At 41.6% G+C, this 144,179-nt stretch overlaps 4 protein-coding genes and 1 non-coding gene across 5 annotated transcripts; 1 reads left to right on the forward strand and 4 right to left on the reverse strand.

The window, feature by feature from the left end:
• The first annotated feature begins 12,563 nt into the window (after window positions 1-12,563).
• On the forward strand, window positions 12,564-29,204 carry LOC115200073 (alpha-1A adrenergic receptor-like). The gene is made up of 4 exons (XM_029762776.1): window positions 12,564-12,887; window positions 20,080-20,198; window positions 20,791-21,810; window positions 28,282-29,204. The coding sequence occupies exons 3-4, from the start codon at window positions 20,907-20,909 to the stop codon at window positions 28,791-28,793; spliced, it is 1,416 nt and encodes a 471-aa protein (XP_029618636.1). The 5' UTR covers window positions 12,564-12,887; window positions 20,080-20,198; window positions 20,791-20,906; the 3' UTR covers window positions 28,794-29,204.
• Window positions 29,205-35,130: 5,926 nt separating this feature from the next.
• On the reverse strand, window positions 35,131-35,186 carry LOC115200704 (U7 small nuclear RNA). The gene has a single exon (XR_003879598.1). It is a non-coding gene; the product is annotated as a U7 small nuclear RNA (small nuclear RNA).
• A 7,113-nt stretch (window positions 35,187-42,299) lies between these two features.
• LOC115200074 (dihydropyrimidinase-related protein 2) lies at window positions 42,300-60,544 on the reverse strand. The gene is made up of 14 exons (XM_029762777.1): window positions 60,143-60,544; window positions 53,654-53,742; window positions 51,881-52,065; window positions 50,598-50,762; window positions 50,357-50,418; window positions 49,498-49,578; window positions 49,139-49,207; window positions 48,731-48,851; window positions 48,346-48,502; window positions 48,001-48,142; window positions 47,581-47,751; window positions 46,668-46,847; window positions 46,344-46,533; window positions 42,300-44,545 (listed from the first exon to the last, which is right to left on the reverse strand). Exons 1-14 carry the CDS (start codon window positions 60,182-60,184, stop codon window positions 44,454-44,456), a joined length of 1,746 nt encoding a protein of 581 aa, XP_029618637.1. The 5' UTR covers window positions 60,185-60,544; the 3' UTR covers window positions 42,300-44,453.
• A 2,211-nt stretch (window positions 60,545-62,755) lies between these two features.
• LOC115200076 (BCL2/adenovirus E1B 19 kDa protein-interacting protein 3-like) lies at window positions 62,756-75,107 on the reverse strand. The gene is made up of 6 exons (XM_029762779.1): window positions 75,005-75,107; window positions 69,226-69,481; window positions 69,034-69,115; window positions 67,240-67,346; window positions 66,890-67,039; window positions 62,756-65,005 (listed from the first exon to the last, which is right to left on the reverse strand). The coding sequence occupies exons 1-6, from the start codon at window positions 75,087-75,089 to the stop codon at window positions 64,957-64,959; spliced, it is 729 nt and encodes a 242-aa protein (XP_029618639.1). The 5' UTR covers window positions 75,090-75,107; the 3' UTR covers window positions 62,756-64,956.
• Window positions 75,108-75,514: 407 nt separating this feature from the next.
• Window positions 75,515-105,996, reverse strand: LOC115200075 (serine/threonine-protein phosphatase 2A 55 kDa regulatory subunit B alpha isoform-like). The gene is made up of 10 exons (XM_029762778.1): window positions 105,498-105,996; window positions 104,937-105,014; window positions 83,718-83,815; window positions 83,439-83,604; window positions 82,290-82,402; window positions 81,965-82,142; window positions 81,523-81,687; window positions 81,098-81,267; window positions 80,705-80,796; window positions 75,515-78,506 (listed from the first exon to the last, which is right to left on the reverse strand). The coding sequence occupies exons 1-10, from the start codon at window positions 105,502-105,504 to the stop codon at window positions 78,230-78,232; spliced, it is 1,344 nt and encodes a 447-aa protein (XP_029618638.1). The 5' UTR covers window positions 105,505-105,996; the 3' UTR covers window positions 75,515-78,229.
• Between the last annotated feature and the right edge of the window lie 38,183 nt (window positions 105,997-144,179).

Consider the following 144,179-nt stretch of genomic DNA (forward strand, 5'->3'; position numbering starts at 1 on the left):
TTTCCCTCATTAAAATGCAAATCATTTTATAACATGTTTGACATGCGTTTTTCTGGATATTTTTGTTGTTATTCTGTCTTTCACTGTTCAAATAAACCTACCATTAAAATTATAGACTGATAATTTCTTTGTCAGTGGGCAAACGTACAAAATCAGCAGGGGATCAAATACTTTTTTCCCTTACTGTATGCCTCCTACCTACACAAATTACTCATCATACAAAATACATTTGCAAGACTAGCCACCTCCTCTAATTACCTGGCTCCATCTGCACCTTTGTTTAAGAAACTTGTCTATTTACAACATTAATGTATGCCAATTATGCACTTTCATCTACAAATACTCCTACCTCCCAGACAGTTTACCTAAATCCTTCAATGGATTATTCCAGGTTAATTCTTAAATCCATCTATATAACACAAGACACTACGATAACCTTCACCCTCCCTACTGCCGCACCTCCCATGGTCAATTCTCTATCAGATACAGAGGTACCATACTCTGGAATTCTTATCTTCACATTGCCAAAACCTCATCATCCCTCAATAACTTCAAGCGAAGACTGGGGGTCAGCTTGATGAACCAAATGACCCAATAATCCCCTCCATTTAGCCAAACTCTCTCACACACACACAAAATCAAATATGTTTTTTTCTTGTTTACTGAGTACATTATGTACAATTAGAATTAATATGCTTTGTTTAACTGATTGAAGACATTTTTTTTAAAAGTTATATTTGTGGTGTGGTTTTCATTTAAGTACCTTTGGGCTTCTAACCTCACCTTCAAACCGTTTTTTTCCCACTTTTTTATCTGTACTGTTTTGTCTTTTGCTTCTTTTCTTTGGTGCGAATAAATAAAAAATAAAAAAAATTCTAAATAAACTAGGCTATAGGCTACCTGGCATTCTTCTCGGCAGAAGATGCTAGCCTACTGGCTTGGAGACACTTACTGACTGTAACGATCGTCTGGAAGAGGGGACCAAGATGCAGCGTGGTAAGTGGTCATAATGATTTTTAATGAGACACTTCAAAAACAAGAAAGCCAACAGCTCTGCCAGGTACGTACACGCACACGCGCACGCGCACGCGCACACACACACACACACACACACACACACACACACACACACACACACACACACACACACACACACACACACACACACACACACACACACACACACACACACACACACACACACACACACACACACACACACACACACACACACACACACACACACACACAAGACAGAAAACAACTACCCACAAAACCCCAAAGGAAAACAGGCTGCCTAAGTATGATTCCTAATCAGAGACAACGATAGACAGCTGCCTCTGATTAGGAACCCTACTCGGCCCAAAACAAAGAAATACAAAAACATAGAAAAAGGAACATAGAACGCCCACCCAATGTAACACCCTGGCCTAACCAAAATAAAGAACAAAAAACCCCTCTCTATGGCCAGGGCGTTACAGTGACAATGTCAGTATCTGTCTTTTCATAAAATCAATAGATCTATCACATGTATGTTTACATAATGTGATACTGTCAGTGATGTTATTAGTTAGTTAGTGCTGAAATATTCAGTATATTGTGATTTAGTATTGGTTTTAGTTGACAGCTTTCTCTACATCGTCTTCCCATGCATTATTTATCTTATAACCTTCACCTTGAGGTAGCTGTCAGATCATACATGATTATACATGTTCGCAGTATAGTGCATAGTCATTACTCATTTATTTTGTATGCATACAGATGCCGTATCTTAATTTGATCATCCTGTTGTTGCAGGAAACTTCCTGCACATCAGAAAAGCAAACTTGCAGTGCATTCAAGGTTTAAAAAGGCTTCTAAGGGACTGTACATTATTTATAATGATGGATACCTGGAGAAAATATGACCTCTCTGAAGTGAAAATGGATGGCCCTCCCTTCAGCAAAATGTATCTTTACTTGATCTCCCTGAACGCTTGAAAAAAAATCAAGTGACCGTCCCCTATACCCAAAATAACAATTAAAACATAAAGTGGATAGCAGGGAACATGCCATTTAACCTCACTCCTAGGACAGACCAGAGCCTTAGATATGCAGTTTTTGAAACTGTTCTTTACTTTGTAAGCATTACATGGCAAAGTACCCAGACGGTTGTGGATAATGCAGACCACTGCGGACAAGGGTAGGGGTGAAACGATCTCAATTATAATAAAAGCACTACATGAAACTATGATCTTATTTACAGAACCAGTTACAACTAAGGTATCTGAACATCAATGAATTTGAGTAAAAGCCATTTGTTTTTTAACACAGCAGGTGCATATCATCAGGTAGGGTGAAACTATAATTTTCTAATTTATTCTATTTTATTCCATGATATTGTTGTAACAAAATAGATTTGTGTTGACAGTGATTAGGGCATGGGAATATAAATTAACAAACTAGGCATGCATAGCTCACTGCATGATCATCAAACCTGACTGGCCAAACTCATGTTTCTAAAAGTGAATTCAAAAGGCACTGTATAGCCTATTAAGGCATTTTTCATTTCATGATTATTTCATTCTAAGTCATATTTCTTTACATTTAATTTTATGTAGCCTAAATGCGAAATGTATAGGCATGTTGTTGAAGTGCTGTAGGTACATGCTGAGTGTTCCTGCCAGCCTGTAGAGTGTCACAAATGCTTCACAATTGATTTCTTAAATGACAAGCTATAGCCTTGAAATAAGAATAATATAGCCTAAATAATTCACTTCCGTTCCTTCTTAGGCTACCTGGCTTGATCCGGACTGATTTGGAGTTAGTATGTTGTTTAATCGCCTGTTGAAATGTTTAATATCAATTGATAGCAGTGGAGTGTATTCATGGATGCCAAGGGAAGCCAGGTTTCCCCCCAAAAATGGACCAATAAAATATTTACATTTTTTTTTAAATAATTGAACATTCCTCTCTGTGTTTCATCATTTTCCTTGAATTCGCAAGAGGCTGAATGTTTCTCACAGGAGAAAGCATCCGAGCGAGCAAAACAGCGCCCCTCTGTCTCTCTACGTGTAGGCCGTCTATCTGATGCTGTCTGGTCAAAACGAGTATCACATTGTTGCTGCCTGTAGCATTGAAGACAAGGGAAGCCAGCATGCTTTTGTTCTCCCTTGATAAAAAAAAGTATAAAACCTTAGCCAATCAGCTGTGGGCTTGACAACTGTGAATGGTCCTGGCGCACCAAAAAAAAGTGTCAAGGGAAGCCAGCTTGGCGTCACTCCTATCAAATCCCATTGAGAGTATATGTCATTGACAGAAAAACTTGATTTGTTTCATCTCCTTCTGTTGTTGTCTTCCGGTGGCTAGCTAGCTAAAATAGACCTTTTCCTAAATTAGCCATGGATAGAGATAGGGATTTGGACTTGTGGTTTTACTTAATTCTCCGTACTGGCCAATGATTATAAGGCGATTCAATATAAGTTAAGTTCAATATGTAGCTAGATGTAGAAACCTAATGTTAACTAGCTAATGATGCCCATGAACAGAAGTTAGGCTAACGAGCAAGCGTTTTAGCCAGGTAAAAAAAAATTTTGTGTGTAATGTATGACAAAGTGATAGACCGTTTCGTCAACATGAAAGAGAGGACGATGGCATTGGGTGTTTCTCTACAAGTAGGGTGAGTCAACATGTTTTTCTACTTGCATGAACGCACATGCACACACACACACACACATGCACACAGAAATCAGAACCATGGACAGCCACATATTTAGCTTAATTTGATTGGACTAAATTGTTTTTGGTATCTTTTAGTTGTCACTGTATTAGACTAAGCAGAGGTGATTTAATAATGTTGAAATGTTGAAGTTGAAATGGTGCTGGAATAGTGGAGGCAGATCCTGTTTTCTTTGTGACTTGCGGTAACTCTCTGTGGTTCAAAATCAATAATTGTTTAGTGATCCAAAAATGTCGGCTTCCCCAGTGATTTTACCCACGCACCGCAACTGATTGATAGTGACAGAATCACACATTCCTTCCCAAGCATAGTCAATGTTTTCTCTCCTCAGGTATAGAAGGTTGTAGCGCAGCCTCTGAATGTCATACAGACAAACCCATATGATATCCCATATGTATCGGAGTCACGTGTTTCCCTGGAATTTTACAATTTGTTTCTAGCACAAAGCATTGCGGACTAAAGCGTTGTTATAGATCGCTTTATATAATCATGTCCATAAAAAAAAAATATATATATATAATAACAAACAAGGGGTAGCCCTATGCTTTTAGACATTTTCTTTAACAAAGACCACAATACCCTCACATACCCCTCAATTCGAGCACTGGTTTTAACTTAACACTTAACCAAACCATTCACTGACACTGAGATATTTAAGGAGTGCATGGTGACTGAAGGAATTGGCAGACACAATATATGGATAGTAGACTATAATTTTGTCTGTCAAACCTATTTCTCTTTTTCTTGAATAGGAAGAAATAGGCTCCAACACAAAGCCCCTCTTGTTCTTAGTAGCCTAAATTACAATTAAAATGAAGACATTTTAAATGAAGCCATCTCAAATTGGCCTACTTTCAGCACCTGCGCTGTCCATCTCTGTCGCTGCTAAATTCATAGTAAATGATGTAAACATGGCTTACTGTGAGGTCAATAACTCTGATAATTAGCTTCCTTATGGGCAAAGAAAACATATTGTTTTATATTACAGCAGTAACAAGCTTACCTCCGGTCATCTTCACTCTCTCCCTCTCAAACTGAACAGGACATCAGTTGGCCTAGTCTGCACCACAGATATAGCATTTTTTGGACACAATATTTTGTTGTTGTTATAAGAAGCCCCTGAAGTTGTTATAAGAAGCCCCTGAAGTTGTTATAAGAAACCCCTGAAGTGACACCTGTACACAGCACAGCCAGGGCAGGCCAGGGCTTATGATTGGGAAAGCCTATCACTGCAGTGTATAATGCAGTGTAGCCTAGTTTTATATACACCATCCCAGCAGCGCAAAAACTCGGGAAGGAAGTATATTTTCTTCTAAATATAACTTTGCCCTGTGCTTCTCCGAGCGTGCTCTTCGTGTTGGCCTATAGCCTACAGTATACGCTATGGATCATTTGATTGAGACCACACTAGGCGCACTTTATATTGTGCGCCCAGCAGAGAATCAGGAATGAGAGGCAGCAATGGGCACACATCGAGATATAACAAGCAACTCATTCTCAAACACTGAGCAATATGACATTTAATCGATTACAAATGACATGACCCTCCCCTGGACTTAATAAAAACTACTAAACCCTCCCCTGTTTTCCTCTGAGTAACAGTTGTGTAGATTTCGACCTCTCCCTAAAGTTTGTAATTTTCACTTTGAATTTTCAAACTTGATTTGCCCTAACAAAAAATGTACCAACCCCTACACAAATGTTTCATTAATTATAATCCACATAATGATTCTCATTTCCTTTTATTGCAAGGTTATTTTCCTGCTGTAGCAATCTGGCTCAAATGAAGATCCTAGATCTGTATGAAAAAAAGTCAAATCAACAGATGGTAACTGTATTAGAACCTCCAGCTACTGCATCTGTCACTTCCTGTTGTTTGTGCGAATAAAATTAAGAAGCTCTGTTGAAATAACAATCAAAACTGTGCAGCGATCACCTCCCACCCCTACTCAAACACACACACACACACACACACACACACACACACACACACACACACACACACACACACACACACACACACACACACACACACACACACACACACACACACACACACACACACACACACACACGCCATCAGTTGCACCTCAACAGTCTTTGTCAATAAACATGAAATGGTGCACATTTTCATAGTAATCCATGTTAGACATTCATTTTCATACGATGACAACACGTCAGATTGAATTGGCAATTAGTGTTATCTGAAATTGTTATCTAATATGGTTATATCACATCCTTTGCCCTGAGGCTTGTACTCAGATATGGATTGATGTGCTTAAATATACTGTTTCTCTTATTCAGGGCAGTGTCTCCTTTCTCTAAGATATCATTTTTTAATCTCTGTATATTTCTCCCATATATTTGTCTCTGACTTATCTTGCTTTCAGTCAATTAGACAAATACACACCCCTTCTCTCATCTTTGTGTCCAGTGCATTTTGAAGTGGCATGTTTGGATATTTTTTATGTTTTATGTATTGAACATGGTTTTACGGCTTCGTTTCCATCGCAGTATCCTTACACACATACTTACTGAGGTACATTCCATGTGCACCACTCACTCCCATGCTGTATGTCTGTTCTCATCAAATTGCCTCAGAATAGACCAGTCTTTGCAGGGTCAATCTTGTCCAGAGCTCTGTGTTCTGTAAAAAATATCAATTAGCCCTCTAGTCAATTTATTAACTGTGATACGATAAGTCGACTTTTTCAATTAATGGTGATATTGAGTCAAAAAAACTATTAAAGAACATCACTTCCCAGAATATGTTGCCGTTGTTGACTAAGGCTGTGTCTCAGACAGAGTTTAACAGACTAGAAATGGTTTGATTATCTATCCGGTGTCTGTGCAATAAGAGCTGTGACTGATCGCTCTGCACAGGTCAATAAAGTAGATACACTTGGTGTTGTCTGAGAAGAGAATACAGGGCAGAGAAAGTCTACTCAGGTTACCTGATGATTCAAACGAAGAATAACAATACTGCACGACTTTTACACTGATAAATAATTGATGTCGTTGCAGATGATAGAGGGAAATTGTCTTCCTTCCCTTAAAAATACTATATTATTCCACATTGCCCCTCTGGTCCTGGGAAAATTGGACCATCAACACAGACAAACTAGAGAGCCCCGTTTAGGAAGGAGTGTCTGATAGCGTCCTCACAGTACAGCCCTCCAGCTAGCTAGCGGGGAAACAGTGATATGAGCGCTTTGCCAGGGTCACACACAGCGTTCATGGAGTAAATGCTCAGATTATGAATTATCTTCCGGCTAAATGTGAGTCAAACAGGGAAGATTTCATTTAAATATCTGAGGACCCGTTCTGCCGCTACTGTGATAGACTCATCAGAGTTGCTTTGTATGAAATAAATGAATCTCTTGTCTGGTAAGTTATTAGAATCTTGAGACAACACATATCCACCTGGACAACACATATCCACATACGACACGTACATGCTGCTGTTTGTGTTGTCATCACACTTTTCAAGTGAAAAACAATACAATCTTGTTTCTCTGGCCTTGATGTTCTAAATGTTCTCCTTTACAATGCAGTACAGCATATACAGTACAGTGCCTTCAGAAAGTATTCACACCCCTTGATTTTTCCCACATTTTGTTCTGTTACAGGCTGAGTTCCACTGATCTACACACAATACCCCACAAGGTCAAAGTGGAATTTCGTTTTTAGAAATGCTTACAACTGAATATAAAATGTAAAGCTGAAATGCCTTGAATATTCAACCATTTTGTTATGGCAAGCCTAAACACGTTCAGGAGTAAAGATGTGCTTAACAAGTCACATAATAAGTTGCATGGACTCACTTTTTTATGATTACCCCATTACCCCATTTTTTATGATTTTATGATTACCCCATCTCTGTTTCTCTCTTATCTGTAATGTCCCTCAGTCGAGTAGTGAATTTCAAGCACAGATTCAACCTCAAAGACCAGTGCGGTTTTCCAATGCCTCACAAAGGGCACCTACTGGTAGATGGGTAAAAATAAAAAAAGCAGAGACTGAATATCCCTTTGAGCATGGTGACATTATTAATTACACTTTGGATGGTGTATCAATACCCCAAGTCACTCAAGAGGAGAAGGAAACCACTCAGGGATTTCACCATGAGGCCAATGGGGATTTTAAAACAGTTACATAGTTTAATTAATGGCTTAACAACATTGTAGTTACTCCACAATACTAACCTAAATGATAAATATTCCAAAACATGCATCCTGCTTTCAATAAGGCACTAAAGTAATACTGCAAAAGAAATGGGAAAATATAAACTTTTTGTCCTGAATACAAAGCATTATGTTTGTGACAAATCCAACACAACAACACTGAGTACCACTATACATATTTTCAGGCATGTTGGTGGCTGCACCATGTTATGGATATGTTCGTTATCGGCAAAGACTAGGGAGGTTTTTGGGGGATAAAAGGAAACAGAACAGAGCTAAGCACAGGCAAAATCCTAGATGAAAACCTGGTCCAGTCTGATTTCCACCAGATACTGGGAGACAAATGCACCTTTCAGCAGGACAATAACCTAAAACTCAAGGCCAAATATACACTGGAGTTGCTTACCAAGATCACATTGAATGTTCCTGAGTGGCCTAGTTACAGTTTAGACTTAAATCGTCTTGAAAATCTATGGCAAGATGTCTGTCTAGCAATGATTAACAACCAACCTGACAGAGATTGATACGCAAAAAAAATTATAATGGGCAAATATTGTACAATCCAGGTGTGCAAAGCTCTTCGAGACCGACCCAGAAAGACTCACAGCTGTAAGCGCTGCCAAAGTGACTCTAGCATGTATTTACTCAAGGGGATCAATACTTATCTAATCAAGATATATTAGTGTTTCATTTCTTCTTGGGGTGTGAATACTTTCTGAAGGCACTTTAAATGATGCATTACATAGACTTTTTAACCATTTTCTGGTATAGATTTCTGGTAGCGCAGAGAGCGCAAAAAAAAATGTCTGTGGGAAACATTTATTTCCTTGTATAGAATTTTTGAGTAAACAAAGCTACTAAAATGCATCGGAATTGTTTAATTAATGATGGCCCAACAGTTCCTTCTGGAATTTGGTAATGGAATCTTAAATAATGGTGTATTGATGTGAAACTGATTCAGAGGATTATTAGATAATTACTCTGTGATCAGATAAAACAGATGGTTAGACTTGATGGCAACCAATACTTCATTTACATTGACTTCATGTTACTTTTAACATACAGATGTAATTGCCATTTTAATTGAAAAAATATTAGTACTGGTATTTTTTTTCTGTTTCAGGGTGTAGGCATTGATTTTCCTTTTCAAAAATCACTCATTAAGACTCAAAAGACATGACACTAAAGCCAGTAAAACACATCAATATAGTAAAATGATTAAACCATGTATGAAACCAAGCCCTAAATCACGCAAGAGTTAGTTTGTCAACATCTAAAATAGTTTGACATGAAGGGTTGTCATTTTAGATGATACCCACGAGAGCATTTCCCCCCCACAGTCAGTTATAGCATAATACCAGATGTGCATAGCCCCAGGGATGTTTGTGTATGTGCAGCAGTCAGGCAGCTGCAGCAGGGCCATAATTAGAGTCCTGTTTGGGGGCAGAGTTCCATCGGCAAAAAATAATTAGGGCCGACTTCATTACAGCAATTCACAGAGTGCCATGACTGGAAATGTCAAACGCAGAGTCCTAAAATTCCACGGCAGACACAACCGCAGAGGCAGGCCAAAGTGAAATCAAAGATAATTTTTTTGAATTCCGCGTTTACAACAATGACAATAATACGCAGTATCACTATGGCCCGATTAGAAACATATGAAAGGCATAGGATTTTGGGCTATAGGCTAACTATGGGCACCGGGCCAAACTAACACTGCAGTTGATTCACTCACGGAGCGGTGGCCAGTGTTCGTTCGTTTGGCTCTACACAAGCAGGGTTCATCTCCTCCTACCAAGCTGGGTCGTTAGTCGATGCTCCCCATAGCCGCCGTTACATAGATAGAATGTTTTAAATTACTCTAAAATAGATGGAAAAGGTGAAATGAGCTAAAGTGAGGGGTTCACAGAGAATAAGATATTCACTGTTTTGGCTCTTGTACTTCTAACCTGTTGAATATTATCTGACAAGAAAATGTTGGTTTTCAAGCGTGCAAGAATTTCTTCTTCATCTTCAATCTGTCTGCCCATGTGAAGCTTGAACACACTTCAACTAATGATGCATCAAGCCTGTCTTTTTTTCTACCTGAGATGTTTTTGTGTGTGGGTGGAGGATTGGCTGGTGTGCTAACACATTTCATCAAATTCCGTAAGGCTCTTATCCTCGGTTCAAATGGATGACTAAGACTGTCACCTTCCTGTGTAAATGTGAAGACCCGGGTATCTATAAGCGGCTGCTGGACAGATGTCCATGATCATACAATGTCGTCTTCTCATACTGTAACATTTTGAAGGCTCTTGCAGCTGAAACTGAACTACATTATTTTTTGTCAGTAAATCCAAAAGAGGGTTGTGTGCTCCAATCGACTAATAACTGTGTTTAAAATATGTATGTGAAATTTGAGGAGTTCTCGTCAAGGAACATATTTGATCTACAACAAGAACATCTCTAGCGGAAGTCATTAAGGTGAGTGTCGGTGTAAATGGCAAAATTTGTATAAATGTTTAGACAAGATAGTTAAGTGTAATGTTCTCGAACTAGATTTTAGAAACATCAACACTCAGCAGACTGAAAGGCTCAGACTGATAATTGCCATTCTGACAGGTCTTTTACAGATGAAACTTGACAAGATGAACAGACAGACAGACAGACAGACAGACAGACAGACAGACAGACAGACAGACAGACAGACAGACAGACAGACAGACAGACAGACAGACAGACAGACAGACAGACAGACAGACAGACAGACAGACAGACAGACAGACAGACAGAGAGATGGGGTGGAAAGAGAGTGAAAGAGAGATACAATCTGTTATAGTAATAGTCTGCTCTTGTTCTACATTTAGAGAAATCTCTCATCTCTAACCAAATGAATCTCATTTGGACTCGGTAGCTCATAAGATAATATACCTTGATCCATGCACAGCACAACACAGCACAGCGCAGCACAGTTACTTTTTTATTTTTTTAACGTGTTCATATTCCATCATTCAATTTAATGACGGCATCACTGATAATATCTCATCAGTGAATTAAAATGTTAGATGTTTAGTAAGGAAGGGTCAGATCAGATTTGCTCTGCAGCAACCCAAATGTGGGAAAAGGGGATACTTAGTCAGTTGCACAATTGAATGCATTCAACTGAAATGTGTTTTCTGCATTTAACCCAACCCCTCTGTGCAACCCAAATTTCATCACTGCTAAATATGTTTACTCTACATACAGATGTAGGATCTTAATTTGAGCCAGTTTGCTACAGCAGGAAAACAATCCTGCAGCGACAGGTAATGGGAATTATTATGGGAATTATAGTTATTGGACATTTTTTGTAGTGGTTGATGCATTTTTCATTAGGAACATTCCTGCAACAACAGGTTGATCAAATTAAGATACGGCATCTGTAACAACACTCTTAGGAAAAAAGGTTCTATCAAGAACCTAAAAAGCATATTCGGAGAACACTTTGAATAACCCTTTTTGGTTCCAGGTAGAACCTTTTGGGTCCTATGTAAAATCCTCCACAGAGGATTCTACATGGAACTCAAAACAGTTCTACCTGGAACCAAAAAGGGTCATTCTATGGGGACAGCCAAATAACCCTTTTGGAACCCTTTTTCTATGAGTGTACCATTGCGACTCATTTTAAATGATGACGAACAACTAGGAGTTGTCATGGTGATGTACTGTAAACGCTGTGAGGGGAAAGTGAATCGTCCCCAGGCAGGAGAAGCAGGTACTGAGAGGTGGTTTGCTGCTCATCTGCTTGTGGGGGAGAAAGGATTCTTTGCTATGATACAGTAGCATCCTAAAGGCTTGGGTTGGTGTTGAATCTTCATGAGCTTGAAAACATACAGCTATGGACAGTTTACAATGGATGGTAGAGAGGGGGGGGGGGACTAGGAGTAAAGCACAGCATATCGATGAAGGTAATGAGCCTCAGATGAATTGTTGAAGCCGAAGATGGTCAGATGGTCTTTTCAGGGACATATATCCCTGATAAAGTAATTTATATTCAGTGCCCTAACAACAGTCATCTCTCACTGTAGGGCTCAGATATCGTACATTTCCCAGCACCCCATAAATACCTTGCATCTGGAACCATTTGAGATAAGATTTCAATCACATGGCAGTTTATACTATTTGAGGATGTGTCCATGTGTGTCAATCGTCTTGTTGCTTATTGTGTGTGTGTGTGTGTGTGTGTGTGTGTGTGTACGTCTGTGTGTTTGTTTGAGGCCCATGGGGGATATGAGACTAATCTATTTAATCCACAACACATAAACATATGTTTTGTTCTACAGCTCTTCTAAACTCTGACCCGCAGACATCTATTTTAGCATTAAAAACACAGGGGGTGGGGTGCCACAGGCATTTTTCAGAACTTCACGTCTTCTTTATGGACCCTCCACTGCAATCATTTTGAGTTTAATGTAACAGAACTGTAAACAAATTAATTCAAGAATAAACAATATACAGCGTCTCCAAACCAGTTTCATTCGATTCCTTAGTTTGATCGTGTTATAATGAATCATAATTTTCTGGAAACCATGAAATATGGCTGTGCCGTCGCTGAGAAATCGCTGGGAAAATCAAAAGTTTTGTATAAATATTGATGACGCATGGGATGCTGATCTGTTGAAGGAAGCTGAGATGTATAGGCTATAGTGGAGGCGGGGAGGGGGGGGGGTGAAGCGGTGGTAGCAATGACTCATTTCGTAGTCATCGTTTCAAGGAGTAAATGCTCTTGAAGAGCAGCACTTAAATGGATCCAGGGCTTTCCATTAGGAGCGCACTTGGCTATCTGAATTAATTTCGGATACCTCACCTCGGTCGAGAAAGCGGAGCATATCACAAAAGCCCGCAGTTATTAACACCCTGTCCTTTTTACACCTTACAATGCTCCTTTTTCATCTTTCTTTTTGCTTTTCCGTATACTTGACATTTGTTGCTGTTCAAACCATCCGGACAAGTGTCAAGAGTTAGGTGAGTACCGGTCCAGTGAAAATGTTTGATTGCTTTGGTCAACGGGATCGAGTTTGTTTTTTGAAGAAGTAACTCATTTATTGCAATCTATTTTTAGTTGATTGTCAACAGATATGTTATTAATGTTTTCATGTATTGCATAGGCTACTGTGATGTACACTGGGCCAGTCTAAGTAGTCTAAGGAGAACGAAATGTAGACTAGTATTGGTTTAAAATTACATCCAAGTATATTGAAATCAGTTCCATTTATGAGAATCACAGTTATGGTCAAAATACGGAACATCTACTGGACTTTTTCATTCTCTCGTTATTCTTATTCTTTACCGAAAGAAAACGGTTCCTTCTAGTGTATATAGTTCAACAAACTTTGTCATTTTCAATACTAGTCAATAACCTAATCAACGTTAGATATGTGGCGCTTTTGCAGAGCCTAGATTGTGTAGTTTAAATTTGTACAATGAAATAATTCTGAAGCCTATAGCCTATTTGCTTGCTTCAGTAGTCTATAACGATGTATGAAATATGTTTAATTGTTTGTTGCGTTGCACCTTGCATTAGCCTTGAAGAGCAAGCAGTAAGGAGAAACAGTCAATTGTTAGGCCATAGCTTCCATGGCTTCTTTATTTATTTGTTTCTTTGCAGAGGAAATAGTATGTTCTTATAAATTGTGGATTTGTATTTGTCACGGTTGTCGAAAGGAGAAGAGGACCAAAGTGCAACATGTGTGTCATTCCACATTTATATTTATATTGTGAAACTATGCAATATATAAATACACTGAAATGAAAAAACAACAAACCGTGACGCAGAGATGAACACATACACAACTCAAAATTAATCACCCACAAAACCCAGGTGGAAAAACCCCTACTTAAGTATGATCTCCAATTAGAGACAACGAGGACCAGCTGCCTCTAATTGGAGATCATCCCAAACAAAACTCCAACATAGAAATACAAAACTAGAACCTAAACGTAGAAATACAAAACATAGAAGAAGAAAAACCTGTCACACCCTGACCTACCCTACCATAGAAAATAACATCTTTCTATGGTCAGGACGTGACAGTATTTCTTTTATGTATTTTTCCCACATAGGCCTACTATATATTCATGTTCTTCCTTCAGTTTTTCATGTAATAGAATTGAGCTGTGAGAGGTCACCACACAGTCCATTAATGTATGTGAAAACAAACAGTGTGATTACTGAGCATTATATCATGGGTGTGGCTAATCCTGAATAAGAGCGTCTGCTAAATGACTTAAATGTAAATGTAAATGATTGGCTAAAACTGCATTCCAGCTGGTGTATATTCCACAAATGACCACCTGCTAAATCTATGATGTTAAAATGCCTATTTACTCTGTTCCATCTGACTGTGCAATCCACTGTCTCATCAGCCCAGCCAGGCAATTTATATCTCCACTATAAAGAACATCTAGCCATTATCTAATCTTTGAGACTAAAATGTAGTGGTTCAACAGCGGAGATTAGTATAAATCTTGCTGTCTGTCTCTCCGACATTTGCAACATTGCTTCAATATTCATATTCGATCTACAGCTGTCGCATAGTAATGAACTTGTTGCGAGTCGGGATTACACAGACAGGCAGGCAGCTTTTGTCAGCCAGTCGAAATCATGAATAAGCATCATTTTTATGGATATATACAAATAAAATGAAACAATGTGCAGCTAGTTTGCAGTCTTTCCAGCTTCAGTTTGAAGGGATTGTGTTAGCTGTGTTGTTGTCTATCTCCTATGAACAATAGTGTCCTGACAAGGAGCACATTTTCTATACCAGGTGAAATCGCGCATCATTAGCTCATCGTTATTGATGTATCCAAATAAATTCCACTAGATAACAGCTTAAACATATCCAAATGCATCTACTTTGTTTTTATTCTGGTTGCACTGTTTGACGTGACAAAGTTAGCCGTAGTTGGCTAGCTAGCAAGCAAGGGATAAGTATGGCAATAGAACATTTAGAACGAATGACTGGGTCGTGTCAATAAATACAGAACAAAAACGACTGGATTGTGTCTTTGGCAACTGAACCGATAGAAAGAACAACCAGCCAGCTTGGGTAGCAACCCTCGATTTGTGTCAGGACTATATCTTGTGGAAGGATGAAATAGTATGAATAAATTAATCAAAATAAGGTTTTTAATGAAAATATGTAAATCATTATTTGAATATGTTGGTAGCTCGTTGTATAAAAGTGATAATGCCCTCGAAGCCAGTGTTCAGAGGATATATTGGCACGGTTTGCCGGCCTCCGACTTTGTCTCGGCCTAACAACACCCATGCCAATATATACTCCAAACACCGGCTTCTCTGGCATTATGACTTGATTAGAGCTAATAGTCAGAGACAGTGAATACCACCATACTACTGCAATAATGTGATAACTGTTCATTAAAGTGTACCAGTAATTGTGATGTAATCTTGGACAGAATGGATGTTGCTTTAGGGGCAGTCATGACTGCAGTTATGTGGACACACTGTCTCAGGCATAATGTAATGCTTTTAGGATCCTTAATTTGAACAAATCCCAACAGGCACCATTTAGAGGGGGTTGGCTGTCTGTGCAGCTTGCTAGACACAAACAATCCTTGTTTTCTTGATTTGAGTATAATGTCTTTGCTGTTTGGGTTTGCGGTAATTTAGTGAGGCATTTCAGGTGACCTGTGCACCTGAGTCTGGTATGCACCTAATGTCTAACATCCAGATGTTGCTTACAAGGCACTATGCTGAGGGCAACTCATTAAGTAATGCTTTCATGTGTGACAATGATGCAACTGTCATTGTTGTTTATTCATAACTTTGCCATGGGCAGTTTTTTATTTGTCCCACGCTTCAGTGGCTAAAGTCAGACACATTCTTAGCACCCTATATTGCCCTTAAATCAAATGAGCCCTCTCTCATCCTGCTAGTACACTACCCAAGTAAGTATCTGTGCATTAGAGACCTTTCTAACGCCCAGAAAACTCTGATTCAAACTCCCAGTCACCAGCTATGCAAACGTTATAATGTCAAAATACGTTTGTTGATCACCAAAATGAACATGGAATTTTGCTGAACAATTATCTTCATTTACACCTGTCACGGCTGGTATGTGCTTCCAAAAAAGGTCTAAATAAAAATGAAATAAAAAATGTACAAGCAAAATTACTCTTCGGCACCTCCAATGTATTGAGCTGTTGTAGACTTCTGACCTGTGAGGGGCAGTAATGAGTGATTGGAGGTGCAGAATATGATTTTTTGGGGTTGCTAGTACATTTTTATTTAGACCTTTTTTTGGAAATACATACTGGCCGTAATGGGAGTAAATGAAGATAGTTGCTCAGCAAAACTCCATATTTGGCGATCAACAAATGTATTTAGACATTAGAACGCTTTCAGAGCTGATGAATGGGAGTTTGAATTTGAGCTTTCTGGGCATTAGAGAGGTCTAGAGATGCTGGTTCAGTACCTATATTGCCCTTAAAGCAAATGAGCACTCTCGCCCTGCTAGGACACAAGCCAAGCGCTGTTGTGTGTTATAACCCACACCGTGAGTAATATTATGGCACCATCCCAGTGTTCGCTCCAGCAGCACACCACACGCAGGAACTAGTTGGAGGTGTGAATGTAAGTGGCATCTGACTGTACACAGGAGTTCATCAGGCTGCTTCAGCAGCTGCTCAGCCAGTGTGGAGCAGGACTCTGTAGGGCACAGAGGAAAGGTCACGCTGCGGTAATAATGATATGACGGAGGAGAGAGGGGAGGAGGACAGTAAGGGACTAAGTAATGTTTTAATTTAGACCCATCACTAACCGTCCACTTTCACCTATTCTGTATGGTAATGGTTGGTGTGCATACAAAGTACAAGAGAATTGGTTGGAATACATAAACCTTGACACTGATTGATTTATAGTCTAAGAGCTGCACTCAGATGAACTTCTAATGTCCTCATCTAAGTCAAAGCTGCTTATCATAACCCAATATAAACCAAACTAGGGCTGTTTCCATCCACTTTTAGTGTTCTACTGTGTTGTCAAGCATTCGATCAAATCTCCAGTATATTCCATACATGACGTCCATGTACCAAATGCCATTGAGCAGCAGAGACAAGGCTGATTAGATTAATTTTACATCAGTCAGACAGTGGGTGTTTTCTGTGGGACATTGTGAAAAATACATGTAGCTATGTCCTCTATTATGAAAGTTTACTCTTTGAAGGCGAAGGAGAGACAGTCAGAGAGATTGTTGCATCACCACCATACAACAAAGTCAAGATGAATTACTGTGCCTTCAGAAATTATTCACAACACTTGACTTTTTCCACATTTTGTTGTGTTACAATTTGGGATTAAAATTGATTTAATTGTCATTTTCTTCTCAATGAGCTACACAAAATACTCTAATGTCAAAGTGTAGGAAAATTCTAACATATTTTTTTTAATTATGGAAAATAAACACTAATGTATCTTGATTAGATAAGGATTCACCCTCCTGAGTCAATACATGTTAGAATCACCTTTGGCAGCTATTACAGCTGTGAGTCTTTTGGGGTAAGTCTCTAAGAGCTTTGCACACCTGGATTGTACAATATTTGCCCATTATTCTTAAAAATATTATTCAAGCTCTGTCAAGTTGGTTGTTAATCATTGCTAGACAGACATCTTGCCATAGATTTTCAAGCCGATTTAAATCAAAACTGTAGCTAGGCTACTCAGAAACATTCAATGTCATCTTGGTAAGCAACTCGAGTGTATATTTGGCCTTGTGTTTTAGGTAATTGTCCTGCTGAAAGGTGAATTTGTTTCCCAGTGTCTGTTGGAAAGCAGACTGAACCAATAATATGATGGAGGAGAGAGGGAAGGAGGACAGTAGGAAACTAAGTCATGTTTTAATTTAGACCCATTACAACCCGTGTGTTTTTTCCACCCATTGATTCCACTTTCACCTATTCTGTATGGTAATGGTTGGTGTGCATACAAAGTACAAGAGAATTGTTTGGAATACATAAACCTTGACACTGATGGATTTATAGTCTAAGAGCTGCACTCAGATGAACTTCTAATGTCATCATCTAAGTCAAAGCTGCTTATCATAACCCAATATAAACCAAACTAGGGCTGTTTCCATCCACTTTTGGTATTCTAATGTGTTGTCAAGCATTCGATCAAATCTAAATTCCATAGATGACGTCCATGTACCAAATGCCATTGAGCAGTAGTGACAAAGCTGATTAGATACATTTAACATCAGTCAGACAGTGTTTTTTTTATGTGGAAGATCTTGAAAAATAGAGTACACATAGCTATGTCCTCTGTTATGAAAGTTTACTCTTTGAAAGCGAAGGAGAGAAAGCCAGCTGTGAGTCTTTCTGGGTAAGTCTCTAAGAGCTTTGCACACCTGGATTGTACAATATTTGCCCATTATTCTTTTTTCAACTTATCAAGCGCTGTCAAGTTGGTTGTTGATCATTGCTAGACAACCATTTTCAGGTATTGCCGTAGATTTTCAAGACGATTTAAGTCTAAACTGTAACTAGGCCACTCAGGAACATTCAATGTCGTCTTGGTTAGCAACTCCAGTGTATATTTGGCCTTGTGTTTTAGGTTAAAGGTCTGCGGAAAGGTGAATTTGTCTTCCAGTGCATGTTGGAAATCAGACTGAACCAGGTTTTCCTCTATGATTTTGCCTGTGCTTAGATCTGTCCCGTTTATTTTTGTAAACTTTTTTTTAATTAATCCCTATTTCTTTGCCGATGACAAGCATACCAATAACATAATGCAGCCACCACCATGCTTGTAAATATGAATAGTGGTAACCAGTGATGTGTTGTGTTGGATTTGCCCCAAGCATAACGCTTTGTATTCAGGACAAAAAAGTTAATTTCTTTGCCACATTTTCTGCAGTATTACTTTAGTGCCTTATTGCAAAGAGGATGCATGTTTTTTAATATTTTTTATTCTGTACATGCTTCCTTCTTTTCACTCTATCATTAATGTTAGTATTGTGGAGTAACTACAATGTTGTTGATCCATCCTCAGTTAACTCCTATCACAGCCATTAAACTCTGTAACTTAAAACAAATCACCATTGGCCTCATGGTGAAATCTCTGAGCAGTTTCCTTCCTCTCTGGCAACTGAGTTAGGAAGGGCACCTGTATCTTTGTAGTGACTGGGTGTATTGATACATCATCCAAAATGTAATTAATAACTTCACCCTGCTCAAAGGGATATTCAATGTCTGCTTTTTATTAACAATCTACCAATGGGTGCCCTTCTTTGCGAACCATTAGAAAGCCTCCCTGGTTTTTGTGGTTCAATCTGTACTTGAAATTCAGTGTTCGACTGAGGGACCTTACAGATAATTGTATGTGTAGGGTGCAGCGATGGGGGTAGTCATTTGAAAATCATGTTAAACACTATTATTGCACACAGAGTGAGTCCATGCAACTTATTATATGACTTGTTAAGCAAATGTTTAGCTTATTTAGTTTTGCCATAACAAAAGGGTTGAATAATTATTGACTCAAGACATTTCAGCTTTCCATTTTGAATTAATTTGTAAACAATTCTAAAAACATAATTCGATTTGACATTATGAAGTATTGTGTGTAGATGGGTGACACAACCTCAATTTAATATATTTAAAATTGGGGCTCCAATTTTTTGTTTTATTCTTTTTAATGTCTGTTTTCTTTACCCACTACCTTTTTGTGAAAAATTCAAGGGGTGTGAATACTTTCTGAAGGCACTGTATATATGAAAGGATACAGCACACTGCATGTCTTAAGACAGATGAATACATTTCTACGTCATAAATGTCAGCAATCAAATCAAATTTTATATGGAGGCTTTCCTTCTATTTTATTCTTAGGCTACACAGATAAATTGAGAAAAAGGGACAGATTTGCTAAGCATTTGCAGCAGGTGCAAAGTCTGCACCTGCTTTTCTTTCAAGAAGGAAATGAATTCAGGACGAGAAAAGGGATTGTATCTCCCATACAATGGGACTGGATAGGAGCCAGATAGGTCATTTTAAGCAGCTAATGATATTGAAACATGCGGCAGAATACAAATTGTGGCTGTCTGAAAATGTTTTTAAAGATATAGCGACTTGTCTTACTGAGGTTTGATTTTCCATGAGATCTGTTGTGGTGGTTGGATGTCATGGCTGTATCTCTTTCTTTCAGGGGGAGTCATGCCACAGATGCACAGTGACTATTCAACTCATCCACATCCAAGCTGAGGCTGTTCCCACTTTCAGGAGGCTTGGCCAGACTTGCCCTGGAACTGGCCTGTCTCCTCACCTGTAATAACCCTCCTACCTCCTAACTCCTACTCTGGCAAGCGGTCTGGTCTGGAGCTCAAGCTCAGTGAGAATATCTTTCAGTATTCTCTTCCAGTTGGATTGAGCCAAACTAAAACCAAACTACTCAGTTTGTAGATTGTATATGCTTCACTGTCCTCTTCCTACTATTCTACATTTTTGATATGACACAGACTTCCCTTGTACACTTTGAAGTAGATATTGGGAAGATCAGAGAGATCGGCCTCAGAGCAATGCCTATGATCATGATCCTCAGTAACCAAATACGACTCTGACAGGTCAGACTGTCAGAGAGTCGACTCCACACTCCATCAAAGATCTTTTGTGGTCTCCAACTGTATTATAACTTGTGGCTTAACATCCAGCACAATCTCAAAATGGATTATGATTAATATGTTAAATAGCATTCCTCTGCATACACAATGTGGGTCTCGCTCAGTGTTTAAAACAAGAACATAGCTTACTATTTTTGATGAATCGTAATTGCTCATTAGATTGAGACATCATCAGTCAAATTATAATTTGACATGACAGTCTTAATGTGATCCTTATTTTAATTATTTTTACTTCTCAGGAAAGTGCTCTGATGTCCTTGTCTTCTCTCAGCAAACATAACTGTCTGCAGTCTGTTTATCAGTCTACTGTTACAGTACAGGGCAGCACAGTGTATCAATACTGTATAGAGAACAGATGGTTCCTATAGCAGGCAGCATGAACATGACCCCAGAGCCTCCGACACAGAACTGCTCCAACTGCAGCCAGGCGTTTGTCCCAGAGCTCAATGTGATCAAGGCTGTGGCGCTGGGACTGATACTTGGGACCTTCATCATATTTGGGGTTTTTGGGAACATCCTGGTTATCTTGTCGGTGGTCTGTCATCGACACCTACGCACAGTCACACACTACTTCATTGTCAACTTAGCGGTGGCAGACCTCCTGCTGAGCTCCATCGTGCTGCCCTTCTCTGCCACCTTTGAGATCTTAGGGTACTGGGTGTTCGGACGGCCATTCTGCAACGTGTGGGCAGCGGTGGACGTGCTGTGCTGCACAGCCTCCATCATGAGCCTGTGTGTGATCTCAGTGGACCGCTACATCGGGGTCAGCTACCCGCTGCGCTACCCAGCCATCGTGACAGAGCGCAGGGCACTGCTAGCTCTGGTGGGCCTGTGGGCTCTGTCTGTCACAATCTCCATCGGCCCTCTGTTTGGCTGGAAGGAGCCGGCGCCTGAGGATGAGTCTATCTGTAAGATCACAGAGGAGCCTGCCTATGCCATCTTCTCTGCTGTGGGCTCCTTCTACCTCCCGCTGGCCATCATACTGTCTATGTACTGCAGGGTGTATGTGGTGGCCCGCCAGGAGAGCCGGGGCCTGAGGGAGGGTCACAAAATAGACAAGTCAGACTCAGAGAGCATCACGCTGAGGATCCACCGCGGCAACACGGCTGTGTCTGAGGACGAGGCCCTGCGCAGCCACACACACTTCGCCCTGCGCCTCCTCAAGTTCTCCCGAGAAAAGAAGGCCGCCAAGACCCTGGGCATTGTGGTTGGCTGCTTCGTGCTCTGCTGGCTGCCTTTCTTCCTGGTTCTGCCCATAGGTGAGTGTTACCCAATGTACCCAGGCTCCTTACCTTGTAGATCGTGCTCCACAGCTGCTGTGTCATGCTGTTAATGTCACCTCCTTTTGTATCGACACTTGGCAAAATAATTTACGAGGGTTTATAATTAAATTGCATTGCAGAGATGGCTGTAGGAGGGAGTGTGGGATGACTCCCAAAATAGATGTTCACAACAGTCTCATGCAAGCCTTTCTTATGTCATACGGTATCAACCATAGAAATAGAACAAGTTTATTTACGTGTGTAATAAATCATTTATTTTAGATTATGTGAGGTTGTTGGTTGTGGATGATGTAAAATGTAGTCTATTGTCACATTAATCAATAATGGGCTGCATCTGCAAAGATTTACTTTCATTGATGACACGAATTAAAACTTGTTTACAAACAGAAACCATCTGAAGTAACTCAAATGTATCATTAAAAAGAGTACACTAATCAAAGTATTTGTTTGAATCGTGCAAAATGCCAATCTTCTCCTCACCCTTATGTTATTTTACTTGTCATACATGACTGCTTTTGTCTAACTTAACTACCAGACATATTTTTTGTAGAATATGCAGTTGAAGTCAGAAGTATACATACACTTAGGTTGGAGTCATTAAAACTCATTTTTCAACCACTCCACAAATTTCTTGTTAACGAACTATAGTTTTGGCAAGTCGGTTAGGACATCTACTTTGTGCATGACACAAGTCATTTTTCCAACAATTGTTTACAGACAGATTATTTCACTTATAATTCACTGTATCACAATTCCAGTGGGTCAGAAGTTTACATACACTAAGTTGACTGTAGTTAAGTTTAAACAGCTTGGAAAATTCCAGAAAATGATGTCATGGCTTTAGAAGCTTCTGATAGGCTAATTGACATAATTTGAGTCAATTGGAGGTGTACCTGTGGATGTATTTCAAGGCCTACCTTCAAACTCAGTGCCTCTTTGCTTGACATCATGGGAAAATCAAAAGAAATCAGCCAAGATCTCAGAAAAAAAATTGTAGACCTCCATAAGTCTGATTCATCCTTGGGAGCAATTTCCAAATGCGTGAAGGTACCATGGCCATCTGTATGAAAATAGTACGCAAGTATAAACACCATGGGATCATGCAGCCGTCATACCGCTCAAGAAAGAGACGCGTTCTGTCTCCTAGAGATGAACGTACTTTGGTGCGAAAAGTGCAAATCAATCCCAGAACAACAGCAAAGGACCTTGTGAAGATGCTGGAGGAAACAGGTACAAAAGTATCTATAGCCACAGTAAAACAAGTCCTATTGTCACGTCCTGACCATGGTAAGCTGTTATTTTCAATGGTAGAGTAGGTCAGGGCGTGACAGGGGGGTGTTCTAGTTTAGTTTTTCTATGTTATGTTCTAGTTTTGTATTTCTATGTTGGGCTGTCCTAGTTTCTGTATTTCTATGTTGGGATTTGTTTGAGATGATCTCCAATTAGAAGCAGCTGGTCATCGTTGTCTCTAATTGGAGGTCATATTTAAGTTGGTGTTTGTCTCACCTGGGTTTGTGGGAGATTGTTTTTGAGGCAGTGTATGTTTCACCGCTGCATCACGGTTTGTTGTTTTTGTCATTCAGTTTATTTATGTATTGCGTCGTTTCACAGTGTAAATAAAATGTGGAACGACACGCACGCTGCACTTTGGTCCGCTCATTCCTACGACAACCGTGACACCTATATCGACATAACCTGAAAGGCCGCTCAGCAAGGAAGAAGCCACTGCTCTTTAACCGCCATAAAAAAGTCAGACTACGGTTTTCAACTGCACATGGGGACAAAGATCGTAATTTTTGGAGAAATGTCCTCTGGTCTGATGAAACAAAAATAGAACTGTTTGGCAATAATGACCATTATGTTTGGAGGAAAAAGGGGGAAGCTTGCAAGCCGAAGAACACCATCCCAACCATGAAGCACGGGGGGTGGCAGCATCATGTTGTGGGTGTGCTTGGCTGCAGGAGAGACTGGAACACTTCACAAAATAGATGGCATCATGAGGGAGGAAAATTATGTGGATATATTGAAACAACATCTCAAGACATCAGTCAGGAAGTTAAAGCTTGGTCGCAAATGGGTCTTCCAAATGGACAATGACCCCAAGCATACTTCCAAAGTTGTGGCAAAATGGCTTAAGGACAACAAAGTCAAGGTATTGGAGTGGCCATCACAAAGCCCTGAGCTCAAAACCATAGAAAAATTGTGGGCAGAACTAAAAAAGCGTGTGCGAGCAATGAGGCCTACAAACCTGACTCAGTTACACCAGCTCTGTCAGGAGGAATGGGCCAAAAATCCCCCAATTTATTGTGGGAAGCTTGTGGAAGGCTACCTGAAACATTTTACCCAGGTTAAACAATTTAAAGGCAATGCTACCAAATACTAATTGAGTGTATGTAAACTTCTGACCCACTGGGAATGTGATGAAAGAAATAAAAGCTTAAATAAATCATTCTCTCTACTATTATTCTGACATTTCACACCCTTAAAATAAAGTGGTGATCCTAACTGACCTAAGACGGAATTGTTACTAGAATGAAATGTCAGGAATTGTGAAAAACTGAGTTTAAATGTATTTGGCTACAGTGTATGAAAACTTCTGACCCCAACTGCACATACACTTACCAATAATGTGGTATTTCATGTGGAAATAATGAAATAAATTTTTTATTTCAGTAGCTTTTATTTCAGAGCACACAATGCCCAATAACAAGTATAATTGCCATAAACGTTTACTGATGTTATCACAATCTTTGAATAGAGTCAGTATTCTTTTAAAAGAAAACTGATTGATGAACATTTCCGATTAGGCCCATTATCCTCATCATTTCATTTGATTAAATTATCGTGTTTACGTAACACTATTGTGTAGAAAATATTGAGAGGATTTTCAGGCAAGCCAAAATACCAGTCTCAAGAAATGATCCTATATTAGAGACTTCAACTACACACACACACACACACACACACACACACACACACACACACACACACACACACACACACACACACACACACACACACACACACACACACTAGAAAGTGATAGAGATAGAGAGCTACAGAGAAAGATAGAGTACGTTTGGAATGTCCATTTCCATTCATTCATTTCCAAGACACCATTGTCGATTGGTGTTAATTTAATGGTTTTTCGGAAGGCCACTGAGGAGTTACTGCAGTTTGGGCCAGGTGTCTCAGTGATGCAGTGCAGGCAACAAAGGTTAAAGCTGTGGCCGGGTCTGGTACTAGGCTAGCCAGACACTGGGTCATCATAGGATTCTTCAGATAACAGAGATACTCTCAGCATGGGTGGGTGGTCCCTTTGAGTCAGCCTCTGTCCCAGTCATCTTCTCAGTGTGATCAAAGAGCTGCTGTGGTTGAAAGAGAGCGGCTTTCCAGTTGGGGTGGTCTGTGAATAAGGCAACCTCACAGAGAGTTACACATAAGAAACTGTATTTGAAGACTTGAATGCTATATCCACACATTTTTCACATTTGTATTTTTTCATCAGAAATGATTGCTTATGGGTACCTTCATGTGTGTGTAAAATATTACTGTTGTCAGATATTTTATTCATATATTTGAGAGAGTATGAAAATGTTTTTTTTGCTAAACGCTATATATTCATTGTTTAGCTGGAATGGAATGTTCGTGTCCTGTATATTTGGCTGTGACATGTACTTGTCTTACCTTGCTATCTTAAGATGAATGCACTTACTGTAAGTCTCTCTGGATAAGAGCATCTGCTAAATGACTAAAATGTCAAATGTAAATGTTTTACATACAGATCTCATATCACTGTCTTTAATTATATATATTTTTTAAATTGGATATTGATGTCGCAAATATATAATTTGTACATTTCTTTACTAAAAATGTAGTTATTTGTTACGTTTGACTGTGTAAAACCTAGCAGTACTACTTATTTCTCTGAGAGTGAGGTGGATATATAGCATTTAGAAGAAAGAAAACACGATTATTTGTCTCTCTGAAATTAAACCATGACATGACAGATTTTAAACAAATACATATCTGTCATTGAACAACCCCCATGCCATGATTAGATAGTGAAAAAAAACACATTAATCTCATTCATAATGTCTTTAAACAATAAAAGCAAATTTACCAACATTTCTGAAAATTGGTATAGCGTTTTGGAATGAAACTATTCATTTCCAGAGGACATATGCAATGCATGTGGTTCTGTACAAAGAGAAATATGAATGAATATACTATACATAATAAACATAACATGACAATGACTGTTTAACACATAGTAGCATCAACTGCTATTAATGACTGGCATTAGTAACAACCAACAGTAAATGCACACAAGTTTCAATAGCAACATCACTCACGTCTGTCCACGTACTCCACTTGGAGAAAGACTGATGAGGCTCTGACCTGAGCAGGCAGAAGGACTGTCTGCTGTCCTGCCCCCTAGCAACCTCCCTAGCAACCTATAGGTGGCCTGGTAGCAGAGGTCACTGGGAGTTTGGGGAGCCAGTTTGTGATCCCCTAGTCTCTCTGGCAACATCTGGGGATGGGTGGAGTGCTGAGCACATGCTGCCGGAAACTTTCTGTTGATCATATTACACACACACTTTTCAGACAACCATTCTCTCTCTCTCTCTCTCTCTCTCTCTCTCTCTCTCTCTCTCTCTCTCTCTCTCTCTCTCTTTATCTCTATCTCTCTCTCTTTATCTCTCTTTATCTCTATCTCTCTCTCTTTATCTCTCTCCCACTCTCTTTCGCTCTCCATCTCTCTCTCTCTCGGCATCTATTTCTCTTGCACATAGAGGCATTCTCATCAGTGTGATCACAGCAGGAAGGAAAGATTTAGTCTGCTTGTTAGTTTAATCATTTCAGTATCGGATGAATGTGGGAAGAACATTTAAATCAAATCAAATTTAAGATCAAGTCAACTCCTTCTTAACCCCTCAGGGTTCCGATTTATTATACACTCTCATGCTCAGAAATATAGCAACTGCAATAGAGAGCTAGGGTGGTGATTCTACTCCCTTACCATGTCTGGACAACAATGTTAAGTATCATTATCCTGTTAAATCACAGAACGCTTTTCAAGTTAAGATTGATTGTGTTCGGCTGGGGATGGTTATTCTTGTTTGCTTTGGTTTATTGGGACAGGCTTTATTTCTTCTTCAAGAAGGAAACTTACCCTTGTGGGGATTTGAGTGGGTCAAAAGGGTTAAGAGGGCTATCACTGTCTTGGCAGTATGTTTATTTTCAGACTGGTTTGTTCCAGTAGCTATTTAAAAAGGCATGACCAAGAGCTAAGCAACTGTTTACTCACATGTTCACAAGGTAGTGGTATTTTGTCTGCTGGTGCTGTGGTCGTTAGTCAGTAGTTGCACTTGTGCCTACCATGCATCTTTGGTATTGTTATCTTAAATCATTACTGACATTATGAGTTATATTTGGGGGTGTTGGTAGTGAGCTACAGTATTTGAGCAGTAGTGTGCTTCTTTGTCTTCCTGGATGCATGGCAACGTCTCACTTGGGAAGTGAGCACATTTATTGGTCATCCATTATTTATTGCTCACTCTATCTTGTTTTCTGTCGCTATACATCACTGTATACCCTCTGTTTGGTGCAGTAGAGGGAGAGAATGAGACCAAATTATTTGTTTAGCTTTCTTAAAAAAACCTGTTTTGCATCACTGTCTTTATTGTGTCAACTTTTCATAGATAAATTAGGCTTCCTGAGTAACGGCAATCAAGTTTCCACGATGTATGAATTCAGTAGTTAGAAGAGTAGTAGGATAGCTGTTGCTTGTTGCACAGTAGTCATCTGAGATGTACTTGACACAGAATCATATCTACTCAAACTTCGCCTCCTTTCTTTCCCTCGTTCTCTTTCTTTCTCTCTTCTTCTCTATCTCCACATCACTAAAAATTCTCCAACAGCTTCTCCATTAAAGATTTTCACAAGACAGCTCGCCCAGCCTACCTGTGAAGATAGATGCTCAAATTCAAGGCCATCCAAGACATTAGCCATTTAATTATTTTAATGTCGAGCATTGGCTGGGAAAAGTCCTTCATGTAATGTGCATGTTAAACCATTTAATCTACTTCACTATTAAGTGTGCAGCTCACACTCTTATCACACTTTCTCCCATGAGCCCCTGTAATCAGAAGCAGTAGGATTTATGAAGGCAATTTTAATATATCTGATACCTTGACGTCAATACCTTGATGTTAATCAGTTTTATTCCCTTTGAATGTGTCGTATGTGTGTCCGTGTCTAATTCTCTCTCTCTGTGTGTGTGTGTGTGTGTGTGTGTGTGTGTGTGTGTGTGTGTGTGTGTGTGTGTGTGTGTGTGTGTGTGTGTGTGTGTGTGTGTGTGTGTGTGTGTGTGTGTGTGTGTGTGTGTGTGTGTGTGTGTGTGTGTGTGTGTGTGTGTGTGTGTGTGTGTGTGGCCTATTATAGGTTCCATATTCCCGGCATACAGACCTTCGGACACAGTTTTCAAGATCACCTTCTGGCTGGGCTACTTCAACAGCTGCATCAACCCTATCATCTACCCCTGTTCCAACCAGGAGTTTAAGAAGGCCTTCCAGAGTATTCTGGGAGTGCGCTGTCTGAGATCCCAGCCCAGAGCCACTCATTACCTGGGTCCAGGCCTCAGTCATGCCCAGGTCCAGGGTCATTCTCTCACTCTGAGAGTAGATGGCAGAGGTGAACCCTCCCGTCTTAGCACCTCCTCCTCCATAGCCCTGTCCCACACACCCTCCTCTAGGGATGACAGAGAGTGGAAGATAGAGACAGGACAGGCTAAGGTGGCCCAACTGTGCAGTAGGAGTCTGCTGAAGACCTGCTGCTGCATCAGAGACGGGAGCCTCAACCAGGAGCCCAGCCATCCCCAGCCCCCTCCACACGGGACCCTGCCCACCATTAAGATCCACCAGCTGTCTTTGTGTGAAAATGGAGAGGCTGTATAACCAGAGATAATGATGGAGTAAATCATTTTGAATGTCTCTGGTATGAATACTGTAGCTCGTCTTCTCTTAAACAAAGCATGGTCTACTCTCAAGGTCCAGTGCTATTAAAAGAAACTAAAGTGAATAGTGAATACATTTCTAAGCTAAGTGGAGTTTACAACGATGGAACATTAATAATAGCTGGTGGAGATGATTGCTGAAATTCTGAAATATTTGGAGTACTCTGACTGCAGATACACAATGGCAGTGTTTAAATTATTGTTTGTTTTTACACACTAAACCAAGGTTTTACCTTGAGATGTTGACACTCTTTAAAGGTCCAATGCAGCAGTTATTATCTACATATCAACTAATTTCTGGGTAACAATTAAGTACCTTGCTGTGATTGTTTTCAATTAAAATGATCAAAAAGTAACATTACATTTACATTTTAGTCATTTAGCAGATGTTCTTAATCAGAGCGTCTTATACTAGTGAGAAACAAAAATAGCTTCTTGGTGAAGAGCAATTTCTCAAGAAAGAATTTTTGCTAAGGCTGTCTGGTAGTGGTCTGAGTGGGAAGGGGAAAATGGAAAATTAGCTGTTATTGGAACTCTCTTTCTTATTGGTCTATTAACTAATTTACCACCTGGTGATGCCACCAGGCAGGCCACAACTCTATCCAGCTCTTACACTAAAAGGGAATCATCATAATTTTCACATTTCACAGTATTATTCCAACCTCATAGTGTGGAAATATATATAAAACACAGGAAAATCACGTCTTTGACTGTACTGGGCCTTTAAGACAAGTGCACATTCTCTCGGGTGGCCTTTGCCACTCTTCACACTTTACCATCCAGTTGATTTGAATAGTAAAGAAAAACAGTCCAAATTACTATTCCAATCTAACGCCAAAAGTGATAGTTCCCCAAGAGCAAAATATATCCCCCTCCCCTTTTAAATATACATGTTAGAAAAATGTTTTCCATGGGGAGCTCAGTAATTTTACTGGGATCTACACTTTAGCTATATCAATATATGTATTATTTATTACAGATATTCCTGATAAGATATTGGGGTTTGTGAAGGTATTTCCAAAGAAGGACCAAATTGTGTGTTCCTTGTGTAATGTTTACAAGTTGTATACTTACAAAGAATATTACCAATGCATAATAGGTCAAGTCTGTACATATGTAATTGGTGGTAACCTCACAAATTGCTCAAAATTGTAATATTTCTCCCAGTGTCTTACCCTTCACCAAGCTCTTGTCCCGTTGTGAGAATAGTGTGTGACTGTATGATACGGTGACATCCCTCCCAGTCTCCCTGGGGAGTCAGAGGGCAGGCACAATGCCCATCACAAATGAATCACACCATACTGTCCACAGCAGGCTGGAACCCAAGAGGATACTGTCCTTCCATGTCACGTATTCCAATAAAAAGATTATGAGATATTCTCAGTTTGGGAGTTGCAACATCACTTTGAGAATCCTTTTTTTGTGATTTCATGGACACACATGTTTCATAAACACGCATGGACAGTATTGCTTTGTACTCCAACATTCCCACGATACCACTTTCCAATCTCCACTGCCAGACAGAAGATTAACTTCCTTCTTTGGAATTCTGAGGAATCATTTCATGGGTTTTGACCTCATAACTGCTCCCAAGCCTCTAAATCCACCATAAACCAGTGAGAAATTTGCCTTCATACTGTAGCTCAGGCTTTCCAGTTTCAGGGAACCTTTTTCAAATTGCATCCACACAGTGGAGGCTCCTCAGAGGAGGAAGGGGAGGACCATCCTCCTCAAAAATAGTGAAATTAAAAAGGTTATCCTTTTTAGATGAAACTATACTAAATATATTCACGTCACCAAATAATTTGATAAAACACACTGTTTTGCAATGAAGGTCTACGGTAGCCTCAACAGTACTCAACAGTAGCACCATGGTGTAGCCGGAGGACAGCTAGTTTCTGTCCTCCTCATGGTACATTGACTTCAATACAAAACCTAGGAGGCTCATGGTTCGCACCCCCTTCCATATACTTACACAGTAATTATGACAACTTCTGGAGGATTTCCTCCAACCTATCAGAGTTCTTGCAGCATGAACTGACATGTTGTCCACCCAATCTGTATCAAAGAATTCTACAGGAGAACGTCAGGCCTGTCTGTGATCTGAAGCTAAAGCGCAGCTGGGTCATGCAGCAAGACTGATCCAAAACACACAATCATGAAAATGGCTAAAAAGCAGCAAATTTGAAGTTTTGGAATGGCCTAGTCAAAGTCCAGACCTAATCCCAATTGAGATGTTGTGGCAGTTCATGCTTGAAAACCCCCAAATATTGCTGAGTTACCGCAGTTCTGCATGGATGGATGGGACAAAATTCCTCCACAGCGACATGAGAGACTGATCAACAACTACAGGAAGCATTTGGTTGGAGTCATTGCAGCTAAAGGTGGCACAACCAGTTATTGAGTGTAAGGGGGCAATAACTTTTTCACATAGGGGTATTGGGTGTTGCATAACTTTGTTTATGAAATAAAGGAAATAAGTATGCAATTGTTGTGTTATTTGTTCACTCAGGTTCCCTTGAACTAATATTAGGTTTTGGTTGAAGATCTGATAACATTCAGTATCAAAAATATGCAAAAGTAGAGAAATTTAGACAGGGGGAAAACACCTTTTTACAGCACTGTATATATCATTGTAATTTTTTTCACTTTCACTTAGCTAGCAAATGCAGCTAGCTAGTTTAGACTACTCAAACACCCACCTCAAACGGAGAGGGATGGCTATCCAACACTGGAGAGGGATGGCTATCCAACGCTATGGCTGTCCAACACTGGAACGCTTTCAAGTCAAGGCAAGCTTTTGGTTTTATAAATTTATTGTCAACAGGGCCCCTTGATGTAACTGCTAAACTGCTTGCTGACTGTACACTTTACTGCATGATTGTAGCGGATCTACTAATGTGTTAGTTCTAGTAGCTATGTTTACTAGCTATGACGTTAGCTAACATGATGACAACGATGTAGGCTGTGTGTAGCGGTTATAATATGAAGGTTTGGCTTGGAAAAGTTTTTCTGCCTTGTGACAGACAGCTGATGTGTTGTGCACTGAAGTCCACAAGCGAAGGGAAAAGGTGAGAGGAGTAGAGTGCGTAGATGCGAGAAGGAATTCTACAACGAGCAAAAATATAATGCTCTTTCTGTGTGGCTGCTATGAAAGTGAACTGTGTTTGCATGTGATCAGGGGTGTATTCATTCCACTGATTCTGTTGCAAAACGTTTCTTAAACAGAAGCAAATGGAACAAAACAGGGATAAACCTACCTGAATTTGACCAATAGAAACCCTTGTTTGCAACTGTTGGACTAATGATTACGCCCTAGAATAGCTAGATGCGGACAAGAGCGTGCAAGGCGGTATTGAATGTGTCACTGTCTGTCACCTTGACTACTCAAATTTTTCTCTCTACCTGTGCACCTACGTTGGAAACTTTCGTTCATAAGCTAGATTGTAGCAACTTCATGATGGGTATAGGGAAAATTAGAGTATAATATAGTAGCCTAAACCACTCGATGTTTCATCGAGCTGGGTGAATGGAATATGAATGACAGTCATCCAATATGCTGTACTAGAAATAAGGCCATGCTCATAAGAAAAAAGAATGTCCTCCCTCATCTTAAACATCACCGACCGCCACTTACACAAGCACACAAATAAAAGTGATTGCATGGATATCCATGTGAAAAAATACTACACTTTAGTATAGAATACTACAGTAAATACTATAGAACTCTGTAGTACACTGTAATATACAGTACTGTAGAATACTATACTACACACTGTAGTATCCCGATCATGTGTAGTACTTACTATAGGACTTTGCAGTATACTGTAGAATACTACAGTAAATAATACAGTATACTACAGACCGCAGAACACTACAGTAAATATTACAGTGATGTCCACAAAAACACTACAGTAATTACTAGTATATACTACAGTTTTTAATTTGCATATACCTTGTCCATTCCCCTCCCCCATATCCCAATTTGTGCCACCCATAAGTGAAAAACCTACATGCCAGGTATAGACCATATATGGTGTTCCCTTCAGGTTATAGAAAACAGCAGAAGCACTGAACTTTCCATTCCGACCTGCCTGCCTGCCTGCCTGCCTGCCTGCCTGCCTGCCTGCCTACCTACCTAACTGATACAGAAAATTTGCTCTCTGAGTATTTTCTCAACCAGGTTTCCTCATGTGGGTATGCACTGACCACATTGTGGGCATAATAATAATCTCTACAGAGGGGTTATCTGTAATTTACATCAAGGCAGAAGCATGGTAGTGAACAGGATATGGAGCGCAGGCAGTATTGGTTGACTTTCCAATTATTATTATTTTCTCTTGGGTGTTACAATGTACTCCCTCTGTGCGGTTGGAATGTGAATGGCATTGCAACGACAATCGTCACTCCCGGCATGAAGATGAATATCTCCAGCAAGTCCTGGCAGCCAAGTGGACAGGCTGACCTGAGGGGAGTGGCCAGAAATACTTATTGAGCCAGCAGACACTCTGTCCCCATTGACATTGGCTGGCATGAATGTGCCTCTCTCTCTGTGAGTCATACTGTCTCAGTACTGACGTAATCGAGAGGCTATTGGCTCAAAACACAGATGGTATTGATGATGAACTGACTGTCTCTCGCTCTCTGGGCTGGAGAGAGGGATACAAAGAGTGATACAAAGAGAGATATAAAGAGAGATACAAAGAGACTAAGAGCCCAATTCAATCAAACCTGCATTATTAAAAGTATGCAATTGCTTTTTTCTGATCATAGAAAAGTTGTGGGTAAAAACCTACAACCAGTACCGAGTAGACACCACTCCTATGCAGATGCTCCCAGTTTCCTGAATAAGAAGTGTGTGGGTGCGTGGGCTGTAGCTTCCAAAGAAAGATAAAATAGTCATGCAGGTAGCACACTAGTATCGCCAATCAAATAATACAAAAAAAGAAGTACTGAGAAAGGCATTACACATTTTTAAGTCTCTCTTTGCTCTACCCTCTGCTTCTGGTTTTTAATGTTCTACGGTCTTTGAAATGCAACCCTTCTAATGAATTCCACTAATACTGCTTTGGCTGAAAATGGATCAGAGTGGAAAAATATAAGTTTCCATCCTCTGTTGCAATGACACGTGAACCAGACCCTGCTGATTTTACTTTTGACTCAGCCCAATGTAACGTGCTTGTGACATACGAAGGATAGACTTCCATAGAAATACTTTGATACGAAGTTCCCACGAGGGCAAAGACGCTGTTAATTCATTCCTTCTCTGAGAAAGACTCAGAGACTCAGACACACACGCCTAACTGCCATGGTCCTGAAATAACCTTTTGACTCCAAAAAACTCCCAAAGCATTTTCACCCACATGAAAAAATACTATAGTATACTATGGTATACAGGGCTTTCTGAAAGCATTCACACCCCTTGACTTTTTCCATTTTTTTTGTGTTACAGCCCAAATTGAAAATGGCTACAGAGGGTAGTGCGTACGGCCCAGTACACCACTGGGGCCGAACTCACTGCCATCCAGGATCTCTATGTCAGGCTCTGTCAAAGGAAGACCCTAAAAATTGTCAAAGACTCCAGCCACCCAAGACATAAAATTGTTCTCTATGCTACCGCACGGCAAGCGATACCGATGCAAGTCTGGAACCAACAGGACCCTGAACAGCTTCTACCCCCAAACCATGACTGCTAAAAAGTTAGCTAAATAGTTAACCAAATAGCTACCTGGACTAACCTGCATTGACTCTTTTTTTTTACTCATCACATACGGTGTTGCTACTGTTTATTATCTGTCACTTTATTCCTAGTTATATATACATATCTACATCAATTACCTCGTACCCCAGCACATTGACTCAGTATTGGTACCCCGTGTATATAGCCAAGTTATCGTTACTTGTTATGTATTCATTATTACTTTTATTATTACGTGTTTTACTTCTCTATTATTTCTCTATTTTCTTTCTCTCTGCATTGTTGAAAAGTGCCCTTAAGTAAGCATTTCACTGTTAGTCCACACATGTTGTTTAGAAAGCATGTGACAAATATTTCAATTTAATTTGAATTTGTTTTGTATTCAGTGTAGTGTTTTTACAGACTTAACTGTAGTATTCACTGTAGAATACTGTAGTAATTACAGTTAACTATAGCAAAACACTGTAATAAAATAATATGTAGTACACATAATAATTAATGTAGTTACTGTAATGTTTTTGCGGACATTACTGTAGTATTTAATACAATGTTTTTGTTTTATTATCTTTGAGATAGAAGTGGAGGCTTTCTCCTTGAAGAAACCTACTAGAGAAATACTAAAAGAGCATTACATTTACATTTACATTTAAGTCATTTAGCAGACGCTCTTATCCAGAGCGACTTACAAATTGGTGCATTCACCTTATGATATCCAGTGGAACAACCACTTTACAATAGTGCATGTAAATATTTTAAGGGGGGGGGGGGTTAGAAGGATTACTTTATGCTATCCTAGGTATTCTTTGAAGAGGTGGGGTTTCAGGTGTCTCCGGAAGGTGGTGATTGACTCCGCTGTCCTGGCATGGTGAGGGAGCTTGTTCCACCATTGGGGTGCCAGAGCAGCGACAGTTTTGACTGGGCTGAGCGGGAACTGTGCTTCCTCAGAGGTAGGGAGGCGAGCAGGCCAGAGGTGGATGAACGCAGTGCCCTTGTTTGGGTGTAGGGCCTGATCAGAGCCTGAAGGTACGGAGGTGCCGTTCCCCTCACAGCTCCGCAGGCAAGCACCATGGTCTTGTAGCGGATGCGAGCTTCAACTGGAAGCCAGTGGAGAGAGCGGAGGAGCGGGGTGATGTGAGAGAACTTGGGAAGGTTGAACACCAGACGGGCTGCGGCGTTCTGGATGAGTTGTAGGGGTTTAATGGCACAGGCAGGGAGCCCAGCCAAAGGCGAGTTGCAGTAATCCAGACGGGAGATGACAAGTGCCTGGATTAGGACCTGCGCCGCTTCCTGTGTGAGGCAGGGTCGTACTCTGCGAATGTTGTAGAGCATGAACCTACAGGATCGGGTCACCACCTTGATGTTAGTGGAAAACGACAGGGTGTTGTCCAGGGTCACGCCAAGGTTCTTAGCACTCTGGGAGGAGGACACAATGGAGTTGTCAACCGTGATGGCGAGATCATGGAACGGGCAGTCCTTCCCCGGGAGGAAGAGCAGCTCCGTCTTGCTGAGGTTCAGCTTGAGGTGGTGATCCGTCATCCACACTGATATGTCTGCCAGACATACAGAGATGCGATTCGCCACCTGGTTATCAGAAAGGGGAAAGGAGAAGATTAATTGTGTGTCGTCTGCATAGCAATGATAGGAGAGACCATGTGAGGATATGACAGAGCCAAGTGACTTGGTGTATAGCGAGAATAGGAGAGGGCCTAGAACAGAGCTCTGGGGGACACCAGGGCTCTCTCCTGCTATCTCTCTCATTCTGAGAGAGATAGCAGGAGAGCTGGCCAAGGACGGCACGTTCAAGAGTTTTGGAGAGAAAAGAAAGAAGGGATACTGGTCTGTAGTTGTTGACATCGGAGGGATCGAGTGTAGGTTTTTTCAGAAGTGGTGCAACTCTCTTGAAGACGGAAGGGACGTAGCCAGCGGTCAAGGATGAGTTGATGAGCGAGGTGAGGTAAGGGAGAAGGTCTCCGGAAATGGTCTGGAGAAGAGAGGAGGGGAGGGGATAGGGTCAAGCGGGCAGGTTGTTGGGCGGCCGTCACAAGACGCGAGAGAGGGGAGAAAGTGGTCAAAGCACAGGGTAGGGCAGTGTGAGCAGGACCAGCAGTGTCGTTTGACTTAGCAAACAAGGATCGGATGTCGTCGACCTTCTTTTCAAAATGGTTGACGAAGTCATCCGCAGAGGGGGGGGGGGGGGGATTCAGGAGGGAGGAGAAGGTGGCAAAGAGCTTCCTAGGGTTAGAGGCAGATGCTTGGAATTTAGAGTGGTAGAAAGTGGCTTTAGCAGCAGAGACAGAAGAGGAAAATGAAGAGAGGAGGGAGTGAAAGGATGCCAGGTCCACACATTTTCTATAACCTGTAGGTAGGTAGGACTGGGGTCTGAATGGCAGTGGTGTAAAGTAACTAAGTAAAAATACTTTGAAGCACTACTTAAGTAGTTTTTTGGACTATCTGTACTTTACTATTTATATTTTGGACACATTTTAAATGTACTACATTTCTGAAGAAAATATGTTCTTTTTACTTCCATACATTTTCCCTGACACCAAAAAGTACTCGATACATTTCCAATGCTCAGGCAGGACAGCAATAGGGTCCAATTTCCACACCTATCAATATAACATGTTGACATCCCTACTGCCTTTGAGCTGGTGGACTCGCTAGACACAAATACTGCACTTGTAAATTATGTCTGTGTTGGACGGTGCCCCTGGCTGTCCGTAAATTGAAACAAACAAGAAAATCATGCCATCTGGTTTGCTTAATACAAGGAATTTGATGAATAGCATTTACTTGTACTTTTGACTTGATAATTGAATAGTTTTTCCACCACTGTACTTAAGTACATTTAAAACCAGATACTTTTAGACTTTTACTCAAGTAGTATTTTACTGGGTGACTTTCACTTGAGTCATTTTCTATTAAGGTATCTTTACTTTTGCTAAAGTATCACAATGAGTACTTTTTCCACCACTGCTGAATAAATAGTTCAGCGTTTCTATAATCTGTAGGGAACACAATACACAAAAGTATGTGGACACCCATTCCAATTAGAGGATCTGGCTATTTTAGCCACACGCGTTGCTGACAGGTGTATAAAATCGAGCACACAACCATGCAATCTCCATAGACAAACATTGGTAGTAGCATGGCCTTACTGAAGAGTTCAGTTACTTTCAAATCTAAACTTTCACCTTTCCAACAAGTCAGTTCGTCAAATTTATGTTTGGTGGAGGAGGAATTATGTTCTGGGGCTGATTTTCAAGGCTCCTTAGTTCCAGTGAAGGCAAATCTAAACTCTACAGCATGCAATGACATTCTAGACGATTCTGTGCTTCCAACTTTGTGGCAACAGTTTGGGGAAGGCCCTTTCCTGTTTCAGCATGACAATGCTCCCATGCACAAACCGAGGACCATACAAAAATGGTTTGTCGAGATTGGTGTGGAATAACTTGACTGGCCTGCACAGAGCCCTGACCTCAACCCATCAAACATTTTTAGGATGAAGTGGAACACCGACTGTGAACCAGGCCTAATTGCCCAACATCAGTGCCTGACCTCACTAATGCTCTTGTGGCTGAATGGAAGGAAGTCCCTGCAGCAATGTTCCAACATCTAGTGGAAAACCTTCCCAGAAGAGTGGAGGCTGTTAGAGCAGCAAATGGGGATGAACTCCATATTGACGCCCATGATTTTGGAACAAGATGTTCAATGAGCAGATGTCCACATACTTTTGGTCATGTAGTGTATATGGTCTATACTTGGCATGTAGGTTTCTCACTTATGGGTGACACAAACTGGAACATTGGTGGGGGGTATATGCAAATTAAATACTGTAGTATTCATATATAAAAATGAAGTGTATTTTGCAGACATTACTGAAGTATTTATAACAGTTTTGGGGGGGATAATATGGAAGTATTTAGTATTTTACAGTATACTACAACATTCTATAGTAAGTACTACACATGATCTGGGGTTGCTACAGCGGGTAGCATAGTATTCTACAGTATACTAGTCTACTATACAATTCTGTAGTATTATATAGTAAACGGTGTAGTCTTTCTTCATATGGGCACTGCATGTGCAATGAATGAGAAATGTGTGTGTGAGAGAACATGCTGGTCAATAGTTTGCAGTTCTCACTGATGATGACTACATGTGCACATATAGGATTCCCCTGGAGCTTTATTCCATTGAAGTTCTTCCACAGTGTCTGTTTTCAGAAGCTCTCGTCTGTGGGGGTGGATTGATCGACCTGATGCTCGCCCTTCTCCACTACACTATCAATTAGTGTGCCCTCACATAACTAGATTCAGTCGTAATTAGACAACTGCATGGTTGTGGATAATCATGAAACTGCTGGTGGAGTAAATAGCCCATGTTGTTTTAGCCCCACATTCTGAAATTGCATTTTTCTCCCCCCCAGTTTTATAATTGGAATGTGATACAAAAAGAGGCAACGGTGTGCTTCAGGACCATGCAGACGCCTCCGAGTGGTCGGGTTGGCTGTTTGGAGTGTTTATCCGACAAAAATAATAAATATGCCCCCCCTGATTCAAAAACCAAAGTTGCCCCCTTCACCGGATAGGTGCAGTGAAATGTCTTTTTTTTACAGGGTTAGCCATAGTAGTACAGGGTACTCGAAGCAGCGATGAGCTTGTAGAGAGGCTATTCTGAGGCTGACCACACAAAGCGGACTGTCTCCACCTAGTGTGCTTTCCTGTAGCCTACACTTCCATTTTTTCTCCATAATTTCTGAAACTAGCATCTCAAAGATGTTATTAGCAAATAAATATAATTAAAGCTCATGATTAATCAAAATAATTCAAGACAAATCTAAAGAACAGCAAACTACTACAATGAACAACATTGACTATTCGCCTTTAGATTGAGAACAGTGATTTATAATTACAGGATTATTTGTAACGCTAAAAATACAATTGAAATAGTAGTCATGACAATGGGAACATGAGATTCTTGGCATTATTTATTGCAATATTTATATAATAAATGTGTTTATTTATCCTCTCATATTCATATACATACATACCGGTTTTATCAGGGGCGCAACAGAGGCGCAGCTTTCACTGGGGATGTCCTCCCCACATTCTGAAAGTGCATTTTTGTCCTCCTCAGTTTTATCATTGGAATGTGATACAAAATGCGGCAACGATTTGCTATAGGACCATGCGGACGCCTCCGAGCAGTCAGGTAGGATGTTTGGAGTGTTTATCCGATTGGATTTAGGACCGCTCGGACCCCACAGAGCGGGCTGACAAGCTGTGTGAAGGCAAAGCTTCTGGAAGGCTGGCTGGACCAGCATGGGAGAGTTGAGCATGGTTTAGTGTGTACGTGTAGTGCTCTTTCACCAAGTTGTAAAAGGTAGCAGAACAGAAACTGGCTACTCTTTAGTTGACTGACTTAACAGAAAAAGAACTAAACTAGTGTTTATTTGCAGTGCTGAGCTAGTATTGTAACTGAAATGTAACGTTAGCTAATGTTTCATCCCCTCTCGACTGAGGTGAATGAATAAGCTACGCTAGTGAGTAGCTACCACAGCCAGGTTAGCTCTAGCCTCTAGCTATCTGTCAGATAGTGATATGAGGTGGCTATTATTACTATCTAACAGCAGTTGTTGGTATGGAAATGTTTTGTAGCCTTTGTTTTGTCTGGTTTCAGAAGTAAATTAACTTGGCAAGCTTTCGCCAGTTGATGTACCGTTAGAGAGAGAACTGACCAAAAGTTGGCTTTCATTAGCTATTATTTTTGCCTCAATCAACTAGACCTGAATCAAATGATGAAACCACCCACTGGCTTTCTGTCCCACTCCCAACCGCTACCGCAAGAACTGGTCCCAGAACCAACCACAGTCCCGCAATGTTATTTTAGGCATATCTGACGCAGCTTACTTGCCAGCCATGGTCCCAGCAATTTTGCGCCCTATAGGCAATATCAAATGCGCAAAAATAACTAGGAAATAAGTTAAATTACAAGAGATTCTCACATGGCCCTTACATTGTATTACAGGGCTATATCAGCCAATATGATAGACGCAGTTTGAAGAGAGCAAAGCTGGAGTCTTGCAACTTCTCTTGAGCTATTTTTATATTCTACCTTTAAGGAGTGGGACAATTCCCAGCAGGGTCAGACAGCCAGGGAAGACCAGTCTATGGAGCTCAGGTGAATTTTGCAGTATATTCAGTTAATGATACAAAGTTCCATCTTGAATTGATGGGTAGAACTACAGTAGCTACATGACAGCAGCTTAAGCTTAAAGTTACAGTCTGAGATCTGAGAATAATCATTTCAATTATTGAACCATTTATTATATTCTTGGATAATATAATGTATAAATGTACACCAAGGTAATTCTTTGTCATGCCTATTTTTGCAGACACAACACTTTATTCTCTCTGTCCAGCAAACACTGGACAAGCCAGATGCTAAGGCAGTCTGACAAACCTCCAAAGTTGATTTCCAAACTGTATCAAGGGTTGATAGGCTTTTCCTGATGACACAAAACATGTTTTACATAAATGTGAGGAAGACCCGGGAGACGCTATTGATGATGATGAATGATACAGATATGTTAGAATGCACAGTCATGTTCATAGAATCTCAGACATAAATTACTGCAGTTTAAGAACATCCATAGAACATACTATATGCCAGGGAAACTGAATATCATACACTCAGAAATTGTATTATTCTGCTGTAGGTAAAAAGCACAAAAGGGGACATTTTTGCACATGTTGTGGTCTTGTGAAGGCTGGCTGAATTTTGTCAAAGAGTATGCTCTTTTATCTCAGCATGTCTACAGATTCTCCCTTCTCCCTGTTTGCTTGGAATTGTTGATACTGGACACTGTTATCAGAAGAAACTGTCTAACCTAGCATTTACAGTGGCTAATAAATACATTGTCAGTAATTGGAAGGATGGTTATCCTGCCACAATGTATGGAAGAAATGTCAAGTTATGTACAGCATCACTAGATTTGTTTTAAGATTAAGGGTATACTGTGCAACTTTCATAAGGTTTGGATGCCTTATATGGAATACTGTTAGACAAAAGGAGTCTGTATTGAAAACATGCCCATGTCAGGGGAGATACCTAAATCTGTACTTTGGTCTGATGAGTCCAAGTTTCATCATAGCGCTTCATGATTTTTGCGACTGCACTTGAAGAAACTTTCAAAGTTCTTGAAATTTTCCGGATTGACTGACCTTCATGTTTTAAATTAATGATGGACTGTCATTTCTCTTTGCTTATTTGAGCCTTTCTTTCCATAATATGGACTTAGGGCTATCTTCTGTATACCACCCCTACCTTGTCACAACACAATTGATTGGCTCAAACTCATTAACAAGGCACACTGTTAATTGAAATTCATTCCAGGTGACTACCTCATGAAGCTGGTTGAGAGAATGCCAAGTGTGCAAACCTGTCATCAAGGCTAAGGGTGGGTACTTTGAAGAATCTAAAATATATCTTGATTTGTTTAACACTTTTATGGTAACTACATGATTCCACGTGTTATTTCATAGTTTTGATGTCTTCACTATTATTCTACAATGTAGAAAATAGGAAAAATAAAGAAAAACCTTGGAATGAGTAGGTGTGTCCAAACTTTTGACTAATATATATGTTTATGCCCCCCCACTTCTAAAACCAAAGCTGCGCCTCTATTTTATGACCACCAAAACTAAACCAGTATCTGCTAGCACAATAACTGTTAGAGACACATCATTTTGTTGAATTTTTTTATGTTTAAAACCATTTACGTCAACACCGATGGGATTCAATGCCGTCAGGAATAAGTACCCCAAAATCCCAGTAGCCTACAAAACATACATGGTCAACAGTTTATCACTAGATGGTAGGGGAGGGAGGGCAATGACCGTGCTAAACTTCAGAAATAAAAACAAACACTATAGGAAACCTCTCCATCTGCAATTCACTTACATCACATACAAGCTTGGCATAATGACCTATACCTAAACAAGGCAAGGAGGAGGAAAGAATACAATGCTATACAGAAAACTGATCAGATAAGGAGCCTACTGTAAAAGGTCCCTACTGTACCTTTCACACAGTGAGTGCTTAGTGAGTAGTTAACTAGCATTGCCCATACCCTGATGAGTGGCACTAACAGTGGGGTCTAATGTGAATAGGTAAGAGGGTAACGAGAGTGATGATGGAGCACCTGTTAAAAGTGGCTCCCATCGTCAACACTCACAGAGCTACAAGGAGATGCTATTCTAATGTCTCCAACAATAAGGACAGGAGTCAAACCACATAATCGGCACACTGTAAATAATGGATTTCATAGCTTTTTTCACTGGATCTCAAAGCACCACTTGTACTAGCTTTGTCACTGACAGTGCTTAAGATATATTTTTCATAAATACATGGTTCATATAGTGTGCAATCAATCAATACTTTACAGAATAGGCAGGCAAGTGATATTGAACAAACATTCTGAAAAATAACTAAAACAAACATCTAATACAAATCAACATTTTCACAGATTCACCTTTTGCACTTTAGCAGATAGAAAATGAAGACCTGTGACGTATGAGACCATGATGGAGGAATGGTAAGAGCTAACCCCGCTTCCCCCATAAAGTGGTTTTCACAAAGCTTGAATTTGTGTGGTTGAGTGGAAAAAGTAGGCACCACAATCTGCACATACACAGCATTGATCAAATAGCACCAGAGAGGTTGTTCGGGGCAACCTTCTATCCAGCATGGCTGTCAGTGTCATTAGAAATAAACAGCAGTGTGATTATAGGAAGCCTGGTGTCTTGGCGAGCTTTAACTTTGGACAGCTAGAGAAGAGAAGAAAAAGGATGAAATAAGAGGCAAAATGTCTCTCGTCTGGTTTTTTTTGCCGAAGGTTCTCCCTGCTGTCATGTATTGTGCATGCTTTGTGTCAAAGGTGTTCTGAGTGAGGAGATGAATGGTTTAACCCTACAATACTTTCACCTTTGACTTCTGTGCATTCCATCAGCAAACAAGCTAAGATCTAATAGTCAATATTTCAGAGATTACAGTAGTGTTTTAGCTCTAGACACGATTGAAAATGTAGAATATTAACAACAAAAATATTACAACAATACAAAAAGTGCAGCAATGAGAAAGGAAGATTAAAGTAAATTTGTTCAGCTGAAACTTCTGTGGTAATGCTGGCCAGAAAGACTGGGAGGATAATACCTAGAACTCACAGCTGTTTAAAGTCATTCAAATACTGCAAACTGACAGAGAGGTTAAACGGTATTCTCAGTTACTTAAACAACACTACTCTAAAGCCTCAAAAATATGCCAAATGCAAGAAACCATTCCATTCACTTACAGGATGGAAGGAAAACAATAAAGACGTATTTTAATAAAAAACGCCACGCGTTTTTGACAATGATTTAATTCAGCGTCTCCGCAGTTCATAACGACATTTATCACTTCGTGGAAACAATGCGTGTCAAGGCCCATTAAATAGCAGATACATCAAATGCCACGACTGCAATCCACAGTTCCTCTTGTACAATTAAAAGCCAAAATGTAAACAAAGCCCAAACTTTAATTGGATATAAATATATGTCACAAAACAGTAAAACATCAAGCGCTGTCTAAATTCACTTGACTCTTCCTTTTAAAAATAAATAAAAATGAAGATGGCATATAGGTCATACAAAACAAAACATTGAGTGCTCTCTTTTTTTCTTTGAATGAGGTGACAGAGTTGTTAAATATGGATGAAGATGAAGTGTTTTTGACCAGGGTGCAGTTGAGTCAGGGAGAAGGATCACATTAGAGGAAGTGCCCTCCGTTGGTTGGGATGGTTTGTCTGGGAGTTGGGGTGGATTCTCCCGCTCATCTCCTCTCTGGCTCAGCTGACAGGAGAGCTTAACCCAGGCTGGTGATGTTCGACCTCCCACCAGGGGGCGCCGCGATGCGCTGGGTGTTGCGGCGAGGAATATTATCATCAACTTGTGCACCTGGGCATGAGAGATAGAGAGAGAAAAAGTCTAATCTTAAAGGGGATTTGAATGAGACATCGCTCTGATTTCCCTGACAAAAAAACAACATGATAAGTTGTTTATTTGTAACAGATTAAATATATTGTAAAATTGCAGACCAAATGATAATACTGGAGTGCCTACAGTTGTGGCCAAAAGTTTTGAGAAAGACACAAATATTAATTTTCAGTCTGCTGCCTCAGTTTGTATGATGGCAATTTGCATATACTCCAGAATGTTATGAAGAGTGATCAGATGAATTGCAATTAATTGCAAAGTCCCTCTTTGCAATGCAAATTAACTGATTCACAAAAAAAAACATTTCCACTGCATTTCAGCCCATTTCAACCCTGCCACAAAAGGACCAGCTGACATCATGTCAGTGATTCTCTCATTAACACAGGTGTGAGTGTTGAGGAGGACAAGGCTGGAGATCACTCTGTCATGCTGATTAAGTTTGAATAAGAGATTGGAAGCTTCAAAAGGAGGGTGGTGCTTGGAATTATTGTTCTTCCTCTGTCAACCATGGTTACCTGCAAGGAAACACGTGCCGTCATCATTGCTTTGCACAAAAAGGGCTTCACAGGCAAGGATATTGCTGCCAGTAAGATTGCACCTAAATCAACCATTTATCGGATAATCAAGAACTTCAAGGAGAGCGGTTCAAATGTTGTGAAGAAGGCTTCAGGGCCCCCAAGAAAGTCCAGTAAGTGCCAGGACCGTCTCCTAAAGTTGATTCAGCTGCGAGATCGGGGCACCACCAGTACAGAGCTTGCTCAGGAATGGCAGCAGGCAGGTGTGAGTGCATCTGCACGTACAGTGAGGTGAAGACTTTTGGAGGATGGCCTGGTGTCAAGAAGGGCAGCAAAGAAGCCACTTCTCTTCAGGAAAAACATCAGGGACCGACTGATATTCTGCAAAAGGTGCAGGGATTGGACTGCTGAGGACTGGGGTAAAGTCATTTTCTCTGATTTTTTGGGGCATCCGGAAAAAAGCTTGTCTGGAGAAGACAAGGTGAGCGCTACCATCAGTCCTGTGTCATGCCAACGGTAAAGCATCCTGAGACCATTCATGTGTGGGGTTGCTTCTCAGCCAAGGGAGTGGGCTCACTCACAATTTTGCCTAAGAACACAGCCATGAATAAAGAATGGTACCAACACATCCTCCGAGAGCAACTTCTCCCAACCATCCAGGAACAGTTTGGTGACGAACAATGCCTTTTCCAGCATGATGGAGGACCTTGCCATAAGGCAAAGTGATAACTAAGTGGCTCGGGGAACAAAACATCGATATTTTGGGTCCATGGCCAGGAAACTCCCCAGACCTTAATCCCATTGAGAACTTGTGGTCAAACCTCAAGAGGCGGGTGGACAAACAAAAACCCACAAATTCTGACAAACTCCAAGCATTGATTATGCAAGAATGGGCTGCCATCAGTCAGGATGTGGCCTAGAAGTTAATTGACAGCATGCCAGGGCTGATTGCAAAGGTCTTGAAAAAGAAGGGTCAACACTGCAAATATTGACTCTTTGCATCAACTTCATGTAATTGTCAATAAAAGCCTTTGACACTTATGAAAAGGTTGTAATTATACTTCAGTATTCCATAGTAACATCTGACAAAAATATCTAAGGACACTGAAGCAGCAAACTTTGTGAAAATTAATATTTGTGTCATTCTCAAAACGTTTGGCCACGACTATACATGTCTTAGTATTATGCTATTCCTACTGATGTTCCATGTAAGAGCTGTGAGAGACATTTTGAGCTGTACTCACCAGACAGGCTGAAGCCAGACTGGTGCAGGTTGCGGACTGGCTGAGGACCCTGCTGATGCTGTTGCTGCTGCTGCTGCAGCTTGGCTGGAGAGGTCTTCACCGAGGTGACCGGAGTCATGACCTTAGGGGTCACATTCTCACACACCGGCCCGTCATAGAGACCCCTGGGGACCCCCCTTAGCTCCGTCAGCTTGGAGGAGACAAACAGACAAGATGACAGCATCAGTTTGTCTGTTCTAGTTCTGCGATCATCACTGTCAGTGGGAATGGTCATAAACAATCAACAATCTATTCTGTGTCAATTTCACAGCACTATAGACTCACCCTGCTGCGAGCCTTTATTCTCTTGTAGACATGGTCAGGGAAGGGCTTGCGGCTCACATAGCGCCCACATCCCTCAGTGGTATGGAGGTCGCCCTCTTCCAACACGATTTTGCCCTGGCTGATCACCACCAGGGGAGCTCCACGCACCTCAATGCCCTCAAAGATATTATAGTCCACAGCCTGCAGAAGAACAGCTCTGATGAGCAGTGACAAATAGACTGACACTGTACAAGAGGGCAAATAACATAGAAAGACAACACCAAGACTGCTTTCACATGCACACAACAACACATTTAAACACGTTGCGGCCAAATATGAACTTCCGTCTGGGCTTTAGTCTTTCAATGACTTGTGCCAGCATGGTGATGGCCATCAATCACATCAACACAGACGTCCAGAGAGAGACTGACTCACTGTTACACAGTGAGTCACTGACATTCAGCTGACATCTTAATGGGAAACTAGTGCTAATGTAGCCAGCTAGCTCCTCTAAATGAAGAGTAGTGATGACTCAGTAAAAAAAGATACAAAAAAAATACAAATCGTTTTTCACAGCAGATAGGTGCATTGAAATGTGACGTTTTACAGGGTCAGACATAGCAGTACAGAGCCCCGGACCAAATGATAGTTAAGTGCATTGCTCAAGGGCACATCAACAGATATTTCACCTTGTCGGCTCGAGGATTCAAACGCTCTAACAGCTAGGCTACCAAACAGTCTGCATGAGGTGTTCTATGACAAGTCATTTCAGGTGAGTAGATTTTTACTTGTTAGGTTGTATCAAAGCTTTGTTGGTAAAAGAGCTTCAATGTTTCATATGAAAATGAGTCCTACATACAGTAGGTAGTAGGTGCGACTAAAACCATGTATAAATACCATGTATAAATACAGTGTGGGTTGGCCAGGCTCTTACCACGTTGTGGCTCTTGGCAGAGATGATCCTGCTGACGTCTGGGTCCCAGAGGACCAGGTCGGCGTCAGAGCCCACTGCGACGCGCCCCTTACGGGGGTACAGGTTGAAGATCTTAGCTGCGTTGGTGCTGGTCACAGCCACAAACTGGTTCTCGTCCATTTTTCCAGTCACCTAAGGGAATCGGAAGACAAGGCGCTGTCACTTCCTTTCTAACAAAACAGCTGCAAACATTCACGACCAACTGAGACAACCGCTTGATGATATGAATAACTGTGGCACAAACAGGGAAAGTAGATTGATTGTTAATACCACAATATCGGTGTCTATTTACAATAACAGGATACATTTAAAAGAAGCATGTGTGATTGGGGCATGTTTGATTGTAGGAAACCCGGCAGAAAAGTCAGTAGTGTGCCTCACCACACACTTGTCCCAGACGAGGGAGAGTCTCTCCTCAGTGCCGTTGGTGCCCTCTGGGATGAGGGTGAAGTTGTCTTTACCCACGGCACGCTGGGAGGTGTGGAATGTGCAATGAGCACTACCAGTCACCTGCAGGTCACCACTGGAAAGGAACAAAGGATGGAGGGGAAGAGGGAGAGAGACTACTGACAGGTCTTATGTTTGATGTTTTTGTCTTGAGTGATATGACTTTCCAGGAGGCTAGGATGACATACCGCCCTCTGGTGGAAGATGTGTGTAAGTAACACATGATTACTGCATAGCTCTGTGTTGAGTAGAGGTACATAGTGTAAATGATGCACCTACCAGGAGAGCAGTGAGTTGAGATAGTCGGGGGTGGTGGGGTCAGGGCTGAGGGGTGGAGAGGTGATGAAGGCAGCTGCCTTGGCCCAGTTCTTACTCCAGTAGTGGGTGCCGTCCGTGCCCAGGCTGGCAGAGATGGGCTCTCCATACACCACGGCGCCTAGAGTACCACAGAAACACAGCAAAACACAAGGTCAGCATGGCAGGGAGTCAGTGTTCTATACACCTCAGAGTGCTCGTGCCCTGTCTCCAAGACAGGACTGATTTACAAGTGGAATAATTTATGTGGGATTTGACATTTAGTGTATCTATAACCACAGAGAGCAATCAATACAAAAGCTTTTTGCAGTAGTCCATCACCACACTTCTTTCTCCTTTTTTTTAGTACCCTTTTTCCTGGCCAGGGCGATGACGTCAGCAGCACTCTTGCTCATCACCTTGGTGATGTACAGGGGGCAGTTGGTCTGATTGGCCACAGTGACTGACCGGTTGACTGCCTCTGCCTCCACCTACACACCAGACAGACACAGAGAGAGGGATTTCAGTCCCAACAGACCAGACTCAGTGACCTTCATGTTGAGTTACAGACTAGCTTTAATGCTTGTAGGCATTCTGGAAGAAGCAAGCATAGAAAGAACACTCAGACACTTCACTCTCTCATTTACCTTACATCTGTAGTGAATTCTGTTAATATCATACAGCCTCTTCCCTAACGTCCATGTAAAGCAACCAAAAGGCACACATCAAATACAAGCAGAAGGCTGATAGGAGCGCAGGACTTGGCCAGAGGTCATACCTCCTCCGGACGGCTCAGTACGTGACCCTCAGGGCCAGTGATGCCCAGCTCCAGGATCCTGCACTGCTCCTGCAAACACATCAGACAACAGCTTTAAAAATATATATATATCATTTATTGTCACATACAACAAAACTGTGAAATGTGTTGTTTTACAGGGTCAGCCATAGTAGTACGGCACCCCTAGAACAACCTAGGGATAAGTGCTTTGCTCAGTGGTATATCATCCTATTTTTCACCTCGGGTATTCGAACCTTTCAGCTACAGGTGCAACGCTCTAACCCTTAGGCTACCTGCGCTTGGCCAGCGAAGAAGGCAAGCTGGGACAAGGTAATAGGGTTTATTAGAGGTTCTGTTACCTGGGCAATGATGTCCCCGTTCTCTGCGTGCACCTGAGCGATGGCACCCAGGTCTCTGATGACACCGAACACCTCGTACATCTACAGGAGGAAAGCAGCCGGTCACACACAGGGCAGGGAACCAGAGGCTTTAGCAATGAGGACATTTACAAGACTGGAGATCTCTTTATCAGAGCAACACGTGTTGGGTGAGAATCAGAATCAGAAGGACAGCGCTAAATGCACTGATTAGTTCATTTACTCCACTTCTCCTTTTAGCTTGGACCACTTTGTTCAACTCGGAACTCACACGGCAATCAACTAGGGATTCACAGCTGCAATAGGCCACAGGAAACGGTCAGGCAATCTTTCAGCACGTGTTGCAAGAGTCATCCCCAGTGTCAGTCCTAAACACTAACCAGCCTGTGCTGAGTGGGAAAACTCAATACTGGCCCATAACAAAGCTCTCACAGAAAGACATGAGGCACATGGGGAGAGATCATTCACCCCACAGACAGACAATCCTTTACCTAGCATTCAGAAAGCAGTAGACTTTCCAGAAGAGGTGAAGAGGTCTTCAATAATCTCTGACTTTTTGGAGCAGTGACGTGCCGTAGCAAGCAAGCAGGCGTAACTTGGAACACTCGTGCAAATCTCTCATTTTACGTCAACAACTACTTTTTACGCCTGCTAATCTATAGTTAGGATTCAGCCTTCAAAAGAGTTTATCAGAAATGTAATACAGAATATAATTCTGTCATGCAATTTAGCTACACAAAGTGCAATGCAATCATTACTTTAAAAAGGCACAAGCCTCCAGAAATGTTGACTCCATCCGTCGCCAGTAAATCATACCAATCTGAAATGCTTCAAATCGTACCTGGGAGTCGGAAAGTTGGAAAACATCCTTATAAGCCAAATAGACCAGGAAAGAGTTGACACCTAAAGATAGAAAACTTATGAGCAATAGTAGCAATAAAAGGTTAGAAAAGGGAAAGGAAAGGACAGTCACAGGAAGGAAATAAACCACAAAGAGTCTTAGTAGAAGTAATAACTGCCCCAATCCCCTGACATGAGTGAATGTAGGGAGAATGGGTTGTGTAATTGTGTTAGTGGCGTACCGTGGTCCTTCACCAGGCTCTCCATCTCCTCCTGCATGCCCTGGTGCCAGTTAGTGATGTCCACATGCAGAGAGTAGTCACAGCAGGACTTGCTGTCGGCCCATTCCCTCCACTGGTTGAACGCTGCCAGCAGGCTCACACCAGGTTCTGGAACCACATGATCAACTACACACACAGACACACACACACACACACACACCATTGAAAACACACTAGCAGTAACATTATCACATTTTACAGAGGCCAGATATATTAAAAATCATGAGACAACATGGACATCTGGTATTTAGTATTTTATTTAGTAATTTATTAGGATCCCCAATTAGACCGCTGCCAAGGCAGTGGCTACTCCTCCTGGGGTCCAAACAGGAAACAAAGCACAACAAATAAAATACATAACACAATTAAAAATACAGTACAAAATATTGTCCCTGTCGTAAGGTGTTCTTTTATCTATTTTACTGTTAGCGGGGTGGCAGAGAGTTCCATGTAGTCATGACTTTTTAATACTGTGCATTTCCCAGCCTCTATTCTGGACCAGGGGACTGTGAAGAAACCTCTAGCTGCATGTCTTGTGTTGTACTGATGAGTGTCCGAAATGTGTGCAAACTGCTTGAACAGACAGTTCTGTACCTTTAACCCATCAACACCTCGCACAAAGACCAATAGTGATGCAGTCAATCTCTCCTCAAATCAACATGCGCGCAATGACGGACGGACATGCGCAGGCAGTCTGGTCAGCATGTTAGAGAGGCTTCCATTAAAGAAAACCCTCTGTTCTATTAGATAGGTAACTCCCAATCCATGATAAGGCAGAGAATGTAAATCCAGAACACCTACGTTTTGTCAGCAATAGGTTAAGATCAATGATATCAAAAGCTGCACTGAAATCTAACAAAACAGCTCCCACAATCTTATTATTATCAATTTCTTTCGGCCAATCATCAGTCATTTATGTCAGTTTCGAGCATGTTGAGTGCCCTTCCCTATAAGCATGCTGAAAGTCTGTTGTTTTCTGTAAAATAACATTGTATTTGGTCAAAAGCGATTTCCAAAAGTTTGCTAAACACTATTAACAGGCTGATTAATGGTTCAAACAGCCAACCAAGGGGTGATTTGCAATTATTTGACAGTGGAATGAACTTTGCATACCAACATCAGCAATTTAACATCTAGGATGTCAGTATCAAGTATCAGTAAGTCAGATTCTACCTAGACATCACATGTATTATGGGTTTCTGTCAAGTGTGCCAGTGGGGATGAAGCGTTTCATTAGTACATACTGATCATGGTGGATCCCCCAGCCAGAGCAGCTCGGGTGCCCTGGTAGAAGTCATCTGCTGACACCATGCCCCTGTCTGGCATCTGGAAGCGTGTGTGCACATCTATGCCCCCGGGCATCACCATGCGCCCATGGGCATCAATGATCTTCACCCCACCAGGTACAATCAGGTTCTCTCCAATTTGCCTGAGAGAAGGAGAAACGGATTGAGAGAAATGATCAAAGGGTATTACAAAAAAATATACAGATTTTCGTCATATAAACTCAGCAAGAAAAGAAACGTCTCACTGTCAACTGCGTTTATTTTCAGCAAACGTAACATGTGTAAATATTTGTATGAACATAACAAGATTCAACAACTGAGACATAAACTGAACAAGTTCCACAGACATGTGACTAACAGAAATGGAATAATGTGTCCCTGAACAAAGGGGGGGTCAAAAGTAACAAGCAGTATCTGGTGTGGCCACCAGATGCATTAAGTACTGCAGTGCATCTCCTCCTCATGAACTGCACCCGATTTGCCAGTTCTTGCTGTGAGATGTTACCCCACTCTTCCACCAAGGCACCTGCTAGTTCCTGGACATTTCCGGGGTTGGAATGGCCCTAGCCCTCACCCTCCGATCCAACAGGTCCCAGACGTGCTCAATGGGATTGAAATCCGGGATCTTCACTGGCCATGGCAGAACACTGACATTCCTGTCTTGCAGGAAATCACGCACGCTGGAGGGTCATGTCAGGATGAGCCTGCAGGAAGGGTACCACATGAGGGAGGAGGATGTCTTCCCTGTAACGCACAGCGTTGAGATTGCCTGCAATTACAACAAGCTCAGTCCGATGATGCTGTGACACACCGCCCCAGACCATGACAGACCCTCCACCTCCAAATCGATCCCGCTCCAGAGTACAGGCCTCGGTGTAACGCTCATTCCTTCAGCGATAAACGCAAACTCGAACCATCACCCCTGGTGAGACAAAACCGCGACTCGTCAGTGAAGAGCCCTTTTTGCCAGTCCTGTCTGGTCCAGAGATGGTGGGTTTGTGCCCATAGGCAACGTTGTTGCCGGTAATGTCTGGTGAGGACCTGCCTTACAACAGGCCTACAAGCCCTCAGTCCAGCCTCTCTCAGCCTATTGCGGACAGTATGAGCACTGATGGAGGGATTGTGTGTTCCTGGTGTAACTCAGGCAGTTGTTGTTGCCATCCTGTACCTGTCCCGCAGGTGTGATATTCGGATGTACCGATCCTGTGCAGGTGTTGTTACACGTGGTCTGCCACTGCGAGGACGATCAGCTGTCCGTCCTGTCTCCCTGTAGCGCTGTCTTAGGCATCTCACAGTATGGACATTGCAATTTATTGCCCTGGCAACATCTGCAGTCCTCATGCCTCCTTGCAGCAGGCCTAAGGCGCTTTCACGCAGATGAGCAGGGACCCTGTGCATCTTTCTTTTGGTATTTTTCAGAGTCAGTAGAAAGGCCTCTTTAATGTCCTAAGTTCTTATAACTTCGACCTTAATTGCCTACTGTCTGTAAGCTGTTAGTGTCTTAACGACCGTACCACAGGTACATGTTCATTAATTGTATATGGTTCATTGAACAAGCATGGGAAACAGTGTTAAAACCCTTTACAATGAAGATATGTGAAGTTATTTGGATTTTTACGAATTATGTTTGAAAGACAGGGTCCTGAAAAAGGGACATTTATTTTTTTGCTGAGTTTATATAACCAACAAAGGTGCAGGCAAGACAATGGCACTCTAACTAATAGGACTTACTTGATGACGCCATCCTCCATATAGATGTCAGCAAGGAAAGACTGGTCATCATTCACAATCTTCCCACCTTTGATTAGGAGACGATCACTCTGTGGGAAGAGACAGAATTTCATTTACATTTGACTTGATTGTGTTTATAGCTGTGAGCACCACAACCCATTGATTAAAAAGCATATTCCACATTTCATGGCAAATTTGTTCAAAGGTAAGCTAGCCAATACTCAACCCCGGCACATCCATCTGTCCAGGAGAGCTTTAACAGAATCACACTGAATAGAAGCACAGAGGCATTCCATGAGTAGCTAACGAACAAGCTGCACACAAGGATAGAATCCTCTCATTCCTGTATAGAACAGCACTAGGGCTTTGCCAAGACATGGTCATTGTCTTGTCTGCCAAGAAACCCCAAACAACAATGCATAAGCAGAGCTAAGTCAAAAACAAAGTAACACAACGGTATTCAAAAATGTAAGTTTGATTTGTTTACATGGAAAATTTCAAACAAAAGGAGACAGGTTTATGGCCACATCTTTCTTTCTTTGTCTCTTTCTGCAAAGTTTTCATAAGCAACTATTCTCAACCAGAGCTGTTTCTTTCTCTGTCAAACCAGTGATGCAGTTAACAGGGGAATTCCAACACATACTCATAACGTGTCTCCATATTACGTGAGTGCAAAGATTAGGCTAATGTCCCACAGAAAAGCCTTATTAAAGATACCACATCCATAATCTACTCAGACAGCACTCGGATTGTACATTTTTACTAGCCTAGGCAATATCTTTCATATAGAATCAGGCTTTATACATTAAGTCATTAGATACTCCACCCCGATCACAAACAGCTCAGATCATGGAGAATAGCTCAAATCAGAGGGGTAGCTTAGTTCAGTCTGAGATGCAGAGGAAAGTGCTGTGTAGACTAGAACATGGGTTAATGGAAGACCAAGAGCATGCACTTAAGCTGCAATACGCAACTTTTTGGGCGACCTGACCAAATTCATCTTTTACTTTTGGTTTTGTACACCAGCTTCAAACTGAAAATACAATATTTTTGGTTATTGAAAATATATTTCACAGCAGTTTAGATGGTACAATGATTCTCTACATTAGGCGAACTACACTGAACAAAAATATAAACGCAACATGCAACAATTTCACTGAGTTACAGTTCATAAGTAAAATCAGTGAACTGACAAATTCATTAGGCCCTAATCTATGGATATCACATGAATGGGAATACAGATATGCATCTGTTGGTCAGATACTTTTTTTTTTTAAAGGTAGGGGTGTGGATCAGAAAACCAGTCAGTATCTGGTGTGACCACCATTTGCCTCATGCAGCGTGACACATCTCCTTTGCATAGAGTTGAGCAGGCTGTTGATTGTGGCCTGTGGAATGTTGTCCCACTCTTCAATGGCTGTGCGAAGTTGCTGAATATTGGTGGGAACTAGAACACACTGTCATACATGTCGATCCAGAGCATCCCAAACATGCTCAATGGGTGACATGTCTGGTGAGTATGCAGGCCATGGAAGAACTGAGACATTTTCAGCTTACAGGAATTGTGTACAGACATGGGGCCGTGCATTATCATGCTAAAAACATGAAGTAATGGTGGCGGATGAATGGCATGACAATGGGCCTCAGGATCTCGTCATGGTTTCTCTGTGCATTCAAATTGCAATAAATATGCAATTGTGTTCATTGTCCGTAGCTTATGCCTGCCCATACCATAACCCCACCGCCACCATGGGGCATTCTGATGTCAACGTTGTGAACAGCAAACCGCTCGCCAACACAACGCCATACACTGTTTGCCATCTGCCTGGTACAGTTGAAACCGGGGTCCATCCGTGAAGAGCACACTTCTCTAGAGTGCCAGTGGCCATTGAAGGTGCGCATTTGCCCACTGAAGTTGGTTACAACGCCGAACTGCAGTCAGGTCTGGACCCTGATGAGAATGACGAGCACGCAAATGAGCTTCCCTGGGACGGTTTCTGACAGTTTTTGCAGAAATTCTGCAGTTGTGCAAACCCACAGTTTCATCAGCTGTCCGGGTTGCTGGTCTCAGATGCAGGTGAAGAAGCCGGATGTGGAGGTCCTGGGCTGGCATGGTTACACGTGTTCAGTGGTTGAGGCCAGTTGGAAGTACAGCCAAATTCTCTAAAACGACGTTGGAGGCGGCTTACGGTAGAGAAATGAACATTCAATTATCTGGCAACAGCTCTGGTGGACATTCCTGCAGTCAGCATGCCAATTGCGCGCTTCCTCAAAACTTGAGACATTTGTGGCATTGTGTTGTGTGACAAAACTGAACATTTTAGAGTGGACTTTTTGTCCCCAGCACAAGGTGCACCTATGTAATGATCATGCTGTTTAATCAGCTTCTTGATATGCCACACATGTGTAACATGGATGGATTACCTTGGCAAAGGAGAAATGCTCACTAACAGGGATGTAAACAAATGTGTGCACAAAATGTGAAAGAAATAAGCATTTTGTGCTTATGGAACATTTCTGGGATATTTTATTTCAGCTCATGAAACATGGGACCAACATTTTACATGTTGCGTTTATATTTTTGTTCAGTATATTACAATTTTAGCAACAAGGAAATGGAGGAGCAAATTCTGCACAATGCACCTTTAAGAGTAGGACAAATAATTCCATTTCCATCTAAGGAGAGCATGCTAGTGTACGCTCGGGCTGGCCTACTTCTCATCAGGCCTTCCTCGGTGAGTGTGGGCTGGGTAGCTACTGTAATGAGGCTGACAGAGGCTCTCTCCAGACTGCACAGCAGCCCACAAGATGTAGGATGTTAGAATCCCCTAGCTAGCACCCTGACCTGACCACTTCCACCTTCAGACAGTGACCTATAGCCAACCACTAATGCCGCAGAGACAAACCTTTAGACAAACCTCAGAATCTTAAAGGCAATCCAAAATGGCATTCTTCCATCATGATCTTACAGACTATTGTCAAGTGGGTCAATTGACATCAGATTATGCTACATTTCTGGACTCAAACTGGAATATTTTTAATAACAGGCCTGAATGCAGAGAATAAAGCACACTGGTTCCAACATCCTCTTTTATATGTCTTTGAAGAACCATGAGTGATCTTGTCTTACTTATCTTCCTCTGTTCATCATCCATAGTAATACCTGTATCTTTAATAGTCTTAGGAGATCTAGGCAAAACACTGATGTATTGTGTTTTAATCTATGTCTTGCCACTGCAGAGGCAGGTGATAACTGAAGCATCTTTTTATAAACCCCTCACAAACAGAATGACTTCATGAATCTCTGTCCCACCTAAAAGCACCACTGGAGGTAAACTATTTATTCAGAGAAATAAACATCCCTGAGATTGAAAGCCTCAAGGGCAAGCATATAATTGATTTATGTCATGGTAATGGTGTTAACAATTGGGCCCAGGGTATAATTGTGAAAAATCTGAGCAACTCCATGCTGTGTAAATGCTTGACACAGTGATGAAGTGAGAGGGAAATGAAATGCAACCACTCCACTGAATGGCATTTAAAACATGCATTATGACTAGTTAGGTAATGAAAATCCATATCCTCAGTTAAAAAGGCATCCTCCTGCCTCATGTACAGTGAGCCCAGCCCAGTAAAATGCTGAGCTGGATGGGCTCTGTGGATGAGTAATCTTTGTGACACGGAAATTATTCTGTACCAAACACTCTCCTGGAATTATTTAGGCTACAGCCATAGACTTCGCATCATTGTATGTGTCCCATTATGGTGTCTGTGAGAGCATGGGCAGAGCCATTAAAGCCATCTCCATTTTGAAGTAGTCAATTTTCTTATTCTGCTACTTCTATGAGTTTTGGGACGGCAGGTAGCTTAGTGGTTAGAGCGTTGGGCCAGTAACAGAAAGGTTGCTAGATCGAATCCCTAAGCTGACAAGTTAAAAATCTGTCGTTCTGCCCCTGAACAAGGCAGTTAACCTACTGTGCCTAGGCCGTCATTGTAGATAAGAATTTGTTCTTAACTGACTTTCCTAGTTAAAATAAATGAGTTGGCAAACAAACTGAAAGGGTGCACACTGCCACCTAGAGTGTGTTGTTTGAATAGGTATGAAGCCAAGGTTGGGAATTTACTGCACCCTGCCTGCAGTTATGGAATGTTTCCTCACTAGCATCATTTATTGGCTGATCCCTTCTGGTGACTTGGATGGAATTATGTGATCCTTCCTTAAAGAGATTCTCTGGTACTTTTGTATACATTTTAGCCAGTAGTTCTGAAAGTAGCGCTCACAAGCATAAAGTGGTCCCTGAAAATTGCGTACTACGTCACATATGTGCAGATATATGAACTATGTCACTGCTGTCTCTGCTGTGTGAAGGATGTGCATCTGGCTAGCTGTCACTCAAATGGCGAGGGGCTGAAGCTCATTGGTTGAACTCAAATTGCTAGGGGGCTGGCCCATGTAGGGGAAAATTTAGGGTAAATGGCACCGCACAGCTTCCAGAAAACAGTTGCTTTCAAACTAGGGATTTTGTGGCTAATTTAGGTAAAACACAGGGTTTCTATTAGCCGATAATAGCCGGCTTTTGGAAGATAAAAAAAAGAGAAAAGTCGCTAAAATTGGCGTCCGCGGATTGTCCGAGGGAAGGAAAAAAAACGGGTTTCGAAATAATGCTTTTTAACCTATTCATTGATGTAAATACATTCGACTGGTCATGCTTATTGGTCAATAGGTTAATAAGCATAATAGGAATTAAATTGGCGCATGTGTACAGTATATTCGTTAAGTATCTCATTTATCACACGTGTACAGCATGCAGATACAGAGGCTTTGAACTGAAAATCTGTCAGACAGATTCTCTTGTCCTTCTCGACAAGCTGACCAATAGAATAGGTCAACTTTTCTACTATTGGGGATAGTAGATTGACAAAGGCTAGTGATTTTGCTGTTCGTTACTCGTGTTGTTGGCTGAGAAAAAGTAAATGTGGCCCGTTTCTCTAGCATCTCCAATGTGCGCATCAGAATTTGGTAAGAAGGACCGCACATCATTGCATCCTCGACTTGCGTGTTCTGTTAATATGAATTATAGTAATCAAATGTGATTCTTTCATTCTGAGCTCTGTGGGAGGACTCCCTAATCAGGTTACGCACCCAATGCTAAAACTGGCTTTAGGGCACTACATTCCTCATCTATCTCTATGGCTACAGGTCAAATGTTTAGTAGGTCTAGGCATAGCCGTGGGAAGAAGGGATGCTGAGGGTGCTGCAGCACCCCCTGATAAAAAAATATAAAAACAATAAAAATAATAATTACTTTTCAGCAGAGTGGAGAAAACTACTCCTCAGCATACCTCCTCAGCCAAATCCATGTACATTACCTGCATCCCATAACTTATCTCTTTGCTTAGGTGGGGTGAGAGAGTAGCCTAGTTCATGCAAATAACAGGGCCCCCTTTTAAAGCCACACTGTCATCTGAAGGCTGCTGGAATTGAGCAGTTTGTATGCGATGCCTGAGATGTCATGGGTTTAGATAGGCCTCCTCCAGTTGTGAAGGAGATCAGACAGCTGCCTGAAAATAACACCCCTCCATGCTGCCCTTGCAGAAAAAAAATGGACAGCTATCAAGAACATTTTTATTTCAATAATGCATATATTTTAGAGAGGAACGCACACAAATGTGTGGTTTGTTATTTGATTCAAGCCCTTAAATGCCTAAATGTCATTACTGTATCTACTGTATATTGTGGCATATAGTCAAAAGCTAGGCCTTCACGATCACAGCAAAAAGCAAGGATGGATTTCATCCAATGACCTACTTTACAGAAATGTTTTTTGCCCTTTCAATTACTGTCCCCATCCCCAAATGTCATCATGGCAAATCAACCCTTTGCTGTCTAGGGTTGATAGGACGAATTGTTGTGACAAATACATATTATTTCAATTAATATATTTCCAAACAATTTGGAAAATAATGAGGCCTAGCTAAAAAATGCTATTGTTGTTGAGATTTTCCTCACATTTGATTTTATATGATGGTATCCCCAAGGTCTATAACTACAGTATTACCAATACTGCATTAAAAGTATAATATAATCCATCTGAATATAAGGAGGAAGAAGTACAAAATGTCCCAATCGTCTATTTCATTCCCTAAAACCGCCGCTAGGCTAAATCGTCTAACATGGTAGGATATGGAATGGCTGCAGAATAGGATGCACACAATAAAATGCGCGTCCCAATGAGTATTCCAATGACAAGAGCGAGCTACAATGCGTTCAATTTCTTATGACCAATTACCGTGCCTTTGTTTATTATAGCAGTGCAAGTGGTGACATTGCATTTGTACAAATGGACCCACTCCTCCTCAGACTATGCTGGCTGTAGCTAGCAAGCTAACTGTGTAATCCCCACTGCTAGCTTGTTCAGCCATGCATCGCCGGTCTAGATTTTACATACCATTTTGTAAAAGTATAAGCATTTAAAACACAATACTCACTGTAATGCGTGGGATATTTTTCTTTCCCTGGTACCCGGACATCTTAGCCGCGCGTTGTCAGCCTCCTCGATTATGGTAGTCACCTCACTTATGTTAACTAGACCGCTAGCAATGAAAGGAAAGGATGCTCAGATGTGTTGAGACCAGTCCACGCCCAGACAAAATTGCATCTGCAGCTATCGCCTGCAACAGAACCAATGACTAAATTCGTGAAATAACTCTATCCGTTCCAACGTCCAAAGAGGTTTTCTGAATGAACCTAAACGGTCTGACAGTCTTTCCTCACGTTCCAATGCTGAGCCAAGCCTGTCCAGACAGCCAGTCAGTCACCAAAAGGGAGAGAGAATATAACCGGTGGTGAGGGCCATGGCCACCGTGCATGCGCAACGCCCCACCCTGCTCCCATCTTCGCTCTCCAGCTCACCTGATTGATACCAGCAAGTCTGGAGCATGAGAGAAGTAGTAACACTGATGCTGATTTGACTTGCCTGAAACAATGCAAATTCCTTTATTCAGAAAGGACAAAGTCAAAAGGGTTGTGTGTTACGAATAACCCTAACCTGTATAATCAAGTTGTGCATGGTCAACATGAATGTTACTATGTTACTAATGTAGTGAGGAAAAGACCCACACACTGATGTTCCTATACCAACTCTATTGTGACAAGCTACTGTCAGGTTTAAAGTTAACACCACCTTTGATCGAAACCAATGTTGTGCTTATTTAGTAAGACATATTGGGTGTGGAAGCCTTATGGATTAAATGCTGTTATTTTTCACTAAACAATATGAAAGTGAAGTGCATGTTGATTTAATTCCTTAATAAAAAAAAAAGCTATTTCATTATTTCTTACAAATAAAATGAAACAAGAAGGCCATTCACTTGTATAGGCCCAGTTAGCGTGCCTAACACCTAACTCGAAGTCCTCCTGACTTCAGTCTGGAAAGGCTATTTTGATGTTGTCGGCCCGATGCATCGATAATGAAGAGGATGTGCTTTTTTACTGATTGGTTCTCTGTGTCTTTCTCACTCAAACACCAACATGTACAAGCACAAACAGCCCCGAGCGCCCCCTTCCAATACAACAGTTGGATTTTCAAATCCAAACAACTTGGTCTCAAACCCCAGGAAAGACACCCGATTAAACTAATTACCCCGTTAAAAGGTAGAGATCATCATAACAATCACACCATTGTAGTCTAATCGGGTGGGGATAAAATAATCACAACACATAACACCTACTTTAACCTAACTCCTACGGTTAGCCAATCAAAATGTCTGAAATCCCCAAACCCCTCCTCTGTTGCCATGGATTTACGATTTGTGGTTTTGACTAGATAGTGCCGGTTAACAATTTATGTCATAGTTGACTTTTAGTAGCAGGTTAGGATAATGCATGTAGCAGGTTAGGATACTTAGGTTATGGTTAGGAAAAGGTTAGGGTTAGCTAAAACGCTAAAAATCTACTTTTGACTTCAATTTGACATAAACTGTATCCCAGCTAGCCATGACTAGTATTTGTCCCTTTAATGGAGTATACAATAATCAATGGAAACATGAATGAGATGAACCAAGAGGGATCTCTTTTCTACAAAACATTGTTCCGGCATACACACAGACTTAAAAAAAAAACACTAAGAAATGTAAACATTAATTTAGTCACATTTCATGTTGAAGCTTAGAGGACAGATGCATCCAAATCCAGTACTTTTCTATTTACATAATAATTCCTCTAAACCTCAACATGAACTGCTCTGTAACGTGGTAAAAGGGGTAAATTGACATTGTTTATGCCTACATGACAGACAAAACGGCGGCATACCTTGCAACAATCTATAACCTTTCACAGATATTAAGATAAATGCTTAATGGTCCATTTTTTAAATGTATTTCTATTCAACCTTTATATAACTAGGCAAGTCAGTTAAGAACAAATTGTTATTTACAATGACGGCCTAGGAACAGTGGGTTAACTGCCTTATTCAGGGGCAGAATGACAGATTTTTACCTTGTCAGCTCGGGATTCAATCTAACAACCTTTCGGTTACTGGCCCATTTGACCCATATTATTGATTTTGTGCATCACTGTTTGAAAATATGGAGAGAAGGCACTGTTACATTTACCCAGTCCATGCTGTCTAGGTTCAATAACATCAGCCAATGAATAATGTGAGACCTCTGCACATGTCCTTGCTATTCTTTGTACTTTTCATGCATCCAGGTCAGCAATGTAAAGCCACCAAAAAGACACATTAACACTAATCTATCACCTACCTTCCTCTTCTGTTGACATGCATTTATAAGGAACTCACATATTAGCAAAGCATCAATCCTCTACTGCTCACTCATTCTCACTTGATATGAGAGCACAGAATTTTGCCCTCCTGATTTTTCCTATTCAAAAGGTTGTAATATGCTCTTCCCACTTATAACCCCCCTCCCCTGGAAAAGGTATTCTAAAATGGTAGCATGAAAAGTAGTTGTGGGTGTGTATTTGGTAGGAGGGGGTTTCACAACAAGCAATGTTATTTCCATCATTTTGTTTTACAACATGTGTTTTACAGTACATTTATGTTCTCCGTTTTTTCCTTTCAAAAACTCTGCTTGAGGGTATTGTGGTTAATTTCTCATTTTAATGTCAGTTTTTTCAATGTGATTACAATGAATCAATCTACATGGCTGAAACTTCTTGCTTCTGGAATAATTTTTTACAAGCATGTTCAATGAATTCCTGAGGGCCCTGCCCTCCATACAAACAAGAAAAGCATCTTTCATTTTCTATTTTGGATTATCAGAAGAAAAAAAACCATCAATGATAATGTGCATACTTCTTCTGCCTTACAAACAAGGACGGACTTCACAATTTTAATGAAAGCTATAACATCTCGTGAATTATACTATGTAAATGCCAATTACAAACTAAGGGCATGCTTGCAATGGGAGTTACTTTGAGTTGGTACAAACCAAGAAAAGGCACAAAAAAACTATCCCAATCAGAAGATTTTTTTTTACCCCACTCATGTCATCACACCTATCCCCATTGCCCACCAACCTTCCCCCTAAGGATACAATACAAAACCCTAAATCACCAAGCAACTCAATACAGTGGTGGAGTGCTGGATCTGTATAGTCACTTTCCCGGGAGTTCCTGGGATAAGTACCTAGTGTGATAAAAAGAAAACATGTTTTTTACCATTGCCAAAAAAGGGTCATTTATCATAATTCTTAAAATAGGTCAGTGTTAAACACATATACAACAAGCATTACTTACGTTACCTTAATAAGGTAGATAATGTCTGCCTATGGGTAATGGCTGAATAGAGCCCATGCTTACATAAAATAGATCACCAAAGGACATGTCAAAACAAGGTAGATGACTTATCAGAGCTAGAGATAGGAGGGCATGTCACTGTTTGAGTTTGTCTAACCCTATAGTTCAACTTCTTCAATAGTTCAGAGATCAGTGTCAGTGGTACCTTTCCAATGCAATGAAAGCGCTGAGATGAAAATATATCTATATTTGGCAATATGCAGTAGTTATTTGTGGCCAGTTATATCATAATTCCGCTAATACATCCAACTCAGTATGGTGGCCGGACCTATACACTGGATCTCACTCTGAGGGTGTGTAGCCACACAGGAAAACTTCAATTCAAAGGTTTCTAGAATCAACTTGGGAAAAAAAACAAATAAGAGATGACAAAAGGGAGGAAGAATGTGTAGCTTTGACACATTTGAGTTACTGAACAGCAGGAATGCAGGTTGTGTATATTTGTATCTACTATATTATATCTACATAAAAAAATGACATCTTCATTCAAACTTTCCCCTTCTCCTTACTACTACAGTACTTCACCATGTACTGCATAGCATTTAGACATGCTACTCTTTCTGCATCAACACCCCCATCTGCATAACTATTTGCTAGGTTGTTTTCCTGATAATCAATGGAAACCTGCAGTAGCCACTAGCATTAATATTCACATCCTTTCACCAAGAGACTACCCTCTTTAGACAAATTGGGGCTACTAAAATATGACCAAAATTTGGTATAACTAGAATAGGGTGGAATTACAACCAAACTCCTGCTGAATTAAAGTCTGGGTTAAAAAAAAATCCAAACTCCATGCAACAAAATAAAACTGAACAACAATACCACTTGATTCAGAGTCACTGTAACTCTTGAAAGGTGTACTTCAGATATGGAACTTATTTTTGGTTCAGGTGCAAGTCACTATGCAATTAACTGACTTGGAGTAAGGAGCAGAAAGATAAACACTCCAAGACACTTGACCTCTCACAGCACAATTTCTGTCTAAGCTAAGGCATCTATATGGAAATCTCAAAGGTTTCCCAAAGGTTCAGGACCCCTGCCATCCAATACCAGCCACCTCAGTGTTTGTGCAGTATAGGATTTCAATAGCTGAATTGAGAATAATTTGTTCCAAAAGTACCACACTCAGGTTCAGGCAGGGGCTGTGAACTATTATGGGTTGATAGTGGTCATTACTGTCCGATGCTACAGTTCGCACTGTGCCCAATCTGTGTCAAAAGGTAAAGGGTCCCAAACATTGACGAATTGTGAACCTTTCAAAAGCACCCAACATAAAAAAACTGGGGTGAGTCAGTGTCAGATAAAGTGGTAAAAACATAGGGAAAAAATCTGAGTAAACAGAATATAGAATGGATGAATAGAATGGAAAAGGAAGGAGGAAGCTAGCTAGGTAAACAATGGATGCAGAGGAAAAGAGGGCATTTTAGCACAAATATTTGTTTTAGACAGGACAACTTCCAGGCACTGCTTTAGTTTGGGTTTAGAAAGAGCTGGTGGAAGGCGTGGTGAGTCTCTTTCCAAGGTAGACCCTAAGGAGAGAATAAGTACAGCATGACAATGATTCAACAGCAGACATAATCTACACTGAACAAAAATATAAACGCAACATGCAACAATTTCAAAATTTTTACTGAGTTACAGTTCATATAAGGAAATCAGTCAATTTAAATAAATTCATCAGGCCCTAATCGATGGATTTCAAGACTGGGAATACAGATATGCATCTGTTGGTCACAGAAACCTTAGAAAAAGAAGGGGCGTGGATCAGAAAACCAGTCAGTATCTGGTGTAACCATTTGCCTCATGCAGCGCAACACATCTCCTTGGCATAGAGTTGATCAGGCTGTTTATTGTGGCCTGTGGAATGTTGTCCTACTCCTCTTCAATGGCTGTGTGAAATTGCTGGATATTGGCGGGAACTGGAACACGCTGTCATACACGTCAATCCAGAGCATCCCAAACCTGCTCAATGGGTGACATATCTGGTGAGTATGCAGGCCATGAAAGAACTGGGACATTTCAGATTCCAGGAATCGTGTACAGATCCTTGCGACATGGGGCCGTGCATTATCATGCTGAAACATGAGGTGATGGCGGCGGATGAATGGCACAACAATGTGCGTCAGAGTCCCATCATGGTATCTCTGTGCATTCAAATTGACATCGATAAAATTGTGTTCATAGTCCGTAGCATATGCCTGCCCATACCATAACCCCACCGCACCCATAGGGCACTAAGTTGACATCAACAAACCGCTTGATCGCACAACGCCATGCACGTTGTCTGCCATCTGCCTGGTACAGTTGAAACTGAGATTCATCCTTGAAGAACACACTTCTCCAGCGTGCCAGTAGACATCGAAGGTGAGCATAATGGCCGAACTGCAGTCAGGTCATGCACACAAATGAGCTTCCCTGAGACGATTTTTGACAGCTTGTGCAGCAATTCTTTCGGTTGTGCAAACCCACAGTTTCATCAGCTGTCCAGGTGGCCTGGTCTCAGATGATCCCGCAGGTAAAGAAGCCGGATGTGGTGTGGTTACACGTGGTCTGCGGTTGTGAGGCCGGTTGACTTTTTAAAAATTAAATGTTTTATTTAAAATGTTACCTTTATTTAACTAGGCAAGTCAGTTAAGAACAAATTCTTATTTACAATGACGGCCTACACCGGTCAAACACGGATGACGCTGGGCCAATTGTGCGCCGTCCTGTGGTACTCCCAATAACGTCCGGTTGTGATACAGCCTGGATTCTGTAGTGACGCCTCAAGCACTGAGATGCAGTGCCTTAGACCTTTGCGCCACTCGGGAGCCGCCAGTCAGAGGAGGAAGGCCCAGAGAAAGACAGAGAAGATGATATCCTGATGAACAAAGGTGCAGACTGGGTTGCAGATTGGTCATACTGCCAAATTCGCAAAAACAACGTCAGAGGCACAGCTTATGGTAGAGAAATGAACATTCAATTCTCTGGCAACTGCTCTGGTGGACATTCCTGCAGTCAGTATGCCAATTGCACGCTCCCTCAAAACTTGAGACATCTGTGGCATTGTGTTGTGTGACAAAACTGCACATTTTAGAGTGGCCTTTTATTGTCCCCAGCACAAGGTGCCACTGTGTAATGATCATGCTGTTTAATCAGCTTCTTGAAATGCCACACCTGTCAGGTGGATGGATTATCTTGGCAAAGGAGAAATGCTCACTAACATAGATGTAAACAAATTTGTGAACAACATTTTTGAGAAATAAGAAATAATAATATTTTTGGTGCGTATGGAACATTTCTGGGATCTTTTATTTCAGCTCATGAAACATGGGACCGACACTTTACATGTAGCGTTTATATTTTTCTTCAGTGTACAAATACTCACACATCCAATTGATTTGCTAGTTGTGTAAGATGGTACAGTCACTCACCCGATACCAAGGGCAAGGATGTGAGACAGGACTAAGGAGGGGATGAAGACTTTGAGGAACTCAGCAGAGAAGACACCCCCTTTCTTCATGGCTCCACTCTTTCTCATGCTGAGGGATACTGAGTGTCTGGGGTGTTGGAAGTGGAACTCCCTACAAAAAAAGAAAAAAAAATATCACTGAACATGTTGGCAATTTTTAATTACATTGGCTTCCTACAATAAATTATCATTTCTATTATATGGTTTAACGTTCTACATGGACTGATATGGAATTGAATATGTTTAGGTGATTTTCGCTATGATTTAGACTACAAGTTTATTTATGTTAGATTGTGTGCAGTGTCTCCTTACTTGGGGGGAATGTTTTCGGGCCGACTGGACCAATCTGCAACCCAGTCGGCACCTTTGTTCATCAGGATATCATCTTCTCTGTCTTTCTCTGGGCCTTCCTCCTCTGACTGTAGATGTGGAGAAAGAGAGAGCACACAGGTGAGTGAGCAGAGAGGTCCTGTAGGCCTACACTGCATGCACAATTATTAGGCAAGTGAGTATTCTGATCTTATCATTGTTTCTATTCACATTTTCCAACTCCAAACCATAGAAACTTGAATGCTTATTGGATGTAATAATTTTCAGGTGATATGTATTTGTGTAATGAGGGAGGGTGTGGCGAAAGTGAATAACACCTTATATCAAGGTGTGCATAATTATTAGGCAGCCTCATTACCTCAGGTAAAATGGGCCAAAAAATTAATTTAACTGACACTGAAAAGCCAAAAATGTAAAATGCCTTTCAGACGGATGCGACACTCTTTAAATAGCTAAACTATTGAGGTGTGACCACCGGACATTCAAACGCTTTGTTGCGAATAGTCAACTGGGGCGCAAAAAACGCATGGGGAAGAAAAGGTGCAAATTAACTGCAAAAGACTTGAGAAGAATTAAACGTCAAACTACCAGGAACCCATTATCCTCCAGTGCCACCGTATTCCAGAACTGCAACCTACCTGGAGTGTTCAGAAGTACAAGGTGTCAAGTGCTCAGAGACATGGCCAAGGTCAAGAAGACTGAAACAAGACAACCACTGAATAAGATTCACAAGTTGAAGCGTCAAGATTGGGCAAAGAAATACCTGAAGACACATATTTCAAAGGTTTTATGGACAGATGAAATGAAAGTGACTCTTGATGGACCAAATGGATGGGCCCGTAGCTGGATCAGTAATGGACACAGGGCACCACTTTGAGTCAGGTGCCAGCAAGGTGAAGGAGGGGTACTGGTATGGGCTGCTATCATTGAGGAAGAGGTAGTTGGACCTTTTCGGGTTGAAGATGGAGAAACTCAACTCCCAAACCTACTGCCAGTTTCTGGAAGATTCTTTCGTCAAACAGTGGTACAGGAAGAAGTCCTCAGCATTCTAGAAGGCCATGATCTTTATGCAGGACAATGCTCCATCACGTGCATCCAAGTACTCCACTGCTTGGCTAGCCAGCAAGGGCCTCAAAGATGCCTGAATAATGACCTGGCCCCGTTCCTCACCTGACTTAAATTCTATTGAGAACTTGTGGGCCCTTCTCAAACGTGAGATTTACAGTGATGGAAGACAATACACCCTTTTGAACAGCATTTGGGAGGCTGTGGTTACTGCTTCAGCGAAAATTGATCGTGAATCAGATCAAGAAACTGGCAGACTCCATGGATGGAAGGCTCATGGCAGTTATTGAAAATAAGGGGCTATATTGGTCACTGAATATTTTTGAGGCCAAAAATGTTATTTAATTGTCATTTTGTGTTACTTATCTGTTACACTTACTCTAAAAATTGAGAATAAACAAGTGAGTTGAGAGAAATTATTTTTGTAATTTAGTTGCCTAATAATTCTGCACACTAATAGTTGCCTAATAATTGTGCACACTTATATATTTCCCTGAGAAAGACAAAACTCACATTTCCTTTGTTAAACATTCAGGTTTGAGGTTCAATAACATTTTGGATTGACTGAGAGCATTGTGTTTGTTCAACAATAAAATTAATCCAGAGGAATACAATTTGCCTAATAATTGTGCACGCGGTGTATACAGTAACAGTGATGTCAGGGGCATGGATGGAGGAACAGACACATGAGAGCAGACTGGGTTTTTGTACCTGGCTCCCTCTCCTACTGGACATCTCCACGTCAAAGGTGACCTGGCTGTCATCCTGATCTGGACTGGAAGGTCTGTGAGGACTGAGGCACAACACAGGAAGAAAATAAACACGCAAATTATACAAACACCCAAACACGGAGAAAAGAGCTCAGGGAGGGGGCTTACCAAAAACATAACACTCCCTTCCTACCTGTCACAGGAGGAGCTGCTTTGGCTGGACTCATGCTGGGCATCCAGCAGGATCTTCTTCATGTCTGCATTGTGGATAGAGGAGGATGAGGGCACGTGCCCCAGCCCCCCTGTCAGACTCTCCTCCACCTCCTCTGGCACCACCTCCAGAGCCTGAGGGGCCTGACTCTCCCCCTCATTCCCGTTCTCTGTGTTAGGGTTTGGCAGCAGAGCCTGGTTCCTGTTGTTTCCATTCATCTCCAGCTCTACCCACGACCCTGAAAACACAAGCATAAAATGGGGATCAGAGTAAGTGTGGGTATCAGTACAAATGCTGATAATAGTGACATAAGTCCATGGTAAAGATGCAGTGACAAGTTCTCAAACTCAATGCACCAAAACATTGACATTTTGAAAAGATAACTTTGTAGCACTGTTGTTTTTTTATGTGGCTATTGTGATTCAAATGAGCAAGCTGGAGAAAGAAGGCAGTGGTACTTCAGAAAAGGCCAAATAGCTGCTGTAACTGCTTGCAATTAAAGTTACGTGGTCAACAAAGACAGAAATCATCATGACACAAAAATACTTACTCAGCCTGAATGGAGATCTAGGCTATAGATTCTTAATCAGCAGACATTTGCATTTCAGGTTGGTCTACAGCAGAGAGCCCCTGGCAGAGCAACGCATCCCTTCGGCTGTTTAGGACCCTTTATCTCAGATGCATGAGACCTGTGCTTTGTCTGGCACTCAGCCACTCACAGTATGTGTAAAGCAAAGTCACTGTATGGAACATACAGCAGTGCATGTTAACAAGGAGAGCCATGGTGGATGGCTGCCTTATGCTCTTGAGGATTAGACCTAACTCCACATGTTTATTTTATTTATTTCACCTTTATTTAAACAGGTAGGCTAGTTGAGAACAAGTTCTCATTTACAACTGCGACCTGGCCAAGATGAAGCAAAGCAGTGTGACACAAACAACACAGAGGAATGGAATAAACAAACACACAGTCAATAATACAATATAAAAAGTCTATATACAGTGTGTGCAAATGAGGTAGGATAAGGGAGGTAAGGCAATAAATAGGCCATAGTGACGAAATAATTACAATATAGCAATTAAACACTGGAGTGATAGATATGCAGAAGACGAATGTGCAAGTAGAGATACCGGGTTGCAAAGGAAAATAAATAAATAAATGTATGGGTATGATGTAGTTGGATAGGCTGTTTACAGATGGGCTATGTACAGGTGCAGTGATCTGTGACATGCTCTGACAGCTGGTGCTTAAAGTTAGTGAGGGAGATATGAGTCTCCAGCTTCAGTGATTTTTGCAGTTCGTTCCAGTCATTGGTAGCAGAGAACTGGAAGGAAAGGCGGCCAAAGTAGGAATTGGCTTTGGGGGTGACCAGTGAAATATACCTGCTGGAGCGCGTGCTACGGGTGGGTGCTGCTATGGTGACCAGTGGGCTGAGATAAGGCGGGGCTTTACCTAGCAAAGACTTATCGATGACCTGGAGCCAGTGGGTTTGGCGACGAATATGAAGCGAGGGCCAGCCAACAAGAGCATACAGGTTGCAGTGGTGGGTAGTATATGGGGCTTTGGTGACAAAACGGATGGCACTGTGATAGACTACATCTAATTTGTTGAGTAGAGTGTTGAAAGCTATTTTGTAAATGACATCGCCGATGTCAAGGATCGGTAGGATAATCAGTTTTACGAGGGTATGTTTGGCATTGTGAGTGAAGGATGCTTTGTTGCAAAATAGTATTCTAGATGTAATTTTGGATTGGAGATGCTTAATGTGAGTCTGGAAGGAGAGTTTACAGTCTAACCATACACCTAAGTATTTGTAGTTGTCCACATATTCTAAGTCAGAACCGTCCAGAGTAGTGACACTGGACGGGCAGGCATGTACAGGCAGCGATCGGTTGAAGAGCATGAATTTAGTTTTACTTGCATTTAAGAACAGTTGGAGGCCACGGAATGAGAGTTGTATGGCATTGAAGCTCGTCTGGAGGTTAGTTAACACAGTGTCCAAAGAAGGGCCAGAAGTATACAGAATGGTGTCATCTGCGTAGAGGTGGATCAAAGAATCACCAGCAGCAAGAGCGACATCATTGATGTATACAGAGAAGAGAGTCGGCCCGAGAATTGAACCTTGTGGCACCCCCATAGAGACTGCCAGAGGTCCGGACAACAGGCCCTCCGATTTGACACACTGAACTCTGTCTGAGAAGTAGTTGGTGAACCAGGCGAGGCAGTCATTTGAGAAACCAAGGCTTTTTTTGCAGCTCTTTCAGAACATCAGCTATCTGTATTTGGGTGAAGGAGAAATGGGGGAGGCTTGGGCAAGTTGCTGTGGGGGGTGCAGGGCTGTTGACCGGGGTAGGGGTAGCCTGGTGGAAAGCATGGCCAGCCATAGAGAAATGCTTATTGAAATTCTCAATTATTGTGGATTTATGGGTGGTGACAGGGTTTCCTAGCCTCAGTGCAGTGGGCAGCTGGGAGGAGGTGCTCTTATTCTCCATGGACTTTACAGTGTCCCAGAACTTTTTGGAGTTTGTGCTACAGGATGCAAATTTCTGTTTGAAAAAGCTAGCCTTTGCTTCCTAACTGCCTGTGTATATTGGTTCCTAACTTCCCTGAAGTTATGCACATGCACAAAAGCAGAATAATTTTGTAAAACTAAAAATGGATGTGGATGCAAGGTTTTTAGATGTCAAAGACACCGGTAGAGGTTCTCTGTACAAAAAGGCTGCATGTGCATATTACTGAAACAAGTGACGCCATGAATAAAAACAAACATAGTGTACATCTGGAGAGTTCAGTTTAAAACATGGCCCTGGTCTAAGTCTAGCCTGCTTTAAGCTGCAACTTTGGAACAAAGCATGCTCTCAGTCTTTGCTCGTCATAAACAAGCTCCCATGCCTATTAAAGAGCGATTCTGCCACTTTTCAATCTCATATTCATTATTTCCAGCACCATACCAGTGTCCACAAATGTGAAAACGGTGCGTTTCTATGATCTGTGGTTAAAAAGATAAGGTCCTAGAAATCTCTGTGACATCTCAAGGCAGGATTAAAAGTAAGAAAAGCAGTGATTTTCAAAACCTGCAACGAGTTTCTAGCCAGAGTGTGTGTATTTTCTTAGTCCCGACATTGCGTGAATCTCAGTGTTTGAAAAGCAACCTCTTTAAATGTTTTACTTTTGATGATGTTAAACTTTTTAACTTCATATTTGTTTCTACAAAATGTAGAAATGCGCTGTTTTCACATATGCAAACGCTGGTATCGTGCTGGAGTTAATGAAAATGAGATTGAGAAGTATAGTGTTGGAGTTGCCCTTTGACCCTCCTGTTGTGTTCGCTTCATGTTAATTAATTCTGTTCCCGGTCCAAAATGACCGCCCCATTATAGCTGATTATAAATCCATAATAATACATATATTATCACCTAATGTTGTGTTAGATCTTTTTATCAACTTAAAAACTTGTAATGTTCAAAAGAACTTAACTTCCATTTGCTATTTATGGCCTGTAGGGCTCATTCACCTGAGCTCATACAACTCGTTTTTGAGTTAAAAAAAATAATGTTTGGGTTATTTTGACTATAACAAATACTCAGATGAAACATATTATGCTATTTATCGCAGACTACTTTGTGTCAAAGTTTAACAAGGACTCTCTCCTCCTCACCAGTGTCATGATCAAAAATATGATCAAGATCCTCACATACAGTATATCGTTTGGTCATTGTGCTGCCACAGAATGAATTGTGAGCAAGGCCTCAAAAAAGCTTATATACCAGAGCTGCAAGAAAAGTTCTATATATTATTAAAACAATGTTGCGATTGTTTGTGAGAATGCAAACAGGTGTGGTTCCCTTGGGGGAAAGATTATATTTCCTGTGGGGGTTGTCATGGAAGCCAAGAAGGGGAGTGAGGTGTGTGTGTGTGTGCTCAAACACACATGCATGTGAGGGTCTGGGAGAGGAAGTGTGTCCATCTGATGAATGGGCATGTGCCTGCACTCAATTTCATACACTAATTGTTGTCTCACCAATTCATTTTTAATGATTGGTCATTTTTGACAGGGAACACCAAAAGGTATTTTGTGTGTTCAGATGCCCTGTGTGGACAAAGTCATGGAACCATAAAACAATCAGATTAAATGAAATACATTTTTTCAGAGAGAAAACTTGTAAATCGGTCCAATTCGACCAGAATACAGCAGGAGGGTTAAGCTAAAATATTCCTTATTTCCTCTCTTTGAGGGACATCAATTGTAATTGGGTGGCCTAAATTCCACTGTACCAGTGACGTTATGTTGTTCCATTTCCAATATAGGCCCTTACATAATGTGCATATCCTATCAAACGTAGACATAGCATACAAAATGTGTTTATTTAATATAGAGGATGTATAAATTAAAATGTTACTTGTCACATGAGCAGAATACAACGGTGTAGACTTTACTGTGAAATGCTTGAATACCAGACCTTCCCAACGATGCAGTTAAATTATAATAAAAATAGTAACACAAGAGGAATAAGGTCCATTATCTGTAGTAGTATGCCTATTATATCATTCATAATTTACCGTTATCAATTTGTCTATAAATAACACACTATCCAGCCGATAGCCTGCATTTCATGATAGTGGTACTGTCTCTCACAGCAGCCTGCCCTAACGGAATTCAGTCTGCTCCCAGACAGGCCGGAAAGAAGGAGGGAGGAGAGTTATGCAATCTCTGGAAGCTACGCTAAAGCATCAAATCAAAGCTCCATTCCCCACATCCGTCTGTTAACCAGTTTAGCCTGAGCAACATTCAACTCACTAAACCTCTTCCAGGAAATTCCCAGTGCATGCTACTAGAAACCGACTGCATCGCCATACCGTGTAATGGGACAGAGCCTCCGTGACATAAAGTACTATACAAGGACACCGATAATTAAAACATATACCATCTTAACCTTGTGCTTTTTCCTCCAAAGTGGACTTCTTGGGCAGTTGAGACTGCATCTGATGGTCATATGAATATTGAGTCTGTTCAGCATACAGTAATTGTCATTGGGGGTTGAAGTAGGTTATACGCCTATTGCGTTAAGTAATTCAATGCTAGCTATACATTTGAAATGGTTTATTTTTCTTACGGATTAGATTGAATTGCCTATCTTTAGTATACACTTTATGAGAAAGCCTAAGGATATGGTATGATGACACTCAGTATCACCGAGTATTATGGGCATTTGATGGGCCTATAGTTGTACAAATTATTTTTTACTCTAGAATGAATTAGAATATTTAATCTAGAATCTACATTGTCTAGTAGTCAGTTGTGTTGCATTCTTTCCACAGCAGACAAGCAGTTCCAAAGAATTCCGTTCGCCTTGTTGTGGATTCAAAAATTCGACAATGCAGGCAGAGTGCAACAGACAATATAAACCAAAAATCCTTATGAATAGCTGGAAATTGAGTTAAGTAAATATATTACACAATTAAAAACGGAGAATTGACTCTGATTCGAAAAAAATGTTTTGTGTTTTTCTCATTTTATTTGGACTTGTTTTGATATGGGTTAAGCCTGCCCCCAGGCAAACCAGCGTTTAGTTATCCATGATTGGTTGAAATCCTGTCACTCAAATATTTAAAGACAATCCATTGGAGCAGCAAAGTTGACGTATGGTCAATATTGCTACATCCTTGTTTATAAACACAGACCACGAAAAGCAAGCCCATTCGTTGCAAATGTATTTAAAACGATTGAGATTGTTCAAAAAGGTGTACAATTATACTTACCGTTGAGGCCAGGCCCCCCGTTATTGTTTTGCTGAGCAGCAGCAGTGGTGGTGGACATGTTGCCTACCTTAGTGTTCGTCAACATGACGCAAGCAACGGCGCGCGCAGGCGCATAATTATTTAATGGCCCGGAGGGAGACTTAACACAATTATTTCACAAACTTTAATTTGTAGTCCCAAAATATGCAACAAAACAATATAATGCATATTGTTTGGGCACAAGTTATTTGAGTATGTGTAGCCTAGCACAAATACCAATCATATTTGAAGTATGTTTGCAATGCATATTCCTTGTATTTCACATCTCAATATCCTGGTCTCCTTGATCCTTAAAAAAAAAAAAAAAAATTAATGTTGCTTGTGCATGTAATGGCAAGATAATTTCCTGTGTGATAAGACACTATGAGGACATACAAATACAACGTAACTCAGCATCTGATAGAATAGTCAAAACGAATTATAAAAAGTGTTGTATTCATAGTTCAGTTTTGAAATAATTTACTCATTAAATCTAAACTATATTTTATTCCATTTGACAAAGGCAAACAGACCTATACAGTAAACCTTTAAAACTGCTGTATTGATATATTTTTTTAATCACCCAAAATGTCCCCCAATCTTTATCAAGAGCCCCCCAAAACATACAAATCAATGAAATTCACAAAAATAAAAAAGTGCATTCTGTTGCGAGTTCTGTGAATACATATTTAAGTTCCCGTGAGCAGTCTCGTGCCTGAAAAGCCACCAGTCACTTCAGGAAACATACTTGATTATCTCATTATTTCCTCTGCTATGAAAAAGGCAATTAGGTCCTTCTGAATGACATTTGGTGGGTTTGCACAAGAGCTGTGAAGACAGGAGTGTGTTGGGGGAAAAGTACTCATTTATTTTGTTTAGGTGTCTCCATGTATTGACGCTTTAGAATAACTGACAGTAAATTTAAGAAAAATATTTTGACAACTACATTTGTACCGTAACTGAGCCTTGATGTTCTGATGCCAAGTGTGTGATAGTGGTATGGGGTCAGGGGTATAACGTGTGGCTTCTCCTATGGAGCATTTGACATCTTAACTATGACAAAACATGTACAGTAGGCTACTCTTGTTCCTCATGTCATGACACATTCTCACAACAGCTAACAAAGTGACAGCCATTAGAAACTGTCCACAAAACATAGGAAAATCTAAGTATTCAACAAGGACATAGGCAGAGTCCCAAGGAAGTGACAACATCAGTAGAGCTAATGACCTTGATTGCAGACAGTCTGCAATAGTGCTTATTGGTAGCATTACTAGTGAGTGAGCCTCAATTCTTAAGCTTAATGCTAACTTATGATCCAATGGCTCACAATTGGCATCTCGTCAATCAAGTGTATACATAAACAAATGTACTACAGACACAACCTCCCAAAACATCCTTAACAAATAATGCCACATCAACTAAAACACAGTACAAATGCTGGACATGCCATATGTTTGAAATACTGTCTCCAATGACCTGAGGTGACATTAACCAGTCATTTCATCCAATGACACACTTAACAGTTTTACTTTGTTTCCTGCATAAAGAACTTGTTATGCACAATCGAAGAGAAAACATCTCATTATAAAATATATGTCAGTGAACCTGTCTAGTCAATCAACCAGATTCTCCTCAGAGTGAATGTGGTTATGAGTGTTTCTTCAGTCAAACTGAAGCATAGAAAACAGATAATGCCTTGCCCATTCTCACTGTACAATGGCCTATTTATTATTAATTATCTTTCACTCAGTGCAAATGTTTAGAAAACATATCCATGGCACACACAAACGGAGTTGAAACAACTCGCGCAAATGAACTAAATAAACTGAAGCAACCGAATCCATTCCAGTCAATATCAGTTACAGGAACCCAAATAGAAAAACATTTAGATAATGACCCCTAATGAGTCCGCAGTGGCACGATTACCTGAAAAGACTGCTCTTTGGACATCCAACATGCATTAAGCCTTTCTTAATGGTACATTAATATGCACTCCATATTTAGACCAGTGGCCCACTTGAATTTAACAATAAGTCACATTAAATATCACCAGTTCAAGTAATCCTTCAGTCTACAGATCAGTCCAAAACCTACAGTTTAACCGACAACAGTGATCAGACTAAACCAAGTAGTGTGAGGGGGTTAAATGTTATCAATATTTCTGTCTTAGTTCATACAAAAATAAACTAATTATAGTGATTATTATTTATCTGAAGTACAAAACATCATAAAAAAAATGTACAAACAAAAAACTTGATCCAGAGGGAAACAATTCATAAGAAACATAAGCGTAAGTCAAGACACATGCATGGAACTTAGCAGCAGAGGTACAAATGAGTGCCTCTCACATTTAAACTGACAAGTCATGCAGGTCAGCACAATATGGCCAAGGCATGCCTCTGCCTGAAGACTCTCTTACAATAACTGCACTGGAGCCTCTGTGCTGAGCTGAACATGGTGGCACTAAGTGCAAGAGGGACCAGTCCCATCCATGTGAGATTAGGCTGCCTGCAGCACCTCTGCCCACTACTATTTACTTGGAAAAGCAACGGTTTCATACTGCAGGTTACCTCTGGAGAAGGAAACTGTGTTTACCAGACTGTTAAGCCTTGTCTGTAGTCACAGACTGGATAACAACTGTGCATTTGGCATAGTTGTCTCGAAATTACCCCCAAACCAATCCACCAACTGAGTTGAGCTTTGTGTGTGTGTGTCTACATCGATGTTAAGAGTGAGTGTGTGAAAGATGAGGGTGAGGAAACTTGGCAACTTGACAAACAGCCTGGGACAAATATGGAAAGCCGACAGCTTGCCAATTTGTTCAATGCAGAATGTCATTTTGTAATGTGTGTCAACAATAGGAGGTTTGGAGGTGGGAACCCAGTTGAAACAACTCCCTATCAAAAGAAAAAATGCTTGTGGCACCAAAACCGTGAAATTAGCAACATAGGAAATTAGCAAAATAAACAATATCCCACCAAAAGACTAGAGTATTAGAAAAGTGTTCCCTTTGGGATGTAGTGGACCTCAGTTGCAATGTGGCAGGAGAAGTGTGGTACTGTTGGAGCCCCCTAAACAGGAAATAAGACTAAGAAAGCCATCAAAACAGATGGGTTTTGCTGCACTTCTCCAGATGAGGTGTTGGGGACCAGAGTAGTGGGGCTAAAGTGGGATCTGGGATATGAAGGGTTCATTGAATACTAGTTACAGTCTGTTCTGAAATATATAGAGGTTGTTAGTGGTGGCCACGGCAATGATGTTGTCCTGGGGGTGCCAGGCCGTGTGGAGGATCTTCTTGTTAAAGTCCAGGCTGTCTACACTGATCTCGTCCTTCTTGCGCTTCCCACCTGTGCACACCTTGCGGGGCTTGAGCACAGAGCGAGGCTTACTGCTCTCCCGAGACGCCTCCAGGGTCACATCCTGCCGGTAGCCTCGGTCAAACATCCGGAAGAAGTTGTTGTACGAGCCCGTCATCACAACACTGAGGAGGACAAGGGTGGGGAATGAGACTCAGAGGTAGTGGCAGACTGGCAGACTGACACATTTAAACAGGAGTCTTTCAATCACAGAATCTAACCAACACATTCATTAAAATCAGCCCTTACAACATTCAAGAGTACTGTGGCATGTACACAATGATGTCAAGGGACAGGAACAACAGTCTGTATAATGGCAATCCAGTGGAGTTTGTGCAGGATGGGAAACCTAAACGTGTACGGTGAATGAGTAAAAAAACATGTATTAACAAGCTAATACAGACAGATCCACCTTGAGTACACCATTACAGACATAATGCAAGGGGCAGCCTTGAGTTCTGTTTGACAGAGATAAAGGCAGCCTTTGATAAGCGCTAAGTTCAGATGAGGGCACATCCCAATATAGTGTCTTACAGTAGCTACAGTCTTTCTTCTGTAGGCCTAACAGAACATAAAATTACTATGTACAACTTATAAATTAATACAACTATTACTTCGATGAGTAAGTGTCCTCGATGTCAAACATTGATCTAATGTATCGTACCGCATGAACTTCCTGATAAATGTCAGACATCTATTAATATTTAGTGCCTGACCGATATGAGGATGTATTTGTATCAGCGATTAATCCACCGAAAAGGACCAATTTAAGATGCGGAGAAAACGCTCTGGAAAAAAGCTGTTCATAGAATTTGACAATTATTTGGGCATTGTATTACTTGCCCCGAAGAGGGAGCTCTTTATATGGCTATAAGCCTATCTGCCTTGGCGCGGTACAGACTGGACACTTATCACAACACAACTATACCAGTTGGAGAAGAGAGTGAAATACTGTGAACTAACTGTTAGGCCTACTGCTTATACGGTGAGTAGATAGAAGCACGCCAGCTAAATAAAGTGGCAAAAATGCACACTGGTCATATACTGTCGCGTGAAGTGTCATGGTAGGGTGTTGGGTGTCATGACAAACAACGGATGTAATGCCCAAATGTGCTAAGAACGTTCAACTCTATGGAAATGTTAACGTTACAGCCCCTTAGTGAAGCAACCTAAATCTGGTGTGTTATATTTGCTCTTCGCGAAGGGTATTCTTCAAGCTCTGCCTTTGTCATTCAAATGTTTTCAGAAACCAAAAAAGCAACATATCAGGTTACAAAGTAGCGCTTCACTGCTACGTTTTGGGTTGTCACTTGTCAGGGACTGGTCCAAATTCACGTTTCACCACCCCCATTTCTACGACAAGCGCTAACTAGCTGTGTGAGAGTACTTGACGCCGTTCACTGAGGGTTAGCGCTATCTGGAATCCTTGGGACGTCCCTACCCTAACCATTTTAAATGTCAACTTCAATGGGGTAGGGATGTCCCAAGGATGCCGGAGAGCAAGGACAATTCACCGAGGCAACGCTTGGAGCGAGAGGCAGCCCGGTGCCAGCAGTTCATTTTTTGATTGATGTTTTTCCTTTAAGTGACAACTCCCAGAATTCAGTGGCTACAGCCCTAAAAATATAGATAAACACCAATACATTGAAAATCTGTGCTATGTCATTGTTGTCCAGCTGGCTAGCATGAGGCAGCTCAGTTCTCAGAAGCTAACGTTTTGCCGGAATTAGTGCAGTTTATCCTCCTTTCACTAGAGTAACACAGTTTTTCCATAACAAAACCTCATCTTTCTGGTGCTCTAAAATTTTTATGTGGCATCCTTAACATTTTAGGGCACAAATCCAAAGCTTCCTTAATCATTTTGATTCTATTATGTCCAGCTATCTGTATTTTATGTTATTTTGTCTTAATGTTTAATTATTCAGATAATGACCCCTAATGAGTCCGCAGATACCTGAAAAATGTATTTATTTATGATCTACTTTTGGAATACACCGAATGACTATAAGCAAACACCACGGCCTCATTTGTCAAAAACAAAAAGTTAATAGTAACCATTTATCATAAATGCTCGGCTTCCAAATGTTCTTTCCTCAAATTTAAGAGCATCTTTCTGAGTATCTTTGTAGGGCTGTTTAAAGCACAATGTAAACAGAAAACGTTTTTTGATCTCCCCGTTTTCCAGCTATAATAATAAAAACATTGGCAGATATATCGATTATGGTGTATATTTCCACCATAAAATCAGGTCCGTATCAGTCGGGCTCAAGTCATAGATCCAGTATCAAGTTTAGAATTTATGGCAAAACTTGACAACCCTCACCTGTCATTTCCATTCCAGCAGCACTCAAACTTATCAAAGATGCAGTCATTCTCATAGAGTGAGCACAGTTTACTCCTGAGGTATTCATGAACCTGTTGGGGGGGAAATGATAGTGAATCAAGACACGAGTACATAATATTTGCACACAAAAAAAACAATGGTTCAGTCTAATATAAGCATACCTTCAAATGATAACATTCGAGTGAATGTATCTTTGCTATAAATAAAGATACAACAGGACCAAATACAGGACAGGACACATTTACACAACATCTCCCCCTAGTGGAGGAAGTACTTATCAAACGAGAAGTTTAGAGCTGACAAGCAAATTGAATTTTGGATGCAACATCCATGATGATGTCACTACATCCCACCACACAGACACCAGCTGACCTGATAAGTCTCTACTGGACGGGACTCCATGTTGAGGTCCCAGATTTTGACGGTGAGGTAGTCCCGGGTCATCATGTAGCGCCCACTGTGGCTGAACTTGACATCAGAGATGGAGGAGATGATCTCAGAGAAGAATGAGCGGTTGCTTGGATCCTCAGGCTCTTCAAACACTGAACGAAACAACGAAAGGTGTGCTAGCTCAGTCATTTCAATCGAGAAGTCAAAGACAGCAATGGACTGTTGAAGCATCTGCTTCCGAGGTCTCTGAAATTTCTGGGCTTTTCGGTACTTTTAACCTGTCGCCGAAAAACTGGGTACATATGTAGTCATTTCAATCAATATGCCACTTTACCTAGTCGTCTCCACAGGGCACAGAATTCTGTCTGAAACTAATATCATGGACTCCACTGTCACCTGCCACTTACGTTTGGAGTGCTGGTCACAGAGAGCTGATGCCCTCATGTCACAGAGGCGGATGGTGCCCTTGCTGCTGCTGTAGACAAAGGTGTTGCACTGGTTAGGATGGAACTCTGCTGCTGTAATCACCTCTGTCAACTCCTCCATGTTAGCTGGCTTGATGTCCACAATGTCTAAGGAGGTCAGGGAGGTCAAGGGCAAACATAACATCTGACACCACAGATAAGAAATGGGGCTCCTGAACTACTCTTGACCCAAAAATGACTTTAACTGTGCTTTGTTGAACTGTCTCAGTAAAATGAGTTACAGTGCTATCCAAGCAAACTCAATGCATAATTAACAAAATTGTAAAGCATTAAATCAAGATGGAACAAGATCACCAAGAAGACCTTCTGAAGTGCTCATCAGAGACTGAAAGGAAAAGTGATGGGGACCAAACAGAGAGGATACTAAAGCTGCGGTCAGTGATCTCCAGGTTCCAGAGGTTGATGCGAAGGTCATCGGCAGACAGGTAGGTCTCACAGTCGCTGTTGACCGAGATGGAGTTGATGTGGTAGGTGTGCCCATTAGCAAACACTCGTCTGGGGCTGGCCTCCACCATCAGGTCCATGGGATGAAACACTGGGACCTATGGTGAAGAGGAAGGAGGAGATTTAGCAGGTTCTCTCTAGCCAGGTGTACGAGTTGTGTGTAGTGTATAGGATGAGGTGTATAGAATGAGTCAATGTTGGTGTATCTGAGTGTGCAGGGTATATGTACGTGAAGGTCTACACACCCGTAGTGTTGTGACAGTGGTGGGGTCTCTGTAACGCCCATCCTCTTCCTTCAGGTTGTACCCCTCTGGTCTCTTGTCCCGTTCACTGATTTTCCACAGCTTTATAGTTTTATCTGCAAGAGAGCACATACGTATGTCAACGCTGCTTCTGCACCAGCAATATATTTCCAGACCTGCCAACACTGTCCAACTTTTTAGAGTCCCAGACGAGCTCAGCAAATTGGAGATTCAACTCGCGCGGATCGCACGCTTGTGCATGCGCTGTTTGAGTCAGATCACAATTATAGAACTGTACCAAATAGCTAATACCAGACACGCATTCATTCTTCATCACTCAGTCTTCTAAACTCCCAACTCCATTTAATGCCAAGATGTTTACATTTTTATTTTGGATTATACTTTTGTAATGTTTTTTTGTGAAGTGGATCATAATTATAGTTACAATCGATCAGGTTGCGTGGAAAATACAACTAATGGGACGCAGAATTAAATATCACACAAACGCGACCAGTTATTTTTTGGTATTTGCATTTCATTTCTTTCACTAGCAAATGCGAGTGAACTGCTGGCACTTTAGAGCCCACTGAATGTCCATCTTATGTTCGCTGACGTTAGCTTGAGACAATGTGTTTACCTTTCCACAACACATGGAGTCAAAAAGGGATTCGTCCATGTGTTTATGTACAGCTGACAGTCGGCAAACTCAGCATCACAACAAACAGGAAGAGGAGACACCGGGTAGCTACGTCCAATAATGACGTATTCATCTCCATGTGCGTTGACACAAACACCATACATGTCTGTGTGTTGCAGCTCGAGAATCAGGATGTTAGATTTACTCAGCGGATGTATTTTTTATTAAAACGTTAAATAAATAAATATATATATATATATTTTTTTTAAAAATCAGGCCCTATTCATTTACGCGTACTTTTAACTCGGATCTCGTACCTGCGTACATGGACAGAGAAGTGTGTAGTTGATACGCAAAATGCGTGCATGTTGGCAGGTCTGTATTTCCGTTGCTCCCTCTCCTATTCAAAACATACAAATGAGTCAACGTAATTAACAGCTTATCTCGAGTCCTGTCAGGTCCCCCAACAGAGGAAAGGGCTGGGTAAGGCTACATGCACATAATGCTCTACTGACCATTCGTGGACAAGAGGAACTGTGCAGCGTTCTTCTGAGGCAGCCACCGGATCTTGTTGATCTTCTCCTCGATCTCAAGGCTCTTCAGGTAGTCGAACTCAGGCTCGTGGCTCTGGAAGGTGCTGTAAACATTGTACTCTCCACGGCACTGTGGCTGGTTCTTACTCTGCTCGATAACAACATGCATAACACAGTCATGTCAAAAATAAATACACTACTGAGACGAGACTCTGTCCAGTGTTTAATTACTGTGGACTGTGTTGAGTAACCTCCACTTACCTCTAGCTCCTGCTGAAAGATGACAACACGGCCCCCCTTGTCCCCAGTGGCTAGTAGCTCCCCAGAGTGATTGAATTCCACAGTGGATATGATGTCAGCTGTCACAAATAACATGGCAATTAGTAGGTTCAATTGCTTATTGCTAAATAATAGAAGGATCAACATTTGTAATGTTTTGGGGGTACAGGGCATTCGGAAGGTATTCAGATCCCTTGACTTTTTCCACATTTTGTTACATTACAGCCTTATTCTAAAATGGACTACATTATTCCACCCCCCTCAATCTACATACAATAACCCATAATGAAAAATCAAAAACTGTTTTTTATTTTTGGGGGGTAAAATAAATAAATAAATAATTTACACAAGTACTCAAACCCTTTGCTATGAGACTTGTGACGACCCTCCCACTCGTTCTGCCGTATTCTCTCTCTTTGTTCTTGTTTCCTTATTAGGATGCCAGTGGGTGGAGTTGGAAGGGTCGTCAGCTAAATGGGAAGCACCTGGGCCCGGGTGTGTCCCAGGATAAAGAGACCTCTTCCACAGTCATTGAGGAAGACTCTCTCCATGCAGACACCTTGTTGTTTTTGGTTGTGCTAGTTGTGGCTTTTTGGTTGTTTGCTTTGGCACCCTTCAACACTCTGCATTATTACATTCAGGTATGCAAAACACTCACTTACATTACTGATTACACACACCATGGATAATTATTTAGTTACTTTATTTAATAAATATAATATTTTAACACTCCTTGTCTCCACGTTGTCTCCCTTTCGTTGCGAACTCTGAGCCGGTTCGTAACAGACTCGAAATTGAGCTCAGGTGCATCCTGTTTCCATTGATCAACCTTGAGATGTTTCTACAACTTGGAGTCCACCTGTGGTAAATTCAATTGATTGGACATGATTTGGAAAGTTACACACCTGTCTATATAAAAGGTCCCACAGTTGACAGTGCATGTCAGAGCAAAAACTAAACCATGAGGTCTAAGGAATTGTCCGTAGAGCTCAGAGACAGGATTGCGTCTAGGCACAGATCTGGGGAAGAACACAGTGGCCTCCATCAGTCTTAAATGGAAGAAGTTTGGAACCACCAAGACTCTTCCTAGAGCTGGCCACACGGCCAAACAAGGGAGAAGGACCTTGGTCGGGGAGGCGACCAAAAACCCAATGTCACTCTGACAGAGCTCCTGAGTTCCTCTGTGGAGATGGTAGAACCTTCCAGAAGGACAACCATCTCTGCAGCACTTCATCAATCAGACCTTTATGGGCGAGTGGCCAGACGGAAACCACTCCTCAGTAAAAGGCACGACATCCCGCTTGGACTTTGCCAAAAGGAATCTAAAAGACTCTCAGACCATGAGAAACACTCTCTGGTCTGATGAAACCAAGATTGAACTCTTTGGCCTGATTGCCAAGCGTCACTTCTGGAAGAAACCTGGCGCCTTCCCTACAGTGAAGCATGGTGGTGGCAGCATCATGCGTGTGGATGTTTTTCGGCGGCAGGGACTGGGAGACTAGTCAGGATTGAGGGAATGATGAACGGAGCAAAGTAGAGAGATCTTTGATGAAAACCTGCTCCGGAGTGTTCAGGACCTCAGACTGGGGAGAAGGTTCAGCTTCCAACAGGACAATGACCCTAAGTAGGCAGCCAAGACAATGCAGGAGTGGCTTCGGTACAAGCCTCTGCATGTCTGAGTGAAAATTGCTGTGCAGCGATGCTCCCCATCCAACCTGACAGAGCTTGAGAGGATCTGCAGAGAAGAATGGGAGAAACTCCCCAAATACAGGTGTGCCAAGCTTGTGGTGTCATACGCAAGAATACTTGAGGATGTAATCACTGCCAAAGGTGCTTGAACAAAGTATTGTGTAAAGGGTCTTAATACTTAAGTAAATGTAATACTTAAGTCTACTTTTTTTTGTTATACATATGCAAAAACTTTTTTTTTTAACTTTTTGCTTTGTCATCATGGGGTATTGTGTGTAGATTGATGAGGGGGAAAAACTATTTTGTCAATTTTAGAACAAAGCTGTAATGTAACAAAATGTGGAAAAAGTCAAGGGGTCTGAATACTTTCCAAATGCACTGTAATCTAGCTCCCCGTTGTGCCACACTGATTTCTCAACTACGGAGCCTAACTACTAGCGTATATCTGATTTTGTGAAGTTGTGGAAAGCAAGGTGTACATAACCACCCCAGAGGGAAAATGTAAAACAAATGTAATATCTGCAGCTAACCACTTCCATAGAAGTTGTTAGCTCAACTCAACAATCTCTCCCTTGTTGGCCGAGGTTGGCACAAGCCTGATAATGTAGGGTTGTGCAGTGCTCTCTCACATAATAGGAGTTCTATGGAAGTGCTTGACCTCTGCTCCTGCCACAAGCCACACACTGCCTCCCCACACCTCCAATAAACAGACAAAGGGGAAAGGAAACAAGCAGAAAGAAACTATTTTGCAGCAGCATGAACACCGTTGAAGAACCCACATAGCCACAGTCTGAGTCTTGCTTTTGTATGTCTGAAAGTGTGTGATAAACAAAAAGGGACAGGCACACACACAGATTCTAACCTAATCCGTTTTGCTATGCTTGTTCTCAGATTCTGACCTAATCCGTTTTGTTATGCTTGTTCTCAGATTGACCTAAACCGTTTTGTTATGCTTGTTCTCAGATTCTGACCTAATCCGTTTTGTTATGCTTGTTCTCAGATTGACCTAAACCGTTTTGTTACGCTTGTTCTCAGATTCTGACCTAATCCGTTTTGTTACGCTTGTTCTCAGATTCTGACCTAATCCGTTTTGTTATGCTTGTTCTCAGATTGACCTAAACCGTTTTGTTATGCTTGTTCTCAGATTCTGACCTAATCCGTTTTGTTATGCTTGTTCTCAGATTGACCTAAACCGTTTTGTTACGCTTGTTCTCAGATTCTGACCTAATCCGTTTTGTTACGCTTGTTCTCAGATTCTGACCTAATCCGTTTTGTTACGCTTGTTCTCAGATTCTGACCTAATCCGTTTTGTTACGCTTGTTCTCAGATTCTGACCTAATCCGTTTTGTTATGCTTGTTCTCAGATTGACCTAATCCGTTTTGTTATGCTTGTTCTCAGATTCTGACCTAATCCGTTTTGTTACGCTTGTTCTCAGATTCTGACCTAATCCGTTTTGTTACGCTTGTTCTCAGATTCTGACCTAATCCGTTTTGTTACGCTTGTTCTCAGATTCTGACCTAATCCGTGTTGTTACGCTTGCTCTCAGATTCTGACCTAATCCGTGTTGTTACGCTTGTTCTCAGGCAAAGCCTGTACTGTAAACAGAATCTTGTAATGTGCACACATGATCAAGCACACTCAGCTCTAGCCATTCATACACTTCAACGGAGGTCACCCAACATGATCTTACCTTTCCATTGGGGGACACAATCAATAAAAAAGTGTCATGCCCCTTTATTTGTGGACATGTTTTGGTGGGTATATGGTGTTTGGTGAGGAGAAGTGAAAGTGAATCAGGGACTGATTGTCAGTCTGAACATACAGTGCCTTCAGAAAGTAGTCATTCCACATCTTGTTGCGTTACAGCCTGAATTCAAAATTGATTAAATAGATGTTTTTCCCTCACCCATCTACATACCATACCCCATAATGACAGAGTGAAAACACGTTTTTAGAACTTTTTGCACATTTGTTGAAAATAAATACAGACATCTCATTTACGTAAGTATTCACATCCCTGAGTTAATACTTTGTAGAACCACCTTTGGCAGCAATTACAGCTGTGAGTCTTTTGGGGTAAGTCTCTAAGAGCTTTGCACACCTGGATTGTAAAATATTTGCCCAATCTTTTTTTTAATTCTTCAAGCTCTGTCAAGTTGATTGTTGATCATTGCTAGACAGTCATTTTCAAGTCTTGCCGTAGATTTTTAAGCCAATTTAAGTCAAAACTGTGACTAGGCCACTCAAACATTCAATGTCATCTTGGTAAGGAACTCCAGTGTAGATTTAGCCTTGTGTTTATCGTCTTGCTGAAAAAGTGAATTTGTCTCCCAGTGTCTATTGAAAACCAGACAACCAGTTTTTCCTAGGATTTTTCCTGTGCTTATAAGAGGGTACAACACCACCTCTTCCCCCTCAGGAGGCTGAAAAGATTTGGCATCCTCAAAGATTTCTACAGCTGCACCATTGAGAGCATTTCGACTGGCTGCATCACCTCTTGGTATGGCAACTGCTTGGCATCCGGCCGCAAGGCGCTACAGAGGGTAGTGTGTACGGCCCAGTACAGCACTGGGGCCGAGCTCCCTGCCATCCAGGACGTCTATACCAGGCGTTGTCAGAGGAAGGCCCTAAAAATTGTCAAAGACTCCAGCCACCCAAGTCATAGGATGATATGTGAAAACACCCCATTTAAAATAACCGATCTCAGTGTTCTTTAAAGTTAACTCTGGGGTAAGAAATAAGCTAAAGAACTGCGTTATCTTCATATTCACACTTCCCTTTGAATGAGGACTCAACTCTTTTGCCAGTACACTTCACTTATTTGGTGGTCTGAGTCCTCTTTGCATTCACATTGCTGTTTAGAAAGGAACCAATATTTTTCCCCCAACATTCACCCAATGAACTCTGGGTTTTTACAAAGTGCAGGACAAGCCATTGCATCAAAATTACTTATAATCAGTAGCTACATATTGGTAGCTAATAGATTGCGTTTAGTTAAATGACAAATTCTAATCAGAAGATACCAATAATATTTACATGTTAATAGTAACAGAATAAATACCAGAAGATTAACTGCAGATTAAATAATGCTGTAATTGAAAATTGTACACCCAATTTATGCTACTGCCCCTTTAAGATTCTAGAACAGATTTTGTACCCCATGTTGTCTTCTCACACTAGCATTTTGCTCTAGTCCAGGAGAGGTGGATGCAGTCTTCCAACAGGGGGAAGGCCAGCATAGGGGTCCAAGGGTTTCTGGGTATTTTGTTGTTTTTAACGTTTTTTTATTTTCTTTCTCTGACCTTTCAGCACACTGGCCATGTGATCATACTAACATTCATTTCTGATTACTATGACTGCCTAATTCACATACTCTAGGCTCCACATGCTTTATTAGCTGGAACGTGAAAGGAATTAACCAGGTGGTAAAGCGTAGCCGAGTGTATGCTCACCTTAACCTGTTATGGCTAGGGGGCAGTATTTTCACGGCCGGATAAAAAACGTACCCGATTTAATCTGATTATTACTCCTGCCCAGAAACTAGAATATGCATATAATTATTGGCTTTGGATAGAAAACACCCTAAAGTTTCTAAAACTGTTTGAATGGTGTCTGAGTATAACAGAACTCATATGGCAGGCAAAAACCTGAGAAGATTCTGTACAGGAAGTACCCTCTCTGACCATTCCTTAGGCTTCTTGGCTCTGTTTATTGAAAACTTAGGATCTTTGCTGTAACGTGACACTTCCTACGGCTCCCATAGGCTCTCAGAACCCGGGAAAAAGCTGAATGATGTAATTCCAGCCGCTGGCTGAAAAACATTAGCGCCTTTGGTAAGTGGTCTATCAGGGGACCATCAGACTGAGGCGCGTGCACGGGGCGACCTCATGTTTTTACTTTCCCTCTCTTTGAACTAAAACACAGATTCCCGGTCGGAATATTATCGCTTTTTTACGAGAAAAATTGCAAAAAAATTGATTTTAAACAGCGGTTGACATGCTTCGAAGTACGGTAATGGAATATTTCGAATTTTTTTGTCACGAAACGCGTCGGGCGCGTAACCCTTCGTCACCCTTGGATAGTGTCTTGAACGCACTAACAAAACGCCACTATTTGGATATAACTATGGGTTATTTTGAACCAAACCAACATTTGTTATTGAGTCCTGGGAGTGCATTCTGACGAAGAACAGCAAAGGTAATAACATTTTTCTTATAGTAAATCTGACTTTGGTGAGGGCTAAACTTGGTGGGTGTCTAAATAGCTAGCCCTGTGATGCCGGGCTATCTACTTAGAATATTGCAAAATGGGCTTTCACCGAAAAGCTATTTTAAAAATCGGACATAGCGAGTGCATAGAGGAGTTCTGTATCTATAATTATTAAAATAATTGTTAAAAATGGTCCGTGGGGATCTAAAGAATAATCCTGTCATACTGATTTTAATTTTGTGATGTCATTAAAAACTGTATAACTAAAATACTAACTTAGGAAGGAAACACATTCTAGCTGTGAAGTTTCCATCCAACAGGAGGTTAATACAATAAGAAGAACCATTAAACTATGTGTGTTATGATAGGAATGTGATTTGTTTTCTGATGAGATAATGGTTTTTCATGTCCGCTGCACATGAACTAAGACACACCCCTAATGAGGTCAGAAGAGCATGTCAGTGTGATGGAACCGCCTTTCCGACCAGTGTGCTTAAAAGGACTCGCTAAGAATTAACATATCAGACAAGAAAATGTGAGACGGTAGATGGACAGGGTGAGCTGAACGTTATGAAATGGTTGGAAACTTTGAAAACCAACACGAGGTGAGAAAATAACCCCCACTACAAGACCAGAAACATTCAGTCTGCAGCTGTGCATGAAAAAGTGGTCCTAGAACTTTGACTAAAGACAAGATGGGAAGGAAGAAATCACATCTCAGACAATCACTGGTGCATTTTAGTCTGTTCTATTTGAACCCTCCACTATCAGATAAGCTCTACAACTAAAGGACATTGTGACCTCTGGTAGACAAGCCTTTCACGGAAACGTGAACTACATCTACCTCGTCCCCATAGAAGGGTTGATTGGTTCAACAGAGAGAGGACAAACAAAGACATCTACACATACATATATACAATGCATTTCTTATCCAAATGGGCGGTGGATAGGGTGCTAAGTATTCTGAATACTTTGAGGGTAGTTTCCAAATGTACGATAAGTCTCTCCCTCTATCGACCCCTCCCTCTCCATATGTGTAACATGCCATCATATCTTGTCAGTCCACTAGGGACTTTTGTATCATGTACAGTGCCTTGCAAAAGTATTCATCCACCTTGGTGTTTTTCCTATTTTGTTGCATTACAACCTGTAATTAAATGGATTTTTATTTGGATTTCATGTAATGGACATAGACAAAATAGTCCAAATTTGTGAAGTGAAAAAAATTACTTGTTTAAAAAAAAAAGTAAACTGAAACGTGGTACATGCTTATGTATATACCCCCTTTGCTATGAAGCCCCTAAATAAGATCTGGTGCAACCAATTACCTTCAGAAGTCACATAATTAGATTGCGCACAGGTGGACTTTAAGTGTCACATGATCTCAGTATAATATATCCCACATACATCGGTTCTGAAAGGCCCCAGAGTCTGCACCATGAAGACCAAGGAGCTCTGCAAACAGGTCAGGGACAAAGTTGTGGAGAAGTACAGATCAGGGTTATAAAAATAAACTTTCAACATCCCATGGAGCACCATTAAAGCCATTATAAAAAAAACGGAAAGAATATGGCACCACAACAAACCTGCCAAGAGAGGGCCGCCCACCAAAACTCACAGACCAGGCAAAGAGGGCATTAATCAGAGGGGCAACAAAGAGACCAAAGATAACCCTGAAGGAACTGGAAAGCCCTACAACTGAGATTGGAGTATCTGTCCATAGGACCACTTTAAGCCGTACTCTACACAGAGTTGGGCTTTACGGAAGTGTGTCCAGAAAAAAAGCCATTGCTTAAAGAAAGAAATTAGCAAACACGTTTGGTGTTCACCAAAGGCATATGGAAGAAGGTACTCTGGTCAGATGAGACTAAAATATAGCTTTTTGGCCATTAAGGAAAATGCTATGTCTGGCGCAAACCCAACACTCCTCATGACCCCGATAACACCATCCCCACAGTGAAGCACGGTGGTGCCAGCATCATGCTATGGGGATGTTTTTCCATCGGCAGGGACTGGGAAACTGGTCAGATTGAAGGAATGATGGATGACGCTAAATACAGGGAAATTCTTGAGGGAAACCTTTTTCAGTCTTCCAGAGATTTGAGAATGGGACGGAGGTTCACCTTCCAGCAGGACAATGACCCTAAGCATACTGCTAAAGCAACACTCGAGTGGTTAAAGGGGAAACATTTACATGTCTTGGAATGGCCTAGTCAAAGCCCAGACCTCAATCCAATTGAGAATATGTGGTATGACTTAAAGATTGCTGTACACCTGCGGAACCCATCCGACTTGAATGAGCTAGAGCAGTTTGCCTTGAAGAATGGGCAAAAATTCCAGTGGCTAGATGTGCCAAGCTTATAGAGACATACCCCCAAGAGACTTGCAGCTGTAATTGCTGCAAAAGGTGGCTCCACAAAGTATTGACTTTAGGGGGGGGGTGAATAGTTATGCACGCTCAAGTTCTGTTTTTTTGTCTTATTTCACAATGAAAAATATTTTGCATCTGCATGTTGTGTAAATCAAATGATACAAACCCCCCCAAAACAATACATTTTAATTCCCGGTTTTAAGGCAACAAAATAGGAAAAATGCCAAGGGGGTGAATACTTTCGCAAGCCACTGTAAGTGTGTATGTGTATTCTTTGCTATTATTGAGTTAGTAAATCAATTATTAAATCAATTTGTGTAGTACTGAATGAATCAGAAAAGCTGGGGTTCTTGCGGATTCAAGAAGTCTGCGACGTTCAGAATAAGACTGATATGAGGTAATGATTAGTAAATTACATATATATTATATATCATCTAGAGTTTAATTCGGGAGATGGTAACTCGTTAAACAACTTCTTCCGTGGTGCCCCAAATTCCTAATGAGTTAATTGTTACATGATTAATAAAAAAAAGGTAAAATAATATTTTTGACTCATCACATATGCTGCTGTTACTTTTTTATCTTTCCTGTTGCTTAGTCACTGTATCCCTACCTATTTGTACATAACCACCTCAAAATTACCTTCTACCCCCGGAGACTCAGTACGGGTACTCTGTGTATATAGCCAAGTTTTCCTTACTCATTGTGTATTTATTCCCTGTGTAATCCCTGTGGCTCAGTTGATAGAGCATGGTGTGTGCAACGCCAGGGTTGTGGGTTTGATTCCCACGGGGGCCCAGTACTAAAAAAAAAATGCATGAAATGAAATGTAAGAAATGTATGCATTCATTACTGTAAGTCGCTCTGCATAAGAGCGTCTGCTAAATGACTAAAATGTAAATATTATATATTTTTTTCTCTGCATTGTTGGGAATAGCTAGTAAGTAAGCATTCCACTGTTAGTCTACACCTGTTGTTTACCAAGCATGTAACAAATACAACTTGATTTGAGTGCATTCAGGACAAAAACGTAATTTCTTTGCCACATTTTTTGGGGTATTACTTAAATTCCTATTTACAAACAGGATGCATGTTTTGGAATATTTGTATACTATACAGGCTCTCTTTTCATTTTGTTATTTAGGTTCATATTGTGGAGTAACTATACTGAACAATAATGTTCCATACTCACAAAAAGCTTATTTGTCTCAGATTTTGGACACAAACTTATTTACATCCCTGTTAATGAGCATTTATCCTTTGCCAAAAGATTATCCATCCACCTGACAGGTGAGCAGTTTCCTTCCTCTTCGGCAACGGAGTTAGGAAGGATGCCTGTATTGATTTTTAAAACACATCTACTAATCGGTGCCCTAATTTGCAAGGCATTGAAAAACCTCCCTTGCCTTTGTGCTTGAAATTCACTACTTGACTGAGGGACTGTAATATTCATGCGTAAACATACCGAATTGTAATAGGATGCATTTTACCGCTGTATCATACTGCGCTGATTGGTTAAGACCACCCAGGTGGTGAGGTCATCTTCACCACCTGGGTGGTCCCGTGTGGCTCAGTCCCGTGAGGCTCAGTTGGTAGAGCATGGTGTCTGCAACGCCAGGGTTGTGGGTTCGATTCCCACGGGGGACCAGTACGGAGAAAAAATTGTATGAAATGTATGCATTCACTACTGTAAGTCGCTCTGGATAAGAGCGTCTGCTAAATTACTAAAATGTCAAATGTAATCTTCGGTTGATCATGGTATGAGACATGTGAACATGCCAGTTATAGCTAGCTAATAAATGCAGTCCTGTTGTACTGCATTTTATTATTTTGTACAAAGCGTGCAAAAACAAGATATGGTGTCAGAGTAAAATTACTAAAAGATGGACTTTGCTGGAGTTCATTCACCTCAAATTTTTTTCCTAACTTAACTGACTTGCCTAGTTAAATAAAGGTTAAGAACAAATTCTTATTTACAATGACAGCCTAAGAACAGTGGATTAACCTCTTATGGCTAGGGGGCAGTATTTTCACGGCTGGATAAAAAACGTACCCGATTTAATCTGATTATTAGTCCTGCCCAGAAACTAGAATATGCATATAATTATTAGCTTTGGAGAGAAAACACTCCAAAGTTTCTAAAACTGTTTGAATGGTGTCTGTGAGTATAACAGAACTCCTATGGCAGGCAAAAACCTGAGAAGGTTCTGTTCAGGAAGTACCCTGTCTGACCATTTATTTGCTTTCTTTGACATCTCTTCCAAAAACTAAGGATCTCTGCTGTTACGTGACAATACCCACGTCTCCAATGGGCTCTCAGAGCCCGGGAAAAACAGGAATGACGTAATTCAAAGCCCTGGCTGAAACAAAGGAGAGCAAAAGCTAAGTGGTCTCTCAGTGGGGAAATGCTTACGCTCGCGACCTGCCCCGCCCCCGGCTTTCGGTTTTTCCCTCAGTTTACAGACATGCAGATTCCCGGTCGGAATATTATCGCTTCTCTACGAGATAAATTGCATAAAAATTGGTTTTAAACAGCGGTTGACATGCTTCGAAGTACGGTAATGGAATATTTAGAATTTTTTTGTCACGTTCTGCGCCATGCTCGTGACCGTGATTTACCATTGGGATAGTGTCTAGAACGCACAAACAAAACGTTGTTGATGGAACATAACGATGGATTATTTGGGACCAAACCAACATTTGTTATTGAAGTAGAAGTCCTGGGAGTGCATTCTGACGAAGAACAGGAAAGGTAATAACATTTTTCTTATAGGAAATGTGATTTTGGTGAAGGCTAAACTGGTTGGGTGTCTAAATAGCTAGCCCTGTGATGCCGGGCTATGTACTTAGAATATTGCAAAATGTGCTTCATCCGAAAAGCTATTTTAAAATCGGACATATCGAGTGCATAGAGGAGTTCTGTATCTATAATTCTTAAAATAATTGTTATGCTTTTTGTGAACGTTTATCGTGAGTAATTTTGTAAATTCACCGGAAGTGTTCGGTGGGAATGCTAGTTCTGAACGTCACATGCTAATGTAAAAAGCTGGTTTTTGATATAAATATGAACTTGATTGAACAGACATGCATGTATTGTATAACATAATGTCCTAGGTGTGTCATCTGATGAAGATCATAAAAGGTTAGTGCTGCATTTAGCTGTGGTTTTGTTTTTTGTGACATTATATGCTAGCTTGAAAAATGGGTGTCTGATTATTTCTGGCTGGGTACTCTGCTGACATAATCTAATGTTTTGCTTTCGCTGTAAAGCCTTTTTGAAATCGGACAGTGTGGTTAGATTAACGAGAGTCTTGTCTTTAAATAGCTGTAAAATAGTCATATGTTTGAAAAGTGGAAGTTTTCGGATTTTAGAGGAGTTTGTATTTCGCGCCCCGCCCATCATTGGATATTGGAGCAGACGTTCCGCTAGCGGAACATCGAGACGTAAGAGGTTAACTGCCTTGTTCAGGGGCAGAACAACAGATTTTTACCTTTACCAGCTTGGGGGATTTGATCTAGCAACCTTTTGGTTACTGGCCCAATGCTCTAACCACTAGGCTACCTGCCGCACCAACGGCAGGTAGCGAATGGACTGGGAGCCTACAAACTTACCCGATGCATGGCGTTAGTTCAAACATCATGTGGAGCTAATGTTCACGGGTCCTCTGAAGGAAAGAGAAGAGGAAAAGTGCAGCTACCTGCTCCTCTGGATCGGTGAAAAAGGGAGCGATATTTACAACACATGGACACTTACCGAGACAATCAAAAAGGTACTGAAAACATACTACGATCGTTTTGAAGCATATGTTGTGCCGAAGACCAATAGGATTTTCGCTAGGTACAAATTCCATGAGAAAGTACAGGGAGCTAGCGAATCGTTTGAACAGTTTGTGACTGAGCTGCGTCTGCTTGTGAAAGACTGTGATAATGCAAACAAGGATGAGATGGTCAGGGACCATATTGTATTTTTGAATACACTCACCGCGAGTGAGAGAGAAACTTCTGAATGTTGGGTCTGAGCTAACGCTGGACAAAGCTAGCCAGATCTCACATAGCCAGATCTAACGAGCTAACACACGTTCAGATTAAAACCATTTCGTGCGGCAGCACGAGCGCATCACTTGAACAAGCAGTGCACGCAGTCAGGCAGATATCAAAGCACACCTCCGGTGCCCAGAGAGCACGCTTCAGAATAGAGAGAGACAGAACTCCAAAACACAGCAACACAGACTCAAAACATGTGGATACAAAGTGCATGGCGAACAGGAAAATTGCCCAGCTAAAGGCAAAGAGTGTACTAAATGTTGAAAATGGAATCACTTTCCAGAAATGTGCAGAGATTACCATGAAAATAACAGTACACGTAGTGAGTGAAGATGAAATGTCAATCAAAGAGTCAAATGCTGATGAACTGTTTGATTCAGTGACAGAAAAACCTAATATGAGAAAGAGCAAGCCTTTGCTGACATTGAGATAGGAACACAAGGCAAAAAGCTAAAGTTCAAGCTAGACACTGGTGCACAAGTAAACATTATTCCTCTGAATAAGTAGTGCAGCTTGACATCTGAGTGCGAGCTGCAGACTGACTGGTTATGGTGGTGAAGAGCTCCTAGTAAAAAGCACATTCACATTCAAATGTAAATACAAGGAAAGTGACATGATGTTGGACTTTTACATTGTTGACACTCGAGCACCTGCAGTGGTAGGTCTTAAAGCATGTTTAGACATGGACCTCATTAAGCTAGTTTTTAAAGGATTAGGACTATTCCCAGGAGAACGTACCATTCATCTTGACCCAGACGCAACCCCTGTGGTCTACCCACCGAGAAAGATTCCCCTTGCTCTCCACGCCCATCTGAAGAAAGAGTAGGATAGCATGGAGCAATCTGACAGTCACCAAGGTTACAGAACCGACAGATTGGGTAAACGCGTTTGTGGTGTTGGAGAAACAACGCACAGGCAAGTTCAGAGTATGTCTCGACCCAAGAGACTTGAACAAGGCTATCAAATGCCCCCATTACCGATGCTAGATGGCATCACAAGCATGCTACTTCAGTGTCATGGACGCCAGATCAGGCTACTGGGCTATAAAGCGCACAGCAGAGTCATCTAAGCTCACAAAGTTCAAAAATGTTTGGACGCTACAGGTTTCATGGCCTTTTGGGATCATCTCAGCCCAAGACGAGTTTCAGCGAAAGATCGACGAAGTGTACCAAGGCCTCGACGGAGTTGTGGACAACATCCTTGTCTATGGTCGAACCAAAGAGGAACACGACAGAAACCTTCGCGCGATGCTGCCAAGGTCCCGCGAGAGAGGAGTCCGGCTCAACCCCGAGAAGAGTACAGCCGGCGCTACAGACATCAGCTACTTCGGACATCTCACAGCGAATGAAATCAAGCCAGATCCACAGAAGATCTCAGACATAAAAGAAATGGAGCCACCAATGAACTGTGCAGAACTGGAAACAGTGCTTGGCATGGTCAACTATTTATCCAAGTTCGCCCCCAGCCTCTTCAATGCTAATGCACCCCTGCATCAGCTGCAAAAGCAGTCAAGTGAGTTCATCTGGGACAAGCAGCAAGACATTGCATTCCAGAGAGTGAAAGACTTGATCACGAGAGAACAAAGACCAATCCTTGCCTACTACGACCCCAACAAAGAGCTCAGACTCCAAGTGGATGCTTCAAAGTATGGACTAGGTGCAGTGCTACTGCAATAAGGAAAGCCCATCGGCTACGCTTCCAAATATCTCAGACTGTGAAATCAACTATGCTCAAATCGAAAAGGAGCTGTACTCCATTCTGTTCGGATGTAAGCATTTCCATCAGTATGTATATGAATGGTTGGTCATTGTGGAATCCGACCACAAGCCCCTCGAGTCAACCCTGAGAAAACCGCTAGCCGCTGCCCTGCCAAGGCTACAGAGAATGATCATGTAACTACAAAAATACGACCTCACAATCACTCACTGTTTAGGCAAAGACATCCCTGTCGCAGACACACACTCTAGGAAGTTTCTTACCTACAAGGACAGCAGCCTCAGTGAAGGCATGGACATGCAAGTGCACACTGTGTACAGCAACTTACCAGTTAGTGACACAAAACGAAGGCAATGTATGTAACCATGGTTATGTGAGCTATATGGATCACTCCAATATATTGGTATCACTCCGCGGTGGAGGGATACATCCTAGGTGAGGATTTACAGATTTACTGTCATGTACAACTGTGTCACGGCTGGGGTCCACCCCTATATCTATATATAGACCCCATGGCCGTGACACACATTCTCTACATAATTTGAGGCAACTAAAGCACCGTAGACGATTGGAGTGATCCATATAGCTCACATAACCGTGGTTACATACGTAACCTTCGTTATGTTTCACTATATTGGATCACTCCACTATATCAGTACACCCGTACCAGATTAGTCGATGCTAGAGGGACCTGGCCAGCCAGCAGCAAAGTCCCAGTGCAGGATGGAGAAGCAGGGGCCGTCAATGTGGAAGGGGCGACGCCCAGGACCGCAGAACCAACCACAGAGGGAGATGCCACATTTAGCCGATAGTACCTAGCAAAAGTGCAAGAGCAAGCCCAGCTGGGTGCAGCACAGATATCAGCGAGGGGTACTGATCTCAGTAGTGCCCAGGATACAGCCATACCTCGTGTTGAATGTGCCACCACAGATCCCAGCCAGGCAGTATGCTGTCGTAATCGTGTCCACGATCCAATGAGAGAGCCTCTGCTTTGATAAACTAGCCCCCAGGACTCTCTCAGCATAGCAGACAAAGAGCTGGTCTGTTGTTCTCACTGACCATGACCGCTCCACATAGGCAGCCAGTGCCCGCACAGGGCACAACATTCCGGAGGGAGGCCCAGACTCCCTGCCGGGGGTCATAAGCAGAACCTTCGGGAGGAATGAAGGGTTGGGACAGAGAGATATACTCCTCCCACCAGGGTCCATCCGGTAGCACTCAGAACTTACCGAAAAAGCACGGAGCTCACCCACCCTCTTCATTGAAGTAATCGCTACCAAGAAAACCACCTTCATAAAAGGTGTTTCAGGGAGGCAGACACCAACGGTTCGAAAATCGGCTTTGTCAAAACCCCACCCAGATCCCAGCTCGCCCTTGAGCCGGTCATAGCTGGACGCAGGCGACGAACCCCCTTCATAAACCTGGAAAACAAGGGATAGCGCCCCACCGACCTGTCCATCCACCCCACATGGCAGGCAGATATAGGAACCAAATACCCTCTCCGAGTAGAGGCTGCCTGGGCCCTCATCCAAGCGAGACTGTAGGTATTGGAGGACATACTGCACAACCTCAATACCTGTGCACCTAGAGCAGAACAACCGCCAGCGCAACTGGTATGCCGCGGTTGTAACCGGTGCCCTTGCGCTCTGCATGGCGTTCATTACGCACTCCTGTAGTCCTAACATGTACCAATGGTGCCGTTCTCGGACGCCACCGAGTTCCCCGGCAGATCGGGTCTCAGGAGCAGATGCCAAGGTGTCCCAGACAACAGGAGAAGGCTGAACCAGGGTCATCTGGGCCAGAATGGGGCCACCAGCAGCAGACGATGCACCGCCATCCTGGTCCTGTCCAGCACAGCCTGGATTGGGGGAAAAAGAGGGGGGAATACGTAAAGTTCCAGCCCTGGCCAATCGTGAGCCAGAGCATCCAAGCCCAGAGGCCCTGGTGGATCCGACATGCAGTACCACAGGGGGCAGTGTGTATTTCCCAGGGAGGAAAACAGGTCCACCTGCACCCTCCCAAACTTGTCGCACAGGTGCTGCACGACCTGGGGATGTAGGCTCCAGTCCCAAGGTGGCGGGCCCTCCCTCGACAGCATATCCTCTGCCACATTCAGGATGCCAGGTAAGTGTGCTGCGCGTAGAGACGCTAGACGTCCCTGAGCCCAGGGAAGGAGCTCCAGTGCCATAAGATGGAGGTGGTGGGACCTCAGGCCACCCTGATGGTTGATGTAAGCCACCACTGTGGTGTTGTCTGTTCTCACCAGGACATGTCTTCTCTTCAGATGTGGAAGGAAACACTGCAGAGCCAGCAGTACAGCTCAGAACTTTAGTGTATTGATGAGGTCCAGAAACGGTAAAAACCCTCTGTCTCTTTTTGGGACCCCAAAATAAGTGGAGTAGAACCCACTTAGCCGTTCTGATGTCTCGATAATGCGGATAGCACCCTTGTCCAGGAGTGAGGAGATCTCCAGTCACTCCTGGCTCAAACCCAGGCAGTGCATACACAAAGTATGCAGATCCCCAGGGGGAATGCCACCATCACACCTGTCAAAGGGAAGCCATAAGCTCAGGTAAGCCAACAAGGACACAGAGCAAGGGTCCGACGCCCTTGGAGAGCTTATGTCGTGACCCGCTTGGAGGAATAGGAACCCGATGAGGGATAAATTACCAAGTAACTCTGCAAAAACTGGAGAAGACCCGTGTGGGATAAACAGGCAGACAAAAAAAACAGCAACCAGGTAATGGATTTGATTTATATGTTGTTTTTTTGACTACAATATTACCTTTAATATCCAAGCAGTAAAAACAGCAGTATATGATGAAGTAACTCCATTAAGGAACTCCAGAGTTAATGTCTCAATGTAGTGGAAGCCCACCACGATACTCTTACACTCTGCAGGGGTAAGAACAAGAAAAAACCCTGCAGGATAATTAGCAGCACGTTAAAGCAATTCACAACAAACACTTAGAACAAGCCAGTCGGCAAGTTGTGCATGGTCAATTACAATTTGTGAAAGCATGAGCCACCATACTAATGAATGCACATGGAGTCGTAGTGTAACACTAACAAAACACAAGACAAACCATGGACGGAAGATACAGATCAACCGCGCGCAGTGGGTGGAGCACTCAAGAGGGGCTGGCCATTAAGCCAGTTGCTCCAGGCTGCAAACAGCCAGTGAGTATACTTCCACACAAGATATTACACATCCCAAGCAAACTTCAGAAAGTTTGTAGCTCAAACGATATGGACGTCCACAGAGAAAATGAAAGAGAATGTGTGTCGCGGCCATGGGATCGACAGCGGCTTGCGAAAGTATTCACCCTCCTTGGCATTTTTCCTATTTTGTTGCCTTACAACCTAGAATTAAAATATATTTTTTGGGGGGGGTTTTATCATATGATTTACACAACATGCCTACCATATTGAAGATTTTTTTTTTTTATTATTGTGAAACAAACAAGAAATAAAGACAAAAAAACAACTTGAGCATGCATAACTATTCACCGTCCAAATTCAATACTTTGTAGAGACACCTTTTGAAGCAATTACAGCTACAAGTCTCTTGGGGTATGTTTCTATTAGCTTGGCACATCTAGCCACTGGAATTTTTGTCCATTCTTCAAGGCAAATCTGCTCCAGCTCCTTCAAGTCGGATGGGTTCTGCTGGTGTACAGCAATCTTTAAGTCATACCACAGATTCTCAATTGGATTGAGGTCTGGGCTTTGACTAGGCCATTCCAAGACATTTAAATGTTTCTGTTTAAACCCCTCGTGTTGCTTTAGCAGTATGCTTAGGGTCATTGTGCTGCTGGAAGGTGAACCTCCGGCCCAGTCTCAAATCTCTGGAAGACAAACAGGTTTCCCTCAAGAATTTCCCTGTATTTAGCGTCATCCATCATTCCTTCAATTCTGACCAGTTTCCCTGTCCCTGCCGATGAAAAACATCCCCACGGCATGATGCTGCCACCACCATGCTTCACTGTGGAGATGGTGTTGTCGGGGTCATGAGGAGTGTTGGGTTTGCGCCAGACATAGTATTTTCCTTATTGGCCAAAAAGCTATATTTTAGTCTCATCTGACCAGAGTATCTTCTTCCATGTTTGGGGAGTCGCCCACATGCCTTTTGGTGAACATCAAACGTGTTTGCTTATTCTTTTCTTTAAGCGATGGCTTTTTTCTGGGCACTCTTCTGTAAAGTCCAGCTCTGTGGATAGTACGGCTTAAAGTGGTCCTATGGACAGATACTCCAATCTCCGCTGCAGAGCTTTGCAGCTCCTTCAGGGTTGTCTTTGGTCTCTTTGTTGCCTCTCTGATTAATGTCCTCCTTGCCTGGTCCGTGAGTTTTGGTGGGCAGCCCTCTCTTGGCAGGTTTGTTGTGGTGCCATATTCTTTCCATTTTTTAAAACTTTGTCCCTGACCTGTTTGGAGAGCTCCTTGGTCTTCATGGTGCCACTTGCTTGGTGGTACCCCTTGCTTAGTGGTGTTGCAGACTCTGGGGCCTTTCAGAACAGGTGTATATATACTGAGATCATGTGACACTTAAATAAGGTCCACCTGTGTGCAATCTAATTATATGACTTCTGAAGGTAATTGGTTGCACCACATCTTTTTTAGGGGCTTCATAGCAAAGGGGGTGAATACATACGCACGCACCACTTTTCCATTTTCATTTTTAAAACAAGTAATTTTTTTCATTTCACCAATTTGGACTATTTTGTGTATGTCCATTACAAGAAATCCAAATAAAAATCTAATTTAAAATTACAGGTTGCAATGCAACCGAATAGGAAAAACGCCAAGGGGGATGAATACTTTTGCGAGGCACTGTGTATATATAGGGGCGGACCCCAGCCGTGACACAGGTGTACACGGGAGTAAATCTGTAAATCTTCACCTCGAATGTATCCCTCCGCCGCAGAGTGATACCAATATATTGGAGTGATCCAATACAGTGAAACATAACTGAAGGAGATCTGAGCAGAAACAGAAAAGGACTCACACAGCTGAGGAAAGTCATACAGGATGGATGGCCTGAGGAGAGGAGAAAATGCCCTCAGAGCGTCTCAGAGTTCTGGAACCATCGTGATGAACTATCACAGATCAACGGAATCATTTTCAAATGAGTGAAAAATCATAATTCCTGCCAGTCTCAGAGAAGAGACAAAGATCCATGCTGGACACATGGGCATGGAAGAGTGCAAACAGAGAGCACGGGACATTTGCTTTGGCCTGAAATGTGCAAACAAATAGAGGACATTGTTGCTAAATGTGCCACCTGTCTTGAACAACGCCCCTCAAACACCAAAGAGCCAGCGTTACCTCACTGTATCCAAGACCAACCCTGGCAGATCATGGCAACCGATCTGTTCACCTGGAACAACGAGGACTACATCATGACAGTGAACTACTGCAGCAGATACTTCGAACTCGACAAGCTTCACAGCACCACATCTGCAGCTGTGCTACACAAGCTGAAAGCAATCTTTGCCAGGCATGGCATTGTAGAGACTTTAATATCTGACAATGGCCCCTGTTACAAATCAAATGAGTTTGAATCCTTCACAAAAGCATGGGAGTTCACACGTCACCATATTACCCTCAAAGTAATGGCCTTGCTGAAAAATTGGTGCAGATTGCTAAATCACTCATGGACAAATAAAAAGCAGACAAGTGAGACGCCTACCTCAGTCTCCTTGAATACCTCAAAACTCCAGTTGACAACTTCAAATCACCAGCCCAGCTTTTGATGAGCCGCAGATTTCGCTCAATGCTTCCCAGCACCAACCAGCAGCTGCAACCTGAGGTCGCCAGCAACAAGGAAATGCATGAAAAACGTGCACAGAGACAACAACAACAACAAAAGCGATACTACGACAGGTCAGCTAGACCACTGCCACCACTGATCGACGGAGAGTCAGTTAGAATCCAGGAGCATGGCCTCTGGAAGCCAGCAGTCGTCATCCAGCCAGCTGACACTGAACGTTCATATCACGTCCGCACCGCAGAAGGAGCAGTGTACCGCCGCAATCATCGTCGCCTACTGAACACAAAAGAACAACCCACTGATGAGATGAACTGTTCCCCTGACAGAGAAAGTGATGGACTAAACACACACAACATGCTTACATGCAACACCACAAGAACTGTTGACTGACACAGAAGCATGCTCAGCATCATATCACACAAAGTCAGGAAGACCAGAGCTGTCCTAAACCTGTGAAATGTCAAAGGGTGTTGGCAGATCGCTGCCCTAAAAGAGTTCCAGACTGTAAACTTGTTATTGAAAAGTTGACTTGAAATGCTTTGGTATTGCATTTGCTTGAAATGTTAAGATGTCATTGCTACAGTGAATCCTTCATAACAGTATGCTGAATCATTGTTTCAGAGTCTTATGTTGATTCAGTTGGTGCAGTATAAATGGTTACTTACCTTGAGTTCAAACTACAGAGCATGTATTCAAAAGAAACACTTAGAATATGTCAAACATTTTTATTTTAAAAGATGTAATATTCATGTGTAAACATACTGAATTGTAATTGGATGCATTTTACCACCGTATCATACTGCGCTGTGATTGGTTAAGACCACCCAGGTGGAGAGGTCATCTTCATTTGATCATAGTAGGAGACACTGAACATGCCAGTTATAGCTAGCTAATAAATAAATAAATAACCTGTCGTACTGCATTTTAATATTTTGTACAAACCATGCAAAACAAGACAGGGACCTTACAGATAATTGTATGTGTGGGGTACAGAGATGAGGTAGTTATTAAAAAATTATGTTAAACACTATTATTGCATGAGTCCATGCCAATTATTATGTGATTTGTTATGCACATTTTTACTCCTGGACTTATTTAGGCTTGTCATAACAAAGGGGTTAAATACTTATTGACTCAAGACATTTCAGCTTGGAATTGGTTATTAATTTCAAAAAAAGTCTACATACAAAATTCCACTTTGACATTATGGGGTATAGTGTGTAGATCAGTGACACACAATCTCAATTTCATCCATTTTAAATCCAGGCTGTAAGTAACGGTGTGAATACTTTCTGAAGGCACTGTACAGTAGCTAGCTAAATGCATTATTGACTGCACCCTGGCGAGACCACATCAACTAACGTAGCTGGCTGTCTGGAGAGCCTGAATCACCAGTCTTACCTTCAGCCACATCGTCATCAATCGCTCCTTTGACTTGAGAAAAACACCACTGCACATCATTGCCCCCGCCGCCGGCTCCTGGAACCCCACAAACAGAGCAACGCTTTAGAAGTCAGAAGCTGCATCATGCATGGCTTTGATGTCAAAGATGAATGTGAATCTTCTATATCTAGTTAGCAAGCTTTTTTCTAATCTAGTAACGCTACTTTCCATAATCAGAGAAGACAACTATTAAGCAATTTATCGACATCTTTGTTTGGTAGCTTCAATACAGAGAAAGTGATAGCAAATATAGAACGTTAGTTAGTTAACATTAACTAGCTAGCTAATGTTGTTGGTGCAGTTAGCTACTATAACTATATCTAGCGGAAGCATCCGATACGCGGGACAACATGCAGAGTACACGCCCAACTCGGGGGAGGCTAATGTTAGCTAGCTAGCTTCTCTCCAAATGGCAAGAAAGCGGACAATATACATCGAAACAACTTAGCAAATGTATGGGCGATAAACAAGCCCTTCAATTTATGCATCAGACATTATTAGCTTGCTAGTTAACTTTACCTGCCATGGTGAGATGGAATCTCTGTCGAGGGCTTGGTTGGGGCCCTTGCTTATCTTTCCAGTTTGCCGGGCTAGGGTGTGTACAAGCAGAATCTCGCTGAGAGTGCAAGTGAACCTATGGAGGGTGTGGCTCTTTTCCCCTGCTATTCTTCAACTTCTCCTGGTCACTTATCTTGCTAAGCAATGCTTTGACAATCAGCAACGCTTTCTCTGATCACTTTGCAACTATTATTTCCCTCTCCCTTATTCTACTTTCAAAATGGCGCAACCTGGTCCTGCACTGACGTCAGTGAGAGGCAGGTGCGTGATTCCATATCCAAAACAGGCCCCTTTCGAATACTAAATAATATCCTTCCTCTTTTCCTTGACGGAATCACTGATCTGACAAATGGTCGGTGATCCACTCCTATACTACGGATCCACTACATAGTTGCTTATCACCAAAAAGAGCAGCATACACGACCATCTTTGCTATCACCAATCAGAATAATGCATTGGAAAGCATTCAAAAATAATACCACCTATGATTCAAACAGGTCATCCAAATAAATAATAATAATCTGATTCCCCTTGAGTTCAGTGGCGGTTCTAGACCATTTCAACTGGGGGGGCCAAGCTGGGGCCAGTTGTACTGTTAGAGGGGCCTGTTACATTAGACGTTATTGTTGTCATATCGTTTTCTTCACTGCATTGCAGGCATTAGCAGGCAAAAGACCATGTTCATAATGCAGATGCATGTGGTACGATACTGTTGTGTTCCGCCTAAAGCCGTCCCTCTAGAAAATGTGTGGGTTAAATTAGTGTTCCGAGTTGCCACTGTCTAATAACTGATGTAAAAAAAGAACGATAGCAAAAATTAGTTATGTAAAAATGATTTCATACTCCACATTTAGGGGGGCCACAAGGGGGTCCAAAATTGTTGTCACAGGGGGCACTGCCCCCCCCCCCCCCCGGCCCACCTCCCAGAACCGCTAGTGCTTGAGTTTGCCTTAGGGGTTAAAAACGTAAAAGTATTGAGATGTGTTGACTTAAAAATACAGTAACATTATAGGGTCATTCCATTTGATTTCAATCACTTTTTGAACGCACTCCTTTTGATTTGAACAAAACTTTCTATACATATTTGCACGTGGTAGAAGTGGTCAGAAAGTTACTTTTTGGAACTGAATGCCAAAACATTTAGGAGATAGACGTGCTCAAAGTTGACCCATTTTGCATACTCCACCATAGCATGAGACATCCATGTCTTCCTTCATCACTGGAAAAGATTAACATTTTAATTTATATAATTTAAAAGATTACAAATAGGTTTGTCAAACAAATGTATAATTATGTAATAAAAGAAAATACAAATAAATTAGGATTTTATTTGCCATTCGTGTCAATTATCCAAAAATCTATAATGCGTAAACTAATATGTCGTAGTTTATACCCAATTTTATATAATCTGAGGTGGTATGTGTTGTGCCCGCCATCAGTTGAGACACAGCAATTACTGAAATACAGGGTAGGGTGGGTGTCATGTTTTGGCTGATAAATGTACTAAAATGGGAATAACATTTACATTTGAAACCTTAAAATTGTAGCACAAAGATGGTTGGAAGGCCACACATCAAATAATGTTGACTTGAAAAAATATAATATGTTTTAAATTATACTGTCAATCTTCCTTAGGAAACCGCTAGAAATAATAGACATTCCCATTTAGGTGCACATTCAATGGTGGGTTGACCTGCATCCATCTTTGTGGTAGTAATTGGAAGTCAAAATTTTAATGCATTTTAAAATTCAATGACGTACCAGCTAAATTACACTGGTCTGAATAGATATGTCCATTCTATGAATTCTATTTCTATGATTGAAATACACCCACCCTGTATTCAAGAGTATGCTGTGTCTCTGTCGATGGGGGGCACAACACAAACACCTCAGATGATGTAAAATAATAGGGTCTAAGCTACAACATATGCAGATTTTTTGTTGTTGCTGTTGTTGAGTTTATGCGTTTTTAGATAATTGATGTAAAAGGTAAAAAAATGACCAGATTTCATTAAAAAAAAAAAAAAGAAGTTATCAAATTGTTTGACAACCCTGTTTGTAAGCTTTTAAATTATATCAATCTCAAGCTTTGTGATGAAGACAATTATGTCTCATGGTATACGGGTCAACTTTGAGCACCTCTATCTTCTAAATGTTTTGGCATTCAGGTCCTTTCTGACCACTTCTACCATTGGCAAAAATGTATGGAAAGTTCTGTTCCAATCAAAAGGGGTGTGGTCAAAAAGTTATTGAAATGAAATGAATGTTATTGTTTAATGTTATTAATGGTATTAGAATGGTGTGGTGAACAACAACTTTCCAAACATTCCGCTAATTTAAATGAATGTGGGTAAATACATTTAACTATTAGTCAAAGGCATTCTATATAATATATCACATGCGATGAACCATAACCCAGTATCCTGATTCCTGATTTCCATCAGGGAGAAAATAGAACAACTTCAACCACAAGATGGCAATAATGTAACATGTAATCTGTGTTTCCAAACTGGTTCTTCCATGCCTGGCAGGCAACCTGCATATTTGGAAAAGGAGGGCAAAACAACACTTCAACCCAGCTCTACCTTCCCCAGTAAGTAAAAGCTGTGTGTACCATAGTAACATGGATGCCAGTCAGTATTCATATGTCATATACCTTTTCAATCCAGAAGGCTCTCCTTGATAAAAAAAATGTAAATAATTTGTTACACTGTCCAAGAATCCCATTTCACTAAGATTGTCAAAGAAAGGTAGGCTACGACTCGAAAAGCATGTTACTTATATGTGGAATCTATCTTTGTTCCAGTTAATTTCCAGCTCGGACAATTGCTCTTTGCTGTAAAATGATAAAACATATGCCTAAATCATATTTATGAGTTTGATTCCACCAATGGGGCGGCAGGTAGCCTAGTGGTTATAGTGTTGGACTAGTAACCGGAAGGTTGCAAGATTGAATCCTCGAGCTGACAAGGTAAAAATCTGTCGTTCCGCCCCTGATCAAGGCAGTTAACCCACTGTTCCTAGGCTGCCATTGAAAATAATAATGTGTTCTTGCCTAGTTAAATAAAGGTTAAAAAAAAAGTTTTATTATTTGTTTGCTTCAAAGTGTGGTGATGTATGTTATCCTTGTGGTAAAATCTGACAGATAACATGACTGAGACTGTTGCCTGTAGTCTACTCTCTTGTACATTATAATGGGCTGCATAATGTTTCTTCTGCACAATACCCCTGATTGGTTGTAATCTGCAATACAGCAATCTCATGTTGCCAAATCTATTCAATATCCTGATCTCCCCATCTATGCAAGTCATTAAATGTCAATGAGAGTGAAGATAGACCTGCATGTGGGGAATTAAATATTAATGTCCAATCACATTTGATTGAACTTTTGATAACTTTACAAGTTAAATAGATAACTTTGATAGAGGACTCATTAAGTGAGTGTACTCATCAGAAAATTGAAAATGACAGTGCAGGAACCACATAGCATCCTGGCCTACCTGATGTGCACCCAAACCAGCCTTTATTTCCCAGAGCCTATGGTTATTTCATTAAAGCAGGGTTCCCCAATAGGCGGCCCGCAAATCATTTTTGTTGTTGGACATAAAATACTAAATTCACCAGGGTATCAGCTCAAAGTGACATATTTGATTGGATCCCAATGTAATCAAGAATCAATAAATTATTCTATATCTGTTTGGGATTCTTGTGGTCAATTTGCAGTGTACAAATGATTTGGAACTATGTTCCGGCCCGACAACCATCCGCTCAAGGAAAAACCGTAGTTGGGGACCCCTGGATTAAAGGGTTAGATCATTCGCAAGCACCGTTTTGGTTCTCCTTCAGTAAAGCTTGGAAGATAATTTTGTTTACTGTTTTGTCACTAAATATATGCATACTGTTTGTGAGTATGTACACTTAATTGGCCAAGTTATTGACTTTCTGAAACGAGTTCCAATATGTGTGAGAAAATAGTTTCAGGTTTGATGTTTGGGAGGGCAGGGATTAATCCTTCATACCTTTAAGATTACAGCAGTACCTGTAGCCTATGCTTTGTTGTCTGAAATATTCATTTCAAATACACAGCCACCTCCATCCTAATGAACACTTAGCCCCCTCTATGATTAGAATAGATGAAGAGACCGTAAGGTTTCAATAATCAAAGGGAAATATGTAATCTGACATTTTTTAGGCAAATGTACTGATTATTGTTTCCAGAGATGACAAAAACACTTGTAAAACCAGCTTTTATTAATAGAGATATGTGCCAAACCTTCATTGATATCATCCCCAGACTAAATCACCATGAAGTAATTGTAACAACACAGCTGTTGTCTTCTATGCTGTTTTCTGGCACATTTCATAGGCTAAATCCAAGAAAACATCGAGCCTTCTCATCAGAAGATGCAACTCATAAACTGCCCATCTCTACTGAATACAATTAATATGTTCTGTTGGTTTCCAAGGATTGTCAACAACAACAAAAACAGCAACTACCACAACAACAACTACAACAACAACATTACAAAAGGAGTGTGGCCAACAACATTTTTCACATGCTCACGTGTTTTCTTCTATCAGTGATATTAAACATGTAACCTGAAATCCATAAGCAACAATTATGTAATATATAAAATCTTTGTATCAATTTATGTTTTTTTTGTGAAATATTCAGTTACCAACATTTATTGCAAAAGCTTCCAAAGGCCAAAGGTTTTGGCAAAATGTTATGTTTTATTAAGATCATTGAAATATATTTCCTCTGGATATTCCATCTGCCTGTCCTGTGTTTTTTTTTTTTTTACATAGACTCAACAGTGAGCCCTGCAACTGCTCATGGTTCTACAAGATGTCTTTGTCATTTTGAAAGGAGAGGAAAATCAATGACTTTTCTGGAATAAGTTTCCTCTGTTTGACTCTGTTTCCTTTATGAAATTTACTTTTTAAATAAATGTTTTTAGTAAAAGACAAATCTACTGCTTCTTCCATATGTTTTGGTTTATGTTGCCTTCTTTGCTTATACTGAATGTAAGGCGACATCAAGGTCCCCCCAGACTCCTTTGCCCCCAGCCAATATTACTGTACTGTATGATATTAGAACATGTTCTTATTAATTACCCAATTGAGTCACTCCATTTATAAAAATAGATTTTCTCTGCCCTTGACCTTCAGAGTCTTTCCTGTGCAGAACTTTGTAGTCCATGTGATGTATAGTTAATGTCCTACTAGAGACATTTTTAAAGGACTTGAAAAATGCATTTGGGATTTTTTTTCTTCTTCACATCCACAGATGTTGTATGGAACTTCTGAAGTAAAAACAGTCACTAAACATCTATGGTGAAATTCGTTGTCCGTAGCCCCAAGAAAAAGTGGTAATTGAAATTGGAGCAAGCAAGTGTAGTCTACGTAGTTATTTAAAAAACAGAACTTACAGCAATCCTCCCACAATCCAACCGGTGCCTGGAAGGGATGGCATTACCTATTCATCAGAAGAGTCTTGCCACTCTCTATGGAAATGAAATGCTAAAACATCCAATCACTTCCTGGAGTTGCAGAACTTACATGACATGTGCTCAACCTCATCCTTGGAATTTTAATTTTCTAATGTATTCTCCTTGCATATTTCAATGTGGTTTTCATGTGAACCACACCACAACCCAGTTCACAAACAGGGATGACATAGTAATAAACAAAGTATTGATAATATTCTCCAACAAAAGAGGCATATCTTGTATGTCCATATGTCCATAAATCCTTAATAGTATGATGGCACAAAAGGAGTGATTGAGAGTGTTGGAAGATTGCTTATTCAATGTTGTTAATGTGGGTGAGGAGTATGCATCTCTGTTGACAGAGGTGTCATGCCAATAGGAGTCACAAGGGCACGTGCCCCCTTAGATTTGTTATGTTTTAACATTTTCCAAATGTTGAATGAATTACTAAACTTCAATTTTAAGCCCACATTTTATAATCATTATTTATTTAAAAAAAATCTATCAGCTGTAGTTGCGGAGGGGGCACACTGACTGGACCAGGCAAAGAGTACCCCCTTCGATATGCTGGGCAGGACGTTAGATACTCTAGTGTGTGCAGACAGGATTGTCTGTGGAGGATGAGAGAGACTGTTGTGTGACCGTTTGATTTGACTTTAGCTGCCGGTGATGGACTGGACTTCCAGGAGGTACGTTTGTAAATGTATTTGATCAAGCTACTGTATGTATTCTATTGATTCCTTGTTGATGAATGAATACAATGAAAATGTTTTGTTGTTTCTCTGTAATACTAGCCACCTAGCAATTAGCCAGCTAGTTATCCCATCCTCATAACTAGCTATCAAGCCATTTCAGGCTATCAATTAAATTAGAGTAGCTTGTCTAACTATCTTAGCTGGCAAAATTACTTTAATTATTGGGTTATGATACTATATACCAGTGTGGCCATTGTACTAAACTCATAAGGCATAAAAGTTCTTAAAGAATCAATGTGTATCATTAATTAAAATTACAATTGAACAGGTAAAGAAGCATGCTTCGATAACCTACACAGAAAAATATATATGCATTTTTTACATAGAATTAGGCATAATGATTATGTATCTACAGTTGAATTCAGAAGTTTACATACACTTAGGTTGGAGTCATTAAAACTCGTTTTTCAACTACTCCACAAATTTCTTGTTAACAAACTAGAATTTTGGAAAGTTGGTTAGGACATCTACTTCGTGCATGACACAAGTAATGTTTCCAACAATTGTTTACAGACAGATTATTTCACTTATAATTCACTGTATCACAATTCCAGTGGGTCAGAAGTTTACATACATTAAGTTGACTGTGCCTTTAAACAGCTTGGAAAATTGCAGAAAATTATGTCATGGCTTTAGAAGCTTCTGAGTCAATTGGAGGTGTACCTGTGGATGTATTTGAAGGCCTACCTTCAAACTCAGTGCCTTTTTGCTTGACATCATGGGAAAATCAAAAGTAGCATCATGTTGTGGGGGTGCTTTGCTGCAGGAGGGACTGGTGCACTTCACAAAATACATGGCATCATGAGGAAGGACAATTATGTGGATATATTGAAGCAACATCTCAAGACATCAGTCAGGAAGTTAAAGCTTGGTCGCAAATGGGTCTTCCAAATGGACAATGACCCCAAGCATACTTCCAAAGTTGTGGCAAAATGGCTTAAGGACAACAAAGTCAAGGTATTGGAGTGGCCATCACAAAGCCGTGACCTCAATCCTATAGAAGATTTGTAGGCAGAACTGAAAAAGCGTGTGCGAGCAAGGAGGCCTACAAACCTGACTTAGTTACACCAGCTCTGTCAGGAGGAATGGGCCAAAATTCCCCCAACTTATTGTGGGAAGCTTGTGGAAGGCTACCTGAAACGTTTGACCTAGTTAAACAATTTAAAGGCAATGCTACCAAATACTAATTGAGTGTATGTAAACTTCTGACCCACTGGGAATGTGATGAAAGAAATAAAAGCTGAAATAAATCATTCTCTCTACTATTATTCTGACATTTCACATTCTTAAAATAAAGTGGTGATCCTAACTGACCTAATACAGGGAATTTTTACTTGAATTAAATGTCAGGAATTGTGAAAAACTGAGTTTAAATGTATTTGGCTACAGTGTATGTAAACCTTCGACTTCAACTGTATATTGCAGGAAAAAGTTGTTTCAGGTGTTTGCAAATGCACAATTCCAAAATTCCAGAACCCCCCATCCATCCTCACATACTTTGTGCACGACGCCCCTGTATGTTGAAGACGCATGGCTCATAGTGATCTTATCCAATGCATTTATCCAACAGTTATAGTTAAACAGAGGGTTTATTTGGAGTCATCTGCAGCTGCAAAATGCTAGGTGGATAAGGTGAGATGTATCTATTGGCATTATCTTTCTCTAAACTATGCTCTTGGTTCTCTTCCTGTAAACAGCTCGTGTGATACACATAAGAGAGAAGGATCTTCAGTAATTTTCTCTTTGCACTCCTCTCACTGTCCATTTGGTCCCCAATGTCATATGGCAGCTACTGAGAAACAGTAAAGGAAGCTGTCCTGAGGGTGAGTCGAGCAAAATATGATCAAAGTGCAAATGATAAAGAAACGATTCGTGATCTGTGAAGTTCATCCTTCAGTAGTCTTTTACTGTGCCTGTTGTGACATATGACAGTGCTCTGTGCACACTGACCCTGGGTCAGCTTACTATGACTCCCCGCTTGGTGGCTCTAAATGGATTAAAATGTCAGCTGAACAGCAGAACATCTGAGGTTTTTAATATCCAGCTCGATGTACAGTAAACCACCGACTGCCTGCCTTAGGTAGCAGTGGGATTTACTTTACATCAATTTCATGTCCTTGCTACTTTTATGTCTCCCTCTTCCCTAAAAAGACAAACGCCCTCTTCTTCCCTCAATCTTCATGGACTATTTCACGTTTACACCACAGGAGTTAACAGCCTTCTCATCGGAAGATGCAGCCAGTACAGTATTAGGGTTAATTATACACAACATCCTTGCCATATGCTCACCCCACAATTGTTCTGTATGTGCCTAATCCTGATTTGTCTTCTTTTAAAATATTATGTATTATATTACAGAGTAAAAGAGGAAAATGAAATAGTTATATCATGTTGCGCTATGTGCCACTTTAGCCAGCTGACTTGTAACAGAAGAAGCTTAGGTCAACTTGCCTTTGGCATTTACCTGCTCTGTACTTGGCACTGTACATGCTGTTGGGGGAGGTCTTGCCCATGGTGCTGAAGTTTTGATTAGAGAGTTTATACTGCAAAACAGGAAGCTAGATTCAGTGCATTGATGTTAGAAATGTTTTGAGTGAGCTGGCTAAGGTTATTTGCCTGGAGATTCTGTTATAGCTGGCAACTGCTTTTTCCCTTTGCCATCATTGTTCATGTATTTTTGGATTGTTTACTGAACAGATATGGCCTTGTATGACAACAGTGGTAAAACCTGAAGGAGAACAAAACACAATAAAAAGAAACGTGATTGACAGACTTGTTTCAATTGTCCGCTGTATGGTTACAATTTGATTTCTCAATCTGTAAGGTTTGGTGAGGACACAGGTTAGTCAGTTAGTGAAGGAGAAATGGGCAAGTATATAAATGGAACTACAAGAACAGCTTTTCAAGCTCAAAGGGAGTTACGTAATGGACTACCTTTAGAGAGGGACTTTGTACACACCTTTGTGCACTTTTTTTCTTCCATGAAAAGCCTCAAGGACACCTTTCTCAAACCACCCACAGTTTCTCGCTATTGTGCTTTCTTTGTCTCGCCGTTCTCCGAATAATTGATTTTACAAATTGCAAGCCATGTATCATTTTTTAAGGAGTGACAAGATCAAAGAAGCAACAAAGGCCGCAGGATTCTTTATGGTAATGAAACTGGCCATGGCCTGACTGATTAGTGCATCTCCTGTCTAGTGGTTTAAAGCAGAACGCATGCTATGGGGATGAAATAAAACATCACGGCCTCCAACCATTGGAGTCATTTTAACTCTAAAATGAAAACAGAGCAGGTGGAATTCAACAGGCAGCAATCAATTACCACCTCCCAACCCTCCCCACACACCCTTGCCATATGGTCACGACAACATTTTTCTCTATAGGCCTACTCCTGATTTGGCTTCTTTAAATACATTATGTCTTCTATTACAGAGTAAAAACCTAAAATGTAATAGTTATATCTGTTCACTATCGCCATACCATTTATTGACAGTTTATAGGCCCTCTTAGTTTTCACTGGGAAAATGGTCACCTTTTTATTATGATGGGATTTATCTCAACTATCACAACTCATTAATAAAACCATTAGGAGTGAGTGGAGGATTACCTGTCACATGTGAGTGTAATTGATGTCAGTGAACGGGTGACTAGCACAGCGGCTGTACAGCATCCCATCACAACCACCCCACCTTTCCATCTGATAGTCCTATCATAGGCCACAGGCCTCTGTGACAGTATAGATACCACCCATGAATTATAGTGCCACTGAGGCGCACAAATGCCCTTATCAATAGACTCACAGGCGGACCCATGGAGAGGAGAGCCACATCAACAGCCTATTAATGTCTGTTTTTCAAACAATTATTCATGCAATGTCTGTTAGGCAAATCCTCCCTACCTTTTACCTCCATACTGGTATGTAATCATTTATGGAAGACACTGAGTTTTATTTTCCAGTGCACAGCGTTTTCCTGCTTTTCCAGCTTCCCTTACTGTCATTATATCATGGAGCTGAACCATTTAGAATGGTCTCCCCTTTCTGCTGATGAACTAATTGTAATCGCTTGCTATAATAATGCCATTCAAATGCAATACCCAGGGGGTCATTACTGGGTTTTTGATATAGTTGTCTGTACTGGCTAAACCATCAAAACACTGCTTTATCAAATACCACCACACAGAAACGGCATCCCAGAGTACGACTCAAACACAGTACATTGTAGGTGTGAAAAACATGACTGGGAAATGGGGAGCTCTCTGGCATTTTGGTAGCTTTTATGAAGGGTAATTTATTTATTTTTTTACATCATTTTTACCTTCTGTCATAAAAAGCACATCTTCGACTGTTTCGCTCGCACAGACTGGAATATGTTCCGGGATTCATCCGACAACATTGAGGAGTTTACCACATCAGTCAACGGCTTCATTGATAAGTGCATCGACGACATCGTCCCAATAAGGACCATACGTACAGTACGTACGCACATATCCCAACCAGAAACCATGGATTAGAGACAACATCCGCACTGAGCTAAAGACGAGAGCTTCTGCTTTCAAGGAGCCGGACACTAATCCGGATGCTTATAAGAAATCCCGCTTCAACCTCCGACGAGCCATCAAACAGGAAAATCGTCAATGCAGGATTAAGATCGAATCCTACTACAGTGGCTCTGACGCTCATCAGATGTGGCAGGGCTTGCAAACTATACCACCATTTAAAGGGAAACTCAGTCATGAACTGCCCAGTGACGCGAGCCTACCAAATGTGCTAAATGCTTCTATGTTCGCTTCGTGTTCAAGCAATAGTGAACCATGCATGAGAGTGGGGCCAGAAGGATTACCAGGACGTGTACTCAGAGCATGCACTGATCAGCCGGCAAGTATCTTCAATGACATTTTTAACCTCTCACTGACTCTGTAATACCTACATGTTTCAAGCAGACTATCATAGTCCCTGTACCCAAGAATGCCAAGGTAACTTGTTTAAATGACTATGGCTCAAATCAACACCATCATCCCAGGCACCCTGGACCCACCCTAATTTGCATACTGCCTGTAACGATCGTCTGGAAGAGGGGACCAAGATGCAGCGTGGTAAGTGGTCCTAATGATTTTTAATGATACACTTCAAAAAACAAACAGGGAAAACGAAAGCCAACAGTTCTGTTAGTGCAAACCACACAACAGAAACAACTACCCACAAAACCCCAAAGGAAAACAGGCTGCCTAAGTATGATTCCTAATCAGAGACAACGATAGACAGCTGCCTCTGATTAGGAACCCTACTCGGCCCAAAACAAAGAAATACAAAAACATAGAAAAAGGAACATAGAATGCCCACCCAATGTAACACCCTGGCCTAACCAAAATAAAGAACAAAAAACACCTCTCTATGGCCAGGGCGTTATACTGCCCCAACAAATCCACAGATGGCACGATCTCTATTGCGCTCCACACTGCCTTCTACCACCTAGAGAAGAGGAACACCTATGTGAGAATGCTGTTCATTGACTAAAGCTCAGCGTTCAACACCATAGTGCCCTCCAAGCTCATCACTAAGCTCAGAACCCTGGGACTGAACACCTCCCTCTTCAACTGGATCCTGGACTTCCTGATGAGCCGCCTTCAGATGGTAAGGGTAGACAACAACACATCCGCCATGCTGACCTTCAACAAGGGAGCCCCTCAGGGGTGCATACTTATTCCTTTCCTGTACAGCCTGTTCACCCACAACTGCGTGGTCAAGCATGACTCCAACACCTTCATTAGGTTTGCTGATGACACAATGGTGGTAGCTGATCGTGGACTACAGGAAATGGGGTTGTAGTAGAGCAGGTCGAGAGCTTCATGTGTCTCGGTGTCCACATCACTAAGGAATTAACATGGTCCACACACACCAACACAGTCGTGAAGAAGGCATGATAACACCTCTTCCCCCTCAGGAGGCTGAAATATTTGGCATGGGCCCATCAGATCCTCAAAAATGTTCTACACCTACACCATTGAGAGCATCTTGACTGGCTGCATCACCACTTGGAATGGCAACTACTTGGCATCCGAACACAAGGTGCTAAAGAGGATAGTGCGTACAGCCCAGTATATCAATAGGGCAGAGCTCCCTGCCATGAAGGATCTGTAAACCGGGAGATCTCAGAGGAAGGCCCTAAAGATTGTCAAAGACACCAGCCACCCAAGTCATGGACTGTTCTCTCTGCTACCGCATGGCAAGCGGTACCAAAGCACTAAGCCTGGAACCAACAAGACCCTGGACAGCTTCTACTCCCAAGCCATAAGACTGCTAAACTGTTAACCAAATAGCTGCCTGGACTATCTGCACTGACCGTTTTTGCACTAACTCTTTTAACTCATGACATACGCTGCTGCTACTGTTAATTGTCTATTATGTTGCCTAGTCACTACCTTACCTAGAGTGCCTTTGGAAATTATTCAGACCCCTTGACTTTTTTCCCATTTTGTTAGGTTAAAGCCTTTTTCTAAAATTGATGAAATAGTTTTTTTCCCTAATCAATCTCCACACAATACAGGATTTTAGAGTCAGAGGTCCTGAGCGCTCTGGAGCAGGTTGTCCTCAAGGATCTCTCTGTATTTTTCTCTGTTCATCTTTCCCTCGATCCTGACTAGTCTCCCAGTCACTGCCGCTGAAAAACATCCCCACAGCAGGATGCTGCCACCACCATGCTTCACCTTAGGGATGATGCCAGGTTTCCTCCAGAAGTGATGCTTGGCATTCGGGCCAAAGTGTTCAATCTTGGTTACATCAGACCAGAGAATCTTGTTTCTCATGGTCTGAGAGTCTTTAGGTACCTTTTGGCAAACTCCAAGGGGCTGTCATGTGCCTATTACTGAGGAGTGGCTTCCGTTTGGCTACTCCACCATATAGGCCTGATTGGTGGAGTGCTGCAGAGATGGTTGTCACTCTGGAAGGTTCTCCCATCTCCACAGAGGAACTCTAGACCTCTGTCAGATTGACCATCAGGTTCTTGATCACCTCCCTGACCAAGGCCCTTCTCCCCCGATTGCTCAGTTTGGCCTGGCGTTCAGCTATAGGAAGAGCCTTAGTGGTTCCAAACTTTTTCCATTTAAGAATGATGTTCTGTGTTCTTGGGGACCTTCAATGCTGCAGAAATGTTTTGGTACCCTTCCCCAGATCTGTGCTGCGACACAAACCTGTCTCGGAGCTCTACGGACAATTCCTTCGATCTCATGGCTTGTTTTTTTTTCTGACATGCACTATCAACTTGTGTGTGTGCCTTTCAAAATCATGTGACTCCAATGACTCCAATGAAGTTGCAGAAACATCTCAAGGATGATCAATGGAAACAGGATGCACCTGAGCTCAATTTTGAGTCTCATAGCAAAGGGTCTGAATACTTATGTAAATAAGAAATTTCAGTGTTTTTTTTTTCAAGGGGTCTGAATAGTTGCAATAGATTTGCAAACATTTCTAATAACTTGTTTTCACTTTGTCATTATGGGGTATTGTGTGTAGATTGATGAGTAAAAAAAATAAATGTCATGAATTTTAGAATAAGGCTGTAACATAACAAAATGTGGAAAAAGTCAAGGGGTCTGAATACTTCCGAATGCACTGGAAGTGCCAAATAAAAGTGCCATAAATCCCCTTGAGACAACAGGAATGGAAGCTTGTTGTGTGCAACAGGGAGTTGAAATTGAAAGCAAGCGTCACAAAAAATGTTTTATTGTTAAAACATTTCTTGCCTGTCGATCTATGGGTAACAGGGTCGACATATTATGCTCGACGCGCTCAGTTTTCAACCACAAAACACCAGAAAATGCCCAAAAAGAGTAAAAGCTCACCTGCTTTTACACTATGATTTGACTATTACATGTTTAATATTTCTCTTAGTTTCACCATATTAAAATGAGAGTTCAGTTCACCTAAGAGTTGATCAAAAAAATTAGGGTAAATTAATCCCTAATCACATTAAATAAATAATCATCTTACGAAATTAATTTGGCAAATCAACACAATAGCTATGGCTTTACAATGATTTGAGAAACTTGGAGAAATGTTGGGGTTATGTTGGTTAAAGCTTCCTAGAAGTGACGCAGCGTTGACAGAGGGACATGTCAAAATGCTGAGTTTTGGCACTTTAGCAAGTCTTTATTCAGATAAAAAATTTGATTTATTTAATATAACAAGCTTTTAAAATGCAATATCGGTGCGCATTTCTACTTAAAATATAAACTATTTTCGTGGAACGACCAAACTATTATAATAAAAAACTTTACACATCTCTGCTTTATTGGGCCTATTTTGTTGGAAAAACTAAAGAAAAGCATTAATCCATAGTTCATGCATAAGAAGACATTGGTGAAAGAGGTGAAAGACATAGAGTCATCATCCTGGGCTTTGATCATATCTCTTTCATTCCCCTGCCCACTAACAGAAATGATCACTGTGTCAGCCAATTCTTCATTTCAATCCCACTTTAAAATGTATTGGATAATTTCTTCAGGGCTAGGATAATGAAATGTTTGCCAATATATGTTTGCCCATTTGCAGGGCTTTAAACTGAAAATGTTATTCACTCATCATATCTTATTCAGGAAATGAAGCAGGGGTGTTTAACAGAGGGGAAAAAAGAGGGCTGTCATTGCAGGTTCAACACTACACAGTCTACACACCAGAATCATTGGCAATCACACACACGTATAGATTAACTTCAAGAGGATAGACACAGTTACGCAGGCACAATGCCAGGCCCTTTGAAAACAACAACAACAACAAACAAACCAACAAAACAACTAGCTACAAGACCTTTAAACACAGATGCAAATGATGTATTTACTGCACTTGATGACAATTATTCATAGAGAAAAAGTATGGTGTAAAAGGCTGTACACAATGCAGGGAATGAACCACACTATTTACCTAGATATCCCTATGATATAATTCCCATTGAGAAGGACCAGTTTAATCTGCAAGTGTTTTATGTCAAAGGAAATCACTGTAGCGATCTGAATAGCCTTTATTGGCAGTTTGTAGGCCCTTCCAGTTCTCACTGGGAGAATGTTCAACAGGGGATTTAGAATTGTATTAATGAATTCCTAAGTGATTCAATACTTCCAAGCTAGTGGGTATTGATCACTCTCATTATTCTTCATCAGTTGATAATACTTCAGAAGAAAGCATTAATATTGTGTCACTACAGCTTCTCCAGCCAACACACGGTTCTCTTCTCAGGCAAGGTCTCTACTTGGCAAGACATTGACTTCTGAGTCCTTTGAAGCGGGTCTTTGCCAGAGCACGGAGACAGTGAGAAAATCCAAGCTTTCTTTTTACCCTTATTTTACCAGGTAAGTTGACTGAGAACACATTTTCATTTATAGCAATGACCTGGGGAATAGTTACAGGGAAGAGGAGGGGGGATGAATGAGCCAATTGGAAGCTGGGGATGATTAGGTGGCAATGATGGTATGAGGGCCAGATTGGGAATTTAGTTAGCAGATGGGAGGTACAATCCTTGCCAAGCCTATGATAGTGGCTATGTTTGTGACTGTTTACAATTAGGCAACACTAAGAGGCATGATTGCAGGCATGTCCTTGGACTGCACTTCTTAAAATATCACATGACTAACACATGATCAAAGCGCCTGATTGAAAGTAGGGTAGCCTAGCAGGGTAGCAGGGGAGCCTAGTGGTTAGAGCATTGGACTAGTAACCGAAAGGTTGCAAGATTGAATCCCCGAGTTGACAAGGTACAAATCTGTCGTTCTGCCCCTGAATAAGGCAGTTAACCCACTGTTCCTAGGCTGTCATTGAAAATAAGAATTTGTTCTTAACTGACTTGCCGAGTTAAATAAAGGTAAAATAAATAAAATAGAGGCTTCATAGCACTTTCACGGATAGATGTGGTCCCTCAATTTATCTTGTGTGTTTAATACAAACATGGATAAGTAATGGACCTAAAAAGAGATTCAATTACACTTTAAGGACATTAACTCCATTTCCAATATACTTCCTTAACCATTTTGAGAGCGTTCAAAGAAAACTGTTGTGAGAATGGTGCACATTTGGAAAGGCAAACTGTTACTAATAAAGTGTCAACGAGACACTAAGGGAGAGGAGGGACATTAAATGTAAGATTATGTGTGACATAAAATGGTTGCCTTTACAAAAACAGACAAATAAGCTTCCAGGTATGTTATCTGATATAAACCACAAATGACTTGTTTGCTTCAAACTGCAGTCTTTTAAAAGAAGCAAATCACTGGCAATGATGACACCATGGGCCAAAACATAAAGACCCAGTGAGAACTAATTCCACGTGAGAGGAATTTATTAAAAGTCAGTTATTGTGTTTGATATGTTATGTCCCTACTTGGTTGAATCCAGGTGCAATCACAGAGGGGGTGGAAGTGAATTTGTTTCTTAATTTATTTATGTAAACTTGGCCTCCCTCCAGTTGAAGCAGATTATTTCATTTGTCTGAGCAGTGTGGCTGATTTAATAGGATTACAACCTGGCTGTTGGGAAATAAGCATTGTCTGTGTATCTCTACCTCTGAACGTTTGGGCACATTTTTTAACCCATGAAGGCATGTACCTACTTCCTTTCTATCAGGTTGAATAAAAGCTAGAGCATTTATAATCATCTGGCTGTTAGAAAAACAAAACCACATGATGTTATAATGTCCCCTGGGAAAAGAGGATGACCATATTTGCCCGGGGATCGGCAGCAGTTAAATTGATTAACTGACCTGTGTAGGCAATATCCTGATAAACAGTACAGCATAAAATCTAAACACGGAACAGTTTAATCCTCTGAACCAGATCTCAGACGATAATCAAAAGGCATGAGAGTAACCATGGCTATAGGCAGCCAAGGAAGATACTGTATGCAGCATGTTGTGCTGTATACCTGTTAACAGCAACAAAGCCACACTAAAAGAGAGTCTTTGCAATGGATCTGCTTCAGACTCCCTCCCCGGTTCCCTGAGGTATAACGCAGTAGATCCCCTGGGAGGGACAGCAGCTTCAGGAATGTCCACATGCTGGCACAGATTGAACCCAGTTCAGAAGTGCACATCCACTGGGATGTACTCCAAATAGCTTAAACTCTATTTGAAAATAAGTCCTATTCTCCCTAGTCAAACATGTACCGTTACGATTTAATTAATTTGATTTGAGACACATCCGTACGCTAATGTGTACTGGGAAATAAATTAACTTTCAGCACACCAAGCTAGCGAAATAGGTTGACATTTTCGGTTTGTGAACACCAGCTTTTTCTTGCAATATTGTTTTCCAATTTTTCTAAAATGTTCCATCACCTTAAATTTTCATTACAATTATGCAAACTGACAGTGATGGATACAACAAATCAGAACTCAGCCTGAGTAAGTCAAGAAAATTCATCTAAGTTATGTCACATTTCCCTAATTAGACTAGACTAAAACAGCCTTTTGTCCAATACTACATACCAGTAAGAGGAAATGGCTCATGTTTCAGACCAGACGTTTAGCAATCCCCTTTAATAAACTCTGAGACCAGTATAGCCTTATTAGAACGGTTCTACTTCATGCCTGAGCAAATACATAACTTAAAGTGTATCAAGAAGGATCTAGGTAATACTTTTATGTTAGAATTAAGCACTGCTGTCATCTTACAAGCACCACCCTGCACAGACAAGCACATGAGTGACTGTAGGACAGACCGAAGGAGACAGTAATCTGCATTTTATTCCCTAGCTACAGTACCTCAGCTGAAAAGCACCAGATATGACACTGGAGCATTGCAAGACCGAAGGAGCAAAGAGGGTGAAATTATTGAATATGATAGAGCGCGAACTGAAATCAGGTCAATTAGACTTACAGATATCATCTGATTTACTTTCCTGTCACTACTCAATTACTTCACCCTGGAGAGGTCATTTCTTTTTACCACATTCCCTAGATAGATCCATTTTGCAAGTATGTGTCATTTGACTGTAGGCAGAGCGATTCTTAACTTGTTCAAAGGTTCTGGAAAGAATAATTGAAATGACAGAATCCAACTCTCAACTATCAAATGGGAGGCTTTAGCAGTTGGACCACTTGTTATATCACTTAATGCCTGACCACCTACACACTGGCACACTCTGTGACTCTTAGCTCTGTTCTAGTGCTGCTAAGAGCCCACTCAGAGCTCCCCAAGCATGGCTGAATGTAGCACGATGTCAAACATAATGCTGACAGTTAATGTGGTCATTTAGTGCATGGCTGGCAGTGATGGCTTTTCAATTAATACAGCCCGAATGGCAAATATGCTCAATTAGCTTTAATGTGTTCTACTCTCTGATGAATGCAGAGCAAGTGCATGAAGATGATGATTTTATTTTTTTCTGAGGCATTGGTCCACTGTAACCTGTCATAGTTGCAATGAGCAGCAGTGTAAGCAGGATCCTTGTCCATTGTTTTCCTCCTCTTTCCATTTGTCATGTGAATGCTTACCTTTTCCAGTTGGAGTCAACATAAGCCATGGGCACTAAGATGGATTGTCTGGAATAGATACAGCTGCCTCCAGGGAATGGCTATGTAAAGCATGAAATAAGGAACTGCCAACAAAGCAGAACAGATGAAGACTGGATCAGCAACCAGAAAAAAAGATCCAATATATATGTATGTATGTATGTAGGTACAGTTGAAGTCAGAAGTTTACATACACTTAGGTTGGAGTCATTAAAACACATTTTTCAACCACTCCACAAATGTCTTGTTAACAAGCTATAGTTTTGGCAAGTCGGTTAGGACATCTACTGTATGCATGACACAAGACATTTTTCTAACAATTGTTTACAGACAGATTATTTCACTTATAATTCACTGTATCACAATTCCAGTGGGTCAGAAGTTTACATACACTAAGTTGACTGTGCATTTAAACAGATTGGAAAATTCCAGAAAATGATGTCATGGCTTTAGAAGCTTCTGATAGGCTAATTGACATAATTTGAGTCAATTGGAGGTGTACCTGTGGATGTATTTCAAGGCCTACCTTCAAACTCAGTGCCTCTGCTTGACATTATGGGAAAATTGTAGACCTCCACAAGTCTGGTTCATCCTTGGGAGCAATTTCCAAACGCCTCTAGGTACCACGTTCATCTGTACAAACAATAGTACGCAAGTATAAACACCATGGGACCACGCAGCCGTCATACCACTCAGGAAGGAGATGCGTTCTGTCTCCTAGAGATGAACGTACTTTGGTGCGAAAAGTGCAAATCAATCCCAGAACAACAGCAAAGGACCTTGTGAAGATGCTGGAGGAAACTGGTACAAAAGTATCTATATCCACAGTAAAACGAGTCCTATATCGACATAACCTGAAAGACCGCTCAGCAAGGAAGAAGCCACTTCTCCAAAACCGCCATAAAAAAACATACTACGGTTTGCAACTGAACATGGGGACAAAAGATCGTACTTTTTGGAGAAATGTCCTCTGGTCTGATGAAACCAAAATAGTACTGTTTGGCCATAATGACCATTGTTATGTTTGGAGGAAAAAGGGGAAGGCTTGCAAGCCGAAGAACACCATCCCAACCGTGAAGCACGGGGGTGGCAGCATCATGTTGTGGGGGTGCTTTGCTGCAGGAGGGCTTGGTGCTGGCTTAAGGACAACAAAGTCAAGGTATTGGAGTGGCCATCACAAAGCCCCGACCTCAATCCCATAGAACATTTGTGGGCAGAACTGAGAAAGTGTGTGCGAGCAAGAAGGCTTACAAACCTGACTCAGTCACACCAGCTCTGTCAGGAGGAATGGGCCAAAATTCACCAAACTTATTGTGGAAAGCTTGTGGAAGGCAACCCGAAACGTTTGACCCAAGTTAAACAATTTAAAGGCATTGCTACCAAATACTAATTGAGTGTATGTAAACTTCTGACCCACTGGGAATGTGATGAAAGAAAAAAATTCTCTCATTTCACATTCTTAAAATAAAGTGGTGATCCTAACTGACCTAAGACAGGGAATTTTTACTAGGATTCAATGTCAGGAATTGTGAAAAACGGAGTTTAAATGTATTTTGCTAAGGTGTATGTAAACTTCTGACTTCAACTGTGTGCCGTATACAGACAGACAAGAGAAACATGTGAATATACAGTAATGATAAACAATAAAAGGGGACAGACTCCAGCAGCCATGTGAGACTCCAAGCTTCAAAGAGTGTTTTCTGGAATTGGATGTTTATACTGTGTTGACTTTCTCTCTTGCTCTTACTCTGCCTGCACAATGTTTCTTCAGTTAATTAATAGTGCTTACATTTGTTTTTATTAAATTGTGTGGATTGCCTGAGATTATGTGATTGACTTCATACCCTTCTCTGTGAATTTATTTTAAACATGTGTACATTTTACAGGAAGCAATGTTCTTGGCTGATACAGTAAGGGAAAAAAGTATTTGATCCTCTGCTGATTTTGTATGTTTGCCCACTGACAAAGAAATGATCAGTCTATAATTTTAATGGTAGGTTTGTTTGAACAGTGAGAGACAAAATAACAACAACAAAAAATCCAGAAAATTGCATGTCAAAAATGTTATAAATTGATTTGCATTTTAATGAGGGAAATAAGTATTTGACCCCTTCTCAATCAGAAAGATTTCTGGCTCCCAGGTGTCTTTTATACAGGTAACGAGCTGAGATTAGGAGCACACTCTTAAAGGGAGTGCTCCTAATCTCCGTTTGTTACCTGTATAAAAGACACCTGTCCACAGAAGCAATCAAAATCAAATCAAATCAAATGTATTTGTCACATACACATGGTTAGCAGGTGTTAATGCAAGTGTAGCGAAATGCTTGTGCTTCTAGTTCCGACCATGCAGTAATATCTAACAAGTAATATAACCTAACAATTTCACACCAACTTATACACACAAGTGTAAAGGAATGAATACGAATATGTACATAAAAATATATAAATGAGTGATGGCTGAACGGCATAGGCAAGATGCAGTAGATGGTATAGAGTACAGTATATACATATGAGATGAGCAATGTAGGGTATGAGAACATTATATAAAGTGGCTAGTGATACATTTAATTACATCAGATGGCAAGATGCAGTAGATGGTATAGCGTACAGTATATACATAAGAGATGAGTAATGTAGGGTAAGTAAACATTATATAATATAAAGTGGCTAGTGATAAATTGATAACATACATTTTTCCATGATTAAAGTGGGTGGAGTTGAGTCAGTATGTTGGCAGCAGCCACTCAATGTTAGTGATGGCTGTTTAACAGTCTGATGGCCTTGAGATAGAAGCTGTTTTGCAGTCTCTCGGTCCCTGCTTTGATGCACCTGTACTGACCTCGCCTTTTGGATGATAGCGGGGTGAACAGGCAGTGGCTCGGGTGGTTGTTGTCCTTGATGATCTTTTTGGCCTTCCTGTGACATCGGGTGGTGTAGGTGTCCTGGAGGGCAGGTAGTTTGCACCCGGTGATGCGTTGTGCAGACCTCACTACCCTCTGGAGAGCCTTCCGGTTATGAGCGGAGCAGCTGCCGTACCAGGCGGTGATACAGCCTGACAGGATGCTCTCGATTGTGCATCTGTAAAAGTTTGTGAGTGTTTTTGGTGACAATCAATCAGATTCCAAACTCTCCACCATGGCCAAGACCAAAGAGCTCTCCAAGGATGTCAGGGACAAGATTGTAGACCTACACAAGGCTGGAATGGGCTACAAGACCATCGCCAAGCAGCTTGGTGAGAAGGTGACAACAGTTGGTGCGATTATTCGCAAATGGAAGAAACACAAAAGAACTGTCAATCTCCATCGGCCTGGAGCTCCATGCAAGATCTCACCTCGTGGAGTTGCAATGATCATGAGAACGGTGAGGGATCAGCCCAGAACTACACGGGAGGATCTTGTCAATGATCTCAAGGCAACTGGAACCATAGTCACCAAGAAAACAATTGGTAACACACTACGCCGTGAAGGACTGAAATCCTGCAGCGCCCGCAAGGTCCCCCTGCTCAAGAAAGCACATATACATGCCCGTCTGAAGTTTGCCAATGAACATCTGAATGATTCAGAGGACAACTGGGTGAAAGTGTTGTGGTCAGATGAGACCAAAATTGAGCTCTTTGGCATTAACTCAACTCGCCGTGTTTGGAGGAGGAGGAATGCTGCCAGTGACCCCAAGAACACCATACCCACCGTCAAACATGGAGGTGGAAACATTATGCTTTGGGGGTGTTTTTCTGCTAAGGGGATAGGACAACTTCACCGCATCAAAGGGACAATGGACGTGGCCATGTACCGTCAAATCTTGGGTGAGAACCTCCTTCCCTCAGCCAGGGCATTGAAAATGGGTCGTGGATGGGTATTTCAGCATGACAATGACCCAAAACACACGGCCAAGGCAACAAAGGAGTGGCTCAAGAAGAAGCACATTAAGGTCCTGGAGTGGCCTAGCCAGTCTCCAGACCTTAATCCCATAGAAAATCTGTGGAGGGAGCTGAAGGTTTGAGTTGCCAAACGTCAGCCTCGAAACCTTAATGACTTGGAGAAGATCTGCAAAGAGGAGTGGGACAAAATCCCTCCTGAGATGTGTGCAAACCTGGTGGCCAACTACAAGAAACGTCTGACCTCTGTGATTGCCAACAAGGGTTTTGCCACCAAGTACTAAGTCATGTTTTGCAGAGGGGTCAAATACTTATTTCCCTCATTAAAATGCAAATCAATTTATAACATTTTTGACATGCGTTTTTCTGGATTTTTGTTGTTGTTATTCTGTCTCTCACTGTTCAAATAAACCTACCATTAAAATTATAGACGGATCATTTCTTTGTCAGTGGGCAAACATACAAAATCAGCAGGGGATCAAATACTTTTTTCCCTCACTGTAGATTGTAGGTTTTGCTGAGTAGTTTGATATGTGAGTGTCCGTGGTACTGTATACATGCATACCTGTCCAAACTATATAGTGTGCTTGGCGTAGTGTTATTTGTAGAGGTGTAAGGGTTGAGCAGTGTGTCCAAGACATAGTTATCTATTCCCATGACTCTGTAATCCCCACCCTGCCTCTGACTCCGAGATAAATCTACAAATCTGCCGCTCTGAGCCGGATTAGGAAGAGCTAACAGGATTGCCTTGGAAACGTTATAATAATTTTAGGTTTAAAAAAAGGGACGGCGACATACTTCCAGTACCGCCACCGCAGGGTGAAGTAGCCTAAATCTCAATTCCCCTTCCTCCTTTCTAAAGAACTCCCTTTCTAAATAGAGAAGACAAATAATTCAATAAAGAAGGAAGAATCTCCTCCCATGAGCATTAGCTCCAGGTGGCTGGAAGGTAGTAAAAGTGTGCTCCAGCACCTGGTGGGTGTGTGTGGCAGGCCTGCTGATTTATCTGCCTGTTGTAGCCACTTGAGGAAAAGCCAACAGCAGGTGTGAGATTATGGCTCGAAATGATTGTGGAGGTGAGCAGGTGTGGGTGCTATTAAAGTCCTGCCAGACACGAAGACTGCTTTTTTCCCTCCATTGGCGTGGTAAGTCACCAGATCATTTTCAGCTCTGTCAGCACACATGGCAGTGGCATGGTTTGCACCAATGATGTACACAAACATAAAATACATATGATTTACCAGATCTGTGTTTTTTAGTTGAGTAATCAATTTGAGACTATTTGACCTTATTCTGGTGGAAAACAGGCTTTAGTATGGGTTTGGTAGTGCTCCCGTCTTCCCTGTCATAATGGAAATCATACTATATCCCGGAGAAATCGAAGTGCAGTCAATGTAAGTAACCTAATCAGTGTTCCTTTAACTGTTAGCTCTGAGGGTATTGTCAGCAATAATCATATGCCCATTGAATTGAATTCCACTGTTTGCACTGAAACTGTATGCCTTAGGAAGAGGTTCACTTTGGGCAGCCCACTCAGTACCATTGGCTCAAATGTAAATGTCAAGGACATGTCTAGCTCAGATCAGCCTCTCAGAATAGTACTAAAAACAAACAAGCAACCTAGAAAATGACTATAAATAGCCCATATTAACATATGCAGCCTGAGAAACAAGGTTAATGAAATTGAAAACTTACTAACATCAGAAAACATTCATATTCTGTCCATCGCTGATACACACTTAGATCATTTATTTGATGATGCAGTAGTAGCTGTACATGGTTATAGCATTTACAGGAAAGATAGAAATGGAAATGCAGGAGGTGTTGCTATATACAGTAGCAGTCAAAAGTTTGGACACACTTACTCACAGAATAATAGTGAAAACTATGAAATAACACATAAAGGTTAATAAAGGTTAATTTGACGGACTGTCATTTCTCTTCATTTATTTGAGCTGTTCTTGCTATAATCTAGATTTAGTCTTTTACCAAATAGGGCTGTCTTCTGTATACCACCCCTACCTTGTCACAACACAACTGATTGGCTCAAATGCATTAAGAAGGAAAGAAATTCCACAAATTAACTTTTAACAAGGCACACCTGTTAATTGAAATGCATTCCAGGTGACTACCTCATGAAGCTGGTTGAGAAAATGCCAAGAGTGTGCAAAGCTGTCATTAAGGCAAAGGGTGGCTACTTGGAAGAATCTAAAATCTAAAACACATTTTGATTTGATTAACACTTTTTTGGTTACTACATGATTCCATATTTAATAGTTTTGATGTATTCACCATTATTCTAAAAATACAAAAAAATTAAGAAAAACCCTTGAATGTGTAGGTGTGTCCCAACTTTTGACTGGTACTGTAGGTCCAGAGTCAAATTCATGTTAGGTTGAGAGAGGATCTCATGTTAGATTATGTGGAGGTAATGTGCCTATAGGTACATCTGCCTCACCAATATCCTATTCTCATCGGAAGTTGCTATAGAGCAGGGTTTCCCAAACTTGGTCCTGGGGCCCCCTGGATGCACATTTTGTTTTTTGCCCTAACACTACACAGCTAAATCAAATAACCATGTAGCCACATGTGCACATTTAGTTCATATCCTTTGCTAGTTAGTGAGTTATTAGCCATGTTATAGATCATTCGAAGTCAGCAATAGGGGAGTGATTGCTTCCTACAAGAGCACAAAACGTGTACATTTCTAAACACCTTTGAAAAGCTAGTCAGGTAAAGAGCTTTTTATGTCTTAAAGGGGCAGTGTTGTGTTTTGAGACAGGTTTGAATAAGTTAAGTAGCCAATAGGCAGAGGGTAGCATAATTTGTCAGATTATTTTTAATAATGGTATGGGAATAATAATGCATTTTATTTTGTAAAATGGTTTCTTGCATCAAACAACACTACTTTTTCAGTCACCTTGTCTGAAGGACAAGTAGATAAACAGGTTAATGTCAAGCCCTGCATGTTTTTTTTCAAAAGGCCAACATTGAACATCACACATTGGCAGCTGCTGTTGTCTGAATGATAGAACAGGTATTTCCATGTTAAAATGTTATGGGATACATTTATTCATCGTTGTTGATGGTAGGCCAGTCTGGTAGGCCTACATTATGATCAAATAGCCACAGTAGCCTACATGGTCACTGTTAAAACTGTAACTTAAAGCGGGTATAGACTCAGTGTTCACAGTTAATGAGCGCTGGAAGTTGCACAGAATTTTCACAAAGCTCAAGTTTGCGCTCAGTAGACCTGAAATTTGCTCAGTGCCGATTTTTTTCTTTTGAGGGAACATTGCTCATCGGTACCACACAAGACATAAAGCCAGAGGACTCACAGTTCCCAGGTCCAGAACAGAGGCTGTATTAAATAGAGCCATGATGACTACATGGAACTCTCTGCTACCCCCCATAAAAACAGATCAAAATCAAATCAAATCAAATGTATTTATATAGCCCTTCTTAAATCAGCTGATATCGCAATGTGCTGTACAGAAACCCAGCCTAAAACCCCAAACAGCAAGCAATGCAGGTGTAGAAGCACGGTGGCTAGGAAGAACTCCCTAGAAAGGCCAAAACCTAGGAACAAACCTAGGGGGGAACCAGGCTATGAGGGGTGGCCAGTCCTCTTCTGGCTGTGCTGGGTGGAGATTATAACAGAACATGGCCAAGATGTTCAAATGTTCATAAATGACCAGCATGGTCAAATAATAATAATCCCAGTAGTTGTCGAGGGTGCAACAGGTCAGCACCTCAGGAGTTAATGTCAGTTGGCTTTTCATAGTCGATCATTGAGAGTATCTCTACCGCTCCTGCAGTCTCTAAAGAGTTGAAAACAACAGGTCTGGGACAGGTAGCACATCTGGTGAACAGGTCAGGGTTCCATAGCCGCAGGCAGAACAGTTGAAATTGGAGCAGCAGCACGGCCAGGTGGACTGGGGACAGCAAGGAGTCATAATGCCAGGTAGTCCTGAGGCATGGTCCTAGGGCTCAGGTCCTCCGAGAGAGAGAAAGAAAGAAAGAGAGAAAGAGAGAATTAGAGAGAGCATACTTAAATTCACACAGGACACCGGATAAGACAGGAGAAATACTCCAGATATAACAGACTGACCCTAGCCCCACGACACATAAACTACTGCAGCATAAATACTGGAGGCTGGGACAGGAGGGGCCAGGAGACACTGTGGCCCCATCCGATGATACCCCCGGACAGGGCCAAACAGGCAGGATATAACCCCACCCACTTTGCCAAAGCACAGCCCCCACACCACTAGAGGGATACCTTCAACCACCAACTTACCATCCTGAGACAAGGCCGAGTATAGCCAACAAAGATTTCCGCCACGGCACAACCCAAGGGGGGGCGCCATCCCAGACAGGAAGACCACGTCAGTGACTCAACACACTCAAGTGACACACCACTCCTAGGGACGGCATGGAAGAGCACCAGTAAGCCAGTGACTCAGCCCCTGTAATAGGGTTAGAGGCAGAGAATCCCAGTGGAGAGCGGGGAACCGGCCAGGCAGAGACAGCAAGGGCGGTTCGTTGCTCCAGTGCCTTTCCGTTCACCTTCACACTCCTGGGCTAGACTACACTCAATCATAGGACCTACTGAAGAGATGAGTCTTCAATAATGACTTAAAGGTTGAGACCGAGTCTACGTCTCTCACATGGGTAGGCAGACCATTCCATAAAAATGGAGCTCTATAGGAGAAAGCCCTGCTTCCAGCTGTTTGCTTAAAAATTCTAGGGACAATTAGGAGGCCTGTGTCTTGTGACCATAGCGTACGTGTAGTTATGTACGGCAGGACCAAATCGGAAAGATAGGTAGGAGCATGTACATGTAATGCTATTGTAGGTTAGCAGTAAAACCTTGAAATCAGCCCTTGCCTTAACAGGAAGCCAGTGTAGGGAGGCTAGCACTGGAGTAATATGATAATTTTTTGGGGTTCTAGTCAGGATTCTAGCAGCCGTATTTAGCACTAACTGAAGTTTATTTAGTGCTTTATCCGGGTAGCCGGAAAGTAGAGCATTGCAGTAGTCTAACCTAGAAGTGACAAAAGCATGGAGTCATTTTTCTGCATCATTTTTGGACAGAAAATTTCTGATTTTTGCAATATTACGTAGATGGAAAAAAGCTGTCCTTGAAACAGTCTTGATATGTTCGTCAAAAGAGAGATCAGGGTCCAAAGTAACGCCGAGGTCCTTCACAGTTTTATTTGAGACGACTGTACAACCATCAAGATTAATTGTCAGATTCAACAGAAGATCTCTTTGTTTCTTGGGACCTAGAACAAGCATCTCTGTTTTGTCCGAGTTTAAAAGTAGAACATTTGCAGCCATCCACTTCCTTATATCTGAAACACAGGCTTCCAGCGTGGGCAATTTTGGGGCTTCACCATGTTTCATCGAAATGTACAGCTGTGTGTCATCCGCATAGCAGTGAAAGTTAACATTATGTTTTTGAATGACATCCCCAAGAGGTAAAATATATAGTGAACGACAATAGTGGTCCTAAAACGGAACCTTGAGGAACACAGAAATGTACAGTTGATTTGTCAGAGGACAAACCATCCACAGAGACAAACTGATATCTTTCCGACAGATAAGATCTAAACCAGGCCAGAACTTGTCAGTGTAGACCAATTTGGGCGTCCAATCTCTCCAAAGGAATGTGGTGATCGATGGTATCAAAAGAAGCACTAAGGTCCAGGAGCACGAGGACAGATGCAGAGCCTCGGTCTGACGCCATTAAAAGGTCATTTACCACCTTCACAAGTGCAGTCTCAGTGCTATGATGGGGTCTAAAACCAGACTGAAGCATTTCGTATACATTGTTTGTCTTCAAGAAGGCAGTGAGTTGCTGCGCAACAGCTTTTTCTAAAAAGTTTGAGAGGAATGGGAGATTCGATATAGGCCGATAGTTTTTTAGATTTTCTGGGTTAAGGTTAGGCTTTTTCAAGATAGGCTTTATTACTTCCACTTTTAGTGAGTTTGGTACACATCCGGTGGATAGAGAGCCGTTTATTATGTTCAACATAGGAGGGCCAAGCACAGGAAGCAGCTCTTTTAGTAGTTTAGTTGGAATAGGGTCCAGTATGCAGCTTGAAGGTTTAGATGCCATGATTATTTTCATCATTGTGTCAAGAGATATAGTACTAAAACACTTGAGTGTCTCCCTTGATCCTAGGTCCTGGCAGAGTTGTGCAGACTCAGGACAACTGAGCTTTGGAGGAATATGCAGATTTAAAGAGGAGTCCGTAATTTGCTTTCTAATGATCATGATCTTTTCCTCAAAGAAGTTCATGAATTTATCACTGCTGAAGTGAAAGCCATCCTCTCTTGGGGAATGCTGCTTTTTACTGTAGTTAGGATGATCGAGCAGCAGTGAAGGCTCTTCGATACTGCACGGTACTGTCTTTCCAAGCTAGTCGGAAGACCTCCAGAATACCTTACGGCTTGATGGGGACTGTGAAGAGACAGACATTTTTTATATATTTTGTATTGAATTTTGAATTGTGTTATGTATTATATTATGCAGTGTTATGTATATAATGCATTTTATTTCTTGTTTTTTGTTTTCTGTTTGGACCCCAGGAAAAAAAACTAAATAGTAAATACTAGTATATTTAACAACCTCTACTTTACCTCAACATTACACCAGACAGAGATTCTCTGCGTTAGTGCTACAGACTTGAATTGAAGTGCAACACAGATGAGTTGAGACAGGAGGCGGCGGCGGCAACGGCTTGGGCTCAGTCCTCTGCTCATTAGTTCAACACCATTGGGTTAATAATCTCACCTGGGAAGGACAGTTAATGGCTCATATCCACACAATTATACCAACCCACAAAAATAGCCATTCATACTTGTCATGTACTTGCCGGCTCAATCTGTGTAACCCGACATAGACAACCTGGGAGGTGGTAGTGGCCCTGACACTACATTAAAGATAAATGTTGGGTTTCTCATCTGGTTAGAGGCCTCAACAAGGGTTAAGTCCATACCACCCAACCCTTGTATATTCAACTGCTTGGACACAAAAGTTATACAGTATAAAGATGTCAAACAAGTGTGATATAAACATGTCAAATTAGTATCGCCGTTTGCACGCCAGCATCTCTACTTGCACATTCATCTTCTGCACACCCTACCATTCTAGTGTTTAATTGCTATATTGTAATTACTTCGCCACCATGGCCTATTTATTGCCTTACCTCTCTTATCCTACCTCATTTGCACATGCTGTATAAAGATTTTTCTACTGTATTATTGATTGTATGTTTGTTTATTCCATGTGTAACTCTGTGTTGTTATATGTGTCAACCTGCTTTGCTTTATCTTGGCCAGGTCGCAGTTGCAAATGAGAACTTGTTCTCAACTAGCCTACCTGGTTAAATAAAGGTGAAATAAAATAAATAAAAATCTCAGTTCATATTGAGTAGGCAGGAAAAAATTGATTACAAATACTACTAATATCCTACTACCCTACTATCACTAGTTTACTCCTCCACACGAAACCATGTGGAAAATACTATTTTCTAACCTGACTTAACTTTCCTTCTAAGTTTGTGTCCTACCTTTCCATCACCTTAGATGGAGTGGTTTGTTTTGATTGATATCAAACTTGTTCTATCTGTTTACCTGTTCTTCAACTACCTCCATCAAGTTGGCAGAAAAAAACCCCAGAAAGCTATTGATTTCGCCCCAGAAATGACATAGAAGTGGATATATGCTTTGCTCTTACTGTACCAAAATAATGTAATTTCTCTGAAATGGTTTGCTGTATTCTCCAGTGCACAAACCCATTTAATTCAAGGGAACAGTACAGAAGAAATTGAAAATAAGATCACTGCACTCTATCCTATCCTATGAAAGTTTGGATGGAGTTCTAAGTTAAGGTGTAGTGCAAGCTATGAAGTGAGTTTAGTGAGAAGATAATCATTTGATTTATAGGTATTTAATGAATCATGCAGATAGATACATAAGTCAACAGTTACAATCAGTGGTGTAGTGGTCCCTGAAGAAGTGGGTATACCCTAATTCTGAATAACAAATCCCAAACGGTCCACCCAGCAAAGAAAAGGCACCCTGTGTGAAAAATGATATAACAGTGACATGTACTCTGATAGACCTAAAATGATATACCATATTGGTCTTCCACAGTCAGGCCAACCCAAGCTATACTGCGCAAGTAGGCTTGTCACACCCTGATCTGTTTCACCTGTCTTTGTGCTTATCTCCCACCCCTCCAGGTGTCTACCATCTTCCCCATTATCCCCTGTGTATTTATACCTGTGTTCTCGGTTTGTCTGTTGCCAGTTCGTTTTGTTTGTGAAACCTACCATTGTTTATTCTCCTGCTCCTGTCTGTTTCTTGCTGTTTTCTAGTCCTTCCTGGTTTTGGCCCTTCTGCTTGCCCTGACCCTGAGCCTGCCTGCTGTTCTATACCTTACTGCACCTCACTGGATTATTGACCCCTGCCTGCCCTGACCCTGAGACTGCCTGCCTTTCTGGACCCTTTGCACCCTCTCTGGATTACTGGCCCCTGCCTGCCTTTAACCTGTCGTTTGCCTGTCCTTGTATTAGAAATAAACATTTGTTTCTTCGACACTGTCTGCATCTGGGTCATACCTGAAACGTGATAGTACGAACTGGCCTTGACTGACTCAGCAGACCCGAACCAGCTCCGCAATGCCCTCTCCTCCCAAACAGGCACCATTGGAAGGCACGAGGAGTTGCTTCGTGGTCTTATGGAAGGATTCTAGACCTTGGGCGAACGCCACAACCAAGCATTGAACACATTGCTGGAGCACTTCCATGGGTTGTCTACTAGGCAGCCTACCACGACGGTAACCTTCCAGCCCCTCTGTAACCCAGCTCTTAGCAGCGCCACCTCCCCGGTCATCCCGGTTTCCCGGGAACCCCGCTTACTTCCCCCGGAGTGCTTCAATGGAGAGTCCGGCATTTCTCACTCAGTGTTCACTCATCATCGAGCTGCAGCCCTCCTCCTTCCCCTCGGACCACTCTAAGATAGCGTACCTCATCACACTGATGTCCGGGAGGGCCCTCGCCTGGGCTACGGCAGTATGCGAACAACAGTCGGCAGTATGCTTCAGTCTGGAGGAGTTCGTGGCAGAGGTAAATAAAGTTTTCGATGCTCCATTGTCCGGGAGAGAGGCTGCCTGGAAGTTACTCCAGCATCGGCAAGGCTCCCGCAGTGTGGCAGACTACGCGGTTGATTTCCGCACGTTGGCAGCTGAGAGTGCCTGGAACCCTGAAGCACTGTTCGACATGTTCCTGCACGGAGTATCGGAGGAAGTAAAGGATAAGCTTTCTGCCCAGGAACTACCGACGGATCTCGACTCGCTCATCACCTTGACTATTCAGATCGATGGGCGACTATGGGAATGAAGGAAGGAGAGGAGATTCAATTTCACTCGCCCGTCCAAGGATTCCACCTCGCCCCCGAGGTATCCCGGAAGTCCCCGACGGCTCCGTTTCCGAGAGAACCAGAGGCTACCCGAATTCCCCTGAGAGCCTCCGAAGACTGCCGATTCACCTCTTCCTGAGCCCATGAAACTAGGCAGAGCTAAGCTGTCTCCAGCTGAACGGCTATACAGGCCGTCTCCACCTGTTCACTAAAAGACCAGGCTCACAGGTAGGAGTGAGTACTCTGGTGGGCCATACAGATAACTTTTCCTCTCCCCTTACTCGCATCCCTTTTCATGCCATGTTGTTGTGGAGGAACCAGTCGAAATCTCTACGGGTACTCATCAACTCTGATGAGAGCTTTATGGACGCTACCCTAGCTTCCGAGCTGGATATCCCCACTCAGCCCCTCTCCATGGACATGAGAGCACTGGATGGGCCCTCTATAGGCCGGGTCACCTACAATACCAGGTAGGAGTGTCAACCTACGTGTGTCAGGGAACCGCAGCAAGACGATCCAGTTCCTGCTCATTAAGTCTCCTCAGGTTCCCGTGGTACTGGGATTCTATTGGAGCCCGTTCTGCCACTCCGATTGCCTGAAGTCAGTGCAGCCTGCCCCGCGATGTCTTCCTGGGGGCTCGGAAGTTGCCCTGGACCTTTCCGCCAACCCCGCGGAGTACCAGAACCTCCGGGAGGTGTTCAGTAAGGCCTGGGCCACTTCGCTGCCACTGCACTGACCATATGACTGCAGGATTGACCTTCTTCCAGGCACCCCTTCGCCCCGGGGACGACTGTACTCTCTGTCAGGTCCAGAGACCAAGGCTAAGGAGACCTACATTGAGGACTCCTTAGCTGCTGGGTTCATTGGTCGTTCTGCCTCCCTCGCCAACGCAGGGTTCTTCTTTATGGAGGACAAAACCCTGCGCCCGTGCATCAACTACCGAGGTCTCAACAACATCCCAGTGAAGAACCGCTACCCGCTACCTCTCATAGGCCTTCGAGCCGCTCCAGGGGGCCACCGTGTTCTCCAAGCTGGGCCTACGGAACGCCTACCACCTGGTGAGGATACGGGAAGGGGACGAGTGGAAAACTTCCTTCAAAACGGCCAGCGGTCACTACAAGTATCTGGTCATGCCATTTGGCCTTACCAACACCCCTGCTGTGTTCCAGGCTCTGGTTAATGATGTCCTCCGCGACATGTTGAACCGGTTCGTCTTCGTCTACCTTACTGACATTTTTGTCTTCTCCCGCTCTACTCAAGAACACGTGCTCCACGTGACCCGTCCCGCCAGTTCATGGTGGAGACCGATGCTTCGGATGTCGGAGTGGGGGCTGTCCTGTCCCAGCGGTCTGCCCTGGATCTCAAGTTACATCCCTGTGCCTTCTTCTCCCACCGCCTCAACGCCATTGAGAGGAACTACGATGTGGGGAATCGTGAGCAAAGATGGCGTTGGTGGAGTGGAGGCACTGGCTGGAGGGGGCAGAACATTCTTTCATTGTGTGGACCGACCACAAGAACCTGGAATATCTCTGTACTGCCAAGCGCCTCAATTCCAGGCAAGCTAGGTGGGCCCTATTGTTCACCCGGTTCAAGTTCTCCCTCTCATACCGGCCGGGATCCAAGAATGTCAAGCCGGATGCGCTGTTCTGGAAGGTGTTCTGCACCCTCATTGGGTCGTCGTGTCCTGGGTCGTCGGCCAGGGTTCCATCCCCAGTCCAATGGCCAGTCGGAGCAGGCCAACCAGGACCTAGAGACTAATCTGCACTGCCTGGTCTCCGCCAACCCCACCACCTGGAGCCAGCAGTTTCTGTGGGTCAAACGCCAGCAACACCCTTCCTGCTCTGCCACGGGCCTATCCCCCTTTAAGTGTAACCCTGGTGGTATCAGCCTCCACTCTTCCCTGAGGAAGAAGAAGAGGTTGGCATGTTTTGCCCTTGGCTCATTTTCTGTAAAATAACACATTTTCATTGAGTGCACACTGTGCACCCCCAACACATTTACAGTTGAAGTCGGAAGTTTACATACACTTAGGTTGGAGTAATTTAAAACTCGTTTTTCAACCACTCCACAAATGTCTTATTAACAAGCTATAGTTTTGGCGAGTCGGTTAGGACATCTACTTTGTGTATGACACAAGTAATTTTTCCAACAATTGTTTACAGACAGATTCATTTACTTAAAATTCACTGTATCACAATTCCAGTGGGTCAGAAGTTTACATACACTAAGTTGACTGTGCATTTAAACAGATTGGAAAATTCCAGAAAATGATGTCATGGCTTCAGAAGCTTCTGATAGGCTAATTGACATAATTTGACTCAATTGGAGGTGTACCTGTGGATGTATTTCAAGGCCTGCCTTCAAGCTCAGTGCCTCTTTGCTTTGACATTATTGGAAAATCCAAAGAAATCAGCCAAGAGCTCAGAAAAATAATTGTAGACCTTCACAAGTCTGGTTCATCCTTGGGAGCAATTTCCAAACACCTGAAGGTACCACGTTCATCTGTACAAACAATAGTACGCAAGTATAAACACCATGGGACCACGCAGCCGTCACACCGCTCAGGAAGGAGATGCATTCTGTACTTTGGTGCGAAAAGTGCAAATCAATCCCAGAACAATAGCAAAGGACCTTGTGAAGATGCTGGAGTAAACAGCTACATATGTATCTATATCCACAGTAAAACGAGTCCTATATCGACATAACCCGAAAGACCGCTCAGCAAGGAAGAACCATTGCTCCAAAACCGCCATAAAAAAGCCAGACTACAGTTTGCAACTGCACATGGGGACAACGGTCATACTTTTTGGAGAAATGTCCTCTGGTCTGATGAAACAAAAACAGAACTGTTTGGACATAATGACCATCGTTATGTTTGGAGGAAAAAGGGGGAGGCTTGCAAGCTGAAAAACACTATCCCAACTGTGAAGCATGTGGGTGGCAGGATCATGTTGTGGGGGTGCTTTGCTGCAGGAGGGTCTGGTGCGCTTCACAAAATAGATGGCATCATGAGGAAGGACAAATATGTGGATATATTGAAGCAACCTCTCAAGACATCAGTCAGCACGTTAAAGCCTGGTCGCAAATGGGTCTTCCAAATGGACAATGACCCCAAGCATACTTCCAAAGTTGTGGCAAAATGGCTTAAGGACAACAAAGTCAAGGTATTGGAGTGGCCATCACAAAGCCCTGACCTCAATCCCATAGAAAATGTGTAGGCAGAACTGAAAAAGTGTGTGCGAGCAAGGAGGCCTACAAACCTGACTTCGTTACACCAGCTCTGTCAGGCGGAATGGGCCCAAATTCACCCAATTTATTGTGGGAAGCTTGTGGAAGGCTACCCAAAACATTTGACCCAAGTTAAACAATTTAAAAGCAATGCTACCAAATACTAATTGAGTGTATGTAAACTTCTGACCCACTGGGAATGTGATGAAAGAAATAAAAGCTGAAATAAATCATTCTCTCTACTATTATTCTGACATTTCACATTCTTAAAATAAAGTGTTGATCCTAACTGGCGTAAGACAGAGCATTTTTACTAGGATTAAATGTCAGGAATTGTGAAAAACTGAGTTTAAATGTATTTGGCTAAGGTGTATGTAAACTTCCGACATCAACTGTTTATTACATATGTGGTGTTCGGGTCCACTGGACACGAGGGTAATAAAAGTGTGTGTGTAGGTGAAAACAAGTAAAAATTAAACAATGGTTGGGCCTGCTTTTTCAACATAGCACCAAGAACCTGTCTGTCTCCCTGCCTGTCTGCCTGTCTCCCGCTTTTCTCAAACTCTTTACCCTTTGTAGTGTGTGAAACTCACAATGTCTTGCGGGAACCTGCACAATGTTATTACAGTACATTGTAAAAAATTCTGAATTTTCCCACACTCTACCTCAGCCAGGTGCAAATTAGGGAAGGGATAGAACAAATAAATAACTTTGCATGTGTGGCTCCTTACCACAATCAATCAGCATGGCAAAAATAATCTCACTCAGAGGGCCTAAGAAATATTTTTTTCAGAGATTGTGGAAGGAGTGTCTTCCACTTTGGAAGATTAAGAATTTTGTGAATATGAGTGTCATGTCTCTGTCAATTCGGAGTCTGTCAGTGAGTTGGAAGAAGATGATGAGATTGACACTCAGCCAGCCGAAGGACCAGCCCAGCAGCAGCCAGCCCCAGGACCAGCCCGTCAGCAATCAGCTCATCAGCAGCCTCCAGGAGGAAAAATATGGATGTCAGAAAATTATGAATTTAAATGGTCTTCTTGCCCAAGGAATGAGCCACCCCGCATGGCTGCCAATGTGATAAGGATGCAACCAGGGCCGACGCGGATGGCAGTTACTCATGGGCAGGACAAAGTCTTCTTTTGAACTGTTTATCCCAGACACCATCCAGAAAATGATTTTGGACTGCACTAATTTGGAAGGAAGGCTTGTTTTTGGAGAGAGATGTAAGGAGATGGGCCAAACTCATTTACATGCATTCTTTGGGTTTCTTATACTTGCTGGTGTTTTCCAATCCAATGGCGAATCCACAGAATCCCTGTGGGATGCAAAAACTGGCAGAGAACATTTCAGTTGAACAATGTGTCTGGAAAACTTCCATTATTATTTCCAGGATTATCCGCTTCGATAACCGAGACACCAGACCAGCACGGCGGCAGAGAGACAAGCTAGCTGCAATCAGGTCAGTGTGGGACAAGAGGGTGGACCGCCTTGCCCTGTTTTACAACCCTGGGCCCAATGTTACTGTTGATAAGCAGCTTATGCCATTTAGGGGCCATTGCCCCTTCAGACAGTACATACCGTCTAAACTCGCAAAATATGGAATCAAGATCTGGGCTGCCAGATCAGGGACTCCGTGGCCACAACATCACATGCAATAACTTTTTTATTTCACACAAGCTGGGACAGGACCCCCTCAAGAGGAAGCTGATGATGGTAGGAACAGTATGAAAAAACAAGCCAAAGCTCACGCCTCAGCTGTTGAATACACAGAACAGGCCTATCAATTCCTCTAAGTTTTTGTTCATGGCCGACATGTCTCTAGTGTCCTACGTGCCAAAGAAAGGCAAAAATGTGGTACTCATGAGTACGCTACATAGGGATGGGAGAATCTGTGGCAAGGAACATCAAAAAACAGATTGGATTACAATGCCACAAAAGGAGGGGTGGACAATTTAGACAAGCTGGTGACTGGCTACAGCTGCAAAAGAAGAACCCTATGCTGGCCAATTGTGATATTCTTCAACATATTGGACATCTCTGCGTACAACACGTTTGTCATCTAGATGGCGTTAAACCTTGATTGGAACAGAAAGAAGCTCCAGAGGAGACAGCTCTTTCTTGAGGAGCTGGGCAAGGCATTGTTAAGACCTCAAATCCAGAGGAGGCAACATATCCGAAGGACCCCAGCTTCTCCAGCCATCGTGAGGAAGATTCAGGAGGAGGATGCTGGTGGCCCATCCACCCGACCCACAGAACCAACGTTGTTGCATGTGTGTGTCTGACTCTCCTACCTTGGCCTGCTGTAACTATATATGTGAGTGAGATGTTAGTATAATTCCTGAACTAAGTGTTTTCATTATTCTAGATTGCAGCCGGTAGCAACAAGATGAAGCATTGCGATGTGTGTGGACCCAAGAAGGACAGGAAGACACAGTACACATGCATCAAGTGCAAGAAATACATTTGCAACAAACACACAGTAAAACTTTGTCCCTCATGTGGTGTGTACACCGGCCTTAATTTGTGTTCAATTGGGATCATTTATAATTTCCATAAAATACTGTATGTAAAATTTGTCCTTCCATTTTGTTCAGTTCAAAGCAATAAACATCAATAGTGATAAAAACCTTGTTTCATTTTGATTTCTTCAAGATAAACATGATTTATTCCACCCATGTCTTGATTATAATTGATTTTTCTTTACAAAAATTAGATTGTATCCAAAAAACAAATAGTGCTTCTATTGATAAATGTGATCTAGCAGAGGTAAATGGCAAATATTAACCATGTATGCTGTCTATATTGCTTGTAATTGATATAGGTCAACATCTAAGTATTAAGTATTTTTATGTAAATTGTTATGGTTGTATTGTTTTAAAAACCCAATAATGTTGTGGGTCCATCAGACCTGCGAACATTGTGTGAATAACAAAAACATGAACATCACACAAGGGTTACATTTTTTTTTTAATCTAATAATAATAAAATAAAAAAATTGGATGTTATAAGTTCACAACAATGGTTAAACCACATCAAGAGACAACTTTCAATTTTTTGTGTAGTTACCCTTTAATTCAATTGCGCAGGCACCTAGCACTGTTGTTTGGTTAGTAATGTTTCTGTAGCGCACATAGGATGCACTGGATTGATCATGATATCATTCTGCTAGGTAGGCATAGGCTACTTTGTAGCTAGTTAACATTTAATTGAGAAGGTTTTTGGGAAAGCCTTTCCATCTACAAAATGCTTTATTTCATATTATGAGGCGTCTAACCTTGCTTCAAAGTAGCCTCGCAAAAATCCCACCATTGAAACATGGAGGCAATTATTTTATGACTTCCTCATATGTGCTTTCCTGTTCTATTGAT

The sequence above is a fragment of the Salmo trutta genome, chromosome 9 (genome assembly GCF_901001165.1).
Source record: "Salmo trutta chromosome 9, fSalTru1.1, whole genome shotgun sequence".
NCBI lineage: Eukaryota > Metazoa > Chordata > Actinopteri > Salmoniformes > Salmonidae > Salmo > Salmo trutta.

Bases quoted from the DNA above. Each gene is read 5' to 3' on its own strand.
- LOC115200073 (XM_029762776.1), top strand. From the start codon at position 20,907: ATGGTTCCTATAGCAGGCAGCATGAACATGACCCCAGAGCCTCCGACA. The intron at 21,811-28,281 runs GTGAGTGTTACC...GGCCTATTATAG, and splicing joins CTTCCTGGTTCTGCCCATAG to GTTCCATATTCCCGGCATAC.
- LOC115200074 (XM_029762777.1), bottom strand. From the start codon at position 60,184: ATGTCCGGGTACCAGGGAAAGAAAAATATCCCACGCATTACA. The intron at 49,208-49,497 runs GTAACAGAACCT...ATGTGTTTGCAG, and splicing joins ACGGGGACATCATTGCCCAG to GAGCAGTGCAGGATCCTGGA. The intron at 48,143-48,345 runs GTAGGTGCATCA...GTTCCTTTCCAG, and splicing joins CTCAACTCACTGCTCTCCTG to TGGTGACCTGCAGGTGACTG.
- LOC115200076 (XM_029762779.1), bottom strand. From the start codon at position 75,089: ATGTTGACGAACACTAAGGTAGGCAACATGTCCACCACCACTGCTGCT. The intron at 69,482-75,004 runs GTAAGTATAATT...TTGTGTTTTCAG, and splicing joins CGGGGGGCCTGGCCTCAACG to GGTCGTGGGTAGAGCTGGAG. The intron at 67,347-69,033 runs GTACAAAAACCC...CCACATCTACAG, and splicing joins CCAGTAGGAGAGGGAGCCAG to TCAGAGGAGGAAGGCCCAGA.
- LOC115200075 (XM_029762778.1), bottom strand. The intron at 83,605-83,717 runs GTAAGTGGAGGT...GTTATCGAGCAG, and splicing joins TCTTTCAGCAGGAGCTAGAG to AGTAAGAACCAGCCACAGTG. The intron at 82,403-83,438 runs GTCAGTAGAGCA...GCTCTCTTGCAG, and splicing joins GTTCCTCTTGTCCACGAATG to ATAAAACTATAAAGCTGTGG.